The 144,179-nt window shown below is 41.7% G+C and overlaps 1 protein-coding gene across 1 annotated transcript; it reads right to left on the minus strand.

Moving 5' to 3' along the window:
- Positions 1 to 36,065: 36,065 nt before the first annotated feature.
- tmtopsa (teleost multiple tissue opsin a) lies at positions 36,066 to 112,917 on the minus strand (the record flags this gene model as incomplete). Its single annotated transcript, XM_083991224.1, has 4 exons — positions 36,066 to 36,347; positions 53,374 to 53,607; positions 103,248 to 103,576; positions 112,545 to 112,917. 4 exons carry the CDS (start codon positions 112,915 to 112,917, stop codon positions 36,066 to 36,068), a joined length of 1,218 nt encoding a protein of 405 aa, XP_083847350.1.
- Positions 112,918 to 144,179: the final 31,262 nt, after the last annotated feature.

The raw sequence follows: 144,179 nt of genomic DNA on the forward strand, positions 1-144,179 counted from the left end.
CAGCCAAGGGATGCGCGTGAATGTGGTGACGTAGCACGAGGACCAATTGATGCCTGACAAGGGCGGGGGCTGCTAACTCATGGTGCGTTCAAAGAAACTCGTACTTTGTGTTTTTCCTTCCTGTGAAGTCATACCAGTTCGATCTGGTACGAGTTCACGGGTCGGAAGTTACGAGTGGCCGTTATAGGGAACTTTCACAGACAACAGGATGGTAAAAACACGAGCTACGGGTTACCTGGAACGCTACCAAGTCGTAGTTGTGACTTGAAGCTGTAACTTACGGTTTCAAAAGCCTGCCTTGAACGCAGCATTAGCCGAAACGGCCGTGAAGCTGATATCTGCTTTAAAGCAGAAGTGAGTGATCCGGTCGTTTTCGCTAATGCTGCGTTCCAGGCAGGCTTTTGAAATCGTAAATTACAGCTTCAAGTCACAACTTACGACTTTATAGCGTTCCAGGCAACCCACTCGTGTTTTTCCGACCTGTTTTACCGGTGAAAGTCACTATAACGGCCACTCGTAACTTCTGACCGGTGAACTCGTACCAGATCGAACTGGTACCACTTCACGGTCGGAAAAATACGAGTTTCCTTGAACGCACCATAACAGTCCTCGTCGCTATGTCACCACATTCACGGCGTCCCTTGGCTGCACACACAGCCCTGCATGCCGTTCTCTCTCCTCATTGGATAAAAACTGTAGGATACGATAAGGCCCAATCCCATTTCACCCCTTGGCCCTACCACTTACCCCTACCCCTCCGTTTTGCGCGTTCACGTGTAGGGGTAGGGGTGTCCCAATCCCCGTTAGGACAGAGGGGTAGGGGGAAGGGGTAGGGCTACATAGCCCTCCAAACGGAGATTTTTCAGAGGCACACTCCAAACGGAGGGGTATGAAAAGTTTCCCAGAATGCATCTTGCGGCAGCCGGCAGCGGTGGCTGTAAAACGAAAAGCTGTTTTATTTCTCACTGTAGCGCGGTTATTACGTCACTTTATTAAGTTTTAATATTTTTTCTTGCGAGAAAGTAGCTGCTTAGGTCCCAAATGTGCGGTTAGTTTACCCAAATGACGGCGGGTTAGAAGTTTGCTCCGACGTTTTTTCGGAGAAGTGAAGCTCCAGGAGGAGCGGCTCCTCACAGAGGCAGCAGCCGGTCTGCAGCGCTGCTCCGCCGGCCAAATTACGTCCTTGTCCCGGTCCCGCCGGGAGAGAAGGCGGTCGTTAATGAACTTGTCCGCGGGTTTTTAGAGGTTTACCACCAGCATGTTAAATTCTTTTTAGCATTTAAATGTTGGTCTTATTGATGAAATCTGACAATTGTGGCAGTAGCATTAGTTTATTTGGATGAAAAGTTATGCTTCATGTACCAGACAGAGGAGCAGGCAGCGCTGCCTCTGGGCTCTGTGTACAGAAATCACCACATTTACATCAGTAAATAAATGTTTTACAATGAACCGATCAGTCTGCATTAAGTTTTATCTTATTTTATTAAGTTATATGGAACACGCTATTTGATTTCTGGCAAAAGCTCGCCGCATCAGCTTACGTAAAAGCCAGTGAGACTACGTGATGACGTATGTGACTGTTGAAGGGGTGTCCCAATTCGGAGGGGTTGACTTTCTACCCCTACCCCTTGTAGCTCCGTTTCAAGGGGCGAGGGGCAAGGGGTAGGGGAAGGGGTAGGGGTAAAAAAGAGAAATGGGATTGGGCCTAAATGTTTTCTCTTCGGCTCAGAGCAGAGCAGAGGGACTGAGAGACCCGTGTTTCAGTCCAAACACTCTATGTAAGTGATTGCTGTCGGAAGATATAACTATTTAAGACTTATATTAACACAAATATATCACTCACTTCTGCTTTAATTAATCGTAATTAACGCGTTAAAGTCCTGGCCCTATAACGTGAAAGTATCACGTTATTTCAAGATATGACATTTTCACGTTATAAGGTAAAAACATACAGCGCCTGCCTTTTAGTGTAGCTCCCGTTCACTTAGCCTACGTGCTACTTCACCCGGACTTCCAGGTAGAGTCTTACAGAATAACTCGCGGCTGAAACTAAAGGTGTAACTTCCGAATCAGTTTAAGTAGTCTATATTGAATGAAGTAGGCTACTGTACAATATAAACATTTGCTTATGGCAGTTGTGACAGCTATTTTGGCTAAGTGTCAGCAGGCAAACTTCACCCATATTCCAGGGATTTATTATGGTTTGTCTTATGCCTACTTAATTGTATGATTTGGAATAAGAATATGTTGAGAAATGGATCTACATAATGGAAATTGGCTCATAACAGGCCGGCTGTTATACAAAGCAAACTTACCTCTCGCCGGTGCACATCTATGGAAATCGTCATCCTAAATTGAAACACAAACTTGGGATGAGTTTGTGTTTTGTATGTTTCATGTTTTGTGATTTTGTTGCACAACTTAATGGACCAAATTTCTTGCAGAGGAGCAAAGAAAAACATCAGCTGGGGCTGCGAGTGCATACCTCACGGTGCGTCAAAAACACTTCTCTGTTGTGAGTTATGCACTGACGCACGGCTCTGTTCCCAAAGAACATGAGAAAAGGAACTGAACGCAAAGGGACGCGAGGATCCGCAGATGCCGCAGCAGTGTTAAGAGTGGGTGGAAGACTGTCCAGGGCAACAATGCCAGAGCAGAGCAAAACACCCAGCTATCCTGTCAAAAGATCAACATGTTGATTCTCAGACACTTCCATAAGCAAACAGGACATGGGGGGAGAAATTATATCCTCTCCAAGCTCAGAGAAAGGTACTGGATCACTCATGCAAATGCAGCTGCAGGGAGAGTGTTATCAAGTGTGTTTTGCAAACGTCATAGAGCATAGTTGAGTGAGCAGAAAATGGCAGACCTTCCTAAAGAAAGAACAACGCCAGAGTAGACTATTTTGGTTCCTTTGTGAAAAGATATTGTTATAACAATAAACGGTAACATTTTACTTGACGCCTATCTTTATAACACATTATAACCATACTTATAATGAGTTATAATGCAGTTATAGCACTGTATAACTATAGTTATAAACACTCATAAAAGATCATAATGCTTAATAATGATATCAATAATCATAACACACTATAAAGCATTTTATCTTGACTTATAAGGTCAGGTATTATAGTATGTTATAATTGTTAGTAACTGACTGACAATGCCCACATTTATAATGCATTATAAATATAGTTAATAATGTGTTATAATTGGCTTATAAACATGTATAACTATCATTATAAACACTCATAAATCACATAAGACTTTATAACAATAAGCATGACACATTATAGAGAATTATAACTCTAGTAAAATACTAAGACCTTATAAGCCATTATAAAATGCTCTAAAGCCTTATGATAATTTATGAGTGTTTATAATGATAGTTATACACATTTATAAGCCAATTATAACACATTATAACTACATTAATAATGCATTATCTATGTGGTCATTGTCAGTGAGTTACTAACAATTATAACCTATTATAATACCTGACCTTATAAGTCATGGTAAAATGCTTTATAGTGTGTTATGATTATAATTATACAGTGCTATAACTGCATTATAACTCATTATAAGTAGGTTATAATGTGTTATAGAGATAGGCGTCAAGTAAAGTGTTACCCGATAAACTTTTCACGTACTTATGTGATACTGATATGTTTTTTTTTTTTGGTGTGGCAGCAATACGCTTCCGTACATTCCTCTCAAATGCTGTTTCCTCTCTCCTTGCATCTCTCCCCACATCTTCAGATGGAAAGACTAAGATGTGGGGAGATGATATCAGTGAGGGAAACACAAGGAAACAGATGCACTGATCAATAAATCAATTTGTTTATTTCGGGCATGTCAATTTAAATAATCATCATCACACTTCATCTTAGTTCAAATAATACAATACACATGGCCGAAAGGGAAAGCGGGAGAAGCAAAAGCTTATCTAGTCCCGCCCCCATTTCGTTTCTCATATCAAGTGTAGATTAGCTGAAGGCAGTTATTTCTATGAATGCTGTGACTTGCAAATGACTGTGCAGTTAGGTATAAGAGAAGATGAAAATCAATTTTCTCCCTCCATATAGTACAGTCAGGACTTTCTTCTATCCTTGTATTGCACCAGGTACCATCATCAACTCACTTGTCTGGTGCACTTAGAGTAATGTGATATATGGCTTGCTGATATCTGACCTTTTGCTGTTAATATGAGAAAAGCTAATTTTATGTTAACCTTTTCCATTTTGGTACCCAAAATTAAACCTATGAACTGTGGAGCTGACACCAAAGCCTGATATTTTTATAAGAGCTCTACATGATTCCCATGAACAAGCTTTAGTTTTATGCTACAGAGAACTTAAAGAAAAAGGTTCTATACGCTGTTAAACAGTCAAACTCAAGTATGAAATTGAATTTCATGAACCTTGAAATTGTTTGGCCTCTGATTGGTGAATTTTAATATGACGATGTACATGTGTATGACAGCTTGTATCTCATCTCTCATTTTAAACTATGAGTGGTAATCACGGCATGCGTTTGTCAACACATCCACCATGAGCAAACACCACCTCATGCACCCACAGCCAGTCATGTTTAACTTTCAATTACAAGATATGTTTTAAGCCATTAAATATTATTGAACTGTCCCTACATCAGCAGCTTCTGTGAAATGTAAGTTAATATTATACAGAGGTGAGCAATAGACTTAAGAAGCTGCTATAACATACTGAGAATTTTCACTCTCAGGTTCTTCGGGGAAAACACCCACCTCTATTAATGTCATGTCCTGTTTTCATTCACTTTTCAGTTCAATTTCTTGGCTCTAGTACATTATTTGATCTGGAATATGGTGGTGGATGTCCCCATTGGCCCCGCCTATTGACATTCATCTGCTCACCTGTTTTTTTCATCATTTATTCATCCTCCAACCCACTTCATCAGGGGACAGAGAGTTTGGAGGGATAAAACATATTTCTCCCAACTTTAATTGGAGTTTAATTTCCCTCCTTAGTCTTGGATTTACTTGTGGATTTCTATAATACCAGATGGGACAATTAACATGGCCAGGCGTAATAACCTTCCATTTTTGTCACTTTTCCTCAGTTAATCCCCATCAGCCGCTGTCTGAGTAATTAAATTCTATAACCGAGCTTGGCCCGTGCTTGTGGATGATTAGAGACATGGTGCACCCTCAACATAAATCACTGACACTCACACAAAAGCAGCTGACTCATTTATTTTTCCTTTTACATTTTAAATGGATTTTGTTTCAGATGTGTGTTCTGTCTTCAAATGCCAGACCTATTCCAGTGTCAGACTGGATTGTTAAAAATAACACTAATGTGCTTCAAATTTGAATTCTATCCTGCAGCTAGTGTTTATTTACATATGTTAATTTGAATCAATAGAAACTCTCTTTATTGGTTTTCAGAGAGGGTGCTTGTTTTTCTTGTAATGCAGAGATTAACACTGATGATAAGAAGATTGATTCAGAGAGCCTCCTGTCACAGAGGAGACCTCAGACTAGGATCTATTTGCAGATAGTCCTTCCTGACTTCACAGGGAAGATGACCTGATACTGTCCACTTGGCCTCCTTACTAAATCCCATGGCTCCAATTAAAGCCTTATGATTGGCCTTAAATGTGCCGCAAGCTTATCAGACTAACTACAGCACACAGTGGCATTTCAGTTACAGATGATTTGTCAAAAGTTAGGTGTGGGCTAAAAGGTGTGGGCTTGCTGCTGTATGTGCTCTGTCATTTCAGCTGCTTGCACTTCTTTATGCGTCTCTAATAAATTAATGTGATCTAAGCAGAAACAGTGATGGTCCCATTCGTATCATCAATGTCAACAAGCCCAGGTCAAGCATGGGGCTGGACTGCGTTCAATCTGCGACTTTGAGGACGTATTTAACAGCTATGGATATTTTCTGTGCTCTCATTATGTTTATTTGATACAGCCACCTTCTCAACAAAGCTGTTCCCTTTTGCACTTGTAGTATATTATCCACCTAAACTATTTTCTTTATTGTCTTGTATTATCTTATGTTCTTCTTTGTGTATTTTCCAGAGTAAAGAAATGTGTAAGACTAATGCCCTGCTTCACAGGTTCTATATTTGGCCCAGGAAGAATCTGTCTTGTCATGTATCCTGAGAGATGTGTTTCTTGTCTATTACCCATCTTTGGTGGGTCATAGTTTCTGGGGATACTGGACACTATCTATTCTTAAGTTAGCTTGGTCAAGAGGTTAAATGTCAGAAAGCTAAGGATAAATTCTGTTTTTAGATCCTGTCTTTGTCTGACCATCCTGGTCAGTTATATCCTTCTGTGGGAGAAGGTGGAGTTTTAGAAAACGTATATAAGGTTTGAGATTTCAGGCCAAGGGAGAGTATTCTCAATTCTTGGCACCAGAGATGCTCCACGATTAGGCATTTTTGTACACTGTTCTTCTTCTTGTAATAAACTCTTTTGGAATGCAAGAAAAGACGTGTCGGCGGTGATCACTTCTATTCATCAACACATCAATATACCACATTTTTGGCGTCACGAACTTGGGCGTGTTTGAGGCCTCTCAGCGTTGGCTGGCAGCTCCACTGGGCCGACTCCCGCAACAGCCGCGGCTTTTTTATTAAGGGTGAGTTTGTCACATTAGAGTGCGCTAGTTTGCTCGAAGGAGCTGCTGTCTGTTTGCTGTTGGGTCTCACCGTTAAAGAATCTTTGTGTGGGAATTTGTTGCTTTGATGATTTGAAGTAGATTACCGTTTTAAATTTTTTACTTTAAATTAAGGGTGCCTTAGGCCTTTGTTTGTCTTGGTCTTTTTGTTGTTGTTTGGTTTTTGGTTTTAGGATTTTGTTTGCGTTATTAGCAACGCAAAAAAGGGGGAGGGGTGACGTATTGGTTAGAAGGTGGTTGGGAAAACATTTTATAGTGGGATTTTTTGAGTAAGAAGAGGGAAAGTTAGAGATGGGGGTGACGTATTGATTAAAAGGTGGATTATCTAAATATTTAATAGTGGGACGGGGGTGACGTATTGATTAAAAGGTGGATTGGAACATTTTTATAGAGGGAAATTTAGATAGGGGGATAAGAAGTAAGGAAAGTTTAAGATATAGGTGATCACATTAATGTTTTGTGTTTGTTGTGTGTTATGTTTTGTGTTTGTTGCTTTTTGTTGTATATATGGCTAATGTAATCGATTATGTTAAATAAGTTATAAAGATAAATAAAAAGTTTGATTTAGTGATAATATATATGAACATTTTGTAAATAATAAATAATAATACTGTGATAAAAGGATTAAAAGTTTGATTAATAGGATAATGAAAATGAGAGTAAAAAGATTTAAGTGTTTACATTGATGAAGCATTGAACTATTTGTCTGTCTTCCTTTCATGGTGCGAGAGTTCAAAGAGGAGGCGAAAGGACAGCTGGTTGGCATCACAAGGACTGAGGCTTGCGGACAACAGCGCATGCATCTGGATCCAGTGATAAAGGCCAGTGCGATTTTATCCACAAACTCTTACTGATAAATTTACCTGCATTTATACCTCTGTGCACACATTTACAGTTCATACTGTCGATGTGATTTGATTGTTGAATAGTACTTTCAATTACATTTAGTGCACACACCTGTAGTCCTACATGCATCATACATATGTTGTAGTTAATTAGAAGAAAGCTTGGCAACGGACTGATCATTTTATTATAGGGATACTGGTGCTTGGTTTAGGTGAAGATTTTGTTGTTGACTTATGATTTGATTTGGTTATTACTGGGTAAAGATTTATCAATTCTGTAGTTGAAGAGCTTCGCGTGTGGACCTGGCGTTTTTTACCTGTAGAACTTTCTTTTGATTTTTGTAGTTGGCAAATCTTTTTCATCTGTTTTTTATTAGCTGTGACAACCAAAAGAGCATAAAGTAGGCTAATTAAAATATAATTAATAATAATTCATTAGATTTAATAAAAATCTCAATAAAATAGAATAAAGTTAATCTGGTTAAAATTAAAATTAGAGAAGAATATCAAAATGTCAAAAATAGAAAATCTAAAAGTAATCACTCCCATTGAAGTTGTCCAAAAGAATAATCCTTTAATTAGAGGTATTGTAGAAATGTCAGAGAAGTGGCATAAGCGTTGGTCTGATATTGATCAACCGTGGCCAGTCGTAGGGACTTTTAATCCAGATGTAATTAAAATTAAAGCCGCAAGCGGCGATGGCGGGCCCTCGCTCGCCCATGCCACCGCGGGGCCTGAGGCACGCCGGGGCCGTGGCGCGGAGCAGAAATGGAGAAAAAACCCCGGAAGGAGGCCAAAAACGCAATTTTTCGTTCGTCCACCAGGGGGCAGTCACCGCATGTGGTGTGGTGCGTTCAGGGGCGGCCCCTCATCACTCGTGTGAAGTTTGGAGTGAATTGGACAAAGCATGAGGGAGTTATGAGCAGTTAAAGGTTCGTCCACTAGGGGGCAGTAATGGGATGCGTGCAGGTGCGTTCAGGGTCAGTCCCTCATCACACATGTGAAGTTTCTTGGAAATCGGACATAGCATGAGGGAGTTATGAGCAGTTAAAGGTTCGTCCACTAGGGGGCAGTAATGGGATGCGTGCAGGTGTGTTCAGGGTCAGCCCCTCATCACACATGTGAAGTTTCGTGGAAATCGGACAATGTTGATGCAAAAAATGGCACTTCCTGCTACCACCGGGGGGCGCTATGAGTTACGTGGGAAGTTAATATATCGGGACGTTCAGGGCGGAGCCATCATCATGTCCATCAAGTTTGAAGTTGATTGGATGAAGTATGTGGGCGTGAGAGCCACTCGTATTACATGGCGAGCACGCCATAGTGTATTGAGCGCTGGCAGCCACGCCCTTTGACCTACGGACTCACGGAGCACAAGATAAGCTCAGCTAGGTCTGGAGATGTGGTGTACCTAATTTCAACTTGATCGGGCGAACGCTGTGGGAGGAGTTAATTTTAGGCGGGAAAAATCAAAACCAAAATGGCCGACTTCCTGTTGGGTTGAGGTCATGAGGTCAAGAGGATTTTTTGTATATCTGGGTATAATACATATGTGTACCGAATTTTGTGTGTGTATGACAAAGTAAGACGATGGCGATGCCATTGACACGTGTTTGTAGGGGGCGCTATTCAGCCATTTGGCCACGCCCATTTCCAACGACTTTAAAATATCAAATTTTTCGCGAGGCCTGATGTGCATGCCAAAATTCACGCGTTTTGGGGCATGTTGAGGCCCCCAAAAATGCGATTTTAGGGAGAATATAATAATAAACATAGCAATTACAATAGGGCTTTCGCTGGGCGACTTGCAGTCGCCGCTCGGGCCCTAACAATGAAGGTGCTTGTGTCTGTATATAAAACAGGTGAGAAAGCAGGGAAAAAGGGAGAGAAGCGTAAACAGAAGAAACAGATGGAACTTGAGATGCTCCGGCTGTTTGAGATTGAGGGACAGCAATGGTCAAGGGCTAGAAAAGAGGAGAAAGATAGGGTTCAAGGAGAGATAGAAAAGCATGCAAGGAGTGTAGAAAAGCTAATGGTAGAGAGTAATGTACCCTTCTCACATTTGGTCCCAGTACAGAGACCCCCACCTTATGAGAAGGAGGTTGAGCTTAGAGAACTTTATCCTCAGCTCCCAGTTATCACTCAGGAAGGAGATTATCATATTACAGATGATAATGATAAAATAGTGGAGATAGGGAAAGCAGAAACAACTCTAAAAATGTATCCCGGCTCCAAAAGAAAAAGTAAAACAGTGCATTTTAAAGCTAAAGATAAAATTAGAATTAGGAAAATTGATTTTGGAGATGATGATCAAAATGACCTAGAAGGAGCCGTCGGGGGATACGATCCTGTGGTTAAAAAGATTTTAGCCAGTGCAGAGAGGAGAGGAGCTAAGTCAGGAAGGAAAATGTGTCCCGCAGATGACAGTGAGAGTGAAGGAGAAGATAGCGAGGAGGAGTTAGGAGGAGAGAGTCCATCTTATATGGAGTATCTAGAGAAAAAATACCTTGAGAGAAAGGAAGAAGAAGATAGACAGGAGTGTTTAAAATTAATCAATGAGGAAATGAATAGCTGTATTTCACGCCTAACCATAACCTCCACACCTAAAGTAAAAGAGTTTTTCGAGGATAAACTAGGACAATTACAGGCTCAAAAGAGTGATTTGGAAACCCAAAGTGCTAGAAAATCAAACACAGGATATAATTTCCGTCCAAGGAAAAGTAACGGTGCTAGTTTCATGGGTCCAGTGCTAATTCGGGGACAGAATTTGGAATACAAACCCTGGCAAAGCACTGATATGTCTGACATATTGGAAAAATTACCTACCCTTCAAGATGGAGCCCATCCTTGGATATCTAAATTAGAAGAAATCATGGTGGGAACACAAACTGCTGTAGGTGACATTAAAAAACTGCTAGCTAACCTTCTAGGGGTTCCAGCCATGGAAGAAATCTTCCAGCAAGCGGGACTTGGTCGCTATGCGGGTACCTCTGTACATGATTCAGAGCTATTTTCTGCAAATAGAGCTAAAGTGTGGAGATCTTTGAAAGCCACATTCCCCACAACTATGCATCCTGATAACATTTTGATCGAACCATTGGGACGTGATGAAAATCCTCGTGCTTATGTGTCAAGAGCGTATCAGAAGTGGAGAAGTGTTATGGGAAATGATCCGGATGACGCTCCGCTGGAGCAAATAATGTTGCGAACCAAGATTCAGATGGGATTGCCCCAGCCAGTTAGGAGCAAGTTAGCAGAAGTGGTAGGTTTAGGAAGCATGGTTAAGAGTGTATATACAGATTACATTGCACACATGGTAGAGCTCCATAGAAAAAAAGAGCATGAACAGAAGGAGCAAGATCAGGAGACTCTTAGAAAAATTAATCAGATTCAGTTGCTGCATTCGGCCTGAAGATGCTACACATCTCCCTATGTCTGGTCAGTTGATACGGACAATCGGGGTTTGAGGGAGTCAAACAGCTGATACCTCTTACAAAACCAATTGAGCTCTGCTACAAAAATCAAAAAGCTACAATACCTATACTGGTATCACAACACACACCAATTGCACTTTTGGGAAGAGATGCTTTGTGTAGATTGAATTGCATAATAAAATGTACTCCAGACGGCTGTCTGGTGGAAATGCCAAATGATGCTGTTCATCAATTGTCAATGAAAACAGATGTTGAAGCTTCTTCTGTATTTTGGATTGGTGATCTCAGTGCAGGAGCCTGTTAAAATCTGGGAGAAGTTTATTGCAGCAAATATGCCTGATGCAAAGCTTCCAGAGTATCCATTGCATTGCACATTGAAGTATTTTAAAGATGCTTCTCAGTCAAATTCTGAAAATTGGTTGAATCATCAACCAAAGCAAGTTGAACTCATTTCATGTTGTATTATTATGGGCCCACAAGGAGCAGCTATGATGATTGATATGAATGATTATGTGAGTGAAGAATTTGACATTGAAAAGAGTGTGCCGCATGTGACTTTGATGGTGTCTGAGGACTATGAACAAAAACATATAGGAGACATGATGTTTGAGGCAGGGAAAGCTGTTTTTGCACCAATAGAAAATAATCTTTCTATTTGGAGAAGTGAAGATCATCGCTTTCTTAAAATTATGATCTCAGCTCAAGGTCATGGACAACCACAGACTGTCCAAATGACTCATGAAGCAATTTGCAGTGTGAAAGTGGACACAAATGGTATGAAAGAGGAGATGTTGCAGCAAGTGCCTGAATGTTTGTGGTCTCGACACAGCACTGATATAGGTCTTGTGAAATCAGCTCAACCTGTGAAAGTGGAACTTAGACCGGGGACACGCCCTCCCTGGAAGAATCAATATCCACTGAAAGAAGAAGCAGTTGAAGGAATTGAGCCGCAAATTGAGGGACTTTTGAAAGCAGATGTTTTAAAGATAACTCAAAATCCCCAGAGTAATACGCCATTGTTACCTGTAAAAAAGCCTGATGATTCTTATCGCCTGGTACATGATTTAAGAGTTGTAAATGAAGTCGTAGCTGACTTTCCAGCAGAAGTGCCTGATCCTCATACTTTGCTAGCTCAAATTCCTTCAACGGCTACATACTTTACAGTGTTGGATTTATGTGGTGCATTTTTTAGTGTTCCGCTTTCCATAGAAAGTCAAGGTCTGTTTGGGTTTACATATAAGGGACAGTTTTATGAGTACAAAAGACTGCCACAAGGATTCAAACATAGTCCTCACATTTTCAATAAAGTATTGAAAGATGATCTAATTGGACTGGATCATAAATTAAAAAGTACTGTGGTACAATATGTGGATGACATAATAATTTGTTCATCTGATAAAGTAACATGCCATGAAGATTCAATTAAACTGTTGCAGATTTTGGCAGAAAATGGTCACAAGGTTTCTCAGAAAAAACTGCAGTATTGTCAGGAGAAAGTCATCTATTTGGGTCAAACAATAACACCCGGACACAGAAGCATTTCTGACAATCATTTACAAGCCATTCGAGAGGCTCCTAAACCCAGAACAGTAAGAGAAATGATGACATTTCTGGGTATTGCTGGATATTCTTCTGCATGGATAGAAGATTATGCTAGTTTAACAGGGCCTTTGAGAGCCATGATTAAAGATGCCGGAAGTGTTCAATTACATTGTAATCTTTCTTGGACACAGGATGGCCTTTTGGCATTTGAAACAGTCAAACAAAGGCTACAGGAGGCTCCAGCCTTGACACTTCCAGACTATTCAAGGAATTTTCTGTTGTATGTGTCTACCTCAGTTGGGGGTAAATATGCGTGTGCAGTTCTTTGTCAGCCAACAGGCACAGGTAAAAATCCTCAACCCATTTCCTATTATTCCACTGCCTACTCAGAAGTAGAGTTGGGATTGCCATTATGTTATAGAGCAATGGTAGGAGTTTCTCTGATGTATGAAAAAGCATCTGCTGTAACAATGGGATATCCTGTGACGATTCTCACTCATCATAGTTTGAGAAATCTTTTGAATTATGGTAAATATACATTAACAATGCCTCGGCTTAGAGACTACCATAGGCTTTTAGAGCAGGAGGATGTTACATTAGTGAGGTGTGTCACAGTGAATCCGGCTGAAAATCTCCCAACTGCAGAAGATGGTGAATCGCATGACTGTGTCAAGGAAGCAGAGAGATATTCCAGGTTAAGATCAGACTTGCAAGCCCTCCCACTGAGTGAGGTAGACTTGGAGTACTGGACTGATGGATCATGTTACCGGGTGGGAGATAAATTGAGCGCTGGTTATGCAGTGGTCAAAGCCCAGGGAACAGAGTTTGTGATAGAAAAGGCTGAAGTGGTGCCTCAACCTGCATCAGCACAGCTTGCTGAATTTGTAGGATTAACTGAAGCATGTTTGTTGGCAGAAGGTAAGCGTGTAACAATTTACACTGATTCTGCCTATGCTCATAATGTGTGTCATTTGTTTGGATCAGTGTGGAAAAATCGAGGTTTCAAGAAAACTGATGGTTCCCCAATCCAGCATCATGCTCAGATCATGAAACTTTTGCATGCTATGATGAAACCAAAAGAAATAGCAATAGCAAAATGTGCAGCACACAAACATGACACGTCAAGAGTTACCCAGGGTAACAAAGCTGCTGATGAAGCTGCCAAAGCAGTAACAGGAGCGGATAAAATAGGCAAAATTCTTTTAGTCACACACGAAGTAGATCTAGAAGATAAAATAACACTTACTGATGTAAACATGATGCAGGAAGCAGTTTCTGCATTAGACAAACAATTATGGATTGACAGAGGTGCCACACAAGATTCCACAGGTCTTTGGAGAAATCATGAAGGTCTAATAATAGCACCGCCTGACCTGTTGGGATTGATGATCCAAGAGGCACATGGGTTGGCCCATGTTGCAAGGGGGGAGGTGAGAAGAAAGATCATCAAAGAGTATGGATTTTGGGCACCATACTTATTAGAACAAATTGATCACATTATAGGCAGATGCACTATTTGTTTGAAAAATAATGTTCGAAGGTGTTACAGTTCCACCAGGTTATATTCCAACGCCAAGGGGTCCAATGCGAGAGCTGGTAATGGATTTTGTTGATATGATAAAACCAGTTGAAGGTAAAAGATATATGCTGGTAGTTGTGGACAGATTTTCTAGATGGCCAGAAGCCTGTCCAACCAAGCGAAAGGATGCTCAGTCACTTGCTAAGTTCACAAAGTTTTGTCAAAATTTTTGCAAGGTTTTTGCCAAGTTTCTGTGCAGAAAGGTCATAAGCAGGTGGGGACTTCCTGATCGAATATTCTTAGACAATGGATGAGAGTTTGTGAATAAAATTGCAAAAAATAAGATAGAATAAAATAAAATAAAAAGAAAAAATTGATTTTGTAACAATAGAGATATAGGTCTAATGTGTTTATATGCGTTGGATGTTTTAATGAGTAACTGTTGTTTGTCGCAGAAGATACTGCTGTGTTTTTTCATCTGTCCTCTTAGGATGATATTGGAGGAAGACAACCATAAGAGTGATTCTTCAGGGACCCTGAGTTCCTGAAAAGATGTATCTGATTGCGGACAATGAAGAATGGACTGAACGTGAACTAATGAAGTCTACAATGGGAACCAGACGCTGCGAAGGAGCTGCAGTGTCTTGATAATGTGATTTTATGTTTTTATGTAATAAAGTTGTCATTGTCAATGTTAGTATGCAGATATATTGAAACCCCAGATATTTTATTTTCTTTTTATGACGTTTAGGGTAAGTAATGTTAGGAAGGGAAAGGTCCGATGGAAGGTCCGAAGGGTAGACCAGCCTGAAGTTGGACATTGTTTTGATTTTATTTCTCTGAGGTCTTCATATGTATCTACTAGAGTTATTTCTTGTAAGTTTTAAGTATTTCTTCTTTTTTGATTTGGAGTGCTAATATGTGGTTGCCTAAGGCAGAGGGACCGTGAGAGAATTTCCTGTCTTGATTGTTTGAGGGATTTTTAAGAAAGATTGGCTGCCTGGCAGGTTTTCGCTCTCACACTCCATAGATTTGATGTATTAATCTTTGTTAATTTTATTATGATAGTTGTTAAGGTTTATACTATCTTTTATTTTTTCGAGACTCTACGTGCCTCGAAGGGGGGAAATATGTAGTATATTATCCACCTAAACTATTTTCTTTATTGTCTTGTATTATCTTATGTTCTTCTTTGTGTATTTTCCAGAGTAAAGAAATGTGTAAGACTAATGCCCTGCTTCACAGGTTCTATATTTGGCCCAGGAAGAATCTGTCTTGTCATGTATCCTGAGAGATGTGTTTCTTGTCTATTACCCATCTTTGGTGGGTCATAGTTTCTGGGGATACTGGACACTATCTATTCTTAAGTTAGCTTGGTCAAGAGGTTAAATGTCAGAAAGCTAAGGATAAATTCTGTTTTTAGATCCTGTCTTTGTCTGACCATCCTGGTCAGTTATATCCTTCTGTGGGAGAAGGTGGAGTTTTAGAAAACGTATATAAGGTTTGAGATTTCAGGCCAAGGGAGAGTATTCTCAATTCTTGGCACCAGAGATGCTCCACGATTAGGCATTTTTGTACACTGTTCTTCTTCTTGTAATAAACTCTTTTGGAATGCAAGAAAAGAGGTGTCGGCGGTGATCACTTCTATTCATCAACACATCAATATACCACACACTTTTTTTCTGTTCATGTCATCTGACAACTGCCTGAAACCAGGTTAATCAAACAAGTTACTGAATTTGTAAGTTTTGCAATTAACCATTGTTAGCATTAGCAGCTGTTCACTTTACTTTTCAATATCTTTCCTCATGAAGTGAGAATGTTTGCTCTTGTCTTTATTACGTCTTTTCTTATGCTAAAGTTATCATGCTAACCACCTCAGTCCTGTCTCAGAATTTTTCATTAGCGACTCAGCACTGTAGGCCTAGTATACTGTAGCTCTGCTCTGGATACGCAGCACAGGTTCTGCAGTGGAGAGATCTTAACAATGATCCGTTTAAAACTACACATTTGCTTCCAGCTATGGCTAACTAAAGCTATATTACAGAAAATTAGAAGCAAGTGAGAAGAGCCAACATTTTTCTCTTCAGCTAATTATCTCTCACACGCTTTTGCTTAGCTAATGACAAAATTGAAATATGAAAAACATTCAAAAGCTGAAAGAAATGTGTTTTTTTGTTGTTTTTTTTTTTTTTTAGAAACAATTTAAATTAAAATTGAAGTTTATCAGACAGGTTGTTCCAAAGTTGTGATTTCCTAGCTCTGTCCACTTTAGTCTTCCATCTTGACATGGGGACAACCAACAGGGAACTCAGACTATGTGCAGGTTGATAAGGGGCCATTAATCCAGGAGTATTGGAGCCTTTGTGCTTATCTGCCTGTAGGCCTTTGTCTCCATTTGTTGCCATTAAAGTGACTGAAATGCCTCTGCCAGTCTGGTTTTCTATCCCATTGCTAGCACACATAGCTGTGACAGTATAATGAGATGAATTAAAAGGCTGGGGCTGAAAAGATGCAAACCATAAATAGTATCAGAAATAGGTTTGATTTCATTACAATTTGAAGGATTAGAGCTGTAAACAGGATTAAAACTGAAACATCATTTTGCATGTTGAAATGAGGAGAGTCGTCTGATGCTGCAGTAGAAATCAGGACCGACCATCTACAAAGTTTTCCATGATTTGTCATACCAAAGAATAGCAAGTGAATGAGGGGGTTAATATGTGATGTTTTGAGTTCAACTTTTTCTTGGTTGGGTGCCCGTTCAGCTGACACTTTGTATTTCACCCTTTAGTTCATTACATTCTGTGGGCAGAAGAGCATACACAGTGTGCCCACAATAGAATTTCATTTGGGTAGTGCATCTACGGCATTTCACAAGCTGTATTGTAACCCTGTCTGATGAAATGTGTGTTTTTCTTTTAAATCCACCATATAGCCTAGTGTTGCTCAGACAAGCAGAATTCAACAAAGGCAAAAAGATGCCCTCAGAGAGGCCCCTAAAAAGCTTTAATATTAAAGGGGTCTGAATGAAGCTTCTGGCAACAAGAGAAAGTTTGTGTGACAGTTTGAGCAAGCATAAGTTCGTATCAATGGTAGCCGTAACAAAAAACGGCTCTGGCTATGCCCACCTACAATGAAAAGAGAAAGATTATCCTGTCAGTGTGCGAGAAATTGGTGGAAAATATCTCAAAGATAAATGACAACAGCCTTTAGTGTTGTAATAAGAGCGCTTCAGGAGAAAGGAGAGTGGTAGAAAATGGACACCACATTTGCTCGTGTGGCCATCAGAATTGGGTAATAACTATGAATTCCCATACAGGCATCATCTGTGGGATGCTAGTTGTTTCCCATAGTGCTCCACAGTGGGGTTTCTCAATGCACACTGCAACGACAAGTATCTGACCATTGTTCACCCACAACAGCCCTTCCCTCAAATCTGGCAACCCGGCATCCTCCATCATCTCCTGCAGCACAGGATCATTGTGGGCGGCCTTGGCAGAGAAATTCCCGCTCAGTTAATACTTCATTGTTGTTAATGAACCCGGTTATTCCAACCTGTGGACCAAATGGATACCTGTTCAAAAAGTGTCACCAAGCAGAGTGGAGCATCCATCTTTTTAATGAAATGTCATTAAAGGGAGTGTTGGTCAGACCACACAAGTAGTAGTTTTAATCACTTTTGTCACTTTTAAGTGAAAGCTTAAGGTGACTATCAGGCTAACAACAAATATGACATGTCAAACTGTAAAAGTAAGCTACAGTGTCATGTTATCTTTGACTATGGAATTAGTATCATTCATAGTATTTGCAACTCAGAGGAAAATAGGACAAAAAATGCAGCAGCAAAACAGGAACAGATGAGATTCATGATAAAATTGGACAGAATCAAATGCAGAACTTACACTTCCCCACCCCGATCACTTCTTCAAAATGCTGTCACTGAGTAAATAGGAAATAGCAATTAAAACCATACACCTAGAGGGCAGAGAAACAGGGAGCAAAAAGAAAAGACCAGCAAACTAGACTGGCCCGGGGCTAGTGACAAATATTAATTTGAAGCCTTTTAGAAATAACTGTGGAGGTTCAAAGTAGCACTTTGCTGGAGAGGAACTTGGAATAGGAGGTGTGAGATGATTATTTATAGAACAGGGAGGTTTTTTTTTTCAGTCACCTTCCAACGCAGCATGGCCTGAGCATATCCATGCAGAATACAAAGTTGGCATGCCAAGGACAATACACTGTGTAGCATAAACAAGTTGAATGCAGCAGCCCCTAGGGATATAGTACATGTTGTGTAGTCTATATTTATTTTCACTTTTTGGATAAGAACTCAAATGATGACAAACAAACAATCACTTTATGTTAAACTAAACAATTTAGGTGAAGGACAGATACTTGAGGTGCAAAGTGCGGCGGTACATGGTAGTGCTTAACAAAACTAGAATATGGACATTTTGTGTGACAGCTTAGGTAGGAATGAATGCCACGAGCTGTCAGAATAAAATGCATCTGAAGATGTACTGTACCTTCAAACATTACTATATCATTGGGACGGACCATTTAAACATTTACGTAAATAAAACCCCTGGACCACTGAACATTCTATGTGTGTTGGGAATTCATTCATAGTTTTTCAATATAAGACTATTAATATTCCACAAAACATATACTACTATACTGGAAACAGGTATCAGAGCCGAGATCCAGCAGGATAGCTACTCAACAGTTTTTTTTCCCTCAGGCCATCAGAATTATTAATGGTCTGTGTCTTCTTCCACTGCCACCTCTGATTTGATCTGATCTGCTCTCAGCTCTATTATTATTAGTATATTGAATCATATTGAATTCTTAACAATCATTGTGGTAGCCTACTAATACCTACTTGTTGGGGGAACAATATTTCATTTTTTATGTACACTGGTGCATAAGAAATGACAAATAAAAAAACTTGTAATTCTTGTACATTACTCACCACAGTGCCAATGATTGTTTAGTTTAATTTTTGTTGTATAGTGATAAATAATAGACATGAATGACTCGTGTTGTCAGTGTAATATATATCTCGTGTTTTTGTTGTTAAAGGTCAAGTAGTAGAAGCTTACTATATCATATCTTGATAATTCTTGGTTATATCCTATAGTGATTAATTTGAAATTGAGATACTGCTTACAATAATACTGTAATGTTATATATATAAAAAAAGACGAATGTGAAATCTCTACAACATCATTGATTTTGACATAACTCAGCAAATGTTAATTTAAATGTACAATATTCTTAGTACTGTACTGTATGAGTTCTGGTCCTTCTATCATACAAAATGTTAAAATGAGTGCAATCAAATCCAAAACGCATGAAAAAATTGTAGTGGGTACCTTCAGGTTGCAGTGGACTGTATTAATCAATTAACTGTGGAATCCTCAGTGCTGTCTGCACTCATTTTCAATGTGTCTTTTTTTATCATCCAAGTGCTGGATGGCCCCACTGGTCACAAGGCAACCTGCCAGATATTACAATCACTTCAGTCTGGCATGGCTGGCAGGAGTCAAAAACAAACACTCCACCACCTGTGATGCAGGACCCAGAACAGTTAGGATCAGTGCAACAGATTTCTTAATCAGCGTTTCATTTAGCAAAGTGACCATTATGGTGTTAGGATACATTTTTACCACATGTTTGGTGTGTTTTCACGTTGAAAGATTGGAGGTGTCCATGTAGCAAACATTTGAGACATGAGACATATTTGCACCTACTGCAATTACTCCATTTAGTTTAAATGAGGGCCGGGCCCTGGGTAGAGCATACTGGAGAAATGTGTCAACATCATGCCGACTTGTTTGCTGTGAATTCTCTGGACATTTACCTGCTCAATTGAACATTACTTAGACTTTACAATTGAGCTGGAAGGGTTGTCAGTTTAATGTCTAGTTCATCTGATTCAGACACTTACCTTCTCACATACAGCTCCTCTGGGTAATGTCTTGAAAAGTTCAGGGCTGCAGTGTAAATCAGCTTTGCTGTGTGAAGGATAAGACTGCTTTGTACAATTTAGATTTTTTGATAACCCGAACTGACAAATATGATGAAATTTGAATGTCCTGACAACAGGATTCTGCTGTGTAGTTTAGTCTGGTATCAATGTGAGTTTAAAGTTGGACCGATTGTGTTCTACCTAAAATGCAATGCAGGGCTCTCAAAATTTTAAGTGAGTTCAGAGTGAGATTTTACCAGTGGCAGCGGGGATTTGATTGAAGTGAGGATGGATGTCTGACAAATGACCCATAAATTCATTCAAACAAAAATATTTATGATTTATGACTGGAATAAGTTAACCAGGGGCGTCATGCAACCCAAAAATTGGAGGGGGCACAGTGAATGTGAATGTGCTATCGCGCGCATAGCACATTTTTTTGGAGGATGCCCTCAAATCACTTATTTTGGGCACTTATACAGGACTCTACACTAGTATTTGTTAGTTTATTTTTAGAGCACAGCACAATGAAAAATGTTTAAGTAACACGTTATTTAACCTTTAAATAATGTTGAGGGTCCAATGTGACCCATTTTTACATTTAGGAACAGTAAAAACACCCTAAACATTTTTCCTTTGACTTAGTTCAACTTGTTCTTGACCAACACATTATTTGATACAGGTGAATTGGTCTTTCCTGCCACTACACTATGATGGTTACTGTATTTAACTACTAAAATCGCAGTAGCCGACTGATGTGTTGAACTGATAACCTGGTAAACTCAGTAACCAATCACACAGGCAGCTCCTCCATGTTGTCCCTGTGTGATGTTCAGGGACAGGTCAGGACAGTCTGAGGACAGAGAGCTCTGATGTTGAAGTCCTATAAAAATGAGATGAGATGCACCTGTGACAGTGACAGGTCTATAGCTACGTCTTGACCACATGTCAGCTGTTGAGCTGCAGCAGAGGAAACTCCGCTGTTCTCAGCTCCGACGAACCCTTTTTTAGTAATTATTTTTTTTTAATTAAGCTTAATCAAAGCTTGGTCGCTGTGCTAAGGCACCAGGTCGGTTTGAGCTGCGTTCATGAAGTTAAGAGGCTGCTTTCAAACTCTTCAGGCAGTGATCAGCTTTTTGACTCGTTACTCACTGGTCGTCGGTGTTTTAGCGATGGTACAGGCTGAGGCCAGTAGGCTACAACAGGTAACAGTGTTGTTGTCTCTTTTCACCTCTCTCGTGTGATCAGTGCGCCCTCAAATCTGTTCCACTGTTAAAGCGCTGCAACTTGGTGGACGTCACGTCACTGACCGTGGTAATTTAAATGCGTGAGAAATACAATGTGTGGCATGTGAGCGTGTGAACGGGTGGGAACAGGGCTGCCCCTGACCAAAATGGGGCCCTAAGCGAAAAAATTTCTTTGGGCCCTACTATAATCGATTATAATGCAAACTACAACCACTAATACTGGCAGTACTACTACTTCTATACTTATACTAATAAAAACAACTATTGCTATTGCTATCTATTATTACTATTATTGTCATTATTATCATCATTATTATTATATAGGCTACAACTACAATCCTAATAAAACATACTAATTCAGTACCAAACAGCTGGACTGATATTTCAAAATGTAGCTACATTCAAATTTAGTTTACCAAAGTATCAAATACACCAACTTCTATCAATATTTATCTCTAATATCTCCTCCAAAGCTGCCTGTCCTAGATTAAATTCACCACGACCAACAACTGATAAATGTACCACTGCCTTTCAACAGAGGTGAATGCATATGCAGACAAATGTTAACAAGACATTTAATAAATGGTAAGGTCCGCTGGAAAATTACTTTCATCTCCAGACCACAGTCCACATCTAGACTCTAGCTAAATGGACTGGAGGCTAGCATCTCTCCTCCTACCTGCAGCAGCAGCAGCTGTGCTGAGCAAGGAGTGTGCTTGATTATGCCACAAAGTTTTACATTTTTACTAGTGCTGGCGTATTAACAGCGTTAATGGACATTAACGGCGTTAACGGCGCCGTTAATACGGCCCAGCACTAACTTCAACAAATACCCACCTTCGAGAGAAGCACGAGTTTCCTTTTGCTTTTTTTTTTCTCTTGCGCCTGAGTCGTAGGTTCTTTTCGAAGCCATGATCACGTCTTCACCTGCAGCTGCTTGACAAGTGCCTGCAGCACATGTGCATCTGACCAGTGATTGGTCAGATCGATTGCTGTCAATCATTGCAGTGACGGCGCGTGCGGTGTCAGATTACAAAAAAAAGGTCTCCTCTCTCTCCTCCTGCCTCGCGCTGACAGCTGATCTAGTAACGCGCCGCACGGCTGTACATATGCGCATCCTTTGTGCAAAACGGGGCCCCTATTGGATCACGGGGCCCTACGCACTGTGCGTGTTCTGTGTGTAGGCAGGGGCCTTCCCTGGGTGGGAATGTGTGTGTCACACGCCAAATGCGTGAGACTTGAGAGCCCTGGCAATCTTAAAGGAGTCATCACCTGGTTTTTTACGTATCCAATCCCCCTTAAATTGCTTTGAATCAGTTCTTAAAACTTATTGGAAACATTTTTTTATTTTTAATTCAAACATAGAGCTTGTTCTGACACTTTTTCATACGGCAACTTTCTCTCGTGAGAGTAAGCGCGAGGTTTTGACTGGTCCGGATGTTCATTGTATTAATATGTAATGAGGCGCGCATTGATTGGACGCAGGAAGGACAGAGCCGGAATGGTAGCTGGCCCAGTGGGCTACATGCAGGCTGTATTGGAAACCGCATACTATGCTGCTCTCTGTTGTGTACCATAACCATGTTATAACTTCATAAAATAAAACAAAATTTTATCGGTTCATTGTAAAACATGTATTGATGCAAATGTGGTGATTTGTGTACGTAGGCTACAGAGCCCCAGGGCAAAGCTGCTGCTGCTCTGTGTGAATGTAACCCATGTTAAAATATGACATAAATAAGAATAAATAGTTGAATAAAAACTGCATAAATAAGTTTGAAAGTTAAAAGTGATTTATTTAATGTAAATTCATCATCAGAGTTAATTAAAAATGTTAATACAGTAATCATTTAGTGTTTAAGATTAAAGCAGAACTATGCAGGATTTCGGCTGTAATTATTGTGGCTCAGAGTCACTGTGATGGTAGAGTGACCTATTATGAGGTGAATGGGGTCTAGGCCAATGCGCTCACCCCCCCCCCACTGGCTGAAAACCGCACTTGCAAGATCAGTCCTCCGTCTCGGTGTAAATCTCATCAATGGATAGAACTATCGCGAGAAACTGCCTTACGGCAGTACGAGATAAGAACGCAGATGACGTCATGCATGTCATGAATCGTGATTGGTTTGAGTTCGGAAAGTCGGAGGAAACCATGGAAACATGTTTGTACTGATGAAGTTCGGCTTGTGGCTAACACGGAGCTAATGCTAACAGACACAAACACACCATGGATCTTTTATAAGATAATGTAATACATCATGACACACACACACACGCCTTCGCGTTTTGGAACCTTTATTCATGTGTGTGTGTATGTCTGTGTCTTTGTGTCTTTGTCTGTGTGTGGCCGTATTAGCGTTAGCTCCGTGTTAGCATTAGCTCCCTGTTAGCGTTAGCTCCGTGTTAGCATTAGCTCCGTGCTTAGCAAACACCGCTCTCTACCTTCAGCAGTAAACACAAGCACGTGTAGGGAGGGGGTGGAGGAGGTGGGGCGGCGAGTTTTTTTTTTACGACAGTGACATGTGCCTCCCAGAACTGTGGGGGAGCCCCGGAGAGGGAAAAAAAGAGAAACCAACGAAGGAGCGAGCTATTTCCGGCCAAGTTGCATAGTTCTGCTTTAAAAGTCTGTTGACAGAAAATAATGTCGCTGCCCCTTTAAGGGACCAGCGACACAGACGCAGCACCTCAGTGACGCTGCAGCAGAGACCTGAGGGAGAGAACGGAGGAGAAAACACGAGAAAACGAGCGGTGGTAAATTAGCTGGAAAAGTAGTGAAAAAGTCGATATTACAGTTGGAAAACATAACTTACCTGGTCGGGAACTGACGGGGATTTTATGGGAACTAAACCACATCGGTTTTGGTGAGTTTTGTGTTTATTTTCTTGCATTTTCACCGTGTATTACTTTTTTTTCTCTGGCGGAGAGCTAACGCTAAAAACGTAGCTGTTTACAAGGAAATGCTCCGTCATAAACTGTTTACCAGTTAATATTTTGGGTTTATGAAGACTGTGAATGTTATAAAAGTGTGTGTAAACTGTGTAAATGAGAGATTTGTGCAGTAATTAGTGCGGGAGACGGAGCGGTGAGATAAAAGAGACCGCTCCGCTGCCATTTTGAGTTGAAAAAACACCTATCAGTAATGTTACAACTCAGAGACTGTGAAGCATTTATTTGTGTAACTTGAGGATTTAAAAAGGGATTTGTTGTGTTTATGACCTGTTATACAGGTCAGGTTTTTTGCTCGGTTGGAAGCTCGGTCGGTGCGAAGATTGGTCTGCCATGTGCGGGCGTGCACATTCACGGACGGGATTCAAGATGGCGAGCCAGACCCAGACCTTCAGCTCATCTTCTCCATCGCATCAGTGAGGAAATCCTCTGCGTGTGGTAACTCCCTGCCAGAGTGGTAGGAGTATCAGGAACTAGTTTGAACTGAACTGAACAGAACTGATAACTGATTTGAATTATTATAGAGAGCCTAAGCGGAAGCAGGAAGTAACGGTTAGGGATGAGCGAGTACAGCATTATCTGTATCTGTATCTGTTAACCATATGAATTATCTGTATCTGTATCTGTACTCGGAGTGGGCGGGGCCTAAACCGGAAGTGGGCGGGGTTTAACCCAGAAGTGGGTCGGGTTGTCTTGAAATGGGCGAGGCTTTAACCGGTATGTTATTTTAAGCATGCAATTGACATGGGTTGATCAGAAATTGTTATAGTTATTGCTAATTAGAAAACTATTTACAGGACAGCATCAGCATTGAGCTTCAGATCAATGGTTTTAATCACGATAGCAAACAAACTATTTACAGAACAAGTTTTGCAACAATGAATACAACACATGGGGTTCCAATTATGAAGGAAAATGTAAGAGTTTTCATACTCAACTTTTTTTTTAACTTTTAATTTTTTTTAATGTTCAGTGTGATTTTTCTTTTTCTGTTTTATTTATGTATTTCCAAACCAGGTGTGTGTGTGTGTGTGTGTGTGTGTGTGTGTGAGTGAGTAAGAGAGAGACAGAGACAGCTGAGTGTCAGCTACTCTCTGTGTATCACTCATTATTCTGTATCACTGATCATAAGAGAGAGAGGGGAGGGGGGAGAGAGTGTAGCTTAATTTGTAATTTATACCACTACTATTTTTTATGAAATACAGCAAGTGTCAGACACTCAGTGCGTGAAGTTTAAAAAAATGGTTAGAGCCAGCTGACGGTAAAAAAAAAAAAAAAAAAAAAAAAGCTATGACGACCGGTAGAGAGAGGGAGAAACAGAGAGAGAGAACGTGTGTGTGAAAAAAAAAAAATCTCCGACAGGCAGAGACGCAACGCGAGTCGGCACCACGTCTGAACGAACCCACCTTACCAGAACTCTACTGGTTAATAAGTAAGTGACTGAAGTAAAAACAAACCTGAAGCTGAAGAAACGCTAAAGGTAAAGGGTAAAGACCGGCGAACCTGAGTGATTGAGGGAGAGACAGAGAGAGACAGACAGCTGTCAGCTGTTCTGTGTGTGAGTGATCAGAGCGGGACACAGCAACTCACCTGCATGTGTGTAGGGGAGGGGCTGTAGCCTATCACAGAACGCAGACACAGTCAGCTATCCAATGAGGATATTCATTCAATCTTTTTTTTTTTTTTTTCCGAGCACAGATATTGACTCGTATTACTCGTTTAATATTCGTACTCGGCAAAAGTGCATTATCCGTACCGGATACTCGTTTCAGCCGAGTATCCGGCTCAACTCTAGTAACGGTCACCATGGGACCTCAACTCTGAAAAACTCGCCATTCAAATGAACGGGACTGAAAATTTTATTTCGTGATCCGTTTGAATTGTGCCATGAGAAAAAAATATGTCCTCTACCTGTTTAAAACATCACGTTTCATCCCGAGAAATCAGCAGTTTGTTGTAAAGCTATTGTAGAATACAATTCAGAAGAATCCGTAACCAGAAAGACTACAAGTCGCGTAGGTGACGTCACACACCAAATGCCGCCCTTTCCCGTGTCAGTTGGTGACGTATTTTTCTGTGGGACACAGATCTGTAGTCCGTAGAGCGGTCTTTACACAAAATACATTCTTCTGTTGCCGTTTTACGATAAACGGCTCATTTCTCGGCATGAAACGTGATGTTTAAAACAGGTAGAGGACATATTTTTTTCTCATGGCACGATTCAATCGGATCACGAAATAAAAAATTTCAGTCTCATTCATTTGAATGGCGAGTTTTTCAGAGTTGAGGTCCCATGGCGCCGTTACTTCCTGCTTCCGCTTAGGCTCTCCATTTTTGGACTGAATCGAACTGAAACTTTTCTTTGAACTGAACACTTGAACTCACATTTGGACTTGAACTTAAATTTAAAGTGTCATACTTTTATTTTCACAAGTTTATATTTTTGAATGTGATTTGAATAACTGTGGTCCACTTTGATTTTGATTGTGTTTTGAAGGTTTATTCTTACCTGTAAAAGAAAGAAAAAAGAGTTAACTCAGGAAGAAAAATAGGAATTCTAAAATAGGTGCAGCCTAGAACTGGTCCAGTGGCGCAGTTAGTGGTGTGATACCGGTGCTACATGAAGCTTCACTTTTCATTCAAACAAACTAATACGACTGCCACAATTGTTAGATTTCATCAATGAGACCAACATTTATCTCCTAAAAAGAATTTAACCAGTCGGCGGTAAACCTCTACAAACCTGCGGGTAAGTTAATTAACGATCATTTCCTCCGCGGGCATGGCAACGTAGTTTGACCGGTTAACGAGCAGCTGCAGGCGGGTTGATGACGAGTCACTCTCCGCTCCTCTGCCTCGCTGGAGCTCGCTGGAGCACTTCTCCCATGGCGAAGCAAACTTCTAAACAGTCATTTGGATAAACTAACCGCACACTGGGGATCTAAACCCTTACTTTCTCGCATGAAAAAATATTAAAACTTAATAAATTAACGACCGTTTCCTCCGGCGGCATGACGATGCCGTTCGGCCGGCTAAACGAGCACTGCAGGGCGGGTTGCTGACAGTCACTTCTCCGCTCCTCTGGTGCTCGCTGGAGCTTCACTTCTCCCAACGCGGAGAAAACTTCTAAACAGCCGTCATTTGGATAAACTAACCACATATTCGGGATCTAAACCCTTACTTTCTCGCATGAAAAACGTAATAAAGTGACGAAATAACAGCGCTACAGTGGGAAATAAAACAACACGTAATGGCGGCGCGGCAGATGTCGGGGTGGTGGAAGAGAGGTGTGTTTATGAAAGCAGTCTCCACGGTGACGTCACCGTAGGAGCAGAATCAAAATCTCATAATTTTGTGGTGTGCAGCCTCGTGAGCTACTCTGGCTTAAACATAGAGCCCAAACGAAAAAACTCAGCCACTTTCAAACTCCAGATTTTCAGGCAAGTTTCCACTGAGGTCCAACACCAGTATACATGTTATAACAAGGAAAAATGCGATTTCCGGGGGATGACTCCTTTAAGTCAGTGTGTGATGTTACCAAAAACACCAACAAATGAAGAGGTCATAGCTGCTTAAAACTGTTGACTAGGGATGCAAATTATCGAGTAATTCATTAATCGATAGTTGATAGACCTTATCGATCGATGATCGATTAATTGATAAGCGGCGATTTTCCTGAGAACCTAAATTTTAGGGGAAAATTTAAGATCAACATTCCTTATGGACTTACACTAGTATTTGTTAGTTTATTTTAAGAGCACAGCACAATGAAAATGTTTAAGTAGCACGTTATTGGGACATAGAGCTCTGAGGTTGAAGTCCTATCATAATGAGATGAGATGAGAGACACCGCTGCGTTTCCATTACAGATTTTTGCAAAATAAAAGCGATATTTCTGAAACTTCGAAAAAGTGCAATTGCCATTTGCGGGTGTTTCCATTGAAAGGTATTTTGCTAATGAGCCGTAATGCGTCTTGCGTTTCTATGGTGACGGCACAGCGATCTCAGCTGCCGACAGCTGTTGCTGTTATTGTTTTTAACAAAGACAAAAACAGCGCTTGATTGCTGAAAGGCAAAGCCCGTGTGGCGCTGCAGCGGCCACAGATAAGGACGCACTCACACGGGCCAGTTGTTCCGTACCGCGCTGAAGCCCGAATGCCTCCTCTGTCCCTCGCTGGCCCGCACTCACACCACCTCCAACCCAAGCTGCTCAAGCACGGTTTCCTCCGTTGATACAGAGGGATTATTTGTTTACCAACATGGCGGATGTGCGCTTTAACCTGACTGCAGAAAGAACGGAGCCTTTTAACACCAGCGGTGATGAGGCGCTGACAACAATAAAGGTGGTTGTGTCCACACACCCGTACAGGTTTATGTGACTTAAGGTGACATGTCGGCGCAGGAGGGAGTGGGAGTGTGGATGCGAGCCAGTCTCCTTCAACCATGCACGGAAAAGGGGAATGATAGGAAAGGGTTTTCTAATTTAATGAGAAACAATGCCCAGGTCAGCAATGCATGACAATAAATATGTGGTTCATTTGTCCCCTCAAGTTACATAAACCAACACAGCGTGGACACACGCGCTGTTCTCCGCGGCTCCGCAACGAGCGCTTTTTTTTTCTTTTTCTTTTTTTTTTTTTAAATGAAGCTCCGGTAGCGACCGGCTAAACTACGGAAGGATACTGTAAACCAGCGCGGATCCGGTGTGTTTATCAAAGCTTGGTCGCCGTGCTGAGGCACCGGGTCGGTTTGAGCTGCGTTCAGGCTGCATTACAACTCCTCAGGCAGCTCCGTGTCGGCGGCTTTTTGACTCGTTACTCACTGGTCGTCTGTGTGTTAGCGATGGTACAGCCTGAGTCCCGTAAAGCTACAACAGGTGTTGTTGTCTCTTTTCACCTCCTCTCCCTCTCTCCCTTGAGTGCTGCAGTGCGCTGCGCTGCACACGTTTACACAGAGATCCGCTACATTATGTCGGCTTTGCTTGTTTACATTTCACAGTAAAACTCCCATTGAAAAGGAACGATTAATTGCAAGTAATTTAATTTAATCGATTAAATTCTTATCGACAATTAATCGATAGTCGATTAATTGTTTGCATCCCTACTGTTGACCATGAATTATGTAGCAACACTATAAGCTGCAGCTCTGATTCAAGCGTTCGTTCCTAAAGCAGTGCAATGTTTACAGGATGAACTTTGTCAGTGAGCATCTCCGTGCTTGGCCTTCACTTCACGGCAGGTGGGATAAACATAAGAGATGCTTCGCTCACAGTGACCAGCACTGCTTGTTTACTGTTGGTCAGGGAGTAGTTAGGAACCCTGCAGACAACTCAGGGTCAAGTGTTTCCCCATTGGCTTGTTTGCCTCACCTGAGTGTTGGTTCCAAGGGTTCTGACTCCAAACTTTTCATTAGTGTATTGCTGTGGAAATCTCCATGGTGGTTTTCTTTGGATGAAAATCAATCTTTTGCAAAGAAATAGTGCAGTGATCTGCTGGAACACCATGGCAGCAAACTTCAGCATTGGGTTGTTTGCCATCCTTTGACAAGAGTTTCATCAATCAATTTGTTACTTGGCTTGTTTCAGTTGGTGGGAGATGGATACCCTGTCCACCCGGGGTCCTGTATGTTTGACTACCAAGTCCTAGATAAAAGAATATGTCCGGTGGGCGTAAAGTAACTGTCACCCCCTCTGAAAAGACAAGTCTCTTCTTTAGGTGTATTTGTATCATGGATCAGTTTGATATGTCAAGAAATGGAGGGTGCATTCTTGGTGGTTTACCATTTTCTTCCTGGAAGTTGATAACTTTGAGTGGTGGTGCTAAGAGTTTGTTGGCTTTGATCCTGTATTGGTCTGTCCTTAAGGAACCCTTTTCTTCCACCTGTATGAGCTTTGACTCAGTGCTTTAGGAGAACTGGTCAGTGTATGATTCGGGGTGCAGATGGATGCTTCTCTTTGCTTGCCAACTGTTTCTTCTTCTTTGGCAGGAGGTTGGTGCAGGTTCACTTAGGATTCTCTGCACCACAAATGTCTCTTTTGCCTCTGGGATTGGCTTTGCTTCTTCATTTGTGTGTTTTGTATTATTTGGTGGGTTCCTGACTCGTGTCTGCCTTGATAGTGTTGTTAGTATGTGGTCCCATCTCCTGACAGTAAGTAGCAATGTATTGCTCTTATCTTAAGCCGTTTTCCCACTAAAATTAGCGGGTCGACGCGGGTTTTTTAAACGCGGGTCGACCCGCTAACAATCGGCATTTGGCCCCTTTCCCATTGACCAAAATGAGCCGAGTCTGACCCCCCGCTGAGGGATCAGACAGAGCATAAACCAGTCGCCCCGCTCTCATCCGCGGTGCAAGAGACACACACAGTCATGCCACAGCCGCTCGCCGCGGAGTGTCCGTCCGCCGAGGCAGACTCTCTGGCTGGCTGACCTGGAGCACCAGGACCGCGGAGGACAGAGAGTCTGCTGCGGCCGGATGACGGACGTCCGCGGCACAACACGTCAGTTAAACAGACTGTCGCTTCTTTTCTTTTCTTTTTTTCTATCGTTTTTGGTCAGTGTTCTCTGATGTTTTGATCCCAGTCTCGGATGAGAGCGGAGCGGAGCAGAGCTTTGTTTTGGTACGTGATATGAGACGCGACCGGCGCGATGACGTAGCGTCACGTAACGTTCAGTGTCATCACGTAAATTAGCGGGTTGACGCGGGTCTGGCGTTCCCACTGCAAGCCGAGCAGAGCCGAGCCGATTAAAGGCGATTTTAACCCGCGTCGCTTGCCGAGTCGTTTGACCCGCGTCGACGCGGGTCGACGCGGCTCGGTGCGCCTTTCCCACTGCCACCAAAAGCCGATTGTTAGCGGGTTTAAACTGGTTTTTTGGCCAGTGGGAAAGGGGTATTAGTGGCTTTTAATTCCTCCATCACCCGTGAACCAGGTAAGTGGAGCTTAGAGGAATTCCAGAAATTGGATTTGATTGAGCTAAAAGCAGGGGGACACTCAGCCACCTCCGCACAAATTTGCGGCACATTCTCTCCATGCTTCGACTTGAGTGATGTGAAATGACTCTAGATCTGGTCTACCATGAGCAGTTGAGATAACTTGCATTTCATTATCCTCATGGAACTGTAATCTGGAGATTAATTGAGTGGACATCAATCTGCAACTAATAAAAATGGTTTTAGCTCTTTTTTAATTCATTGTAGTTTTGTTGATGGGCAAAGTTGAGTTCTGCATTGTTTTTATTTTCAAGGTCATTAAGGTCACTCTACAGTAAGATAATATATCTAAATTGTGACGACCAGAACCATCATCATCACAACACCATGATCATGTTGCAGTGCTGTTCATAATTAACATTAGAGGCTCCACTTTAACAGGCTAGACAGGAAATGAAGACTTCTGCTTGTGCAACTGGGCATCGTGCAATACAACCTGGCACTTTAAACTGATGTGCACTTTAGGGCCTTGTGCAATACTATCTAGCACTTACATTCTTATAGGGCATCTTCAGAAGGTAAAGCTATCTTACACTGCTTGTATCTCTAGTAAACATGGCCATTTACCTAAACAAAGTGTATTTCTGAGGGCACAGTGTAGCTTTTTAAAAAAGGTCAAAACTTTTTTTTATCCCCTCTCATTTGTTTTCATTCTGGTGACTGAATAAAGAAGAAGCTCTTGACATTATCCATCGCTAAACATGGCTAAATGACACATTCACGCACACACACACACAAACAAACACACGTGCAGGGAGATAGAGAGAGGTGTTGAAAGTGAGAGAGGAAAGGGAGAGGAAAATCAATGTGGACGTAGGCCTGTAGTGGCTCGCTGTTTATCAAGACAACTGAATGGCTCTTTTTTTTTGACAAAAGCTGAAAGGGTTGTTAACAAAAGGCCATTTTGATTCCACTCGCCCCAGCCTCAGTCCAGTCTTGAGGCTATTCAACCTAGTTAATCAGACATTACGCCCTGAGCCCTTGGTTAATGGAGTCCATCACTACAATGCTGTCTTACAGCCACGCTGATATTGGGGAGTCTCTTATCACTGCTCACCAGGGGCTTTATAGTAAACAGTGGAGACCAAGGACCAAACATTACACAAAAACAATTAGCAGAACATCCCTAAAGGTGCACTGAAGCCTGGAAAAGATTTGAAATCGGGGCAGAGAACAGATTTGTTCAACCTGAAGTCCCACTACCAATTTAAGTTGAGTCTCTCTGGGGAACAAGCCTTATGGGATAGACTGTGCACATCTTTTGGTTGTTATCTACTAACACAAATGTTATTTAAGGGGACTCCTCTTATATTGTAAGATCTTCCTCTCATCATGAAATTATATTTTTACCATTATGTAACAAATGTGGTAAGTCTAATAGAGTATCAATGAATAAAATATAACTGACTGGGCGACCGGCTGCTTAAACCCCAGTATAATAACTCCATGTCACAACAGTTTTTGTAATACTTAATTACCTCAATTTGTTGGCAGTTCTATAATTACATATTCAAGCCTATCTCCTATTTACTATCTCTGATTCGAGTTGACTTAATTTCATTTTAAGACATCTGTCATACGTGATTCAATAACTGCTGTTTGTCAGTTGCCCTTTAGTCTCCATCTGAAGTCACTCAGTGGTTAAAAATGCCAACTAGTCGTGGGTGTGTAACGTGTAATCTGTGATCCTCTCTTATCTATTATGTTCGTAGCTAAATGTACGTGAAAGATTGGGTTGAAAGAGTTAGGACAAGACACTGAAGATTAAAATGGAAAATTGGAATTACAACACTGACTTTTTTTTGCAGTTAGATGGTCACAGGACTCCTGCTTTGATTCTGTGTGTGAATTTAAATTCTGGATGTTAAAGTCCTCAGTGACGGCTCCAGCACTACAGGATCTTCAGTGAAGAAGAAAAAAACCTTGTGACCAGGTAGGACATAGGCTGAAACTTAATATTCCCCTCGGAAAATCAATGTTTATCAGATTATAGACGGTAACTTCATTTGCAACTTGCTAAGTTCGCCCAAGGTAACCTTTATTCAAAGTCTGCTTATCTTGCTAATGGAAGTGTTCACTGTTTACATTTTTTAAACATTCCTCTGCCTCCTTTCTTCACCAGTGTTTCCCACTGTTGACTATTTGGGTGAGTCATCCAGTCATATGTCAAGAGCCAGCAAGGTATATTTAGCAGCCAATTTGAATGTCTTTTTATTAGTTTGAAATAACAACTGCATCTGTGATTAAATGACAAATGGAAAATCTCTTAAGGATCTATCTGTCTAGAGTCTTTTTGCTGCCACAGTCTTATTTCTGTGTAAAATATTTTCACACTTATCATAAGAACATAAATGGTCTTTTACATAGTTTGTTCTGCTGCTTCATTGTCGAGCATTCTTAGGACCATGAATCCTGCTGCATGGGTGTCCTCCTGGCAATGAATTCATAAAGTTTTTATGGGTCATATCAGCCTCTTTTCTAGCCCTGGCAATGGGAGTGTGCTGCGTGTGTGTCAGCACTGGGGGCATGCAAAAAACCATAGAGATTAGATCAACCCTGATTGACCCCCCCACCCACCCCATTCTGACTGCCACAAATAGAAACTAATTCTGTGGGAAACACTGATCTGTCCTCTCAAATACTGTTTCTCTGCCTGTCAAGCTTGTCAAGATCCGTCCTCATATAGCACATAATGCAATTTACAGTTCTAGTGGTGTCAGATTTACCACCCAATATTCTCACATATAAAAAGACCAAAGCAGGTTGGAATGACATCTGTTGCCACTTTATCAGCCGTTGGTGGCTGCCTTGTTAGCTGTTTACTTCGATTAGCCCTGTATGTTGTTTGAAAACACAATATTGACTTTGTAATAGGACTACTTCCTGCTGGTTCATTTTAAATATGCGCTTGAGTTGATTGGTTGGTTTGAGTTACAGCAAACCAACCAATCGATATTTAAATCCCTTTATCCACTTTTATTTCTTTAAATTTAGTTCGCTTGAACACTAAGCCCCTTCCCCAAACACTGACAGAATCACAGCTTAACAAACATTTGCATTACATAAAAGTACCCCTCCATTTGATGTATTGCATACCTTCATCGCAGACCATCTTCTTTATCTTGAATCTCACAATTTAAGCCTCTTTAATTATGATCACCCTACGTTTCTAGCAAGAGTTCACCAAAAGAAAGCACAGCACACCAACTTAGACTAAAAAGAAAAACCTTTATTGAACACCTCAAAAAATATGAATTTTCTTTACCTTTGGTATCAACTCATGTACCTTAATCTATAGATCTCGATAGCTCATAGAAAACAGTTTGTGTGCTAAAAGTGAAATACCAAAAATTGCACACACTGTAATCATATGTTGTAGCGAAAAGTACCACACCACTGATAGTTTAGACATTCACTGACAACACAGTTCTGACGCACTGCTCTCAGAAACTTTCCTCTTTGTATTGCAAAAGGGAAAAAGTGTGAAATCACTTATCAAAAAATTGAACAAGATGCAGACAAGCACATTGCAAAAATATATACAGAACCAACTTATTCCATCTAACAGATATTGCTGCCTCAGATAAAGTCCTTTGTTATGTTTTGGGAAACTGTAGAAAATAATGTTGTTTCAGTTGTTTTTCATTTATAGATAATGATAATTATTTAAAGTATGTTACATTAGAGTGACATCTGTGAAAGCATTTAGTTTGAAAATGATGAGAAGAGGCTGGTACTGTATCTTTCCACATGCAATGCTGACTATGTGCCCCTGACCAAGGCACTCAATTGTCACATTAGGACCCAAAGGCCTGTGAGCTCAATCCTTTTTAAGTACACAGCCATAGGGCACTGTGCACTTTGGGTTTGACCAAATTCAGCACAACACGAAAACTGATTTCACAGCTTTATATACACGTTGAAGTGTCTAATTTAAAAACATTAAAAATATCAGCCCAGGGAGGCACCCATTGCCAGGATTTGTGCCTGTACCTATCTACTGAACATTAAATCTCTTTGACCTAATTTGCATATTAAACTGCAACAGTTTGCATGCAGAGTCATTACTGAAGGAACTAGACAGTAACTCTTCAACATGCAGCTATTTCTTTGACCATAAAGTCACTATCCCTGAAATAAATGTGACTGTCGCTAGCATGCTAGCAATGCTACATGTACAACAAACCACTTAATTAAAAAACACTTATGCATTTCGATGTGATGATTGAAATATAATTTGATGGCAGAGAATCAAAGCGAAAAACATTGATAGTTTAAAATTATTACCAGTACATTCTCATTACTCTTTTTTTTTTTCTTAATCTTCTGTACTCTAAAAAAAAAACCTTTCAAAATACATGGTGTTATAAACAACGTCTGTTCTCAGAACTCTCTTTGTAATCATAGTCAGTAAACAATCAATACATTTTTTCCCGCAAAGTGAACACATTTCTGTTATGACATTTTATGAGAAAATACTTCACAGAATATTAGAAATGACACAAAATAAATTATCCTGTTCCTCTATCATTACCATAACAGTCTGAAAGCGCCTCTTCCAAAAGTCATGACAAGAACATCCTTCAAATGCTCACTCTCAGCAAGACAGATGTATTCTTTCTTTCTTTGCAGAGAAACACTTCTGCAGGTTGACTGCTTCAGATTTCGGCTCATATTGTCCAGAGGCAGTCTTAACATTTCCCTTTTTTTTTTTTTTACCAGTTCATCATTTTTACTTGCCAATACAGAGCTGATGTTAACAGCCATGTTAAATCCATCTGTACTGGCAGTCCGCCTGGACTGCCACTCTTTAGGCTTCACTATCATCACCTCTTTTATTATAGATGACTCCCTGCTGAGGGAATGTTGGCTGGAACCATGAAAAAGCCCCAAGTCATCAGCCATCACAGTGGGCCACCAGCGATGCTACCACAGGTTTGACTTCTGAAGAAGGGGCTTTGGTGATGTCAGCAGTTGGTTCACAGGAGGGACCCAACTGGGGCAGTGTGGTTGCCGGTTGATCCAGGGATGCTACCATAAATAAGAAGTCATTGGTACGTCGGGGACTAATAGCTGCTGTGCCTCTCACGGCCTTGGTGACGACCTTGGAGGAGCTCTTCATGCTGGAGCCTCGTTGAGGAGTCTGACAACGCAGCAGGGCTTGGAAACATCTGTAAAACTGGGGCAAGCATACAACACAGGCACATGATCAGAAATGCACTGTACTAGAGGAGGCAGTGAAGGACCAAACTGTGAAGACACAAGGAGCATTGCTGTAATATTTTTTGCTACTTTGGTTACAGTTAAATGCTACTCCAGACATTTGTTGCTTCTATAGGAAATCAATCACTGATGCTATTGTGTCACCTGAATTTCCATGTGGAACAATATGCTGAGGGACACTAATTATTTGTAAAGTTATAGATTTGATTAATACAAGCTGATGGTGAGAGAAAGAGAGTGGGAACAGAAAATTGATTTTTTTTGTCTCTTTTTTCTCTTAGGTAAACTAGTTAATCAAAGGGTAACTTGCATTAAAGAGCTCTTAAAGGATTGTGATGTTTGAGTTTAAACATTAAATATAAACTGGCTGGTTAAATTGAGGGAGATTTGGTCACTTGATATGTTGCTCATGATGTGGTTATTTTCATTCTCATGTGATAAGATTTCTATTTGCATTGCAACAATGAATTATCAGGTGTGTCAGTGAAAACATGAAGTGAAGCTTCAAAAAGTAGCTCCACCTCTATCAAACATTGCACAAGTTCTACGAGCTAATCAGATGAACCACAGAGAGAGAAAAGTGTTCAGGAAGAGCAAAGGTCATCACACACCGCTGTGAATCCAGACCTCTGTGGAGGGAATCACGTTTTTTTTAAAAGTATATTTTGGGGGCTTTTTATTGCTTTTAATTGACAGCACAGTGGAAAGAGAGACAGGAAACGGGGAGGCAGAGAGGGGGAATGACATGCAGGGAAGGGCTGCCCAATGCGGGATTCGAACCGGGCAGTGAGGACTATAGCCTCAACATGGGGCGGCAGCTCTACAAGTGAGCTAAACGCTGCCCCCAATCAAGGTTTTTTTCTCTTTAATTCAGCAGTGGAAGTCTTGCTGAGAGCAGAGCTCTGGTTTTTCAGGTTCCCACTCACACTGTTTTACACATGGAAGCTTGTCAGCACCTGGCTCCATGGAGCAGTCGGTGGGTTAAGGACCTTTAGGTAGTTGGTAAGAGGGGAGGTGTTGATTTTTCAACCATCTTTGTGGTGCAGCAACTTTCCAGTTTTTAGCCAGGTTCTTTAACGTTTGTGCCACCATGACCCCATCTTCAAGCTTTATCCTCAATACTGTGCCAATCCTGTCATTTGTGGACAAGTTTCAGTTTTGAGGGCTGGACTGTAGTGGAATGTACAAAGAGAAAGAGGAATGTTTTTTTTGCCACCTGAGCTTACACAGGCCTGTCAAAACTCATCTATACATTGACTTTTCTAAAAAAAAAAAGTCTAGGTTCACAGGGACAAAAATTCAACTGTGCTGCACTGTGCCTCTTAACCCTGCTATGCTACTGTATATCTGCACAAAATAGAGAGAAGAGCCTTATGCATCTTTCACGTGCTAGTGATGTGTCTAACCTCACTGCTCCCTGTTCTGTTGTTCACACTGATGAACCCCAGAGAAGCCTTGCTCTGACAATCTGAATATTGGAAGTGAGGCACCCTTCAGCATCAGTGAAATATGTGCTCTCATCCTGTCTCTGCATAGTAACTGCACAGTGGATGGTGAAGTGGTGGCAGCTATCAGTGTCTTGTTGGTTCTTCGTGTTGCTATGGAGCGTCTGTGGCGAGAGAGCAGAAATTCATTAACAGCAAACTGATGATCCAAAACTTTGGTGTCTGGCTTGTGATTGTGGAGTTGTGATCTGTAGCACTGTGCTCAGTCCACCTTATAAAAAGCTTTTTAAACCTTTAGATTTAAACCTATTGACCTCACTGCTTTCTTACTACCAGCGTCTCACTGGGTCTTTCAAATTCCTGTACCCTGTTTGTGTCAGCAATTTTTTCCTCTTTGTTGAGCTTCTGTGAGAAAATGTGGTCAGCCATAACCATCAAAAGACTGTCAGCACTTTGCCCTGCAATGTTCCAAGTGTTATCAATGCCCTCCTGTTAGAGTCTATTGGCTGAATTATAACCTATTATCGGTAATGCCCTGGTGCCTAATGTGATTGCAGCTGGAAGCAAACTATTGTGTCGAGTGTGTTGTACAAAGGCAAGTGCTGAAGCCCACTGTGCCTGTTACAACTGCACATCCTAGATTTGCACTTCAGTGGTCACATCTGTTGCAAACCTTTGGTGCCGTCATAGGAGAGAGATGCCCTTTTTCTCCAGGCATATGAAGAAAGGTTGGGATTGTAGGTGGACATGCAGCACAACTTACTTTAAAAGTGGTAATTTGGAAGTTTTCTCTGTGGCCAAAAATGTTTAGTCACGAAGGAGGTGGTTATTGTCACTCGACAAGACCTTCAGCCATTTTTGCATTTACAAGACAAGAGGTTACCGCTCAGGGAGAGCTAGCTCATGATGCGAAGCCAAGGCTAGCTGGTTAGCATGCTAACCTCAGTGGGAGACAAGATGTAACAGAGACAATAACATGGGCATTGCTTTCCACTGCTTAAAACAACTCAACAACAACATCTGAGTTAAAGGGGTAAAGTTAGATGCTGAACTTAATTTCCTATGGTACGTTGACCTTTGTTAATGCTACCGCTTAGCAGTAACAAAAAAGCAGGGGACTTGAGCTTTCTCTCATCGCAGACTTGCCAATATAAACTTAAAAAACTTAAATGATTTCCACCTTAGCAAGTGTTTTATTCACCTAACCACAGCTCTCTGCCAAAGTCACAATCCTTACCTAACCAGGTAAGGATTGTGACTTTGGCTGAGTAAGAATTTAAAAAACAGTCAGTACTCTATATACATGTCTGGCTGAAGTCTTGGCTGTAGAGTTGAGAGTAACTTACAATAAGTGTGGCCTTGTTTGCACTGGTTAATAGTTTATGTGATGATCAAAGGTCTGGCTACATACAGTACCCAACAAGCTTGCTCCCTTGTGTCTGGAGGAAATGATTTGTGAGCTGGAGCATCACTGTAGCACAATGCTTCGTTTATTATGGTGTGTTGTTGTGACATATTTTTAACTCTTATCAAAATATCAATGCTAATGAGATTTTCTATATTGCAGTATTGCGATAACAATTCGATTAATTGTTCAGCCCTAGGCCAGATGGCTGGAGATATTACCATAAACACATTTGCTCAAACTGATAACATTGTCTCAGCGAGTCCACATAAACTATTAGGCTACAGGTCCACACCTCCATACTGTGGTTTTACTGGGAAAAAAAATGTGCAAAGAAAAGGGCAGGCTCCAAGCTACAGAGGAAAGGCACTAAAGTCTACACACCATCTGTCAGGGTATAATAAATAGTGAATGGACACCTGGATACATTTTTCAATGCGAGTGTTCACCAGATCTGGAAGTCTCAGGATTATGATTTCATGCAGATCTTCCCGTATTACACCAACCTCTGCACCTACAGAGAGCCACAGCTGCTGATGGACAGATAGGGGGATTCTGAATAATTGAGGACCCCAGCAGCAGGTTGAAAGCATAACAATGCATTCAGGGTATTTGGCTATGCTTTAAATTCTAGGCATTTCCAGCCACATCCAAGGCATACCCACAACACAAAGGCAAACACTAGACCACAATTTGGACCATTTTCAGTCCTCTTCCCGTGCTCCTGTTAGCGTGGTCTGATGCCACTCTTGAGTAAACGTAGTATACTTAGTATACTTAGAATGTTATGTATACTTATAGTCTACTACATTTTATCATGAGGTGCAGAACATGATGAATCTTTCACAGTGTCTAGTCAGAGTAAATGAAATACACATACTGAAAGCAATTCAACTGTACTGTTAGAAAAGGACAGATAAATGCATAGATAAGACACACAGATTCAGACATTCAAAAAAACAGATTAAATAAAACGTGTACAAGTTAACATGAAGCCCAAAAAAACTGCAGGAGAGAGGTGCAATGCTGTGTGCAATGCTGAGAAACACCACCAATATAATACTAATAATAAATCTCATGTAACAGCTTCAACCAGCTTCCTCTTGTTAAAGCATAACCCAGACCTATATCTTTCTTATTGTCAACAAACCCTATAAAAACCAATAATGAAATTATCCCACCAACAAATGTTCTTTCTGTAGCCTGATATATATCATACTCCTCTGTGCCTCAGAGCTGCACTGCTGTCCAAAAGTTATTGAAATATTAAAAAAGAACCATGAACCATGTTGCTTCATTAAATGAGTGATTGCAATGAACATGGGCACTGTCGTTTATTTTGAGTTGGCATGCTGGTACACGAAACCCACAGTTGAGAACAGTCTCAACACATGCAGCATTTACTGCACTTGAAACTGTAGTAAAGATGCTGTTTGGAGGAATCGTCTCTCATTTTTAAAAACAGAAACATTTCTATGCATTGCAATATGGTTTTAAAGATATATGATAAGAATAAATGGGCTGGGGACTAAGCCATTGACAAGCTGAAGAAGTCGAACAGTATTGACAGCAAAAATATTTCATATTTCCAGCTCTGCTCTTAAACTATGGACCCGAGTACTTTTCAGCTTAATGTCTCAGACATGAATTTTTTAACACATCACACACTCATCTCGTAGAATTTTCATAGCCACTGACTTGACATTGAGCTACTACATCGCTGTCAATCAAACGCTTGTATGAAAAGATGTGGAGATGCCTCTGGACATAACTGAACATTCTCCTTCTGTATCTATGAGCAACATATTGGTCCCCGTTCTCAGTGTGTCTGTAACCTATAGGTCATGTAAGAGTGAAGGCTAGCGTGGAGATGTGAGGGAACGGGACGAGCAGCACCTCCGTTCCCCTCAGCTGTCCTTACAACACGCTGGAGAGAGTGCTGGAAAGATGGAAGAGAGGGAAATGGAGACAACAGGCAAGTGGTAGAGGGTGAAGTTAGTTAAGACAGAAGCATCAGGGCTGAGGTCAAGGGAAAGGTGAAGGCAATGACAGATAAAAGATAAAGCATGACAGGGAGATGGAAGGAGTGAGATGCACTGATAGTATTTTGGAAAGGGGAGGTTGGACATGACTCAGACGGGGTCATCTCATACCAGTCACATCAGGTTTAGTTGATTCCTTCTATGATCTGGACTGATGCTTTACGGGTAGAAGATGACAACCCAGAGGGTCAAAGGTCAGCCATCATCTCAGACAATAAGACCTTCTCTCACTTATGTTATTTTCTAAAGCAGGGGACGCCTGCTTGGATCCAGGAGTTTCTGTTTCTACGTGACTGTGCAGCCAGAGAATTTCATTAGCAGTTCACTCACGTCGGCTTTGCAAGAGGAGACATCAGTTTTGTTTGTTGTGTAAAAGTCCAACATAATCTGAAAAATATGAGGTAAGCAGTTTTTCATATCCAGACTACAGAGCTGGCTGCAAAAATGAACAGGTCCTCTTCCTTTAATTTAATTCTTTGTGACACTAATAATAGAGACTTTGCAGTGTTCTCACTACAGCATGAGAACACTTCAACTGTAGACAGTCAATCACTTCAGTACATTATACTTAATGCAGTTTAAGGGATCTAAATGAAATAAGCCAATGGCAGGAAGCCTTAAGCCTCTTTTAAAGGCATCAGCAGATATCCCACTACTTCATTTAACAAATGTGTGGTTTCATTTGTCCTAGTAAACTCCCCAGTTCTGCAAAGCACCCTGTAAAAAAAACAAACTAAAAAGGTAATACAGTAAATCTGAGAGCGCAAGTCAGAAAAAATAATGACTGTCACACAGACACATGTGAACAGAATGACAATCATCTGATTTCCTCTCAGGATTTCCCAGCACATTTTCAATTCGGCAAAAGGCTGTGCTGTGTTTATATTGTGTGTATCAATCATTTCCTCACAGAGCAATCAGTCGCTGGAACTTTCAAGTTGCACAGGTTTGGATTTCATTTCCGTGAACCACAGATGTAATGTTTCCTCTCAGGTGAGTTGCCTCAGACTTTCTCTTCTTTGGCAACACATCTGTTCAAGTTTGTGTTTGAAGTGGCTGATGATTATGTTTCCTGTCATGTCATGCAAGGTTCCAAAAGAGCCTTGAAAGTTTGTCAATTATTTTTTCTTTTGAATATTTTTTGGCTAGAGTATCACTGCATGCGTGCAAGAGATCACATCATGTGTCACTGTAATACAGCACTATTGAGATGTTTTTGCCCATTCAAGGCCTTCTCTCCTTTAATTGTTGTCTTTAAATCCTGCTAGTTCTCCTTCTAAAAACAATCATTAAATAACTGTCGTCAGCTGCAATACCTGTGAGCTCCAACAGAGAATTAAGTGTTCATTTCATGAAGCCCAGTAGACTGTAACTGTCATATCTGCCTGCCAAGGACTCACTGCACCGTTGAGCTCTCTTTTTTATTACACCAGACAAAGGACAAAGTTTTGGTTCCAAAATGAATGTCTGTGCTTAATTATAGGACCAAAGTGTAGGATTTTCGGAGGATCTGCTGATAGAACTGGAATAAAAATATCAGAATTATTTCCTTATAAGTATATTATTACCTGAAATTAAGACTTGTTGTGTTTTTATTACTATAGAGCTAGGCCTGTAGGGTCCAAGTCTTTTCCACAGAACCAATCATGTTGCACTGCAATCTCTCTACAGTAGCCCGGAATGGACAAAGGGCTCTAGAGAAGTTTTTCAGCTTTTTTTTTTCTTTTTTCTTTTCCTCCAGCTTTGGAAAGGGAGGAGTGAGCGCAAGGTTACTGAGTTTGTGTCCCTGCCAGATGGCTCTCAGTTCTATATAGTGGACTATATCAAAATTTAAATAAAATGAAGTATCCAGTTCTGTCGCTCAGGAGGTTCGAAATTAAGCAATAAGGCTGAAACAATTTGCCTAATATTGCTGCTGTCCGAACTTTATGATGACTCAAAACAGATGATACTGGACTGGAGCTTACAGCCACAACATTTCAGGTCAGCCAGTTGTTTTTTCGCCTGAGTCTATTCATTTAACTCAGTGCTTCACTGGAGTTCACCAAAAACTTCTCTCCTGAGAGTCTCTACAAGTAGGACATGAAAGTAGGGTAGCAGAGACAACAGTGCATACACTGTATTATATGTAATGCCAAAGGGGTAATTAAAATAAGGTGCTATTATAATTATCCAATTAAAAAGATGATCATATAAAGACAATATAAGGCCATACAACTTTGAGGTATGTCAGCCTTAATGGCTCCTAAAATCATCTCGCAAATGCATTTCCTATTTAAGTCAAACTGTGATTTGAAAATTAATATTACAAACTGACCATTTAGTGAAATATATTGATCACACTGGAAAAGATGAGCTGAAGAAAAACTGTGGACTTTGTCTGGGAGTAACTGCATCATTATCTGTAAGTCTGTTGGTTGTTTCTATCAGTTCATTTCATTTTGAAAGTCCTTTCATACTTCTCCAGTTTCACTCTATTATCACAATATCAAAAAAAGAAGTAAAACAAAACAAAATCTGAGATAACTTTTTATAATAACAACTATCCTTCAGAGATAAAATAATACTGTATGTCCTGCCGGTTGAAACGAAGGAATTTGCGTTTTCTTACACTTTTTACATCCACCTGATGTGCACTGCCTGAAGCTGGAGATTTGTCCCAATTAACTGAAATGTCTGTGTTAATGATTTTCATAAGGGCCATTAGTAAATGGATATTTAAAGACAAAACTGCAAAAAGCAAGCCCCATCCCAACTCAGGGAGGTGAAGCAGCGTAACACAATTTATTCCTGCGTCTGTTCCACACACACACACACACACACAATCCTGACAGCAGTGGCTTGAACTATTGCATCAGCTGACAGTTGTATTACAAGAATTAGCAAGCAGTATGGATCAATAACTAACCTTGAGTAAATCTTGGAATAGACTGTGTGTGAAAGAAGTGAGAACGTGAGTAATAAAAGAATAAATACTTAAACCAACCCAGTTATTTGGAGTTAATCACTCAGTAAATCACAGGCCGTGCCAAACTGTCAGTCATGATGAATCAGTTCTCAACAATGAAATGGGAATATGTGGAAATGACACCACCTGTCAGTTTGCGTGCCATAGTTTCACTGCTTGAGTCTGTTCCTCTTGACAGTAAGTAATTACACAGTCATTGGGAATAATGCTCCTGCAGTTTATCAACAGACGAGTTGTTCTTTTGAAGCACTGCTGGGTGTCTTGTGTTGTCTCTGAGCTAACAATTACTTCTGACTGCTGCTTGATGAAATGTGACTCAATGTGGCTGCAGTGTTTGTAATTATGATTAGAACTGATTTACATTTTGGTAAAGATGCTTCATTACGTTTAGAAATTGTGCTTTTATACTTAATCCCTGGAACAGATTTAACAGAATAAAGTATGTTAAAGCAGAAGTAAGCAGAATATTTGTGTTAATATAAGTCTTAAATAGTTATATCTTCTGGCGGCAATCACTTATATAGAGTGTTTGGTCTGAAACACGGGTCTGTCAGTCACTCTGCTCTGCTGTAAGCCGAGGAGAAAACTTTCCTTGTATCCTACAACCTTTATCCAATGAGGAGAGAGAACGGCATAAAGGGGCGGTCCTCTCTGTGTGTGCAGCCAAGGGATGCGCGTGAATGTGGTGACTGTAATAGATGAGTTTTGTTATGTTTGGATAGCACAAGGCTAGCTGTCTTGGCCTCTTTCTGATCTGTGTGTTATCAGCTTCCCTGGCTGTATTCACATACAGGTAGGCCCTGTTCATACTGTCCCTGGTATTAACATCTGTCTCAGACAGTTATAAGTCCGGGTGTAAACACACCCACGACACATTTGAGATCCGGTCACTTAGACCTCGTTTAGAGGTGGTCTGTGCCTCATGTGGTCACACTTCTTTATCAGTGCGAACGCAAAGACGTCCCTGACACATTGAAGGACCGATTACAGCTAATATTTGACTATCTCAACCAGACAACACTTTATTTTATCATAGGAGATGAGCTGATTTAATTCAGTCAACCCCTCCTTCTCCCTCTCTCCCACACAAGCACATTGACCACTGACCTGTCGATTGGTGAAGAACAACAACTCATTACTATTGTATGCATTGTATTATAATTTGCATATAGAGTCAGAAAGTGATATCCAATCACAAGTGGTGTTATGGAGATGCATTTGGAAGCAGGTGCGAAGAGATGAACTTACCACAGATCAGATCACAGGGTAGGGATCATCTCCATGCGCAAAGACAACTACTGTAAGAATATTTCTCGCTAAGTTGAACTATTCCTTCAGTCTTGAGGTCCTCTCCCTTTTATATGCACAAGGCTTTTTTTTTTTTTTTTTTTTACTGCAACTGACTGCAATGGAAGCTCTGACAAACTGTGCTTGCCATGAGTCATCTCAAATGTTTACCTGCTTACTTTTGGACCTTGAAAAGTGTGTTTATGTATGTGCGTGTGTGTGTAAATAAGAAGCAGTGAACTTTACTTTGCAGTTACTTGAGGAATTGCCAGTAGACTCAGAGTTTATGGGGCAACAGTAATGACTCCTCTGTCCCCTGTGTGCCCTTTTCCTATCAGATCTTTCAGCAAAGCTCTCGTGCACCGATGCACACGACAGACACACGGTGCAAACAACATGTTTTTCACGTGAGAAGAAAAGACGGTTAGTGAACTTACCCGTCGTCCGGCCGCTTGGCTGTGACCGCCGCTGATCGTTGGTGGGACAAATGCACACCAGCTGCCTCTTGTATCTGTACAGCATTTTTAGTCTTCAACTCGCCTCAACTCACAGTTTCCATAGTAACGGGCTGGGAGGAATTGAAGACTGAAAATGACATACAGGACATTCGGTGTCCCTCTACCCCCACTTTCGCTCTCTCTCCCGCTTTCATGAGGTCGATGATGTGTGGGCTAAAATGTCCCTGTAAGGTCTGTTAGCCGCTCTGACGGCACAGTGGCCACTAGAGCATGAGGGGAGGGTTAGATGGAATCTTGCACCTCCACATGCTATGGCAACATCTGGAGCAGGGTGTCATCTTGTGTTGATCTCCCATAACTTTTAATAGTATAGTATATGAGCAAAGTTAGGGTTGAAGGCAAAGTATTAAACTTGACTGGTTTTGGAAAACGATAAGAAATCCATTGCAATATATAGTACTGTATGTAATTCTCTGTACAGTTCATGAAATCCCTCTGGCTGAGTCTGAGGGAAATTCCCTAAAGCCCTTACACAGCGTTTTGTGCTTTACTTAATAGACCAGAGTGAGATGATGAAGATTACATTGAGGACAAAAAAGTTTTATCGGTCGGCCCCAGTGGGAGTGAAGGACAATCTTGTTATCTTCTCCTATTTTTTTCCCACCATGATGAACTGTGTTTCAGAAAGGAGCAAAACATCTTAAATCTTAAGTTTCAATGTTTTGTTTTGTACAAAGAGTTTTACTTCAGAGAAGAACTTGGTATAAAGAACAAAGTGGAGTTAACTTTTGGAAAGCTACACATTGAGATAAAAGTAGTAGGCAGCAAAATGTGTCCAATGATAGGTTATTAAGTCTGTGAAAGCAGTGTTGTCATCTGTCAACCAACCCTGCCTATACACAAAAGAAGTTTAATTCAGACTATTTTCACCCAGGCCCATATTTGCCTAGTTTTTCCCATTTTGTTGCTGGATTCTGGTCAAACTTCACTTTCTCCATTTTAGGCTACAGCTTCATGCACAGTGCTTGTCATTCACCAGTGCTGACGTTCTCCTTAACACCAAGACAACCAGGACAAGCTCCAGCAGTCAAACCTATAATCCAATTTCTGATAATTCGCTGCTTAAAACACACGCATGCTGCAGCAGAAGGTGACTGACAAGTACTGTAGACCGTTAAAGTATTCTGAATGCTCTGGAACTGCAAACTGTCAACATAGTAAAACTGTCCATGTCAACTTCTTGTACAGTAGCTCCTGTTATGGCACATCTGTGCTTGTGTCCATGTGCTACATAGCAACTTTATAGCCACCGATCTAATGACATGAATAGGTGTTGAAGTGAATTTTTGTTTGCCAAATGAGTAACATGCATTTTAAACAGTTTAAATCTCAACCAAAGCATACATGTAAATATAAAGGGGTTGATTTGTACTGTAAAAGAGGTAAATTGCCCCCTTTTATACATTGCACTATATTGTTTTATTTTATATACAGTACAGTATGTCTTCTAAAAACTTTTCTAAACTTTTCTAAAAAAAGATGTTTGTACTGGAGCGTCTAGGTCCTTGTGTTTACAACATTTAAATCAAATAGTTGAACATAGCCTAATCTATTTAAAGGACTTTTAGATGCCCAAAGAGGTAATGTGACAAAAGTAATTTAATGTAACAGAAATATTCATAACATTAAATTATTTTACACATGATTTATCTCTAACCACAGCCTGAGGCAGAGTTGCCTGCTTGCTAATCCAGTGATTGTCAACAATGATGATTAAGCATCAAATAAGTAATCTCAGTCGCACTGTTATCATCAATCAGTGTAATGTAATGCATTATTCAGAATATCTCTGACTCAACTGTTAGTTGATCTACAGTGAAGCAGCACCGTCAGTCATATTGTTAGAAAACACCAGGAAATTAAGAGCTTGTTAAAGTACCTTATCATATCATTCCTTCTGGGGCAAAACTGCACCAGCACTCCTGCTGATTAGGCAATGTGTCTCATTAAATAAGATTTAAATTCACCAAAGACCTTTGCTGGAAATAGCCTGATCTAATTTTCAGGAAAGAGAATCTCAAATCCATCTCAAACATTGTTCTGGAGTCAAAGCCCCATCCTGAACCTGGAACTGCTAAATAAAGAGGCTCCAACTGCATGATTCAACAAAAACACACTTGTTTTCATCAGTCTGTGGACTGAATTAAATACCACAAACAGGCAAGAGTTGCATGATAAATGTGACACCACTTTTAAGGTCTGCGGTGATTAATTATTTGGATACAAAGGCTTTGTGTCCCCCAGTCCTTGATCAATAATCTAGTGTGTGAGTGTACAGCTAGAATCAGAAGCGGATCTCCACATGTTAGCCACTAGAGGCACAACATGACGCTGATGTTAGAGTTCACTTCCCAACACTGGCTGTTTGTGTGCTTTCATCCTGTGCCCTGTCTGTCCGTCTGGCCTCCAGCCTGAGAAGTACTGGCAGAGCCTGCGCAGGCGTCACTGCTGGCCCCAAAACTTTGTTTGTCTTTTCTTTGCAGTTTGTGACACAAGTGTTTCAGTATTCCTGAAGTTTACGCGACAACAAAGTTAAAGACCCTGAGAACTTCGTAATTCAGTCTCCATGGGATCCTGTATTAACATATTGTATATATACATATATATATACACATATACATATACATATACATATACATATACATAAACACACACACACACATATATATATATATATATATATATATATAGCTTGAAATAACAGCAATATGAATGGAAAGCATAAGGAACATCCAGATCTGGACGTTTCTTATGCTTTCCATTCATGGTATTAAAAAATCAGCTGACAGAGGGAGAGCAGCCTCGTTTGGTGATAAGAAGAACAGGTTCTTTAGTGTAGGAACATGAGGAGAAAAAACATGCAGGTTTTCTGTAACATTATAACTAAGGCTGCGCCACCCCCCCTCCCCCTCTCATCTCCCTCCCCAGGCTGAATGAACAGGCGATTGGGGGGAAAAAACAAACAAAAACAATTGCTAGTCGAAGCGGTAAAAGCGTTAAAAGCATTGCGTGTTAACGCTTTAACTTTGACAGAGTGATCATAATGATGGGGAAAGAAAATGCATTATTCAAACTCAGACGGTGGAGGGATTCGATCCAACACAGGAGCAAGGTTTTTGATCACAAGACGAGGTGCTTTACCAGTTGAACTACACGTTACACTCACTCTGCACTGTCAACGGCTGAGTGACAAGTGAGCTTGCGCATCTATGGGCCTGCAGGCGTGTTGTTGCCACCTATTGGTCTGGACATGGAACAACAGTAGATGATGCGCAAGAGAAAAAAAAACTGTGACGGCTGCGCAGCGGCCGGCGGCGGCCGTCCTGCCGTACCGGCCGTTCTGGTATTCTCCAGAACATCCAGATGGCCAGTCCGCCCCTGCCCTGGGGTGAACGAGGTGACAGTTAGTGTCAATCAAAGGTGATCAAACCCACACAGTTATATTGAAGCACTTAGTCAGCTGGCAGTGCCAACTACCTTAAGTATTTTTTGATTTATAGTTTTTATCTACACCTTTAGACATTTTGGGAAATTTGCTTATTTTCAGTCAGGAGACAGTTGGTGCCTTTAGAGGTCCCATATTTATTATTTATTTTTCCTCTCAATGTTTTCTCCCTGGAGCTCTTGCAACATTGTTTTTACAGTCAGGCTAAGAAGATATCTTTCTTCTGATTGGCTGTCTGTTGTCTTCGTGATTGAAAAAAAAAACAGCATATTTGAGCAGTAAAGTCTCAGAGAAACAAAATGCTGGGAGGTAAAACGGTGGTCTAGGTGGGCAGAGCTATGTCTGCTTTGTTGTGACATCAGAAAGTGAAGGCTGTGTATATTGCTCTGTGGAGGGAGCATTTCAACGCATTCAAAGAATGAATGTGGCACCTAACCTGGGCATCTATGGGACCTTTAAGGATAAAGCAAACAGGTAGTGTTACACTTACTGTATAGCGTGACACAAAGGAGGAACAGCTTCCCTGGCTCTTTTTGAAGGTGACAAGATCTGTCCATTGCCTAATAGAGCTAATTCATTTACACAATTTATCTAATTAGTGAAACTATTACAAATACCAGTGTTTCCCACAGGTCAGAAATGTACTTGGAGTCAGAGCTGGTGGAGATGGGTGGTTTTATCTATATATGACAAAAGACAAATATGTGTGACCTTTAACACAGTATTTACATTAATTCAACATAATATTTCACAGACTGGAGCCCCACAGCCCTCTCCTCCATCTACCCACATGGGAGTAAGACAAAGTAAAAGCTATAAAGAATAAATTACTTTTAGCGGTACAAAGATGGCTCTGTTTGTCAGAGCACTTCATCTTTCTGTGGTTTTTCAAAGAGGGGCTCCAATGCCTGGTCATATGGGAACACCTCTGGTGCTGGTCCATTTATCGCTGCTCCCTTTTCAGTCTGTTTCTCAAATCAGCTTTGACCTGAAAACCAGATGAAAAACAGCCACTTGGCTTTAAATGAACTTGGCAGAAATTATATGCAAAATCTGATTTAATGGCGTTAGATAAAATAAACACTTACCCTGTTCACTCAAGAACCAGTTCAAAAATCTCTGTCAGGTTACACTGGAGTTTGGGCATGACTGGGAAGAAGGCAGACCCCAAGTTACGTGTTTTTTTTTTTTTTTTTTTTTTTTAAGTATTTTTTTTTGGCGTTTTTGCCTTTATCTGATAGCACAGTGAGATAGACAGGAAAGGGGGAGGCAGAGAGAGGGGGAATGACATGCAGGAAATGTCTGCCCGACGCAGGATTCGAACCGGGGACGCCTGCGTTGAGGGCTGTAGCCTCTACATGGGGCGGCTGCCTCAACCACTGCCAGTAAACCCGGAACTCCATTGTGCTTTTCGCACTACCAGTTCCCTCGTCTAAAAGTCTATATGTTTTTTGAATGGGATAATACCTCAAATTAGGTCTGTGGTTAACAAAAGCTTAAGCGAGTTTCAGGTTTACACCCGGTCAGGGACAGGGGCAAGAGTGTTCTTACGTATATTATTTTATGTTATTTATGGGTCTTCAACAAGTAAAAACAGCCTGATTTCCCCATTATGCAATGTTTTTAAAATAAAGCAGCTGAAATCAGTCAAAAGCTTAGTGGTCCGTTAAAGCCTAACGTTAGCTTTTTACTTCTGGTGATCGCATTAAAGCTTCAAAATACGGTATAAAAGGTGTTCATATGTGAAGATTATCTCACTGAACAAAACTTGTAAGTATCATTAGCCACAGAGCTTATTTTCTGACATAATCCAAAACAAAATTCCCATTCACTTTCTTTTCCCGGGAACCAGCACGATGCTAAACTTCCGTTTTTTTTTTTTTACATCAGCCCAGCACACTCCATACACCGCTGAGTCCTTTGGCTAACACTCAGTGTAGCGGCTACTTTGTTCCCTGTAAAAAAAATTCTGAGGCAATACTAGAGAACTGCAAACCGACAGTCGTAGAAATTCTGTCATGATCAATTATACTATGATTTTCAAAAACAACGTGGATTATGCAGCCACGAGGGCATGAAGAGACAAAATTAACATTGACTGCGACTTTTCATGTCAACACCATATGAAGCAGGTGGATGTTGTTGTTTTTTTTTTTTTTTAAATGCCACAGTGACACAGGACACTACAACACTGTGGTTATTGTGCCTAAACAAATATGAACAGTGCAATCAAACTCAAGCCCTCTTTCAGGTTTTGAACTGGGTGTACACATCGGAGGAACAGACACAGCTTCACATGGCCATTGATTTTTCCCCGAAGCCTGAACTCGTGCTCTGCTGCAACAACTGAGATTTCAATCATCGGCGCCACTTCAGCATAAACTCTCATGTTTTTCTTGCTGTCGTGGATTTACTTCTGATTCCAATTTTGCTGTGTTATCCTTCAACAATGTTTTTTTCCTACATATCTAGAACTTTCTACTTCAACTTAATGCTACAGCACAGTATTTTTTTTTGCATCCTACCACTGTTAAATTCCCCCTGGACAAGGTGTTTATTTGTTGATAGTGGGGGATGTGTGTGGCGTTCTTGTCCACTAGTTAATCAATCTTAATAAAAAATGCTAAAATGGGTCACCAAACACACTTTGGCAGTTAATAAATCTGGGCAGCCATCCATGTAAACTCTGTGGGTAGTTAAATCTACCTCCATCCCCCTTTTCTTTATTTCTCTCTCTCTCTCCCACTCTCACCTCAGCTGTGTGTCATTTCAAATTAAAAGCCTTTTGCAGAGTTTATAATTGCAACTCCTTGTCATGCAGTGACAGCAAGAACTGCAGCAGTGGTTGGCTGCTGCATGATGTATAGGGACGACATCATCTTTATTTATAACAGAGTATAAGCAAAGTATTGATCACCTGTGCCAGACAGTGAATATGTTTATTTTCCCAAATGCTGAAGAATTCTTTAAATATAATCAGCAGATCTTTGAAATAATTGATAACAGATTTGAAGGAGTTTTCTAATGTGAAGGTTATTCAAGGGTCACACGGGACACGCACAGATATAGAAAGTTTGAATTGCTGGTAATAGTGGTCATGTATCAGTACGTCGTGGGGTCATTGTGTCATTTTGATTAATCACCTCACAGCAACTAAAAATTTAATGAAGCAGAAGTGCTTGTAAAGCATAGTAATAGTCCCCGTCCACTTATAACAGCTACCTGGAAAAAACAGCACACAATTAAAGATAACTCCCCCAAGCTATTCATCATATTGTCTAAAGTGGGCGTGGGCCAAAGTTAATAGAGACCTACTGTGAGTTTAATTATCAACACTTCAGATGGCTGGTGTCTTTGTGACACTGCAAATATCTGTTCTGCTTTGACAAGCAGTCAGCAGGTTGCAGGACTCACATGAAGGGCTTGGCTCAGTTGATCACAAATATATTAGATTAGTTCGATGTGGCCTCAAGTGCACCGAATGCCAACTCCTTTCAAGTTGTTGCATTGCTGATGTCATGAGTTGGCTCGTGCAAAATGAATAGGTACAACATATTTTAAGTGTTAAGTTGCTCCAAACAAGTTGAATATGTAACAAACAACTTTATACACTGTAAAAAAAAATAAAAAAAAATAGATGTAATATAATTTGGAGCCACTGAGCCTCTGGGATTCCATCTGATAGGAAAATAAAACAATGACTCATTAGCCCACCTTGAAAACAGTCAAGATGGTTGGTCTCAGTAGATGAAGTGACCTCCGCCCACATCTTTGTGACAGTAAAAGACAAACAGGACTGACCCCAGGCCAGCTACAGCCCTCACCTCCTCCATACTTCCCTCCCTCCCTCCCTCCCTCTCTCTCTCTCTCACCTGTTTATTCATGAAGACGTAGATGACCGGGTTGATGACCGTGCTGGTCTTAGCCAGGACTGAGGGGATGATGCTGGCCTCGGGCGTGACCAGGCCTGGTGGCCCGAAGGTGGCCAACAAGGCCATGATACCGTACGGCAGCCAGCACAAGAGGTAGCAGATCACCATGACAACCACCATGAATAACACGCGCTGCTCACGCTTCCTGCTCATCGACGCGTTGATCCCGCTCACCTGCACATATGAAGAGGGAAAGGGGAGGGAGGAAGAGAAATTGGACTTTAATGAGGTAGCAGTCTCCTGTGATGACACAATGTGTTGAGACATTTTGCTGTCACAATGCATCTGACCTTCCCCCACTGGGAGAGAGCTGTTAGGAGCAGAGGAGTCTTGGAAATAGACTGAAGGAGTGACAGGAGAGAGAGCAGGTCAGGTGGGTTGAAGAGAGATATTGAAAGACGTTCAGAGAGGTGTAGAGAGCAGGAAAGGGACAGAGGGAGAGGCTGAGACTCATCTCTACACCTACATAACGAGTCTAATCAGAGACGGCTAGTGGAAGAAAGTGACAGGGAGTGTTTTCATTCATCAGTGGGTTTCCTGGAAGTCTTGATGTCAAACATGAAGCTGAAGTGGTGCAAACAGAGAAATGCACACAGTCATTCAGTGATGTAAACATGCACACAAGCTGTCTATCACGGATTAAATTACATTTAATTGCAATAAGATAACACTTACGCATAGGTTGGTTAAGCATATTAACATTTGAGGAATAAGTCCAAAGGTGACAAAATCCACATACCAGCCCCTGTAAAGTGAACTCAATAATGTACTTTATCTTGGTTGTTTAATATGTACAAAAGCACGATGTAGAATCGACAATTCATCATTTTAAAGTGGTGATTTGGAGCACTATTTTTCAGAGGGACTTTGTGAGTTTCTGCTGGACAGATGTTAAGTAGTAAAAAGTATCTTTGGGGACATGTTGTTACCTTTGGACAGAGACAAGCTTACTGTGGAACCCTTTTTCCTTAGAACACTGCTGCAAATTGAAGTCACAAAAGATACAGTTGCGCGACTCTGCAGGAGTCTTGAAACAATGGACACACTAAATAGAGACACATCGTGTCTGATTGAGGCTGAGAGCGAAAAAATAGAACGGTTTCAAATAGCTATCATTAGGTTAGATAGAGTTTTATGATGTATTGATATTCACTTTGAGTGCTGCTGTACCACACATTGCAGTGCATACAGATCTGGGTGGTTTGCAGTGTTGCAGGTTTAGACCCAGTTCCAAATGGTACAGTAATACAGCTGGAATCTTTCATCATTGGCAGATGAATCTGATTGTATGAGGATGGACAGCTAAAGGCTAATACATGCACTCACCTGCACATGAACACACCTTCACTCTCACACACTTGAGCTGTCTCCATTTGTTTCTCTGCTTGATGGCCCCATGTCGAGTGCTGTCACTCAATTTCATCGTCATAGAGACACATGCTGACAGCTAGCCAGTTTCAGGAAGGGCTCAAGCTGTGGCAGGTTTGTGCTTCTTTTGGGGGAGGTGGTTTGGAAAGGTGGGGTGAGGCGCTCTACTGTGCATGAAGCTACACACACACGCAAGTAAAACACTCAAAGAGGAAAAGACTTTTAGATTAGCATTTAGAAGAAGAAAAAAAACAATCATGGGCCCAGAGATCAGTCTTCATAACTCACATGACAGCTAATAATGCAGAAAATATTCTTGGCACTTTCTGTTATCCACTTAATCATGCCTATCAAACCTTCTTTTAATAGATATTTTCAATTTCCCAATGTTCCATCCATATGCTTTAAATGCTATAAAGCTTTTACAAAATATATGGAAAAGTATAATTGGGTATTTCTCTCCTGCATTATTCAGTTCACATGACACTAACCAGGCTGTAAAGTGACACGTCCCTATATGGACACCGTCATACTGTCACTCACACTGTGCCATTTGCATGAATACACATTACTGTCAGTGTTTGTGGAAAATTACTTGTATGACAAACACTTTTCCCCTGTCGCAGACTAATCAAGCCAAACCAATGACCGTCAGCCTCTCCTCTATATTTCACTCATTTACACTTCTGCAGTTGAGAATTTAGGGTGTGTTCATGCACAGCGTGTTGAGGTTTAAATAGGAATAAAGTTTTTATTGCCTTTATTTATTAATTTTTTTGTGTGTTTTAATACACTGTGTGTTTTTACGTTACCTTTTTACTTCACTGTTTGTGATCTGTGTTGTTGTCTGTATTGTCTTGCTGCTGCTCTGTGACATTTTAAATTTCCCCTCGGGGATTAAATAAAGTATTTCTATTTCTATTTCTTAGTTTGCTTTAGGCAAACTGTATTGTGCGTTGTCTGGAGCAGCTGGCTTAGTATAGTTTATGAGACAATGGGTTCTTGATGTACAGAGGTAAACAAAATTTCTATCTGTCGTTTCTAGCTGGCGACCCTCTTCATAAATCGTCTCCTATCTGAAATTTGTAATACACACTATGATTGCCTAAGAGTGGGGGGTGGGTAAGCATAACAAATGCATATAGTCTTTTATGTAGAGTCTATTTCTTTTTTTGCTCTTTCGATCATCATCATTATCATTATTATTTCTTATTATTTGGGGTCAGCAATGAAAGCGTAGACCTCATTTAATTGCCTGCTATATGTATTATTATGGCTCGTATAATTATTTTCATTATTATTACTATCACAGGAAATGACAACCATGATTCATCAAGATGGGGTTGGTGCCAAAGAAAAATGTTACCTCGCCTTTTTGGCAATATGTCTATTCTTCTGGCTGGGGTGAAACAGCCTGTTGCCACAATGCCTGCAAAGTTATTGATGATGATGAGAAGCCACTGGAACGGAGCAAGAGAGACAATATAAGCCAATTTCCTTTACTGGAACACACACTCCTGATTTGCAGACACATGTTTTTCAAACCAGAATAATCCAGTTTGTTGTATTGTCTGTAGGTATAGATGGCTGCCTGGCATAACTCCCAGATAAAATCTGTAGTCTGAAGCATTTTATTACTGAAAAAGACTCTAGACTAATTTAATTTTTGAAATCCTTCAACAAGTGATTGATAAAATACTTTTTTTTCAGCTCACATTAGGGCTTTTCATTGCAGTTCTTAACTGAGGCGAAAGGCCAAGTTTCTGTTCAACCTTTTAAGTTAAATAAATTCAGTTCAATAAAGTTGGTGTTTCAAATAAACCTGCTTTAAACTTTCATCAATGACTGATTATTGGACAGCTATTTGATTATTAATTAGTAAGCAATTAGTACTATTAATCACAGCATTAATGTTTCTATCAGTGCGTTACATTATCATCAATAATAATCACAAGTAAACAACACTGTTTCAGTGGGACACAAACTGTCCATGGTTCTGAAATAACAGCTGAAACACAAAGTCTATGGCCCTGTCCACACAAATCCGTTTTTTTCGAATCCGGATAAATACTTTATCGGATTGGCCTCGCGTCCACACGAATACGGCGTTTTCAGGGGGTGAAAATGGTATTTTTTGAAAACGGGTCCCAGAGTGGGAAAATTTGAAAACGCCGCCCCAGCGTTTTCGTCTGGACGGCCAAAACTGATTTTTTCTGAAACGATGATGTCATACCCCCCGCCGCTCTACCTGTAACCTGAGACACACACACACACACACCGCTGCAGCAGCAGCTGCACAACAGCCTATATGGACGTAACAACAACAACGGCCGACTACCGTCGGGTCGCTCAGACGCTGCAGCTGAATCACGTCTGTTTAATCATCACTGATCGTCATATTTACTCTGACACGACTCCCTGTCAACATTTAATCCCATGTTTGAGTTTGAATACAGCGGGGGACTTCTTCTTCTATTGAATTACAGCGGGGACTTCCCGTCTTCTTCTCTGTCTTAAGTGTTTATGTGTGGCAGCGCTACAGCGCCACACACGCTCCACACACGCCTGCAGTATGTACTACAGCGTTTTGGGTCGTTTTCAGTGGATCCGTGTGGACGCAGATATTTCTGAAAACGATGCCGTGTTTACGGAGATTTTTTTCAAAATGATTAAGAAAAAGATCGGATTCGGTGAAGCCGCGTATTCGTCTGGACGGGGCCTATATGGGAAAAGGTATTTCAGTTAGTCAGAGTGTGAGTGTTAATGTGTGTGTGCATGCACATGCCCATGGAGGTTTCAGTGCTTACAACTATAATGACTGGCATTGTCTTGACATCGGCAATTGCCCGTCCTCTTGGCAATCACTCTGAGGATAGCTGATCACCAAGATCTTTGTCTATCAGGACAACCCTATGTGTAACTACCCACAATCAATGTTGCTGGGGTCCAGGGCTTCAACACAATGGAAAAATATTTCTCAGTGGATGTTTGTCTTGAATTGGTCTTTTACTAACATAACACGTAACCTCACAAAATAATGTAGTATAAAATCGCTCTTGGCTTCAGACCTAACCCTACGTCGGCATGTCTCACTAACTACCATTTTTTCCTTTGCATTATAAATACTAAGCTCTACAGAGTATTGCTTTTACTGGCATACACAATACTTTAATCTGTACAGTTGCTGTACAGGGGAGAAGTTTAGTAAATTGTCAAAAGACAGAGAGCAGAGACTAATCCATTACAATGAAAGTGAATATTTGACTCCCTCCCCCTCGCCATTAGATCTCTGACTTGGCAGCACATTAGGGCAAAACAGTCCCACATACAAGTTCTTTAGAAAACACATAGATTTGTGTCTGGTTAATTTACATTACACCGGAAAAAACACAAAAATAACCTTAGATTCCAGACTGTACTGTATCTTGCCAAGACCTGAGTGTATCTCTCCTGATACACTGGCTCATCTGTGCAGAAGTACGTTTATCTCTTTTGAGCCACCTCATGTCCTGTAAACTTTATTTTAAAACTCATTCTTGTTGAACTGAAAAGGTCAGCTATTTGGCTTAAAAAAAGTTTGTGTTGTACTTCTACTTTGGATCTATTTCCATCCCCTACACTTTCTCACTTTGTCAGCTGTGGAGAATAGGTGGCTAATAGTGTCAGTGTTGGCTCTGATTAAATAAATGAAGTGGCGGAGATCACAGACAAATTGAGGAAATGGAGAGTAAGTGCTGAATGATTGCAATCAAAGGCAGGGTGTCTGGTGAAAGGAGCTTGCTTACTAATTGACTGCCCTTACAGAGAAACTGTTTCATATGCTAAACAGCAATCCCCAAAGCTGCATAATTAATATGAATGCGTTGTGTCTGTGTGACGGCACAAAACATAATTTGTCAAGAACAGTCTGACATGAAATATTTGTCAAGAGAGAATATCTTCACTGCCTTCACTGACTTAATTAGATATGCAATGGCTAATTTTCTTCTTCTTATGACAACAGAAGGAGCATTGTGTCTGCTTAAGGCCCTGGCGGGCTGTCTGTTATTCAGACAGATCATCTGTCCGGTGTGTTGCAGTGATAAAATGAGTTTGAAACTAAACTGACATGAATTGCCTGGAAATAGAATAACGTTTAGGGTGTCACCTCATGAAATGTCTTTATGCTTTTTCATATGGTTTGCTTGTCCTGTCCCTTTCACATGCACATAAAAAATAATGTGGAAATTACACATGTTTATGAATATATTCTGTAGTGTCTGATAATACAGTATAAAGAATTTGCAAGGAAAATTAATCTTGAATGTTAACAAATATGTCAAATAATGAGCACAATATATGAAACAATCAACAATCAATTCAGCTTTAGTTGTTATGCTGAGAGCACACTGCCTGTGCTGCCTGTGTGTGGCAGCTATGTTGCTGAATTACTGTTACTTGAACATGTGTTCACATCTGCTGTGTCTCTGCTACAGCTGGCTCTGTCTTTACCTTGCATTACAAACATTCAATGAATGTAAATTATATGACTAAATGGATATTTTCATTTCAAATAAATTTGTGATTTATTTTTCTCAAAAATGACCAGAAAAGACCCAAAAAATATAGTATATTCATATTTTCAATGTCCATGTGATAGTCAGACTTAGCCTGGATATGGAAAGCCGTCAGTCTAATATAATGTTGCTGGTGTGATATCACTATGACTACAGGCCTTTTTGCTGGTAACCACATGCATCATGAAAAATAACTGAGACGCCAGATTTCTAGATTACATGATGCAAGCTGCGAGGGCAGTGATGCTCAAAGGACAACCAAAATGTTCAGTATCTGATACACACACACACACACACACACACATATTGGTGTGGCCTGTGTGTTCTCAGCGTGCACACACAATGTATTTATGTCAAAGTGACATAATTTAATTTAAAATCCAATAACAAGCAGAGTAGGGGGAAAAAAACATTTGTGACAACCCTCAATTTGTATTTCCAAGTCTGAGAAGTCTGACTGGATTTTCTGATATCAGCTCTTTGACAGTTGTTTATTGTATGTTCGGTTTTCTAGCAAATAGAGATGCCTCTCTTGTTGATAGGTTGGACAGTCGGGGATTTGTTGGTGTGCAGATGTTTGATAGGAGTTCAGCAGAGGATAAATCATTGTGTAATGATGGGGAGAGGGGAATGCTTCAACCCAATACTATGAGGTGTTTTTGTGTTAGTGCTGTACAGGTAGACATAACCATAAGGTGTGGAGGAGTGATCTGTGGTGTCTGGAGGCCATTGTGTTCATTTGTCTATGTTAGAGACCCATTTTTGTGCATTTTGTTTTGTGTGGTGTGCTTTCTGTTGAGGATTGTTTACTGCACAAGTTGTACATTTGTACTTTATTTAATTTTAAATGAAAGAGTGGTGGAGGGGAGAATTGTTTTTCACATTTAGCACTATAGGCCGGTGGACATGGAGATTAAAGTTTGAGACAGTTTTGGTGGCTGTGGAAATGTTCATGATCTGTTTGGCTTGTTGGGTTGAGTGAAGGAGGGTGTTTGATGTATTGATTTCAATTTTCATGACTTAATTTGTTAGTATTGGAGGACCCCATACCTTTGGATCCGGTCCAGATCCTGATTGCATTCATTCCCATGTGTGAAGTTGAGATTTGTTGAGTTGAAAGTCCAGGTTTTGGCAGAGAGAGGTGTGCATGGGGGGGGGGGGGGGGGGGGGGGGTTTGAGCCGATGAGAGGTTAATCATTCATTTTTATATTATTACATTCTCCAAGATCAAGATATGTGAGCCAGGTTAGAGTGAATCCATTTATACTGATGATATACTGGATACTGATATTGGGTGCCAGATGGTAATGATAAAAAATTAAACAATAAAAAAGTCTCATATTAATGTGGATGAATCTACGTTACCCACACTTGTTAAAGGGCCCATTTTCGATAAATATATGGTTTTGTCTCTATCGTTATTTTGTTATTATTAGTGGTGGTGGAAATGCTGGTCGAGCCGACCAGTGTTTCCTTACTTTCGGTTTTGTGGCGAGTCATGAGAATAACGCCGCAGAATCGCCGTTTATGGTCGGGACTACGACGGTATGTGATCATCTTCAAACCTGTCAAACCGTCTTGCGCCGGTCAAAGAATTTCACGGTGCGCGTGGAGGCTCAAAAATGTAGTGTGAAAAAACTTCGCTTTTCCAAAAGTCCTCATTGTCCCTTTAAACCTGAATGGATTAAACCTTAATTACATGCATTCTAGATGAGTCACTATGCTGTATTGCTGTCTGCTGCATCTTTTCACTACAGTAGCTGGTCCATCTCCTGTTTATTGATAAACTTTCTGATACAGTCAAAGCTCATTTAAAGAGATGGTTAAACAGCACTCAGCACCACAGATCAGTCAGCGTCCTCTGTGCTGTGAACTTTGCTGTCTGCTGTCACTGGCTGTTGTCTTGCAGCTTCCAGTCTTGTCCGCACTTTATTGTTCCAGTGAGATTAATCTGTTTGATGGACTGCCCTGTTTTTGTGTCTGTGTTTCACTTAGTGCCTGATCAGTGTCCTGTTTAGTTTGTTTGGATGTATTCTTTGTTGTTTGTTTTTGGGTAACTTTGAAACACTGATCAGAAATCAGTGGAAAAAACTTCCTGGCAAACTTGTAACAATTACAGCAATGTTTATTAAAGCAATACTTACCGATCTGGCATTTCACTCAGCACAGCACAAACATTTGAAAATCAACAGCTCCACCTCCCTCACAAGTCCCACCCACCTCTCCCTCCTGCGCATAGATATATAAACGTAGATGCCGCGTTCTATATCTGGCGATACGTCAGCGGGGCCGCCATATTGTGCAGGACACAGAACGTCTAAGCCTGTGAATATTCTCATTTGTCCAGGTCATTTGTCCAGGTCCAAGAGGCTTCATCAGTTGCGTACATGAACTGATGAAGCCTCTTAGATGAGAGGTGAAACGTCTTCCTAGACAAAATAACTGAGTCCAGTTGCGTTTGATTTAAATTTATTTGGGGATAACAGATCTACAGCTCTAGGTCACTTAATTGTTAGACTACACTACAGTAGGTCATTTCAATTTGCGCATCTGTGTGTTTTCCTTTTTATTTTTTATATAATATTCATATGCGGATCAAGAGTGAGCGAGTGAGCAAGCGCGAGAGAAACAGCAGATGCGCACCAGATGCAGGTTGACCGGGCAAAAACTCAAACGAGACGGTTAAAGAGAGGAAAAACACAGAATAGGCTATACAATAAGAAACTTTGAGTGGATCTGATGGTGGCTCAGGTTTAGTGATGAGAAAACTGTCACTGTCAGCTGCTGCTCCAAACAGTCACTATAACTTTAATTTGAAGGGACAGATTAGCCTATATGTTCATTTTGTTAACAGGGACTTTGTTGCACCCATATCACCGTGGTTCGTCTTTTTTATACAGTCTATGGGTGCGTCTTGAAATCCCTCTTTGTGCAAAGCGGGAGATGACAGAAAGAGTCAGAGAACTACTTAATTGAAGCTACATTGTTGCGAGTTGGCTCCGGCGTACAGGAAGCTCTGCGCCGTGCACAGTTTTGGCTGCTATGTAGTTAACGTCCCCAGCGTAAATGACGCCTGTGAATAGATGTAATCAAAACCTGGGGTTACAACCATGGTTACAGCGTTTAGAACGGCAGTCCTTTAGAATTTATGCCCTGCACAACATGGCGGCCAGCAGACGCATGGTGGCGCTGTTCGGCAGTATGGAACGCGGCATCTATGTTTATATATCTATGCTCCTGCGCAGCTCCACGAGCCCCCTCCCTCCCTGCTGCATGCGTTGGCATGGCAACGGTAAACAGAACAGGAACGTGAGTGAAACGGGAACAACACAAACAAACACAACACCGGAGTTTTAAACCGTATAAACGGACTCAGTGATGATGACTGATGAGTTTTATAATAAACTGTTGTTAGCCTACTGCTACTGGAGACGCAGGGGAAGTGATTGTTACAGATTACAGTTCTCAACGAGCCGAGCTGGCGGCCGGACCAACGATGTGCTGGTTCAGGCCGAAAATAAATCCAGACCGAGCCGAGTCGAGCCGCGCCGGTCCGGAGTTCAACCGGGTCCGGATCGTTGAGAACTCACAGAGCCTAGCTGTTAGCACAGAGCTAACAGTAGCCTAGCCGTTAGCACTGGATGCTTTATAAACACATGTGACTTCCTGTGTTTACGTATCACTCGGGGCTGATCACTACGTTACAATATCAGACATGAAACTCCGCGACCAGCTGCGGCTGCAGTTATTGGTCTTTTAAAAAACTATTTATTTCCAAAAACCTTCTTTCTTGTGTGTGTTGTGACTCTAGTCTCCTCTGCTCTCTGTGTCCTGCTACTGCTCTGTCAATAAGCGTTCTTCCTGGTCGGGAGGGGGGAGAGGAGGAGAGGGGTGCGCAAAGTGATTACATATTAAGTAGGTTCGGTCGCTCGTCAAATCTTAGTAATCGGACCAAATAATATTATTGGTCAGACTTTTCTCAGAATTATATGAGAATGAAAAAAATATGAGTTTTTAACCCTGTTGGGTTTCTCTTACATTTTAATGTATCATCAGATTATTAATAGCATTTTAACTTAGACAAAGAAATGTGCAAAAGTTCCAGAAAGGTAAGTATTGCTTTAATGCTCACTGTCGCTATTAAATGAACAAATAAAACCTGATAGGAATACAACAATAGAGGCGTAGTGGTTAGTCAATCAACTGATCACTTGATTGGCCACAAATTATTTAGGTACTATTTTGAAAACTGTATTAATATTAATAGTTAAAGTCTTCCAAGACGATTTTGTTTTAAACAATAGTTAACAACTGTATATTTTATTGGTTGAATATCTAAATGAACCTGAAACTTACACTGAATAATCTTACATCTTTTATTCTGACCCACGTAACTGAAATTGTGTGGTTCACACTTTTATGAGTTCAACCTTTCTCTGGTGTCCGGGTCACCAGTGACCCGTTTTCAGGTTTTAAATGCATACAAGTACCACATAAATTTGTTTATAGCATCAAGGCTTTTTGACTTTGTCAGGAACCTCAATTTAAACAAAATAAAACAAAACAATTTTTTCTACACAAAATTCTAAAATTCTCTGGTTAAAATTATGACATTTGTGGTGTTAGGGTCAATTTTGACCCGGTTATAACGATAAGAACAATAATGAGAGTTCAAACTGAAATCATAAGTGCAAAACCAGCCTTTTCATGGATAAGGAAGCCTAACAACGTAACCAAGAGATGAGAAACAAATGAAAAAAAAATGTTTTTAGTGTATTTTACAGCTGATTTAAAATACGGGTCAAAACTGACCCGAACATAGATGGTAGCAGAAAGCTAACACAAGACGAAGGTTAAAGCGGTTTTTAAGTCAAGACTGTCATTTAATTCATTCAGTATTCTGCATTGTTACTAGACAGTTCTGACACAGGCACTAGTAAAAGAAATGTTTTAACTTACAAACCACTGTGTGGAGAGGAAGTTGCGTGTTGACAGATTATTGAACTGCTGTACTGCAGCCGGGCCAGCTGCCAGCCAAGTATGTTGAAAAAAAAAAAAAAAGATGACTGCTGCAGCTGGTTGATGGGGCGGCACGGTAGCACTGCCGCCTCACATCAAGAAAAAAATAACTTGCATGTCTCATACTGCCTGCATTGATTGTCTCCAGGTGCTCTGCTTCCTCCCACAGTGTCCATAGGTGTGAATGTGAGAGATGCAGGTTGTATGTCGTGCAGGGTGTTCACCACTATCGCCATATGTCTGAGGTTGAGCTCCAGATCCACTGTAACCAATCAGGATAAACAGTACAGCTAATGGCTGGAGGGAACTGGTTCATAACATTTCTACTGAAATGGTCAAAAATCTCCTTAAAGGGGCAACGAGGAGTTTCTCCATCGGCAGAACGAAATATTCTGCAACAATAAAAAAGTCTCACGTTAATGTGGATGAATCTACGCTACCCACACTTGTTAATGGGCCCATTTTAGATAAATATATCGTTTTGTCTCTATCGTTATTTTGTTATTATTAGTGGTGGTGGAAATGCTGGTCGAGCCGACCAGCGTTTCCTTACTTTCGGTTTTGCGGCGAGTCATGAGAATAACGCCGAAATGCTTCGCTTTTCCAAAACTCCTCGTTGTCCCTTTAAAAAATAAATTAGGGAGGAAAACGTGCAAAAAATGATGCTACCTTCTCTCAGCCCTTATGTATGCAGAGCACTGCTGCATCTATATGGATATATGGGTGTGTGTGGCTGGGGAGAAAGGATGTGACATATGACAGCGACTGCGTGTTTGGTGCGCCTTGCTTCTTCTTTCTTCCTGTCTCAGTGCACGTACTTTTTGCCACAGAAGCATTTCTGCTCTTCCCGATGACACTCAACTTGAGAGTAAGAAACCTGCATTCAATACGTGTCATCCATGTCGACCCTCTGTGGGAAAAGACAGTCACTGTGCTGTCACACTGACATCTGCTGTAGGAATTTCCTGTCTGTAGGCAAAGCCATCTATTCTAATCACAACATGTCACATGCAAGAGGATGAATAATGGTGTGTGAAGCAAGAGAGACGGATAAACGGGATGGCGCGCCGTGTCACTCTGCGTATTTGACTGTATACTTCACTTCAGCCATTGAGCCGTTCATATTTGATGTTGAAAACGAGATCTTGCAGTGGATTAAATGGGAGGATCTGTTCCCATAAAAGACTTTAAGAATCAGGCATCTGACACACATAAAGCGTGCACTTACTGAGGTACATGATGTACTGTTAGAGTAGAGTCCAGAAATAAGAAGTTATTTTCGGATGCCAAATGCAGAGGGCAGACACTGAGCCGGGTGGTCTCATGGAGGGCAGTGCTGCACGGTGCAGGCTGCAGCTCCACATAGTAGCTTTGCTCAAGGAGGAATTATTCCAAAGACAAGAATCATGTGAGTGTCAGTTTAAGGGAATATTTCAGCCGCCAGAGTCCAGGAGGGAAGCTCAGATTTTGAAGGATTTCTGGGAGAGATAACCTCTGCACTCCAGTTGTGGCTGCACTGTGGGCTTCATATGACAGTTCCTCGTCTAGAATCGAGTCAGGTCTACTGCAGTTTTCAGGTAGTACTCATTATAGTCCTGTCAGTGATGATGGAAAGGTCTAGTCGAGGGGAGGAAGTACTGCAGAGTCCTTACTCCCAGCCTATCCATTTTTTAGTGTTAGTTTTCAAGGAGAGTAGTTCTCAGCCCATTGTTGGCATATTCTGCAGCCCCCTAGATATTGAATTACACACAGGGAAGATGAAATAGGGAAATTAAATGTTTTGAATGCTTTGCAGACATAAATGAAACCTTCGCTCTTGCTTTATTCAGCTGCCTCTGAATGGCAAACAGTTATCTTCATTCAGAAAGTGTTTTCATTTCCTGAGTTCAGGCAGAGGGGACACCCGACCAGAAATGTACTTGAGTTAACATTTGTATTGGTTCTAATTTGCCAGACAAGTTAAGTCAATGAAAGAAAACTGAAAAGAATGAACATGTTGACTCAGTTGAATTGTTTGCCCACCGTTATTTCCATTGCCCTGTCGAGTCAGCCGTGAGATATTGTTTTTTTGGACCTCAGTGTGAGGACAGCCTGGGTCACCAGAGAAGCTATGTTTATTGGAAAATATGGCTTCTGCAGCTTCTTCATTTATTGTCTCCTCTAGATAGAAGGAGTCCACAAAAGCTGACAAAAAGGCGTTTCATACTAATTCTTAGCTTCACTCAGAGACATAGTTTGAACTTTAACAGTCTCCACCATTTTGCACATCGTATTAGCAGTATTAGGGAAGTTACTCACTGTAGCATAGTTGTACAAGTCACTAATGACTTCACACTGACGAGTGAATTGACAAAGTCTGTGTGATATGAAAGTTTAGCAAAATGTAATTAAAAAAAAAACATTTTCAAGCTCATTTGTGCTCATTCTTGCTTATTCACGGGTCATAAGCCCTATTCGCACAGGATTAGTATCACCTGGGGACCTCTGGTAATTTGTAATAATTGTGGAGGACGTCTGTGATCTTAATCCCGTGCGAATGCGTCATGTCTGTAATTTGTAAAGTAAAACTTCCACCGCAAATTACCTACTATATTTCGCCAAACATCTCAGTGGGGTAGCTATTTGTTGTTTTTGTTACGCGCCTTTTTCTACTTCTTTCCCAGTTGAAACATGGAGGCTGCAGTGGAAATTATGAGTGGCAATTTTGACACCATTTTAGGTGCAAATACAGTCTTGTCTCGGTACTGGAGACCCATTTGAAGAAACAGCTCAGATCCATAAAAAGAGTGAAATTTAGGAGGATATTGAGATGGATGACATGCGGCTTTCAACAGGCGTAATACAAATGCCATGACGGCCCGTTATTGTAACAACAACTGCACTGTTGCGAAGTCACGTTGCTGCTTTGACATTTTATTTACATTTGCTTCGCACATGGATGTGACAGCAGCGGATGTTACAAAGTACACAGCTTTGATGTCATATCGGAGCCTTAATGTCAGTAAATTCGAGTAAAAATACAGACTTCACTTATCCCGTGTGAATGCACCGCAAGAAACACAGACGTGGGGGGCAACATAAATCATAATCATAAACATGGTTTAAAGGGATAGTTCACCCAAAATTCAAATTTCACTCATTATCTACTCACCCTCATGTCAACTAAGAGCTGTGAGAATTTTCAGAGTCCTCCGTCCCTTCTCTGAGTTACAGGGGGGTCCGCGCAGCAGTATTTGTCCATATAATGGATACCAACTTTCTTCGTCCAAAAAGACACACCAAAAAACATCCAAATACCTCCATAGTGCTCGTGTGTAATGTCCCTCTTGTATTGAAGCCCCGACATGAGAAATTGTTCTGAAAAAAATTAAATATGTCTATATTTTAAGCTTGTTTGGCACGGAAGCTCCCAGTGTCTCGGTTCACTGCTCTTCCTGTGTCAGTGCAAATCTCGCATGATTTGCACTGACCAGCGGAACAATTTCTCATGTCGGGGCTTCAATACAAGAGGGACATTACAGACGAGCAGTATGGAGGTATTTGGATGTTTTTTGGTGTGTCTTTTTGGACGAAGAAAGTTGGTATCCATTGACAACCATTATATGGACAAATACTGCTGTGCGGACCCCCTGTAACTCAGAGAAGGTACGGAGGACTCTGAAAATTCTCACAGCTCTTAGTCGACATGAGGGTAAGTAGATAATGAGTGAAATTTGAATTTTGGGTGAACTATCCCTTTAATGAACCATAATTAAAGACGGCTGTGATGATTCTTCCTCGGGATGAAATGTTTAATCTTGATGATGTCGCTGTGTGAGCACTGAATAACACCTGCCCCTCCCTTTAGCACATACATTACACGAAGGTCAAGTGTGTGGCTGCTGCGTGATGGAAACATTTCCAGGACATTCTTTCACAGCAGACAGGGTGAAAAAAAAAGATAAAACTTCAAAGCACACATGAAAACATCCAGACCTGACTGTAGTAAACAATGTGGAAGCTCAGGCCCAGTTTTCTTTGATGGTCAGCTCTGAAGCCTGAAGACACACCGGTGGGATCGACCAGTTTTTATGCCTCCACCCCAGCAACAGCCAAAATAGAATTCTGTTTTATGGACGTCTGTCTGTCTTTCTGATTTTTTTTTTTTTTTTTTGATTTTTTGTAAACAAGGTCTCTTACTAACACCTTTAGGGGAGGAATTTCTTATTTGGTATAAACATTCATTGGGACTGAAGGATGATAAGACTTTCGTTGTAAAAGGTCAAGGTCACTCTGACCCTACATTCTTTGTATCAGGTCAGCCTAGTGTGTCACACTCAGCCCACTCTACTCATGCACACACACAAGGTAAACAGTCAGATAGAGACTGTTTTGATGGTCCAGCCGGACGCCCACTGTTCAGTATGCAGCAGGATTTCCAGCAGCTTAAAGTTAAATAGTCTCTGAATCAGTGAAGCTCTCACTGAAATATTGGGTTCAGATTATCATCGCTTTGGATTAATCATCTGAGTCTTGCAGTCATTAAAGGTTGGGTTGGAGATCTTATTCTGGAGCATTTTTTACTAATCTGCTAGAAATCCTCTTAACACCCGATTGCAACTGAGTAAATAAAGGTTTTTTCACAAATATCAAAAACAAGCCTCAAAAAACACCATCCAATCACGTACAAAGTCACGTTGTAGTCAATTGGATCATGATGTGTCAATCAAGCTACCGTCGCTCGCCCGCCCTCTCTCCCTACTCTCTCGTGCGTGATCGGACCTACCTGTAAACACATGAAAACGCATAGTACCTAATAATGTATCTTGTCTTTTTTATATATACTGTATATATTTTCTCTGACGAAGAGCTGCTTCTGCTCGAAACATTACTCCTTTTTCTGTGCAAATAAATGGACTGCAAATTGGAGCCCTGCAGTGTGCGAGCAGTTTTCTTTTCCTTCCTCACTTTTGTATGTTTCCGACTAAGCACCTGCCCAAAGCTTTTTTGGCACGGATGTGCGTGTGGATGTTTGTTTTTTTTACATATATTTTTTCATCTTTAATGGAAAGCACAGTGGAAAGAGAGACAGGAAATGGGGAGGCAGAGAGCGGGGGAATGACATGCAGGAAAGGGCCCCTCGATGCAGGATTCGAACCGGGGCTGCCTGCAGTGAGGACTACAGCATCAACACATGGGGCGGCTGCTCTACCAACTCAGCTGAACACCACCCCATAATGTCTCTTTTCAACTTTTGGTTTTCCACAACCTGGTAGCTGCTTATTTTTGGTAGCCTATCACTCTGTAAATTGTCATAAAAACATTGCAGGCTACTTACTGGTCAGAGAGAACTACAGTACTACTGCATCATCACTGTGTGAGACAGGACAGAACAAACCTGCCATGACTGTAACCACTCACTCTAGCCTGTTATCCTACCATACTTTTAGTGGGGCAACATACTGTGTGATACCACGTGGTGGTCAGTTGAGAGAGTGCAGCTGTTTCTCTGTTTGCCATCCACATTAATATCCTGCATTATTATGCATGTGTTATGTAAGGGATAATGTATAGTTCGGAGGTTGTTATGGAGAAATAAACCTCAACAGGAAGTATGGAGTATGTGGTTTCATACATCCTGAAGGGGTTTATTTCTCCATAACAACCGACCAACTATACATTATCCCGCTTATTACACGGTTTACGAGTAAAATAATTAATTTGAAACATAATGTTGACGAAAATACGACTTTCATCAATTTTTAATTGCATCATTTAGCGAATCTGCAAGACTGGCCATGTCCACTGTTTTGCTGAGCCCCCTCCCGGTCGTGCATTTGAAGCCTTGGATAATCAATCAGTGGATCGATGGATTACCATACACGTGTTACGATGTGTGTATTTTGTGTAGTCTTATCTGCCATAAACAAGAGATTACTGTTTACGGGGTGCGTTTGTGTCGCAGAGGACGAGAGGAAACACCGGGTCAGAGGTTCTGGTGCAAGTTTGGTTTCCAGCCACAATGTGGAAGGAGCCTCCACTCTCAAGTTACAAGTCATTTATCTAACATCAATATTAGTCTGAAGCTGTTTAATGACGGTAAAAATGAAACATAAGGTAAATATCCTGCATAGTTTCTCTCATAGTTTTTTGTACTGCGCTGATCAACGGTCTGTTATACTTGACGACGGTCATTATACAGAAATAACGGACCGCAGAACGCAGCGATGGACCAATCAGAGAGCAGCATTCAATAGACGACGAGGTGTCCATTATCAGATATCAATGGATGACACGGAGGCGTGAACCGTCTGACGCGAAGCGGAGGACGGTTGCTTCCGCGAAGTCCATCAATTTCTGATAATCGGACACCTCGAAGGTCATTATCCTGCTTATACCATGGTCACTTACGAGAAAAATACATATTAAATCATTCACTCATGATTTAATGTTGTTTTTACCGTTAAAATCATACGTCTTTAACAATAAGCGGCTGAGCGGACTATTTCATAACCCTCGTCGGCGATAAAAGAAAAAAAAGAGGGACCCGCTTATGGTCCGAGTGTCCATTGCCGTGGTTACTAACAAGCGTTTGAGCCAGAACAGTAATATTTAGAACGTTATCAGGCAATTTGACCGGAACATCTTTATGGGTGTCCATTATCACTTTTTAATGGACACCCCGCAGCCAATCAGAATCGAGGATTCACCCAGACCCTGGTATAAATCACAATAACTCCAAGCATTATCACTTTAGTTACACAGCTTTGAATTGTCTGGAGTGGAAAAAGAAGGGCCTGGTGCCAAAAGCAAGTAGAGTCGAGTTGAGTCGGTACCATGTGGTGGAAAACACTATTAGTGCAAGTTGAGTGTTTTGGTGGATTTGGAGGAGGATCATTGCAGACCATCAATCTGTGTCTGATACTGGGCCAGCCGGCAAGCAGGAGGTCCCCAGTGTAAAGGATAACTCACTTCCAGCATGTTGCAAACACACATGAAACGGTTGTGCAGGTGGTGGAGACAGGCTGACAGCACTGTTGACACATTGCTCAGACAAGGCTGAATTAAATCAACATACAACTCTGAGTGCGCGTCCAATTTAGGAAACTGCTCTGACAGGAAGTGTGGAGTCATTACATGCTAAACTACACACACACTTACGTTACTCTTTATAGCCCTGACGTCTTATCAGCCCTCCACTCTCTCAGCTTCGTCTTCATTCCCTGTCTCTCTCTCTCATCCCTGTTTCTTCTTTTCTCTTCCTCGCCTCACTTCTTTCTTCATTAGTCGCTGCACAAATGCTGCTGTTTTCCTTCGCTATTATCTATAATTCTATCACGAAAAAAGCAGATTGTAGCAGAACAGAAATAACAACAACAGGAAGTGTATGTTCATTTATCAGACACGTCCAGAGGGAAATCTAGTTACACAAGCAACTGAAATAAAATAGAATAACTGTTGGTGACAGAGTTAAACAACAGTCACACCAGCTGCCCCTACTTTCTTCTTCACTGACCCACTGCAACACACACACACACACACACACACACACACACACACACACACACACACACACACACACACACACACACAAAACCATATTAGTGCACTCTAAGTGTTCATAATGAATCCACATAATCAGTTAATTTGGAGTCTTCAGGGCAGCTAACCGGGTTCCACTGATGGAGAGAGAGGCTGCCAGAGTGGCTGCTGAAAATCACCTCTGCCCTCCGAGGCTCGGGGAGGGAGGGGGCACAGTGCACCTCCTGCACCTTCCCCAGCTGCTGCCTGCCCCCCCTCTGCCTGCAGCAGCAGCACCAGACACTGGCTATTAGACTGTGAGATTGGTAGTGGCGGCGGCGATGCGACAGAAAGCAGGTGGTACGAGCTAGACACGGGGTTGAGAGTAGACAGGGGGAAGATGGAGGGAGCGCTCAGAGTGAGATGCAGCAGCAGGGCCGTTCTGGGCCCCCTGAAAGAATACTAAAGTGGGCCCCTGCCCCCTGACTTTTCCACTTACACTGCAAAAACTCAAAATCTTTCCAAGAATATTTGTCCCTTTTCTTGTTAAAATGTCTAATTTCTAGTCAAAACTAATTTCTTTCCACTTAAAATAAGACTCATCACCTAAAAATGTACTTGTTTTTAGATAATTTTCACTTGTTTCAAACAAATATTCACTTGAAATAAGTAGAATAATCTGCCAGTGAAAGCAAGCTTTTTTGTGCTTGTAATAAGAAAGAAAAACTTGCTCCACTATCAGATTTTTCTACTTATTTCAAGTGAAAATCTGCTTGAAAGAAGTAAAAACTGTCTAGAAACCAGCTACTTTTTTTATATTATTTTAAGTATAATGAGATTGGTTTTGACTAGAAATTACATTTTGACTAGAAATAAGACAAATATTCTTGGTAATTATTTGAGTTTTTGCAGTGTAGACTACAGGTATTATCATGTTTTATTAACTTTGTTTTGATGCTAATGCAGCATTACTATGAGTATTAGTCAGGGTCTTATGCAGAATAATCCAGTCATTATACTACTGGGGTTTTTATGGGCCCTACTGGGCACTGGGCCCCTGGAATTATCATCACCTTTCTCCCCTATACAACGGCCCTGTGCAGCAGAGAGGTGGGTGTTTGAGCGTACAGAGGAAGGAGTGGGACCAGAGTAACAGGCGCGTTTCCACTGCAGGAACTTGGGGGTGATTTTCCGGGGCCAGCCCCGTTGGTGTGTGTCTCCACTGCAGGAACCTCCCCCACAGGGCCATTTACAGGAACCTTTACGGGGCCAAACAGAGTCCCTGGTAGGTACTCAGATCAGCCCTAAAATAGTCCCGGTGGGGCTTGAGATTTACTCTGTGCTGATTGGTCAGACTCAAAGCAGGATCATGTGACGCTAAGAGAAAGCCCCGAAATAAGCGGCATTTTTAAAACCCAACATCACTAAAAATGGAAAAACGGCCGGAAAAAAGAGAGAATAAGTCAGTAAAAGATGAGAGTAGCAGTAGGCCTGGTAAAAAAAAAAAAAAAAAAAAAGTGTGATAAATACTCGATCGTGGGATTACGTGACGATCGAGACGGCAGAAAAGAAAAAAAACAAAACAGACGGCAGTAGGGCTGTCAAAATTGCTCCAAAATGACGTTTGAATATTTGTTCTAAAAATAACACATAATTCGAATATATTCGAATATCTATTTGCGTATTATGCCAACAGGAGGACAAACTAATACAAGACATAACTACTTGTATAGGTTTTTTTTTTTTTTTTTTTTTTCAATTTTAACATCTGACACAATCGGTTAACGGGACGCAGCTATTTCACGTCCAACGTCTATGTTAAGCACATGTTTTTATTGATATTGTAGCGTCCGACCCGACGTAACTACAACAACGTAACACAAACTTATCTGACAGCTCTCACTTCTTCCTCTGCTCCTCCTCACACACTCACCTACACACACACACACACACACACACACACACACACACACACACACACACACACACACACACACACACACACACACACACACACACACACACACACAGGACTCTGTCTTCCTCACACTCACCCCAGCCCCGTTTCTCATCCAACCTGCCCGTACACATTCAGTCAGAAATCACAGAACTTAAACATCATAACAACAACATTACTGCAGGGTCGCTACAATATTGTCAGTTGTGCAGTCGGCTATATAATGAGCGATGAGCCCGGCCGTCATACAGTGGGGTTAGAGTTAGGGTTAGGGTTAGGCCCGGTGTTTTATTTTTTTTTTCATTTTTTTCCCCACTCATTTTTTTTCCCCACTGTTTATTTAATATTCAAATATTAATTTTCACATTCGTTTCTCTGGTTTTTTTTAATACTCGAATATTCGAATTTAGAATATTTGTTGACAGCCCTAGACGGCAGAAAACAACAACAACAACAAGAGCAGTAAAAAAAAAAAATGCTGCACGATGACCTCGCGATGATCAAAACTGTCGCACGCCACCATGTCTGCAGTGGAGACACGGCCACCGAGAGGACGGTTCCTGTAGAAGTTCCTACCCTCCTTTTACCAGGAACTCCTGCAGTGGAAACGCGGCTAATGAGAGAGGAGAGGTGTGGGAGCGAGACCGTGGCAGATTTGCGATCTCTGCTGAAGACTCCTAAAGTCCAATTGTTCATAGCAAATCAGCAAAGAGGCTTAAATCCTGCTGTGAGTAACTTACAGTAATAAGTTCAGCCCTCCCCTGTTGCTGTCTTTTTATCCTCTTTATGGACTGTTGCTGTGGGAGTTGGAGCCACGAGGGCCTCCAGCAGGAAACAGTGGCAGCTGCAGCCATGTTTGCTTTGCCAGTTACACAAACATGTGCACAACCTTCACATAAGTGCACTTTTCTAAGCAAGCCGCCACAGATAACTGTCTCTGACTGTCGCTTTCAAGCACAATTGCTCTTAGAAAACCCTTCACCAAGTGGAGAACTCAGCCAAATCATTTAAAGTAATTAGCAGTTGCCACGCAGGGAGATTTTCTTTTTCGGTGAGAATGCGCTGTCAACACTCATGAAGCTCCTGAGAAGAGGTGAGGTGGAACAACTTTGCAGCTCAACCAGGAAAGGAATAGTAGAAGTTGTTCTCTGAGAGCAGCTACTGTAAATTCTTCCTTCACATCTCCTTCTACAGAAACACTCGGTAAGTCAGCTGCATCAAACTTTGCAATGCCGAGAGCCAAAAAACTTAACATGTCACTGTTGAGTGTGACTAAAGTGATGTGGAGAGGAACAAAATAAAGAGATACATGATAGTTGCAGGCAACTTAAAGTTGAGCTAATGAGGGGGAAACTTGTGAACTACTAATGCCGCTGCACTTGACTCATGCAGCTCGCCCCTCAGGAAAACTGTGATTCCTCATGAGTGACGGATACTTTTTTGCCTCTGATCATTTATTCAACATGAGCACATCATATGTCGCTATCAAAACATCCCCAGCTTCTGACTGAAAGATACAGAGCAGGACAGTAAATGTAATAAAATTGGTTCATTTTGTTTCCGGCATCGCTGTAATCACTGAAAAAAGTTAAGTTACAACCATGTTGTTGTTCATTTGGAAAATTCCTCCATATGTTTTTTTTTTTATTTGCCCACTGGCAGGGCTTTAGTAGCTGGAACTCTATATCAAAGCTAAGATGAATCTAAGCACCATAACATGAACGCCTCAGAAAGCTACATCCTCACCAGTCTGATTGTACTTCTCGCCCTTCCATCAACCCAGACAAAGACTCCCACACTACACACACACACACACACACACCTGCCCAGAAGGGGGAAAGACACAGGCACAGCACTTTCCACTGACTTCCTTCGCCTCAGCATTCCGGCTCCCGAGTCGGCCGGGGGAGTTCTGCCGGCGCAGTTGTTGGCTGTTAAACATGATTGATCGCAAGATTTGTGTCTGCTGCATCTGTCCCGTACACTGGCAGCCAAACTCTCCACCAGCCCGTCGCCCATCAAAGGGCCTCTCTCAGCAAGAATCCTCAACGCTCCGTTGAGTCGCTTTACAAACACTCACTGTCCCCCTCCGCCTCTGCCTCCGCCTCCTCCCTCGCTTTTCCATATCCCCCACCAGAGCCCCCCTTCCACCTGCTCCATGCCCCCCTCCCACCCTATTTTGCCATCACATCGAGGTGTCTGCAAGGTCACACAAAAAAAAGGGGGCCATGATTGTAACTTTTATTGAATGAGGGAGAGTCAAGTAAATCTGTGGAGCGCTGCAGGGGGAATAAGCATCACCGGCTGCTCTCCACAGACAAACAACTTGTAAAGGAGGGAATCAGGAATCAAATTGAGGGTGAGGCTCTGTTGGGCTGCTGGGGTAATTCGGGGGCGGATGGAGTGAATGAAAGGTTGGTGCAGGCACATGTGTGTGTATGCTGAAGATGAAGTGCCAGGACATTCATTTTCATTTGGAATAGCAGCACTCAGAGGACCAGAGAGTCAGGAGAACTGTACAAGTGGTGTGGAATTGACTTGTTGAATTGTAGAGCTCAAGGGCTTTTTTTTAACTGTTAGATTGCTTTTTGGTCTGGAGATCCTGCCTCTTGTCCTGCCTCCTGCAAATTCTAAAGCGACTCAATCAGAGGACTGGCACTCTCTCCGGTGTCAGAGAGTCTTTACAGAGTTCACCATCTACTGAGAACAAAATGAGTCACATCCCCCCCGCTGTGAGCGAGGCGTCAAAGATGAGTTTGTAGCTGTCCATCAGCATGCCTGCTTTTGGCAAACACAAGCGACATCTTTGACATCAAGACAGACTCAAATCTGGTTCCTAAAATGTTCTGCATGAACCCATACCGCCGTTAAATTGAAGAAAAGAACTCCACAAGAAAATAAATTGAATATAAGGTGGAAATCTACTGGGAAATTGTCACTTCACTGAACTAAATTGAGCCCTTGAAGGCTTATATTTGTGTGACAGGCTTTGTTGAAAGAGTGAGCGTTTCATTCCAACTCATTGACGGGTTCGTCCTGAGTTAAAGCCAAACTGCCAGCTAGTTCAGTCAAAGCCAGTAACAGACATAATGACATAGACATCTAAACTCTAACAAAGACATGCATTTGGCTGCAGTAGCACTGACTCAAACACAGCTTCCCTGCACACCTGAGTAAGAACTGTGCAACAGTTACCGCCTTTTATTGTGCTGAGCAGCGTAGCCACGAATGTGAAATTTGTAAATGAGAAAACTGGCATCTGTGCGGAATTAATGAGGTAGATTCTCTCCAAGTCCAGGCTTTTTCCATCACAAAGGCATCTCACTATAATTTGCTACATCTATACTCACACACGAACTGACAAACAAGGAGAGACAGAGGAGTTTGGCTGCAACAAGCGAACACATCAGGCCTAATGATTCTTAGTATGTTTTAGAGATGGATCCATTGCAGAAATTACAAAGTAGTACCGTACATGGGGATTCCTGCAATTAAAATGTCACTTAAATCTGCCAAATATGCATATTGAGATTTGAAAAAAAAAGTTAAGGTTCAAAGTCACTGGATTTCCAATGTGAAACTCAACAACGTTAAAGGGATAGTTCACCCAAAATTCAAATTTCACTCATTATCTACTCATCCTCATGTCAACTAAGAGCTGTGAGAATTTTCAGAGTCCTCCGTGCCTTCTCTGAGTTACGGGGGGGTCCGTGCAGCAGTATTTGTCCATATAATGGTTGTGAATGGATACCAACTTTTCTTCGTCCAAAAAGACACACCAAAAAGCATCCAAATACCTCCATACTGCTCGTCTATAATGTCCCTCTTGTATTAAAGACCTGACATGAGAACTTGTTCCGAAAAAAATTAAATAAGTCTATATTTTAAGCTTGTTTGTAGCGGAAGCTCCCAGTGTCTCAGTTCACTGCTCTTCTGAGATTTGCACTGACCGGCGGAACAGTTTCTCATGTCGGGGCTTCAATACAAGAGGGACATTACAGACAAGCACTATGGAGGTATTTGGATGTTTTTTGGTGTGTCTTTTTGGACGAAGAAAAGTGAGCACCATTCACAACCAGTATATGAACAAATACTGCTGCGCGGACCCCCCCGTAACTCAGAGAAGGCACGGAGGACTCTGAAAATTCTCACAGCTCTTAGTTGACATGAGGGTAGATAATGAGTGAAATTTGAATTTTGGGTGAACTATCCCTTTAACAAAAGGGTCTATTTTGTCAAGCTTTAAAAAGCTCCTTTCAGAGTACACCTCAAAACAAGTAGATTGAACTTCATGTGTAGAATTGACAGAGTGCCCTTTAACCAATCTGTCCAATAGAACTCATACAAAAAGTCTTTTACCAGTGCACGCTCACACATGTACAAGCATGGACAAGCACAATCAGAGAGTTAGACTGTTTGTTATGTCCCTGTGTTTCATCAGTTAGCAGCAGGGGGCTAACAGCTCATCGCTCAGTGTGTCCTGGAACTGCCTACATCACACACACACACACACACACACACACACACACACACACACACACACACACACACACACACACACACACACACACACACACACACACACACACACACACACACACACACACACACACACACACACACACAAACACACACACACACACACACACACACACACACACACACACACAGACAGACTCACCTTACCTGGAGGATTCCCCTCTGTGTGGCTTTAATCACGTTCAGTATGAATATTATTGATTGTCCCAGTATGGTTCCAGTTTAATACATCAGGGGGACATTAAATTCCAACAGCAAATTAATTATCAACATGAATATTTAATTTGGTTTAGTGTAAGACAAAGCAATTAGTTGAGCTGCAACAATACAGTTGTGAAGATTTACATTTTCTTCAACCTTCAACTATTTATCAGTGTTGGCATTTTCCAATTATGTTTTTGAACTTGACTGCAAACATGATCCTGAGTATTAATGAATATTTTTGCCAACCTCTGCTGTTGTGCTACTCAGCTATTATTGGTTCTGTGGTACATAGATTGAAGGAGGTGTAGTAAACTTCTGGTGAAGCTGACAATGACATCACAACAAGATGCTAAGGGAGTGCATCTTGTTAAAGGTTTTCAACCAAGAAAACAACTTTCATCATGACTGATATGATGAATAAACTAAGTCCATGACTGGAGAAGAGAGGTGACCTGGTTGAGTCAGTGAAGGTAAAAAAATGTATCATACACAGTTGATGTGTGAGGAAGACACCTATAGACGTCCTCTCAACACCCTTTACCCCCCCAAAAAGTGCTACAGGGTAGGTGTGTGAAAAGTCACTTAATCTAGTGAGAAGATGTTGTCATGTGTCTTCAGACTGGGAGGTGCAACTTAAAAGGCACAGCTTCACAGCTTCTGTAGTCGTGAGTGGCAACCAACAAACTTCAGACGACCTTATGAACTTATTTGTAAAAAAGAAAAAAGAAAAAAATCTGCAGGGAATCTCAAACGCAGGCAGCCTATTCACACAAAGGCCTGGAAATCATCACTATAATGAATTGGTTTCTGAATTTGATGTCTCTCTCAGGCCACCTGAATAAAGGTCTGTTTTTCTTTCTATGAAAATGTACAAAATGTGACATTAAACAAATTGTTGAATTTCTGATTCCTGAGCCGTAAAAATTTAGTCAGAGTCAGGAACCAGCAGAAGTCCAGTGAGAGCCGTGATCATACAGGTCACTGTGCAGTAATCCCTTTCTGAGGCTGGAGGGAACATGTTCAGAGCCAACTCCTCAGCCTCATGTGGGATCTTTTTCCTGCCCAGCGTTCAGATGTGAAACTTTGTTAACCAGCAGGATGTGACCCAGATCTCACAGGACCAACCTGGGAGACGATCAAGAGATTCAAAGAGAAATAGATAGCTACAAATAGCAGGCTAAAATGTCACGCAGAGGAGGAGAAAGTGGGTGCAAGAAATTACAAAAGCTGAGGCAACTAACAGAGTTTAAGATTACAAATCTTTTGATTTCAGAAATGGATTTAAATCTTTAGGAAAGGGAATCTCCAACAGAAATCAACTTTTCCACAAGCAGGACCAGGGAACAAGGGAACGTGTGAAAAATAGGTCAGGAAGAACCCAATCAAAGTGATAATATATCTGTGGCCACTGCTCCATTTCCAATGCAGAATTCTCAAGAGGCGTGTTAGATTTATATCCTTAGGAGAAAGACAGGAGGGGCGGAGCCAGGGCAAGCACACGCTGTCATAACAGCAGGCAGCCACCCTTAATAAACCTGTGGCTTGTAAAATATGGCAAAGAACGACTGCTATATATTGTATAGGAATGCATCACTGTTCATCGCTGCTATGCTGAATGAAAGAGCATCTGTGGGTGTCACAGTCGACAATGAAATGCTGCTGCATCCATACAGACACATGGCTGCAGAGGCTGCTGGAGCCAGACGGGAGGCAGCCTCACATTCAATTTCCCCAATTAGGCCATGGCTTAGTGGGTCAGGACGACGAGTGAAAGTGTGGCTGCCATACACAGCCACAGATGCACACAAAGAACATAAAGACCAACAGTGGGCAACTCTCAATTTTTCATCTACTTTGTATTGAATTGGCTGAATTAAATTGTGGGTGTTGTCCATGAATGTACTGCTGTGCATGCTGGTGTCAGCAGTGTTGGGAAGATTACTTTGGAAATGTAGTTGGTTACAGTTACAAGTTACCCTGTTGAAAATGTAATAGTAGTGTAACTATTTCACTTCATCAAAGTAATGTAACTAATTACATTTGATTACATTTTAATTACTTTTCTTAATTTTGAATGAATGCTCTCAACTTTTAACCATTTTCACACTTTCAGACCTAACGGTTAACCTTACAGCAGTAGCCTACTTAAAGCAGAAGTAAGTGATATATTTGTGGTAATATAAGTCTTAAATAGTTATATCTTCCGACAGCAATCACTTACATAGAGTGTTTGGACCGAAACACGGGTCTCTCAGTCACTCTGCTCTGCTCTGAGCCGAGGAGAAAACATTTATCGTATCCTACAGTTTTTATCCAATGAGGAGAGAGAACGGCATGCAGGGCTGTGTGTGCAGCCAAGGGACACCGTGAATGTGGTGACGTAGGGACGAGGACTGTTATGGTGCGTTCAACCAAGACCGAGTCACATATGTAGTCACATATGTAGAGAGAGAGAGAGAGAGAGCATCAGCTGTCCCGACTGGCGGATCATCTGGTGTGCGCGCGCGGTAGCCTATATGAATTCCTTTTTTATTTCTCCATTGCGCGGTACATCTTCACGTTTATGCGCGTATAGGCCGACGTACAGTGTGGGATGACATCGAAATAATGTAGAGCAGTGCGCACCTTGTCTCTCATGTTGCCCACTTAGGAGAGGTGCAACTGTGTCAGTGTGGATCATCGCGGGTCAGACACGTGTCAGTATCCAACTCGAGGCTTTGGAAGGAGGACGTTGACATGAAAAAACGATTTGATAAATCCGAGTTTTTGCGATGATTTTTCAAATGTAACTATTGTAATCTTGGAAATGTATAAAAGCAACTGTAATTTAATTACACATTTTCCCACAGTAATGTAACGGATTACAATTACGTAAATTTTGTAATTAAAGTACGTAACGACGTTACATGTAATTCGTTACTCCCCAACACTGGGTGTCAGCAGCATCCAGACTGAGCCTCAAAGAAACACACAACAAACTCCCTTTTAAAGAGTTTGTACAAAGTAACAAAGTTGTGAGCTGCATAACCAACTACATCATCTGAAAAAATGCTGATATTGAATTATAATCTGAACATTGAGTACAGTGTAATCACATGGCAAATTGGGATCATGAAGCAAAAAGATTAGTTTGAAAAAAATATGAATGAGTGAATCCAGTGTGGATCACAAATAGTTAGCAGTAGAAGTACTGACTTATGTTAAATTCACCCGAGGTCACAGGAAAAGGAACAATGGAAATGTCACTGTAGATTTGAATTGTCTTGTGTGAACCCAGCGGGAGAGGACTGACAGCTGGCATTACTGTAACATTGGATACCAATTCCTCAGCACTAAAGGTGAATAATAGTTGTTTTTTGCATTGTTTCTGAGAGTTGATGTAAATTACTATACCATGTGGCCAGTTTGAAGAAACATCCAATAACTCTTTAACCATAAAAAATGTGCTTGTTTTTTTTCTCTCTCTTTCAGCGGAAACGAAAATTCTTTAGAGCTCTATTAGGACTCAGCCAAATTTCACATTGATTTTGTGACAACCAGCTGTGTTGCACCGAAAAACAAAAGAACTGCAATTAGTCCTGTTTAATGCAACAGAGGAGAGACTTTCCTTTTCCTACTTTGTGGCGACTTTGACGCCTGCACTTTGTTTTTCCTCTTTTGGAAGCCAACATGAAAGTGTGTGAGTGGAAAAACTGGGCTTGATATTTTCAGATCCGTCTGTCCCAGTTTGCTTTGGAGGCAAATGGAATGGGAATTACTGGAAGCACATTTACTCTATATGGTAATTTGATGACGGCCATCAAAACGTTGTCTCCAAGCAGAGTCTATGGTTCAAGTCTTAATAATTAATATACTTTTAATGAATAATTTAATCATTTCTGCCCATGTGGTGGACATGGTTGGAGTTACTGGGTCAGTAATACTCACAGAACACCTTCTCTCCTTTTAGATTATATGGACATTAGGTATTTGTGGATAAATAAAGTAACTTTATCTGTCAGAACTTTAACCGTTTGTAAGTTATCGATCAAACTTACTGTACACTATATCACATTTCCTGTTAGTCGGAGTCCAATCTATATCAAATGTAGGTTCAATTATACTCATGCAATGACCACAGTATTACCTGCATGACTGATAATCAGCTATACTGCAGGTTTCACAGAGGGTCAGTTAAAATTAATGAGCCTTATTCATATTGGAGTTCAGGAGGGTTATAACATACTGTCTCTGTATTAATCCCACCAAGCTTCTGTTTCTACTGCTATCTGTCTGATGGCCATAAAAAAAATATTAGCTCCATCAAATACAACGTGATCAGCTTTGATAACTGTAGTAAAATAAATGGTCCGAGGGCTGCTGTCACAGTAACAAATTAAACTAATGATACATCATCCTTCATTTGGTAGAATACATGCTTTTAAAAGCTTGCACAGCATAAAAAAGACATCGTAGCTACATCCACAGCAGTTTTACAACCATGAGAGATTGAATATTAGTCAGTATATGGTCATTAAGTAGAAATGTACTACATACTATTATGTACTTTATGAAAAGTTCCCTTTGCATACTGTAGAGGAGTTTCAGTATCAGAGCTGGAGCTGTTTGGATGGGACCATGCCACTCACTCATAGTTGTAATACAAGACAAGCAATGATCTAAGAATGAGATTATCTTTATTGACTGAAGCTGAACCAGAATGGAACAGGTCAAAATTTTGGGAAACATGCTTACTCCCTTTTTCTCTCTCTCGCCAAGAGCCCAATCAGAAGATCAATAGCACTCTCATGCGTGTAAGCTAAATATGAGGCTACATCTCTGCTTATAGCTAATCTTAGCACTGAGACTTTAAACAGGGGGGGGACAATCAGTGAGCCCTTGTCCACAGGCAACGCAGTTTACCTTTGAAGCTCACTAATTAACATGTTATACATGTTTGTTTAATCTGCACAGAAACTGAAGTGTGAAAGTGAAAATGACGGTTTTAGCAGCTGCTGGTGACAACATCATCATATTTACTGTGCAGACGTGACAGTGGTGGTGACTCTCATCTGGAAAGTACAACTGTATTTGTGAGAAGAATCACAAAGTGCTTCACAGATACATAAAAAATACAAACATCATACCACTATTATACAAAATAAATAACAACAAAGAAGTACAGCATCACAATACAATATCCCAATACAATACCCCCAGGCTTATTGAAATGCCTGCCTGAACAAATACGTCTTAAACTGTTTTTTAAAAGTGTCGGCAGAAGAAGCGGCTCTTAACTCAAAAGGGAGAGAGTTCCACCATTTTGGAGCAATTGACTGAAAAGCTCTATCACCTCTGGTTTTTAGGGTGTATTCACACCTGCAGTGTTAGTGTGCACAGTTTGGGTCAGTGTGAAAGCACATCGCACTCGTTACGCCGGGATTCCACTGGATGCGGAACGATTCCGAAACGTGTCCGCTCCGGAACGGCTGCGTACTCCGACTCCGTCAACTCACACCGGTTCCGTCCGTGATGTTGATTTGTTGCGGCTCCGCCTCACAGCGGGAACACGGAATAAAGCGGGTTGTAGTTTCCATAAAGTGAACCACAAAATCAAAAACAATTAATTTAATCCAGAGGAGTAGTAGAGAAACAACTTGGTGTTGACAACGGGTTAACGCAGCGGGGAGACCACCCGGTGCTCCGGTGCTACGGAGCTCTGTCCCCACAAACGAAGCAGCAGCAGCGGGGCAGCCGGTCGGTGCGTGTCCGCTGAGTCCGCTCAGACACCGGACAGGTCGGCGGGTCCGTCCCTTGTGTCCGCGGAGCAGCTGGTTACCAAGCAGCAGAGGTCCGCCGTGCTTAACGTTTAACCGGGAACTAACGGGACCGAGCTGGGTGAACGCAACCGGAAACCAGCCGGAAGTACCAAACAGAGTTATACATGCAAACAATATAGAAATAAATGACCAGAGCTACTAACAACCGGCCCTACTGCCCTACTTGTTATCAATCAGCGCTTCCAGATTTCAGCCGGTAGTCATGGAGACGTGACGTTCTCCAAGTTTGGCCCCGAGTGACAAAAAGCAGGTGTGAACGCAACCGCACTAACTGAAAAATTAAACAATGTATCATTTTAACATTTGGGGCTCTATTTTCGTGAACTAGGTGCAGGCGGAGCGGATCAGGCCTGCGCCTCGCCTTCGCTTCGCCAACGGGGAGTGGCCAGGAGCAGATTGCGATTTTGCTTCGAGACGCAGCGGAGCGCATCCCGCCTACTTCCCTCCCACCGGCGCAAATGGCATAGAGGGAGGAGAGAAGGCGTGGAGTGGGTTTGACACAGCCGAGTCAGATCTTCACCAATCAAATGAGCTCCTCTCCTCGCCTTTAAATCCGCCGCGCGCGCAAGGCGGACGTTTGATTTCACCGTGGAAGAGAAGATTTGAATCAGCACCTACAGATTACAGCATAGACATTCAGCACATCTACAGTATATCGATTGTCCCGTCACACTGATGACAGATCAAAGGCTGCACAGATGAAAGATGAGGATGGATTACTGCTGTGTTGACACTACACGATTATCTGCTATATTTATGTATTTACTTATTGATTTATTGAGCCGCATCGTCACGCGACCATAACAAATAAAACTGAAAACAAATAAACTATCATCTCTCACAGCAAACCACATCATAGTGAGCAGATATTCACAACTCCCCTCTCAGGTAAATTCTAAAGAAAAAAGAAAAAGAGAGACGCTCCGCGATGCATCCATTACGCACAGCTGTTTGTGCACACGTGTTTAAATATAGGTTACTAAATATGTCTTTATTAATGGAAAAGGGGTGTGAGTCCAAGCTGGCAGTGTCCGGTCACGCGAACAGACCTCACGGGCTGATGGTGCAAAAGTAGTCTGGGAGGGAGGAGGTTATGATGTTTGCTCTGACAGATTGAGAGCTGTTGCCCAGTAAAAAAAAACAAAAAACAAAACACACACACCCCTTTTCCATTAATAAAGACACTCATATTTAGTAACCTATATTTAAACACGTGTGCACAGATCACAACATAACAAACAGCTGTGCGTAACGAGGCATCGCGGAGCGTCTCTCTTTTTCTTTTTTCTTTAGAATTTACCTGAGATGGGAGATGTTAATATCTGCTCACTATGGTGCCGAGGCTGATTGTGGTTTGCTGTGAGAGATGATAGTTTATTTGTTTTCAGTTGTATTTGTTATGGTCGCGTGACGATGCGGCGCTGGCCCCTAATAAATCAATAAGTAAATAAATAAATAAATAGCTGATCATCTGCAACGGCACAGTGTGTAGTGTCAACACCTGCTCTTGGGACATCCACGGCTGTCTCAGTCCCTCCCTGGTTTCATCTGTGTTAATTCAGTCAGGCTGAGTTTCCATTACGCAAGCCTTTGATGGTCATCAGTGTGACGGGACAATCTATATAGATATAGGTGTATGTGCTGATTCAGATACAATAAATAGGGGTTATTGTGATGATGATGATTATTATTATTATTATTAATTGCATTTAAATGTGCCTGGAAGTGTGGAAATCTGCCTGTGAGGTCTTGGTGACGTGTCTGCACTGCGCGCTGGGCAGTCAAATTGCCACTGCGCTGGCTGCTCTGCGCCTTGCGCTGACATTAGACCAGGTTGGAGCTGGCGAGCTTTCGGCGCACTCTCCGCGCGGTCTATCGGCAACAAATTGTCACTGCGCCACGGCGAATCTGTCGACACCTCCCCCTGCTGCGCCACCACTCCCATCTCAGCGCACAGCAGTCTGCCAATTTACCGAATCCGCTGCGCACCTTGTTGCACTGGAGGAAAATGCCATTGCGCCAGCTGCGTCAGGGCTCGCTTCGCTGCGCCCCCGTGAGTTGCGCCAAGAAATTAGGGCCCTTGGTGCGCACCAGGGTGCGCACTAAACAGGTGTGAATACACCCTTAGTCTGCTGTGTGGAACCTGGAGTAGCAGGCTTCCAGCAGATCACAGATAGTAGAAGTGGATGAAGAAATTTAGAGCCGTAATCTTGTCTTCTCTAAGTTCAACACCATGTCTCTATACTGTACACAAACCCCTTAAAAGAATAGTTCACTCAAAATTGAAATTTCATTAGTAGCAGTGCATGTCCATATAACGGTTGCAAATGAAAGTTGGTATCCATTTGCAACCGTTATATGGACATGTACTGCTACGCCGAGACCCCCTGTAACTCAGAGAAGCCACGGAGGACTCTGAAATTTCTTCCAGCCCTTAGTCCACATGAGGGTGAGTAGATAATGAGTGAAATTTCAATTTTGAGTGAACTATTCCTTTAACACAGAACAATTACCTCCCTTACTGTATACAGTATAAGGCTCAGGCTGCTACATGATGGAAATATACTCATGTTGGTCTCCTTGTGAATACAATATTAGAAATGCCAGAAGAGGGAATTCCATTACATCTGGTACAAAGATGATTTTGGTCATGTTGTTTTTAAAAATTATGACACAATTTAACACAAAAATCGAAGTAATAAAATGATAATATCACATTTCCTGCATACCAGCGTCAGTCTTGCGGTTCTCCTAATGGATCTTAGAGGACCACTGACCATAATTTGGAGGTTATCAATTAAAGTCTCAGCAGGGTCCAGCTGATGGTGTCTCTCAGCTTGGTTTTAAGTGTGAGCTGCATGTTCTCTCCATATGTCCACAGATTGGCAATAACGGGTTAGCAGATGTCAGGGAAGTAAGAGGTGAGAAGAGCTGCGTTGTCTGCAGTGCACTGTTCCTGCGTCGCAGCAGCAGAGACTCACTGTACTGCTACATTTTATGCAACATTTTATGGTTCAGTATTTAAAGTGTTTAGTATTTATGCTCTGCTTTTTGTTTAATCAATGTGATTTCTACAGCAGCTTTTTGATTGTGCACACACGGATGCACAGACCAGTGAGAGCTTCAATGCAAGTCACCAAAATATTGAATTACATTTTTTTTTTTTTAAAGAAGACATATCTAAATGTTGGTTTACGTTGATTTGTAATTCACAAAATAATGAATAGCTGAAAACATTCTTACTCACCTTAGTTTGGCGCTGCTGGTGTAGATTGCAGTGAATTATCTGCATACACATTCATGCAGCTCTAAGCTCCAAACCTGTAATAGCTCAAGTGATCCCTTGGCTTCTTAGTGCCGCCATCAAGTCGAATAACCTGACTTAATTATATGTTCTGTCTGTGTTGATCTCTTTTGCTCTATTTAATCAACACACGGCACCTACTGTACACATGTCAGAGTGTGTTTGTGTGCATGTGTGTTTATTAGTCATTTGCTGTTAGGCATTAAAACTATGGCAAGGCAATTGTAAATTTAATTTTGAACAAATACTAATAATAATGTAATAACTGAATATATTATAATGTATTCAACAAGATTAATTGTTAGAAAAATACTCGTTAGTTGTAGTCGTCTTTTTATCCATCAATGAAACTGCTCAGCTGTCCTGGTTACTGTTAAAGTCCCCCTCCCTCCAACGACCCTTTTTGGTTATTTTAAAGCATTCTCTATGTAATGTAGTGAAGTATATGAAGTTTTTAGCCAAAATCACAAAACCTGTGCCATTTCCCAGAGCTCTCCTTCTGCACAGCACCAGCAGCTCATTAGCAATGCGCCTCTGAGTGGTGGGCGGAGACTGTGCTGCTCTGCACCCACCCAGCCACCCCCCTCGCACCGACTATGCCCCACCCTGGGGTTGTGACGTGTCAACCCCAGTCTCCCTGAAACTGCCAGTTTGCGTCTGCCGTTGGTTCACTAGAAGGCAGACAAACTCAGAAATGCAATTTTGCACTTAGTTTTCTGCTGATATGTCCTCAAACATCAGAAAAATGCCACAAGAACATGTGAGACCAGTCGCTTCATGAGATGTTCATCTTTCAGACTTTTTGACAGCAGGTTACAGAGAGGACAGTCTGACACCTGCAGGATAAACAACCTGTTTCACTCCAACATAAAACATTCAAGATTTTACCACTTCTTTTTTTTTCAAAGTCTAAAAGTGAGCTATAACAGGCTTTCTCTCAGGAGCTATTTCACTGTTTTTATCAGGTGGGAACACATGAGCAAAGAGAGCGTCTGAGCAGATCAACATTATTCAAAACAAAAGGCCTCCCACCTCACTTTGTTTCAGGTGTTTTGTATGCACAGCTAAACTACTGGTTGTGATATGTCAACATCCGTCTCATTGTTAGATGAAGAACAGCTCACATGGGTTTGCTTTCTGGAGAGGTGATGAGGGGTGGAGAGATGGGATGGAGGTGATAATGGCAGCCGAGACGACCAAGGTGAAGAAGACAGATGATAATGGTGCAGTGAAAGGGAAGGAATATTCACACAGGGCACAAGGAGAGCTGGAAGATGAGGAGAGAGAGCTTTGAAAAGAGTAAAAGAGCACGTGAGAAAGCAGGGATTGAAGCAGTCACCGCAGAGATGAAATGAGCCATTGGGGTGTGTGTGTGTGTGTGTGTGTGTGTGTGTGTGTGTGTGTGTGTGTGTGTGTGTGTGTGTGTGTGTGTGTGTGTGTGTGTGTGTGTGTGTGTGTGTGTGTGTGTGTGTGTGTGTGTGTGTGTGTGTGTGTGTGTGTGTGTAAACCACTAACAGGCCCAATCAGAAGGTGTGGAGAAAGAGTTGGATATGGATGCACAGAGAGGAATAGAGGAATATGGATATGAGAAAGGTAAAAGAAAAAAAAAGTAAAGAGAATCAAAACGGAGCAAGACAATACAGAAGGACGCTTGGAGGCCGCATGCACAGAGAACAAGAACTTCATGACATGAGCCGGTCTGACTGAGAACTAAGTGTGCAGTCTCCTGCTCGCCAGTATCTGGCCACTCCCCCACTGCTCCCATCAAGCATGAGTGCTGGCAATTTTCACTCTGAGGGCTGCCATTATGTATTTTCACAGCTGTGTCTCCTTGTTGCTGCATCTCTGATTCTTTCATGTGTGTAAGTACGTGTGTGGAGTTTTAGTTACTCTTCTTACTCTTCTACATCTAACATGATATAAGCAGACTATTACGTACGTTTTAAGTTTAAGTTTTTTGGCACAGCCAGCCAGTCTCATACTGTACATGTTTTAGGGTCAATCACACATTCCAGTTACTGTAAAAAAAAAAAAAAAAAACACATGTGTACTAAATGTTTGCTTTTGATGTAACTGTTTTGTTCCAGTAGGCCTATAAGTGTTTCTATGGAGTTTGTTGGAGTCTGAAAACTGTGCATCTGCAAAATGAAAATAATTTACTGTTAAAACGTTTTCTGTTTTTTTGTATGACGTAGCTGTTGTTCATTTCACGCTTTTATTTATTTATTAATTTATTATTTATTTTATTGAAGACATGTAAAACAAGAAAAGCACCGAGAGCTGTGTCAGCACATGTGTGCTGCCATGGCAACTCAACATAACACATTTTCAATATTTTTCCATACATTTCTTCCCTAATGTAGATAATGAGCCTTTAATCTGCATATCTTTTTTGTCCTCATAGTCCTCAGCCCAGCTCTGTGCTGTGGATATGTTGAACTGTTATAGCCTGGGTACGTTTTCCTGACAAAGATGAGCATGTCTGTGTGGGAGACGCACACAGATCAAGTATTTGTGGTGATTTATCGAATCCTTAGCTGCTGAAATCAAAGTTCTTTGGTCATTTGCATTAGACTTGTTTTTGTTCAGTGAAGCTGAAATGACGCAGCTTCCCTTGAGGTATAAGCTGCTCAGGTTGTGGCTCAGTGCTGGTGATTGTGTTGTGATTGCTTAGGTTTCTGTGAACACTGACGAACATTAGCTGGATGGGGCTGAAGCTCATGACTGAACACAGTGAAGTTAATATTTAAGGGGAAAGTTTGAGAAAGTGTTAACTGAATGAGCACAACTAAGTATAATGATTTTAAACAAAGAAAAACAGAGGGTCTCCTTTTTGCATTATTGCTTGGAAAATAAGAAAAACTTAAAGCCAGTTGTCCACAAAATACATGGCGACTAGCAAATACAGAAGCATGTGAAGATTTGATACAGACATGATCCCTCATTTTGCCCTGATGCACTTTGTCCGCTGAATTTGATGGGCTGCAATAGGGCCACTCATTCTCTCTTATGAAATATAAATAGGAACATTCACAATACCTCTGGATGCATGCAAAGTAGGTGGAGGTACAAGTGTAATTTCATAATCTATACTTCAGCACTTAATTTGCATTGAGATTCCCCTCCGGTGCTCTTGTGAAATATGATAGCAGGTCACAACATCACCAAATGGGCAAAGGTGGAAAAAACATCAGCTTGTGACCAGTACAAGGTCACTACATCTGATGTGGGCCAGCACAGAATTAGGAGCCCAACCCTCACCTCCTCCTCCCATCAGCCTCTTTCTCTCTCTTTCATCTCTCTACCTCCTCCACTCTCTCTTCCTATCTCCATCTCCCCCCTCCTCTCTATCTCTACCTCTGTGCCACATACCGGTATAGCTTCCAGGATATTGGAGAAATATTGTAGCACTTGAGAGTATTGCTAGATATCCACAGGGACATATGAGTCATATAATAAATTCAGACCAAGGGTAAAGATGTTGAGACAAGTGAGAGAAAACTGCTGGTTATCTAAGCCAACACTCCTTCATCTGTATACTATATTTGTATGCATGTGCATATATTATCCTCTGTTTTTTTGTTGTTGTTTTGTTTCGTCCAGACTCTTTGGATCCACGTCACCCTATTGAAGCGTTAATCCACAAATGCTGCTGCTTATTTCAATGACATCTTTGTTGCTAATAGAAACTGAAGGGAAGATCTACTGGGGGATGGTTGTTTAGATTAGGAAATCTAATAGCTTTGATGAACCACATTGAATTGAATCATGAATCTTCAGAATCAAGGTTCATCACTTCATCTGTGTGTCCACAGTCCTGCAGCAACAAAGCAGCGAATTAGCAGTTACCCAAATCCAAAAACATATCTGTCCAGTTTGATGATTGTTATCTTGGTTCCTTGTGAGATATTAAGGCAGACATCAAATTATGTTAAACTCTGTGAGTCAAAAAGACTAGAGCAGTCAGTTTGCAAAAACTACATATTATATCTTTTGTTTGTCGAGCTTTACATGAAAGGCCCCTATTCTCAGGCCAGTGCACGGTTCACCATGTGCCTTTGCTGTATTATATTTTTGCTGCTATTCCTCTGTCCCATGATGTTTCCACCTCATCCTTGACTCTTAGGTTAGTGATTAATACTGTCAGAGTGAGAGGAGAGACACAGTAGGTAGTACATAGCTTCTGTTTTTTTGGTGACAGTGATTTGCATCAACTGCCACCCACCTGCTCAAACTAGTTGAACAGCCGCATAGCCCAAGGTACACTAAATACAGCACATGTATCTGCAACTGAATAGGCCTGTGTATTATCACCCAGTGATGATCAGTCAAGATGAGGTGATGCACTCAGACAGCGACAGCCTTTATAGGGTAATATGTGGATATGTGGTGATTTTACAATGCAGCACAGCAGCTTCAGTGAATATGTTTAACCGCTGTTTGAACAGTTTAGGGCGGCACGGTGGTGCAGTGGTTAGCACTGTCGCCTCACAGCAAGAGGGTTCTGGGTTCGAACCCGCCGGCCGGCTGGGGCCCTTCTGTGTGGAGTTTGCATGTTCTCCCCGTGCATGCGTGGGTTCTCTCCGAGTACTCCGGCTTCCTCCCACAGACCAAAGACATGCAGGTTAGGTTAAAGCACAAGTGAGTGATCCGGTCGTTTTGGCTAATGCTGCGTTCCAGGCAGGCTTTTGAAACCGTAAATTACAGCTTCAAGTCACAACTTACGACTTTGTAGCGTTTCAGGCAACCCACTCGTGTTTTTCCGACCTGTTTTACCTGTGAAAGTCACTATAACGGCCACTCGTAACTTCCGACCCGTGAACTCGTACCAGATCGAACTGGTATGACTTCACAGGTCGGAAAAACATGAGTTACGAGTTTCCTTGAACGCACCATAACAGTCCTCGTCCCTACGCCACCACATTCACGGCGTCCCTTGGCTGCACACACAGCCCTGCATGCCGTTCTCTCTCCTCATTGGATAAAAACTGTAGGATACGAGAAAAGTTTTCTCCTTGGCTCAGAGCAGAGCAGAGTGACTGACAGACCCGTGTTTCAGACCAAACACTCTATGTAAGTGATTGCTGTCGGAAGATATAACTATTTAAGACTTATATTAACACAAATATATCACTTACTTCTGCTTTAAGTGGCAACTCTAAATTGCCCATAGGTGTGAATGGTTGTCTGTATATGTCAGCCCTGCGATAGACTGGCCACCTGTCCAGGGTGTACCCTGCCTCTCGCCCGAAGTCAGCTGAGATAGGCTCCAGCTCACCCGTGACCCTAGTGCAGGATAAGCGGTATAGAAAATGAATGAAAAAACGCTGTTTGAACATGTGCATTTCCACATTTATATCTCTGTATTATGTGCCCTGGTCCTGTTGCAGAAAGCTCCAATTTTTAAGGGGGAGGTGAGAAAAGACATGTAATTTCGTCCTCCCAATCTCCACCCCAGGCCATTACCAACTTACCCACAAATTGCTGTTCCTTAAACTGTCCCAGAATACAAAATCAAGTTCTGTTAAAAAGCTCACAATTGGTGCTATGCTGCAGAATACAAGACATAGCGCATTCAGAGATTGGCAGAGTGACATATTCTGAATTAGTGACAGGTAACATTGTGCCTGTTGTTTAAGTATTTGTTAATCAAGCAGATAATGTGTAGAACCAGTACCGTCCACCATCTGTTGTCTGTGACTGAGGTTGGTCGTTATAATTGTGTGTTGCAGTTTAAGTGCCAAGAAAATGTCTCATCAGTGTCCACGCCTGACACCAAGAATATACTTAGAAAAACTGAGATGTTATTTTACACCCCTTAAAATCACCCTGTGCAGCTTTAATGTTGACAAGAGCCACAATAATAATACTATTAACACTTCTCATATCCATATTCCTCACATTTGACACCACACCTCCAATATCAGCACAGGAACTCGAGCATTTATTTGTGGATGTGAACTTGCACAGTTTCTAGTATGATCATGAGGTGTTGGAGGTACATGATAGGCTATTTTAGAGTTACGCCGGGTTCACACCGGACGCCGAAGCGCCGCGAATAGCCGCGGAACGGAGACCGCTTCCCTTCGGCGCCCAAGTTAACAGGTTCTGTAGTTCAGACCAGACGCGACGCGCCGCGAAGCGCCGCGATTGCTCGCGCCGTGCATTTATCGTTTCGGCGTCTGTTCTATTTTGTCCGGGAGCCGCGAGCAATCGCGTCAATCTTGGCAGGAAGTCACACATGAAACAACGAGAGAATCCGGTTAATTTTCAAAATAAAACACTTTTCAAAATAAAATACAGCGATTGACAAATGCGATCTTATTTATATTTGTCAGACTCTCAACAGAGAGCGAGAGAGATGAAAACACACACACACGAAAGGGAGACACGGAGTGGGCTGGCTGCAGGAGGGAGGGAGGGGGGGTCAAAACACACAAACAGGGAAAGAGCGAGAGAGAGAGGCAGAGACGAGTTGTTGTCAAGTGAAGGACAACGTGAAATTAATCTTGGAAGTGGAGGGAGTTGTTTGACCCACAGCACACGGTGTTATAATTATATGAGGTTATTTACTTATCCATAATGTAAAAAACACAGCTCTGAATGTGAGTAAACAACAGCTGAGGAGCAGAGGCGCTTGCGACCGCCGCGGAGAAATCAGCGTCTGGTGTGAACTGCAGGGACGCGGCTCGCGCGCGATTTCCGCGGCCGCTCCGCTTCGCGGCGCTTCGGTGTCCGGTGTGAACCTGGCGTTAGGGTTATTTTAGTTTTTGCAGACTGGAGAAATGTCCTGTTTAAGGTCTGGGGATGCAGGCTCATAATGTTGAAGTGAATATTAGGGCTGGGACAATATGCTTTTCTCCCGATTCGATTCTTCTACAATTTTTTGGATGGCGATTCGATTTAAATTGAGATTCTACGATGTTGCCGATTCTCTCGATTTTTAGTCTGCATTTTTAACATTTATCTGCACACAAATACTGTAGGAGCCTATAAATTAACATACTCCATTATAAAGTGAACTTAAACCCTTTTCAAAACCTGTACTCTCTGTATGTAAAAAAGACTAACAAATGCACATTGCACAATATATTAAAAAAATTCAAAAAAAAAATTGAGTTTTGAAAAATCGCCAAAAAAGATATCGCGATATTTATGTGAATCGATTTTTTCTCCCACCCCTAGTGAATATGTTGGTGTGTTGCAGTGGGGCTCAGAGTGATTTTGAGTATTGGGCAGTTTATCTGTATGAAAATCACATACCTACTTCATGCATGAGCCACACGCTTGTGCATACTGATAGAACACGTACTTAAACATAGGCTAATTACAATAACCAGAAGCAGGCCTTTGAAACATGCACCTGTTTCACAGCGTTGTCTCACTGAAGAGACTGTGAAGGAACAAACTCAACTCTCTCACAGCATCTGTCCTCTGCACTGATAGAGACCTCAATTTGCCATCACAGAGAGGGAGCAATAAAAAGAGATGACAACGGTGACAGACACTACAAGCAGGCAGGGAGGCGTCCCTGTCTTCTTGTTCACGCTTTATCTGTCTGTCTCTTTTCTTCTCCCAGCAAAAGCATGTGGTGGATGTTAGGATTTCCAAACAATGGAAACATTTATTTTCTAATTTCACAATGATGGCAGTGAGTTCAATGCACACCACCTTGGACCAAACCCAAACTACCGGTAGATCCATTCACCCCCAGTTGGATCATCACATTATCAGATCAGGGAGTTCCTCTCTTTTAAAGGGATAGTTCACCCAAAATTCAAATTTCACTCATTATCTACTCACCCTCATGTCGACTAAGAGCTGTGAGAATTTTCAGAGTCCTCCGTGCCTTCTCTGAGTTACGGGGGGGTCTGTGCAGCAGTATTTGTCCATATAATGGTTGTCAATGGATACCAACTTTCTTCGTCCAAAAAGACACACCAAAAAACATCAAAATACCTCCATACTGCTCGTCTATAATGTCCCTCTGGTATTGAAGCCCCGACATGAGAAATTGTTCCGCTGGTCAGTGCAAATCACGAGAGATTTGCACTGACACAGGAAGAGCAGTGAACCGAGACACTGGGAGCTTCCGCTACAAACCAGCTTAAAACATAGAATTATAAAAAAAATTTCGGAACAATTTCTCATGTCGGGGCTTCAATACCAGAGGGACATTACAGACGAGCAGTATGGAGGTATTTGGATGTTTTTTGGTGTGTCTTTTTGGACGAAGAAAGTTGGTATCCATTCACAACCATTATATGGACAAATACTGCTGTGCGGACCCCCCCGTAACTCAGAGAAGGAACGGAGGATTCTGAATATTCTCACAGCTCTTAGTTGACATGAGGGTGAGTAGATAATGGGTGAAATTTGAATTTTGGGTGAACTATCCCTTTAACGTCTCCCTTCACAAGCTCCTGACCTACTATCTGTCCATCATGGCCTGACTTACCTTCTGAACAATAACCTTTACTCTACTGTCAGTGAACAACCCTGAGCAGCACTGTACTCCATTAAAACAAAAACAAAAAAGATAAATAATGTATATAAGCTAGCACAAGGGATGAGAAAAGGGACAAAGAAGCTGCAGTTGGCATTCAATAGATACATAAGAGAAAGAGAAGTGGAAAAAAGCTGACAAAGAGAGAAAGAAATCAACGCTGTAACTTCCCCTCGTCTCCTCATTCATCAGTACAATGTTTTCTGACGAGGGAAGATAAATAGAAAAAACAAATCTGATAAAGTGAGAAAAAAGGGAAAATGGAAGGAAAAAAAAGTGAGAGAAACTGATGCAAATCCACAGAGACAGACCTTCCATGACGACTCATGAAAGAGAAGACCACATCGTTGTTAGTAGATTAATTGTTACTCGTCTCTGCTCACAGTTCTGTCAGTGTCACACAGCGGGCTGCCGAGCCGTTCAGACAAAGCCGAGGCATGCTCATGCAAACCCCACACACAAACAAACACAACTCGTTGTTTGTCTGAGAGGACATGATGCTCACAGAGTCTGAGTGAGTTGTAATCCTGGAAAAATTGCTCTGGGACTTGTTTTTGAAAACTGCACGGCGTGTGTGAGTGTGTGCAGCTTCCCTGGAGAGGGTGAACACTGCCTTCCTCACTGTCTGCCCTCATATTCTCTCAGTCAGTCAGTCAGGTTAGAGCAGTGTGTATGTAACACTGCACATGCAGTCACAATCTCTTCCACTCTTTCAACTCACCTTACACCTTCTCTTAAAGGGATAGTTCACCCAAAATTGAAATTTCGTCTTGTATTGAAGCCCCGAAATGCGAAATTGTCCCGAAAAACATTTAATAAGTCTATATTTCAAGCTTGTTTTGTAGCAGAAGCTTCTCGAAGCTCGTCTTCCCGGTTCGTCAAATTTGGACGAACTGGGAAGAGGAGCTTCTGCTACAAACAAGCTTGAAATATAGACTTATTTAATTTTTTTCGGGACAATTTCGCATTTCGGGGCTTCAATACAAGACAGACATTACATACGAGCAGCATGGAGGTATTTGGATGTTTTTTGGTGTGTCTTTTTGTTACAAAGACAGTTGGTATCCATTTGCAACCGTTATATGGACATGCACTGCTACGCCGAGACCCCCTGTAACTCAGAGAACCCACGGATAACTCTGAAACTTCTCCCAGCCCTTAGTCCACATGAGGGTGAGTAGATAATGACTGCAATTTCAATTTTGGGTGAACTATCCCTTTAACTTGTGTATCCTCATGGTTGGAGGGAAGTATTGAGTTGACTAATGTCACCCAGTGTGGGGAAGTACAAGGTAACATCTCTATATAATATTTCTACCATAAACTGTACCTCGACAAAGTATCTTGAGTTCAGTTCCCCATTTGCTATTAAACATGTATCAAATGTCTCATTTGTTTGCACTTTCTGCTTTTGCACCAACAGGTTAGAAGACCACTGGAGAGCTCTGCAATGTTAGCATAGATACAAGTCATTTCCTGAGAGGAACTTAATGCCAGGCTGACAAACAAACAGTCTGCTGCCCTTGAAAGTTTCCAACCACATCCAGCACTGATGCTGAAATGTGCTCTGTTGCACCAGTAACCATACCCAACAGTAGTGTCAGGTACACCTGCCCATCACTGGAGCAAGGTGAGAAGTTAAAACCACTGCAGGTCAGCAAGAACAAGACTTTCATTGCATGTTACAGTAAGTTACAATTTAAAGGGATAGTTTCAAGTCAAAATTCAAATTCAAATTCAATTCAAATTTCACTCATTATCTACTCCGTGCCTTCTCTGAGTTACGGGGGGGTCCACGCAGCAGTATTTGTCCATATAATGGTTGTGAATGGATACCACTTTTCTTCGTCCAAAAAGACACACCAAAAAACATCCAAATACCTCCATACTGCTCGTCTGTAATGTCCCTCTTGTATTGAAGCCCCGACATGAGAAATTGTTCCGCCAGTCAGTGCAAATCACGAGAGATTTGCACTGACACAGGCAGAGCAGTGAACCGAGACACTGGGAGCTTCCGCTACAAACCAGCTTAAAAACAATTTCTCATGTCGGGGCTTCAATACAAGAGGGACATTACAGACGAGCAGTATGGAGGTATTTGGATGTTTTTTGGTGTGTCTTTTTGGATGAAGAAAGTTGGTATCCATTGACAACCATTATATGGACAAATACTGCTGCGGGGACCCCCCCGTAACTCAGAGAAGGGACGGAGGACTCTGAAAATTCTCACAGCTTAGTTGACATGAGGGTGAGTAGATAATGAGTGAAATTTGAATTTTGGGTGAACTATCCCTTTAAGAACTCTGATAAAAGGCTTCTACTCGTAGACTCCTATTTCTGTCCGGTTGAAACCTGCTTCCTACTCACTTGATAAACACAGGCTCTGGCTCAGCTCATTCTGAATTTAACACATCAGTCCACTCTGATAATAAACGTGTAAACTAAATGATGTGTGTGGTGTGGTCCATCTAAATTCAGCTCCACTGCCCACAACCCCAGGGCCTGACTTTATGGACCTGCACTGACAAAAGTGAGGGTAATTTTGGTGGGATAGAGCCACAGTTTATGGTTCATAACCCTCATTAGCTCAACTAACAGCAGTTTGAATGGGAGATTGTAACAACAAACAAACAAATTAACACATAATTAGGTCCAAATTCAGCTGCATAAGTGTTCATAAAGCAGCTGCGGGTGTCACTGCTGTTGACTGCTTTGAACTGAATGAAGGATGCTTTCATTGCCAGACAGCAGCAGAGTAAGTGGATAAGTGGAATGGACTGAGAAGAGCATAGTTTAGAGGATACATTTACTGAACAACAAAATAGAGATTTTATTGTACATTCAGCTCTTGACATTATATTAAATGTGAGAGTAATGCCCTACAGATATGACACATTCACCCATAACAGAGGAATTCATCAGTAGAGTGTTATTCCATGATGCACACATGGATACCACTAAGTTATCTGCACAATATCCAAGTCTTCCATTTTATTACATTTTTAATTTACTGGGTTCACAACAGTTTTTTTTTTGTTGTTTTTTTTTCACTTACTTTGCAATACCCGCTAGAGTCAAAAAGAGATGCTTCATAAACCAGGACACAACTGCTGCACTGTAAGCAGAGGCAGTCTGATGCACGTTCCAATACAACTGACAAAACCATGTATATGTAAATTGCAAATTTTCACTTGTTTTTATTGTTTTGGCTATTTCATTTGAAGCTATATCCAGCAACTTTGATGTGTATTACTCTCACACAATATGTGATGGACTGTTGTTTATATGAAGAAGTTGTCTTAGTGCAATCCCAAACATCTGCTGAATCAGCTTGCACTGATGTACTGACACCGTCCTATGAGCTTGATATAGTATAACCTTTAATAAACCTGCATTAACTATTTCTGGCTACTTGGAATAGTGATACTATGCTCAGGTACTGTAGTGACTATAAAGCTCAATCTATAATGTCTGCCATATGTGTGCATGGTCGCTGCACAATCTTTGGTTTTGATTTTGTTTGTGATTTTGCCTATTTTTCAGACATGGGGTGCACTATTCCCAGTAAAAACAAACAGGGAAAAACAGAAATATGTGACTAGCGATACTGACATCATATCAGCAATATTAGCTGAATGAATAAGAACTGATTATTAACCATTTATCATTTAACAAGACATCAAATATCAGAACTCAAATCTCACATTTATTTTTGCTTTTACAAAAAGCATAAAAGATAAAATGTCCATAAATCTGCTTAGAAGCCAAAGAGAAAAGAAACTTTTAAGTAAGTAATCCTGTGATGTCAGTACACCCAATGGTACATACAGTAACAAACAGGAATGTACAAATAACTAATTCAGCACAATATTTTTTTCAAAATCTAAACAAGCAAGTGCTGAAAAAACAACACTCATGTTACAGCTTACAATTAAACCTGCTTAAAGGATCCATCACCTGAAAATCACTTTTTTTCAGGTTATTGCATGTATAACTCAATCTTCTCTGTCACTGTCAATAGCTGACATGTTTTCCGGGCAAAGAACTTCACTCTCGCCTCCTCCCCCTCGAATTCACCAGCAGAGGAAAAAAACGCGACGTCTGATTGGTCTTCTCGTTGACATCACAGAGAAGCCGAGGAGCCGAGGAGCAGGGGAGTGGGGGGGGAATACGAGCACGCCAAAAAGCTGCTTAATTTCCTGCTGTAGCGCTGTTATTACGTCACTTTATTAAGTTTTAATATTTTTTGATGCGAGAAAGTAACCGTTTAGATCCAAATAACGGCTGTTTAGAAGTTCGCTCTGATGTTTTTCGGAGAGAGTGAAACTCCACCTGTGGAGCAACGACCGGGACATCACAGAGGCAGCAGCCGGTCTGCTGACGTGCTCGGCCGGCCACAACTACGTCGACACCGCGGCGGACAAAACGTTCGTTAATTAACTTACCCACAGGCTTTTAGAGGTTTACCATCGGCTGGTTAACTTCTTTTTAGGATGTACATTCTGGTCTCATTGATGAAATCTAACAATTGCGGCAGTTTGTTTGAATGAAAAGTGAAGCTTCCTGTGTGTACTGGACAGAGGAGTGGCGCTGCCTGGGGGCTCTGTATGTACAGAAATCACCACATTTACATCAATAAATACATGTTTTACAATGAACCGATCAGCCTGCATTACATTTTATTTATTTATATATCCACCTTTTTCTGAACGTCAAAAACGTAAGCCGGTTTTGCTCTTCCGGTGGAATTTTATATTTACGTTTCCATGGTTTCAGTAGTCGCGGTAAATGCATGGAATTTTTTTTTTTCAATGACAATCTGTAAAACAAGATTGCGTGTTTTTCTCGCGAGAGCAAAATTGGGTACAAATACAGTAGGGATAAATAAAGGTGAATGTTGCATATTATTTCTCAAAAATGTGCATTTAAGACCCTTTCAACACCTAAAACCAATATAATAATAATAATAATAATAATAATAAATTTTATTTAGAAGCGCCTTTCACGCCACTCAAGGACACTTTACAGCAGTTAAAATCATCAAAAACACAGAATAAATCATCAATAAACAATACCAAAACAAAACACACAGCACAGAATAAACAACATTAAAAGCACAGAATAAACAACAATAAACACATCAGTAAAAATGAATAATGAAAAGAACAAATAAATAAAACTGTGCAGAATAAAAGGGAAGTGTTAGGATGAGGGGTGGTGGGGTGGATAGGCAATTTGAAACAGGTGGGTTTTGATTTTTGTTTTGAAAAGAGGGAGAGAGTCAATGTTACGGATGTGAGATGGTAAAGAGTTCCAGAGTCGGGGAGCAGAGCGACTGAAAGCTCTGCTCCCCATGGTGCTGAGGAGAGCAGGGGGGACAGTGAGGTGGAGAGAGGAGGAAGATCTGAGGGAGCGTGCTGGAGTGACAATGTGGAGAAGATCAGACAAGTATAGGGGCGAGGTTGTGGATAGCTTTGAAAGTATACAGAAGGATTTTGAATTGGATTCGTAATGTGACCGGGAGCCAGTGAAGTTGCTGTAGGATGGGAGTGATATGGTGGGAAGAAGGGGTTTTGGTGATGATACGTGCAGCGGAGTTTTGAACCAGTTGAAGCTTATGGAGAGACTTGTGAGGGAGACCGAAGAGGAGAGAGTTGCAATAATCAAGACGGGAGGTGACGAGGCTGTGGACAAGGATGGAGGCGGTGTTGGGAGTGAGGGAGGGACGGAGTCGATTGATATTACGTAGATGAAAGTAGGCAGCCCGAGTGGTGTTATTGATGTGAGATTTGAATGATAGAGTGCTGTCAAGGATGACACCCAGACTCTTAACCTGAGGGGAGGGGGAAACTGAGGAACTGTCGATAAGAAGGGGGAAACGGTCAATTTTGGATAGTGTAGATTTGGTGCCAACTAGAAGGATTTCTGTTTTATCACTGTTTAATTTGAGGAAGTTGGAAGTGAACCAGGATTTGATTTCGGTTAAGCAGGTGATGAGGGAAGAGGGTGGGAGTGCGGAGTTTGGTTTACTGGAAAGGTAGAGCTGGGTGTCATCCGCGTAGCAGTGGTAATGGATGTTGTATTTACGGAAGATGGTGCCAAGGGGGAGGAGATAAGTGATGAAGAGAAGGGGCCCCAGGACAGAGCCCTGGGGCACACCTGTAGTGACTGGGGAGGGGTCAGACTTAAAGGATTTGAGCTGGATGAACTGAGTGCGGCCTGAGAGATAGGAGTGAAATAAATACCAGGTGATGGATCCTTTAAACTTTAGTGTCTATCTATCGGTTCTGTTATAAGAGGAGTTTCTATCACTACTGATCTGATGTCAGCAAAGACAGCACAACTCATTTGACTGACAACTAACAAATAACCATTTGCAGTTGAAGCAGGGGGTGTGTCTGTGTTTGATTCAGTTGGAGCAGATTTACTGAGGGAAGTTGTGTTGCTTAAAGTTTGTACTGCGCATTCATGTCTTTACGGATTAGATTCTCTGAACATTTGAGTGAGCTAGTGGCAGCTCACGAGCCAAGACCCCTGATGAAGTAACATCTGAATATGATGAATAATGAAATACAGACATTTTGTGAGCACATTTGGAAATGGAATGTGGACACAATCAAGGCCACATGTGTGCTATCTAGTTATAGCAGGAAGCCAATGTAGACTATAATTATATTATGTCAATAATTCAACAGGTGAAGGGCAGCATTTATCAGCACTCTCTCTCTGTCTCTATCTCTCTCCCACTGTGTTTGCTCTCAAACAAGGTAACTGAGGTTAATAAGGGTCATAATGAAAGTAAATCAAACATCTGATTACTGATGGCTATTACCAATACAAACTCAATGTAGAAAGATAGAGCTGGCAGTTCAGCAAACTATCACAAACTTAGCCACTGTGCTCCAGTGTCTGTTGGTGTGTGTTGTTGCTGCTGCTGCTGCTGCTGCTGCTGCTGCTGCTGCTGCTGGATACAAAGTTCATGAGATCTGTGAGTGTGAACCAAAACGGTGAATCTGTGGCCTGGAAAAACCAAAACACTCACCTGTCTGATGGCGCACAGCAGCTTCCCGTAACAGAACACGATCACCAGGAACGGCACGATGAGGCAGAACACAAACAGGCAGATGATGTAAGAGATGTTATTGGCTGTCTTCTCTGTCCAGTCAACAGAGCAGGTGGTACCGGGACCTTCGGGGCCATAGTGGCTCCAACCTAAAAGCGGAGGCAGGGTCCAGACGAGGGAGTAGCCCCAGGACAGGGCGATGCCCAGGGAGATCTTGTGGTAGTTGGAGGGGTCGGCCTCAGTGGGGGCCATCATGGTGCTGTAGCGCTCGTAGGAGAGGACGGCCAGGGAGATGAGGGACACGATGCCTACAGCAGCAAAGACAGACCAAGGTATCACCGTCTTGTAGAAGCAACAGTTTATAGCACGGGGTTAAAGGTACATTGTGTATGAATTATGAATCTAGCGTTGTGGTTGTATATCACAAGCAACTCAGTCGTATTTCTCATGCTGCATTCACCTGAAATTGGGCAGACGGCAGATGGACGACAGCCGCTGCACGTAACGGCATAAACAAGCCTCTATGTAAACAAGTGGTCCGTCAGCACGAGGCAAAACAATACACCTGACAATATGTTGTCATGGCGATGTCGTATAGTTTACCTGACCCACGTTTTACCGGCTTTCTCTCGACTTCTGTGACTAAAATGACATCTGGTTTGTTAGCGACGGCCGTCTGCCCGACTGCAGGTGAATGCAGCATCAGTGTAACGCTCCATTCCTCCTCACTGCGTTACCGCGGTGACTTTTCACAGACGCCACCTCGACCTGAGCCGACAGCTCCGATGTCTCCGCTGAGTTTCCGTGGTTTCCTACCGTCACGCTGCCACTGAACGTAAAAACATGGAGACACCACATGGCAGCAGCACCGAGCTTACCCGCTCCATGGAGATATGAACGATATGAACGGCAAATTCAGAGCTGAAAGGAACACTTCAGTTTGTTGATGGGGGGGATTACTGATTAATGAAAAACAGACTTTTGAACCAAATAATCAATTTCCGTGACTAGATAACAGAAGTTACACAATGTCCCTTTAGATACATATCCAATACATGAGCAAGATGTAGCTAACAACAGGTCACAACAGGAGACAGCAGGTGCAGGTTTGTTGTCCCTCTTTACACCCTGACTACTGTACATCACATTTAATGAGACCGTCAAATGCAGACAAAATGCGCTGTCTGTCCCCGTGTTTATCTGCTCCGTGAGGGAAACATGCAGTCAGTGTGATATAAAGCCTCACAGCTCTCTCTGAAATCACAAGTACAGCTAAAATGAGCTTTATGGTTTATGGCTTCAAAAAGAGGCCGGGATATGATTTAAAAAAATTATTGTCCCGAGTGAAATGTGCAGTGTAATAAAACTATAGCAAACACAACGGTGTAATCATCTAATATTTCACTTCACATGCCGGGGCCTGCCGCAGATACGTGCAGCTGCAAATCATAAACAGCGGCACTACCTGAAGCAGTGCAGTATGAGACAACACAACAGACTTCATGAAGCTCCTTTTCTCTCCGCATATCAGTGTTCTTCTTTCTCCGTATTTCAAAAGGCAGAGCAGCAGGAACCTGGAGCTCAATGCTCATGCTGACCCCTCAGTCTTTTTTATCCTGTTAGCTATTTGTTTTGAAGCCATTATGATCTACAAGGCCGTCCTTCATGCCCATTGCTTTTCAGTTGGCAATGAAGTGGACCTAAACTTGATGCTCCTTTAGGAAAATGGTCCAGACCTTTTTTTTTTTGGAGGTACCAAAACTGTGACTACTCAGCATAACGAATGAATAAAAGTAAAAAAGTGAGGAGGGAAAGGCAGGATGGGGGAAGGGAGAGGGGGTGGAGTTAGAAAAATGAGGTAGGAGACTGAAACTGATTCCAGCTCTGTGAAGGTTTCTGTGTCTGTCTGTGTGCACCTGCATTACCGCTGCCTGCAGTCTCTTTGGCACAGCGGATTATGCTTGTCTGTTGCCCCCTGGTATTGCGGTCATGTTGTTTTTCCTGCACAGACTGCTTAGCTCTCTTACTGCAATATTACAAAGTCAACACAGTTTTACAACAACCCACTTGTGCTTCTGTTTGATGTGGGCTGACTGACTCATAGCAACCAACCCCAAACACACACCCATGTATTTTGACAAAGGATGTTTTCATCTCAGCTCATCACCACTCGATCTCATCCAGCGCAGCCTCTCGTCCTCTTCTCTGTCTAAACTCGGAAGTTTAACCGTAACAGCAGGAGGATTGTCTTTTCACAGGCGTACTGTCAGCAAAAACAATGGTGTGGTGCCATAGACCTAAAAAAAAAAAAAAATACACCTGCTAGATGAAGCCTTTACTCCAGTGTGTTTTAGAACAGTGAAAGTTAGACAGCTACTACAGCTTTTTTTAAACTGTGAGTATTTTTGTTAAATTGATGAATATCAGTCGACTTCAAATAATCTGCAGCTCTACTCATTGGTTCAAAACAGTGCCCTCTATATTACGCCACAGGAATCCATTAGCAGCAATCAATATGTCAATGTGTGTGTAAATGTGTCAAGAAAGCACTTGACTTCCAGGGCTCCATAATTCACATGTTTCTGTGTTTTATTCCTAGTGCTGAACCAAAAGAAGATATATTTAGAGTTTTACATACCAAAGAAAACATCTTAATCTAGTTATATTGTATATTTATATATTGTATGTATATTTTATCTCTCTTCTTTCGGGAGCTTAACAGGCTGGTGAGACAATCCGAAGAGAAGAGGTTCTGAGCCTCTCCTGTGATTGGCTGGCTATCTTATTAGAATGAATATAAAGCAGATAGACTTCAGGTACATGGTTGGATTGTGGAGCTTGGGGCATTGCTGTGGTCAGTGACTCCTTGGTTGTGACGTCACTAATAAGTTACACAAGTTCCGACAACTTGTATTAAGGCTCGGGACTGAGCATATTGATTGATGTTATATAGAACCTAAATCTGATTTATAATTTTAAAAACAAGGACACGGACATCTACCTGTGTACTATATGGGACCTTTAGATGTTTTCTGTATAGGATTTTCCTTGGAGTGCTTTCACTATTTTTTTTAGAACAATGACCACATCATTTTCTTAACATTAACCAGTTGGTAGCTATTGCTTACTGTACCAAAACCACAGACTTTCCTACCCTAAAAACTGAGTTGTATACCAAAACCTTGACAAGCCTTTTCACAGTGCAGATAAGCAACCAATCATATGAATCATTGTGTAATAGTTTCACATTTTGTTTTGAAGGTAAACGGAAGGAATATATTTGTGCTAGTAAAGATGTTAGATGAGAAAATGAACACAAAGAGAATGTGCTGTTTTTTAAGGCAATGGTGCATTTTGTTATTTGGTGGAGCTGATAAACAAATTCTCTATGCCTGCATGGGTTGCACCATGCACTGATGCACAGTTTCTCCTACAATACAGTTTAGATTTCTAAACCCAAAGTGTCCTGTTGATGCCTAGCACCAGTCTAGTATAAGAGCTGAGCTCTCATTTTCCTAATTTAATATCTTTATACCTTGCTGCGATCATTTTAATTTAAGGGGATGTGAGGCCAGGGAGTTGGCTTATAAATGCAACTGATCTGGAAATTACAGCGACAATCAAAGTGTTTTAATGCTGAACTGCTGCATTTAACTAATCCCTGAAATGCCTTTTAAGGTCAATATTGGCACCAGTACTGATCCAGGATCTTGGATCGCTGTATTCTTAATGGGATGAGCAAGATAATTCACTGTAATAATGCAGTCAGATTTCCTGAGAAACAGATAGGCAACGCAGGGGTAAATGATGTCACAACATGAGCGATTATGTTAATTACACTTTATAAGGGCTGCCATCCCAAAACCCAGGTAGCCAGGAGCATGTGGTGTATCACATTTTTGAGATTACAGGCTGATAATATCTATTTATGTCTACCGTGTCCACATCCAGCTTTGAACAAGGAGCCAAATCGAATCGCACTTTCCCAAATTTGCTAATTAGCAGCTGTCCTTTCTGACTCCTATGCAGAGGAGAATTTAATACTGGCTGTCGAAATGTTGCTGAAACAACAACAGCAGTCCTTTGGCCTCGGGCTCCTCAAAACCGTTGTATTTGATTATATTTTATCACATTTAAAAACTGGATTATGCCAGCTCATCCCCTCATGTCCACTGGTCTTTCTCTGGTTACACACCCCAGTTGACTGACAAGGAAATCTTTATTAGAGCTGATGTAATGCCATTGTGAAAGACAGCCGCACAACTCTGGGTGTAACTTCATAGCAACACAAATCAAACATCTCCCCTACATCCATCCTCCAGCAGTTTTCAGGCAGGATCAAAGGCAGCAGTTGAGTCTAATATTCCAAAATGAAACATCTTATGATCTGATAAGGTCTGAAATCAAGAAAAAGGAGTGAGTGTATTTGCTCTGCTGTGATGCTCCGCCACTGCCTCGCTGTCTTAGTTGTTAAAGAGTATATTGCTCTCTCTCGCCCGTCTGATACTGTATATCCAGGAAAATGCCGTTTGAATGAAAAACACAGGATCGAATAAAGCTTGTGTTTGGTCTATAAATCCCATCCCCGCGTCTTTCTCCTCAGTCATCACAGGTGCACAGATGCATTGTGATGCCACGAAAGAAAAGAGAGAATGCTTTCCTTAGGTAGCAAATGTCTGGCTTGCAAACAAATGACTGCATGACTCAAACCAGGAGCCTTATCATCCACTAAACATATCTGTGTCTCTGTTTTAGGAGACCTTTTATTCACTATTTATTACACCGGTCATTAGCCGACTCACTATCTTTGACCTTTATGGCGGAGCAGCGTTGTTCTGCTTTCTTTCTCCCTGCTGAGACTACTTCCCACCGTCGCAACAAATTAAAATCACTCAGACCAGGTGCAGCTTGTGCCTGCGTGACGCACATGTATATGCATTCCCTCCCCTCTGTACATCTTCATCCATATCTGCGCTCATTTGTGTGTGTGTGTGTGTGTGTGCGCGCATGCAGGAGGGCAATCTAACTTCAGTATGCAGCGAGTGGGCCCAGCAGTGCAAGGTTAATCCAGTGACTGTGTGCAGAGATCACTTGAGGCAGAAGGAGGCAGTCGACAGTATGCAGGGACACGCAGACCCGGTGTCAAATAAAGACAGGGAAAAGATTCTGTCCTGTTCCTCCACAGTGTAATGGAAGACATTAAAAAGTTCAGGGGGGAGAGAACGGGAAATGCAAAGAGGTGGGCAGGAGAGGTGAAGCAGTTAAACAGGTGCCAGGAGGTTGATGGCAAAAGAAAAAGTACAGGGTGAAAGTGTGTTGACATGAGTGCATGCACACACACACACACACACACACACACACACACACACACACACACACACACACAAGCAAGCACGTCTCCACAAATTGTTTTCAGTTTGTGCTCTTGGCTCTAAGTCAAAGCAGTGGATCTTCAGTTGTTCAGTCATTCAAAAATCTAAGGCGTTAGAGGCTAAAAGCAGGAGACAGCGAACAAAAAGTAGAAATCAATATGGAGAGGAAGAGAGGGAGGACGATGTCCTAACGCCTCAGCGACAATGTGTTTTGTCACTGACAGTGATGCCCTCTAATTTGAAGAAACATCGATCACTCAGAAAAGCTTTATAGAGATTTGGTGAAGACAGACACAGTCACTTTGTCAAAAGATGCAGCCGGCATTATTCATCTAAACAATCAATTTCACTTTTCCTATCTCTGACCTCCTTCATTCCGTCTTTCACTCTGGTTTTACGAGCCCATTGAGGAATTACTCATCCATAACCAACGGGCGCTCTAATGATGTCTGCGAGCCATGTCTCTCGCACAAATACGCGCTGTCTCTCTTCCCGCCATGTTTTAGCTTGGAGAAGCTCAAGTCCTGTTTGACAGGTTTTTAATAAATTGGCTCCTTGTGGACGTCACAGTTACACATCTTCAAGATGGTGCTCAATCTCAGCATAAAATTCAAGTTAGCAAGGCAGCGGGCACAATCAGAGTACATCCAGATACTGAGCGACATTGGAGGCTCACTTTATTCTTCACAATATGACTGAAATGAAGTAATTCTGTTTTCAAAATTGCCAAACTTATCCCAGAGGAAGTGAAAGTAGCACTGAAGAGTCTGTTTTCAATTTAAAAGTTTGACAGATTCAAGAGGCTGTTAAGCAACAGGAAATTCAATTGAGTTAAGTTGAATGTAACTGTGTGAAAATTCTTAGTAGGCCAGGGAAAGCAACACAGCAGCCGGGTGACAGAAAAACCACAGAAGGAAAAGTCTGCAAGAGTGGCCTGCAGCATGAATCTTAATCACCAAGAGTAATGTGTGTAAATCTTTAGTTCCCTGCTCTGCTGCATGTATAGATGGGTCGACAGGGTGCCCGGGGTTTCACCATGCAAATGTCACTGAAATACTGTAGATACCATCATCAAAACAGACAACAGCAAAACCAGCCCATACAAAAGCCATTAAGAGATTCAAATCGACCGCAAAGACACACAAAACTATTAAATGACTATAAAGAGATACAAGAGTACAAGAGACATAAAGGATCATAAAGTAATTAAACTTTACCTAAAACAAATGCAGAATAGCAAAAGCTGAAGACACAAAAGGAAAGCAGACTGATGCAAAACGACTATAAAGTAACATCAACTGTCTGCAAAGAGACAGAAGACTACAACATAGATACAAATGACTACAGAGGAACAAAACCAACGGCAAAATGACAAAATGAGAACAAAGACTCTCAAAACTGGTGTTGAAAAGAGACTGAAAACAACTCAAGTGGAGCCAAGACAACACAAAGAGACAATGATGCTTAATGTCAGCTGGACTCTGGAGCAGGTGATACTCCAGATAAGGACAAATGTCTGAAATCTTTGGTTACAACAGGTATCACAGCCCCGATGTTTGTCTCGTGTGTTGCTGAGATTATGAGTGGTTACTGGGGTTTTAAGCATCAGGAGATTGGACGCACTGAAGTGAGTGAGAGGGAACCCTTCGTGCAAGATTTATGAGCCCTTTATACAAACTTCATCAGAGGAAAGTTACGGCCGCTGACTACAGACGCTCAGAATGCAATGTGCAGTCGTAAAGGGAGCTGGAGGTCTCTGTTTCTGAAAAGCTCTGAATATTTCATCAAATGTTATCTTTTTTTTTTTTTTTCAAATCCTGTGAAAAGCCATTCACAAAGCCGACATGCTTTTTTAATTATTACTATTATTATTATTTTATTATTATTCCAGAGGCCAATGAACTTCAGGAAGTCATTTTTAGATGGAGCTGACCGTGAAATTCAGCGGCTATGATTAATTGATGTGGGCTGTATTGCTGAAAACAAAGTGGCACAGGAATGAAAACATGATAAATTATTCAAACGGGACTAAAGGAGTGACAGATGTCAGTTAAAGTTTGATTATCTACACATGCAGCGAATTTCACATGCGTATAGATTGGGGTTTCTGACACAGTCAGTCATGCGGGATCATGAATGTGACAGACATACAGTCATCTTTCATACCCACTGCATCTCTCGCCCCGCCTGTTTCTTATTCCCAAAAATATGCAATTTGAATTTGAGACCTTGGCTTCAAATCATGAATTGTGAAATATCCTTTGGCTTTGACAGAATGTGTAGCCACAGTATAAACAGCAGTGAAAATGTTATAGCATTGTGTTAATGTCAAAGATTTGAGAAATGAGTGTGTTCCCAACCCAATATCTCACACAGCCCGGTCTCTGAAGGTTGTTCAGATGGCTGGGAAAGCTTTTTACAGCAATTAGTGGAGACTGATAGCAGGAGAGTCTGTTCATTAAAGAAACCTGAATTACGCATCAGGCCAAGGACGTGTGGTGATGGAAGCATTTTCATGTTCATGTGATGCATTAATGAATCTTCTCCCATAGGCTATCAAACAAAGTTCATGAATTAAACTGACTGGCACAATGCTTCAATGGGTTTCATCCAAAATTCCTTATTTGCAACTTCTTTATAGCAGTCCTGGCACATCCAAAGGTGAGCACTAAGCTTTTTTTTTTTTCTTTTTTTTTTACTTCAGTATCCCAGCCTGGCCAGACTCCAGGTGAGTGAGTGCCTTATTCTCCATTGCATCATTGTGGCACATTTGCATCGATATCAGCACAACTGAGCAAAGGTAGACCGCCTCTACTCTCATTACTAATTTCCCCTGGGTGATTTTATTCTGCAACAAATGCTGTTGATGCATCTGCCACAGCCTGATCACGGAGCGAGACCGACAGACCCGCAGCCAAATGAACAGTGATGAGGCTCCCTTTGCCTCAGGCGCAGACACTCTAACTGTATGATAACAAGCGTTTAGCGGACACTTAGTGGCAGCCTGCACACTGCTTTACATACAGCATACGTGCAGCGTTGTCAAGAGTTCCTAATGACATTTGAACGTGTGACTGAGAGCCGTAAACACACACACAGACTATGCGCTTCTGCTCCAAATACCCAGAGCGGTGTCTCATTATGAAAATGCAGCACATGCATCTTTGGAAGTGACTGGAAGTGGTTCAACAGCCTCAGCAGGAGATTATGACCATGAGCAGCTCCACTGAACTGGTTTCCACAACTCATCAACTAGAAAGAAAAAATATGGGGGTATCTGCATGTGCATGTGCAGCCAGGGGTCTACTGGACCGTGATGGAGGATTTGCACCCTCAAAGTCCGTGATCCGCAACACCACACCGGCGCTCTTGACTTGAATTATTCTGCGCTTTGAGCAGCAACAGCAAATAAATGACATGATCTGCACTTAAAGACCGTAACCTTATCATGACCGTAGGCTGCAGCATGATCACACCCACCACTAAGAAAAAGAAACAAGATATCAGTGTTCAAACCCAATCAACTGGCCGAACAATACTAATAATGATGGAATTTGGTGCATGTAGTCATTTTCATGTAGGTTGGGCGGATCTTCAGGCTTTTCTATTAAAGTTTGACATGGTCGTAAAGAGGCACCGTGTTCATCACAGCGGATGTTATAAACCCAGACAGTCAAAGATTTATCTGATGTTTGAAAACGCGCTGTTCCGACCACAGAAATGAAGATTAACTTCATGCAACCTAACGAGTGCAGAAGGATCCGCACGCAGCGCACCATCACTCACACCCAACATCAGAAATAGAAAATAAAACAGCTCGCAGATGTGCAACAAACACGGCAAATCTAACAGAAAAAAACATATATAATGAATATCGCTTCACACATCCCGCATTCCTACTCACCAAAGAGGGAATTGGCGAAGCCGTACCACACGCATCCGCTCTCTCCTATGAGCCACCGTCCCTGCGTGCTGGCCGCGAAGCTGAACGGAGTCCCCAGTACGCACACCAGCAGGTCGCTGATGGAAATGTTAATCAGGAGCAGGTTGATGGGCGACCGCAGCATCTTGTAGCGGCAGAAGAGCACGAGCACCAGCAGGTTGTTCAGAAGTCCGAAAGTGCCGATGAAGCCCAGGCACACAGCCACGATCAGGTTCCCGGTCGGGGTGAGGGTGGTCCGGTATGAGCCGCCCCCCAGCTGCCCTTCCCCGGCTCCGGCGCACACAGCGCTGTTGACCCCCGCGCAGCCGCTCAGGCTCACGTTGGACACGATCATCACGGCGGCCACAGTGCACTGATCAGCGGCTAATATGTCGTTTCCATTTCTTTTTTCTTTTCTTTTCTTTCTTTTTTTTAAATGTGTGTTTGAAAAAGATTGGACAGTGTCGCTCCAAGCCCTGCAGCACTTGTTGCTTTAAAAGAAATGGTGACCGAGAGGGGAAAAAAAGTAAAAACCAAGCACGAGTGTGGGATGATACACAGTTTTTTTTGTTTGTTGGGGGTATCAAAACTTTATGTCTCAGTTCAAAGGGGAGAGGGAGTTAGGAAATAAAAAGGAGGAAAAAAAAAAGTTTGGTCAGGCTTTGCTCCACCGTGTGGCAGGCTACAATGCACTCTCTGACTCGCGCACCTTCCCTCTCTGTCCGTATTTAAATCACCGTAGCCCGCTCTCCAGCAGCTAACGTCTGGGTAGGGGGAGGGGTGGGGGGGGTGGCGTGGGGGCGCACACGTTTCGGCGATGGGGAGAGAGCCGCATGGAAATCCAGCGGCAGACCAATCGGACCAATCATCATGTGGCTGTATAAGACAGCAGGACTGCGCTAAAGCCAACTCCCCCTGGGCACAAAGCCACTCTCAAAAAAAAAAAGAAGAGAAAAAAAAGTCCACCTTAGAAGTTTCAGCAGCTGCTCCCTTGTATTTCTCCCACTGCTGCTATATGGAATATAATTAAACAAAACTCCTTAACAGGGGTACGCCATCATTGCCGCATGAGTTTATGAGTGACAGCTCCTTTGTTGTCATCATCCATAAAGTCATGTAACAGTGTGGACCCACACCGTCCCACTGCTGCAAGTTCACACTTTGTTCAGACCTAAAAGTCAAAACAAAACCACTTTCTGGTGGAGTGTGTGTACAGTATGTCTGCCCTACAAAGGCAAAGTGCAGCATCTGCATTTTTTCTTTTTTCTTTTTTTTGACCAATCAAAAGTGTGGCATATTCTCTTCAATCTGGTAGAATTTGATTGGTACTGCTAAAATTTCCAGAGTTATTGGGCTTTTTATTTTGCTGTCCATCCAAAACAACATTGTGAAACAAAGGCAAAGTGCAGTATCTGCAAACTCCCTACATTCTATAATTTACTCTATAATTCCATTGGAGTAAAACCAAGCCAAAATGCTGTGTCTGTAGCTAATACCAAGGCAAAGTGCAATATCTGTGCCAAAACCAAGGTAAAAGTGCAGTATCTGCCATAAAACGGTCAAAATTGGTCAGAAAGACAAACTACAAAATACATTTAATTCAGTCCACCTAATCAATTATAGACTTGGTAGTTATTCATAATTTGATGCTTATAAACCTGACAATGAAAAACACAAAAAGCTGTTTTTCTCAGTTTGACATTTTTACAGATTGCACTTTGCCTTTGTAGGGCAGATGTGGTTGATGTGTCCAAGTCATCATCTGCTATAGTGCAATTTAAAATAGTTGTCATATAGCAGCAATAAATGAACAGTTTTTTGACACCTGTCTACAGAAATGTCTCTCCAGTGTCAGCCTCGGTTCAGCGTGTGTAGTCCTATGTATTTGTGTAGTAAATCACTGACTAACAGCATAAGTAATGTTCAATGAAAAATTGTTGAGTGATGTTGATGTGATAAGACACATCGCTTTGTGAGACCACAGTGCTGAAGCTGTGACTGTAATGTCTATTGTCTACAAAGGGTTGACGCACAAGATGTCCTATAAGACATAAAAGTTCAGGGCAGCGCAGGTCAGGAGGACATACTGTACATCAATAAGTGGTCAGGTCAAACTTCTGAAATCATGATCAATAAACACTGTAAAGCCACCAACTTCAGGACATAACATTGTGTTCCAGTAATAATAGAAAAATAAATCCCCTGTTATGTTTTATGACATATTTTCATTATTGCACCATCTTGTGCAGCTTGATTTATTTACTGTGACATTGTTTGCAGCTCTATCGTTTTATTCATTTATTTATTTTTTGGCGAGGGGCAAAGCAAAGTTCAATAAGCTCTAATAAGCCAGCAAAGTGGGAGCCATTTCATTTTATGCCCTTTATTCTTTACAAAAAACTGTGAGACAACCCCCTCACCAGTTCAGGATCTACAGCACATGCAGGCGGGTCCGGGGGAAGAGAAGTCTTTCCATGCCTGAGGAGGTGACTCATGCAGAGGTGGCGTATCTTCCTCTGTCTGGCACTGACTCAATCAACTGATCAAGCAAATGTCTTTGTCTAGCACACAAGAAACTATTGAAAATTCATAATACAGACTTACATTTTTGCTCTGCAGCCTTGTTAAAAATCTCTGGAGGTTGGCCTGTGTGCAAAGCAGCCGGGTTAAAAAAAAACAGAACAGAAAAGAAGTCATTATGCATCTTGTAATAGAATTATAGTTCGAGCCTGATGTGAAATACTTATGATAAGTTTTGTAATTTTTTCAGCAGACAGAAAGGAAAGGCAGCATTTATCTGTTGCACCCTCTGAATCAGAGGGATATGATGATCAGAAGTGCTAGAGGGCAGACCAGGTTGTACGTTGTTCCCTCACAGGAGGAATTTGATTTAGCGCCTCTTCCCAATGATGCCCAGGAGTCTCCCTCATGCCAACGGTTGAAAGCAAGTTCTGTTTTATAGTTCTGCTCCTGCAGTTTCTTTTCCTCCACATTAAAAGCATACAATTGCCCCTAGTGTGACTCACTTTAAGACACTGAACCAGAGATAAAATACAGTAGTTCCTTCTGTGTAAACAGAGACACGTGGATGACAAGTCACTTCTTCTCAATGTCATTTCTTTGTCTGTAAGGGATAGTTCACCCAAAATTGAAATTTCACTCATTATCTACTCACCCTCATGTGGACTAAGGGCTGGGAGAAGTTTCAGAGTCCTCCGTGGCTTCTCTGAGTTACAGGCGGTCTCGGCGTAGCAGTGCATGTCCATATGACGGCTGCAAATGGATACCAACTGTCTTCGTAACAAAAAGACACACCAAAAAACATCCAGATACCTCCATAGTGCTCGTATGTCATGTCCGTCTTGTATTGAAGCCCCACAATGCGAAATTGTCCCAAAAAAAATTAAATAAGACTATATTTCAAGCTTGTTTTGTAATGGAAGCTTCTCGAAGCTCCTCTTCCCGGTTCGTCCAATTTAGACGAACTGGGAAGAGGACAGACCCTGGTTCGTCCAAATTTGACGAACCGGGAAGAGGAGCTTCCGCTACAAAACAAGCTTGAAATATAGACTTATTGAATTTTTTTCGGGACAATTTCGCATTTCGGGGCTTCAATACAAGACGGACATTACATACGAGCAGCATGGAGGTATTTGGATGTTTTTTGGTGTTTCCTTTTTGTTACGAAGACAGTTGGTATCCATTTGCAACCGTTATATGGACATGCACTGCTATGCCGAGACCCCCTGTACCTCAGACAAGCCACGGATTAACTCTGAAACTTCTCCCAGCCCTTAGTCCACATGAGGGTGAGTAGATAATGAGTGAAATTTCAATTTTGGGTGAACTATCCCTTTAACTGAGCTACTGTCCTCTGACAGTATTTCAACTGAAGAAGTTGAAACATTTGTACAGATTTCAAACTCAACACTCAAAATGAAAATTAAAGCACAAGTCAAATCAGAAAGACTATCTCTGTCTTACTCACATTTCCTCCCTCTCTTTCCTGGCCTTCAGGTGTTTGGCTGGTTGGGCTCATGGTGAGATCAGATTGGTTACTACACATTGTCCATACTTAAAAGATCTGTGCTCCTCCTTCACTCTTCATCCATCCAGACTCTCACTCACATCTCCCACTTGTCCTCCCTGGTTTAGCACATAGCAATAAAGTTAATTTGTTAGAACTAATGAGTCTTTCCTGATTGAACTTCATATTCAATATCTCAAATACTGATTATGAAGCTTTGTGAAATTATGTTGTATTACATCACTATCCAGCCTCCACTAAAAGAAAGCATTAACCACCAACAGACTGAAACGTATACCCAAGCCTCAAGAAACAATGGCTCACATACAGTATCATGTGTCATTCATACTAATTAATAATACATTAAAATTCCACCCAGCCAACCACCAACTGATTAAACAGTGTTTGGTTTTTGAATTGAAACCAATGCATAAACTAATTCAATAATATAATTGTATTTATTTAACAGATATTGACACCTCTACTTTTCTGATGAAGTGAATGTTCTTTTTTTCCCTTTTTTTTCTGCGACTGACATCCAAGCTGCTGTCTGAAATCTATGCAAAGTAGGGCTCAACTAAAATTTAACTTACTGTAACTGAAATCAAAATATGGCCAAGTCTAATACAGAAATCCCAGGGCTTTTTGATAAAAAGTAAAAGGTGTTAAAACAAACCATGTGGTGTTAAGTGACCTTATTCTCTATGTGTGTGTGTGTGTGTGTGTGTGTGTGTGTGTGTGTTTATCTTGTGTAATAGGGCCAGGACTCAATTAAAACAATTCATCTAATTAATAAGAGGCTTTGTAATTAATTAATCGCAATTAATTGCATTTTAATCGCATATAAATATTTGACCTGAGAACAGTGAGAAGCATTTTTTTCACATGGATTTTAGTATACCATTGAATTACTGAATAGCTTAAGCAACAAAACATTGTGTTTTTTTTTTCAAGGTGGTACTTAACCAAGACCAACATGCAAATTATCGATTAATTCATTAATCGATATTTGATACAGATTTAAATGGTCTTTCCTGCCAATACACTATGATGATTACTGTAGTATTTAACTAGGCTACATAAATCACAGTAGCATAAACTGATTTGTTGAACGGACCAGGTGATGGGCTGACTGGTCCTGTCTAACTTCTGTGTACTGGGTGCCATTGTGCAGGGTGTTAAGGCTGCCTTCCTCCACTGCAGTCCCTATGGTCCTGGACCCTCTGGCTGGTGGGGTGGGCTGCTTTCAGCTGGGGGGGACTCTATCAGCTGCTCCCACGAGAGGCATTTGACGCATTTGACACCAACAAGGTTTAATTTTAAAACCAGATTAAATCATGGTTTAAGTTTAAATTCTGTTGCACGTTAACTGTGTTTTAATCACATGAAGGTGTGTGTGTGTTTGTGTGTGTGTGTGTGTGTGTGTGTGTGACTGTAATCACATGAAGCTGGCTCTAGAGTCTGTGTGTGTGTGTGTGACTGACTTGACACATAGTTAGTTAGTAGCTGCATCCTGTGTCAGTCTGATTTAGCTGTGTCGGTGTTTATAAACATTTAAACGAGCGCCAGGTGGATTGTTTATGAAGTTAACGAGCTCTGGCCTGAGGATCAAAGAGGTAACCACAGCGATAGGGGCCCCCGCAGGCTGAGACAGACAGAAACGTGGAGAAAAAGAGCCATTTTCTGCCTCTGCACCGGTCTCACATTTAGGCTTAGCATGACAAAACGGTAACTCCTATCAGAACAAAACACAGATCAACGTTGCTCTAAGGACTTACTGAAGATTTTGGTACGATTTGGTGTTTCTACAGTAAATATTTTGGCGACGCTGGCAGTTTTAAAACATCAGGCCGTTCTGCTTCTCTCAGAAAATATTTGTATTGGAGTCAATGAGGAGCAGAGACAGACGTGGCCGCACTTAGAGGCTCAGAGTTTAAATTCTGTAAGTCTCTCTGATATTTTGAGCAGATGATGAGTGACAAAACAAGTTTGTCTTACAAATTCTGAAAAAATTATGTGTGTAGAGTGTAAATTGTGGCCGGGCCGAGTTTGGAAAGAGAAAAAATCTGGAGTTTTTCTGGCATCTCTCCCACTCTAACCGATGATGTCACGCACTCTGACACGAACATTCCGTCCAATACACAACCATTATAATCTCATTATTTCTCCAAAAAATGATCATGGTCATTGAACAGGGATTGATCAAAAACTATATGACTCTTCGAGTTGCAGGACTAGTTGCGGACCGAAAAAGCGTCCGGAAGATGAAGGAGAATAATAAGAAAAAATCCACACAATAACAGTGGTCCCTGCAGCTATTTCATAGCTGTTGGGACCAGTGCCCGGTGCGATTGCCCGTGGCCCTAATGACTTGTCATTTGATTGTGAGGGATGAGTGAGAACTCTTTTACTTTTTGTACATTCTTTTAGGAGTTAAAAGAATAAAGTGTACATTTAGTGAGGGCAAGTGTGTGTGTGTGTAAGAAAGCGAGAGAGAGAGAAAACACAAGATTGAAAGTCGCATCTGATTAATTTATGGTTGGTGTCTACATTAACTATGGACAATGGTGCAGAAACACAGCAGCTTCTGTGAGCTAATCCAAATTGTATCATCCTGAAAAACACTGTGGCTCCATCCACCCAGTATGTAGCAGCCTGTCACAGCAACCTCCGGCTAGCAGCTCACCTTTCACCACCGTCCACTCAGCACAAGCCACTCACGACATGACGAAACTCATCATCACATATTTTGCAATTGCATTCAGGAACAGAGAGGGGTGTGATTTCTTCTTCCTGAAATACCACAGAACTCGGCTGGCAGTGGCAGTCACGATATCTGACACATTAACTGATTGTTCTTCAGCCGATTGAATAGGTAAGGGTGTGGATCGACCCCTGCAGACTGTTAATGAGTTCCAGTGGGATGCTTAGGTGATGTGAAGTCATTGTTGCCAAGGGAAGCTCTCAGTGAGCGAGGTCCAGGAGGTAATGCCCATCCAGCATCACATTTCTGAGAATTAAGTTGAAATATTGCTTAAGTCGCTTAGTTGCTTAGTCGTGTTACGCGACTAAAAACATTTCTTTTCCGCCCAGCTATAGAAGATGCAGCCACGTGTATGTTTATGTTCACATCACCAGGCTTGTTAATCTATATGTGACCTTTGGTTTTGTGCTCATTTACATATGCAGGTAGATTCTGCATGATTTTTTTCAGACTGTTTCAGATCTTTACTGTATCCGTGCACATTTTTTATTGCAAGTTCCTCTTTCTTCTATTTTCCTAAATTTAGGTATTGTATCTGTCGTATTTATTGTAACCAGGCAACCAATCAAACATTACACAGTATGGCAGCCCCCCTTCTCAAACCTACGAAAGTAACCCCAACAATTGCACTTTACCTTTGTATATTGATTGTATTTTAATATTGTTGATATTTAATATTTGAATTCCTTACACTCAGACATGTGGGAAAGTGATTGGTTTGTGTCACACAGCCACTCCTATTTAAGATGGCTTCCTGTGTTGGCACAAACATTTGCTTGAAGAAGGTTCAGTACCGAAACGTTGCAATAAATTCAGCAAGTTGGCTATGTGTGCGGGAACTCTTCTTTGTTTAATTTTGACTTAATTGTCACCCTCCGACGCACCTGTCAAGGAAATAGATGTACGAAGATTTTGCTTTTTCAGTGTTTACGCTACTAAAAACATTTCTTTACATGATCAATGCTACTTCTGTAACTTTGAGTTCAATGTAAATTTTAGCGCTAAATGTATTTGGATTTAGATTTAGGGAGCCTGTGCATATTCTCATTTGTCCAGGTCATAGTATTTCAAAGGAGGTTAAATCGAAAGCAACTGGACTTAGTTATTTGTCTAGGAAGACGTTTCACCTCTCATCCAAGAGGCTTCATCAGTTCATGTACGTGTGACAGTTGAGGTTCCTGTCACTATGCCCCCAATTGATTGTGCGCCCTGGCTACTTGGCCAAGGGGATGTCCCTCTGGCCAAGTGGCAAGCGTGCATGACTCTTACCCGGGAGGTGTGGGTTCCATCCCCGCCCAGGCCCTCTTCACCTTGCCACATTCGCATCTGACCAGGCTGGGACTGGTCCAACTATCTGGTGTGGAGACTCACTATTTAACCTCTTGTGTGGGCGTTCACAAGGCTGATGATGTCACTGGTTCCCTTTTGTGCTCCAAGTGCCAACGACAGTCGTTTAAGTGACTGTCTTTGATGGAAAGTTGGTTTCGACTTCGTTAGTGCCCTATGTTGTTATAACGACAGTCGTTGGAGTCACTTGCCACTTGTGAACAGTTAGATTTAGGGAGCAAACTAGAGTGACCACCTCACCTCATAGTGGAGATCTGAAGGAATTAGATACAAGATATTATGTATATTATGTCACAGTTTGCATATGAATTCTGGGGTTATGCCCAAATGTCCTTGACCTTTGACCTCAGATTTGTTGAAATGAAGATTGTGCCAGTATGTAATATAATAAGGAGTCATTGTCAGTGTGTCGCTGACCTACCTGCCACTGTGTCATGTTTATCACAGGTCAGCCTTTGCTCATTGCTCATTTGCATACCTTCTTTTTATCGAATGCATATCACATGCACTTACATTGACAACAAGAAATGAGAACAGCCCAGTACACCCAGGCACATCCCTCTGTGTGGGTTCTCATCCATGCATACATGGCACTACAGTATACTCACAGCCAGCAAATTAACCTCTGCTGATTAGGTAACTGCATACATATGTAGCTGAGTTTGGCTTTACTTCTAAATGAACACAACAAAACGTCTAGTACAGGACAGACAACATACTGTATGATCAGCGCTTCACTGATCTTGTAGGAATCCAGTAATGTTATAATCCAGTCCAAAGTGCCACAGTTGAGGTTGTTTGTACCCACCAAACCTGAATCGCTTGCTTCAAACATCTGGGGTACTAAACCGTCACTCACAAACTCATGAGTTATAGGGACACACAGCGGAACAGAAAAAAAACACTCTTGCCAGAGGTTTGTGCCAAAACTGCAAAGTCAGGCAACGAAAACAAGAGAGCTGGCAGGAAAAGTGCAAAGCCAACAGTGAGGGCAGAAATCTGATCATTGAGAAAGAAGCAGTGAACAGTAAACATGACACAAGTTTACTAGGTTACACAAATTATTTGTTATAAACGACCGGTTGTGCTCTTGAGATGACATTGGTTTTACTTCGCTGAGTTTTATTCTCTCACTTTTGTATCCTGTTTGATATTTGAGGAACGCCGTTTGACAATATTGACACCAGTGAGATGAGCTCTTATTGATGCATGGTGCTGTCCATGGTGCTGAAGTTCCTCTGCAGTCTCCGAGGAGCAGATCACCCACTGTTCCACAATGGCAGCTCCACTGATCAACACTTTATTCTGGTCTGACATGCATTTTAATGACTGTTTGAAGTAATTAAAGGATGATTAAAGAGTTCAAAGCGAGTAGTGAGCATTAATTTTCTTCATTCAAGTTACAAATACAAACTCAAGAACATTTACTATCCAAATGGCAACTAGGTATAATTAATAGAATACATTAGGTGAGTTAATGATCACAGGTCAAACTTGTTCTTTACCTTTTTGTACTTTGGTCATTATTTGACCAGGTTGGATATTTTAAAAATGTTCACAGCCATGTGCTGGACTCAGGCACATGGCCGAGCTGATTCATGGTCTAGATTTAGCTGCACACAAGAGGCTGAGTCACTGCCGTGTTAAAGATGAAATATCCGGGCAACTTAATTTGGTGTCACTTTGGATAAGAAGATGGTGACGATGTCATTTTGGAGTCACTGTGTAACACTTAGGGCAGCCAGAAGTTAAGTCAGCGTGACTCTGGGCTGTCATTGATATCCAGATGTTCAGACATTTGGCATAGTAAGTTGTTTTTTCCCCTGCAGAGGAGATGAATTCAAGTTGATTTGCCATTGTCCAGTGCCCTTTTTCTTGTCTGTTTCAGTCAATTCTATCTATGAAATTCAATCATCTTTTTTTCTTTCTGTCAGCTTTAAAGGCATACTCTCAGGATGGCAGTTTCAGACTGGAATAATGAGCGGCAGCGAGATGCTAAAACCTGATGTGTGACAGCCATCTCCCCTCACGGTGTCCGTATATTCCACCGCAGACTATAAGAAGCTGCAGGCCTTGTTTGTAGAAAGCACACACTGTGCTACTGAACCTTGGCTTCCCTCTGAGTCAAACAAGCATAATGTGGCTCAACCTTGTCCACTGCAGTGCTAAACCTCTCATCTGTTACCTAATTTACATGGCTGGCAGGTAAAGTACTACCAAATGCAGAGGCCTTTTTTTTTTTTTTTTTTAATTTTGGGGCAAGAACAGCTTGTTCTAATTTTAATTAGGCAGTTTCAAATTAAGAATACGGAGTTCAGTTTTTAAAGTAAAAGTAAGAGTAAGCGGAACTACTGAATACAAAGGTGCTCTAATGACTTTCAGAGAGAACAGTTGCATTTGGCAGCAGGTACAGCAGAGAAGTTTCTTGGTTGTTTTCTGTGTATATGCTGCTGCCATACTCGCACAAGACAGTACAGACACCCACAATATGATAGGAGAAAAAAAGAAAGAAAGGGAAAAAAAAGAAAAAAAGTCAAGCATGGGTTCAGGATGTCAGCAGTTACTTGGTAATTAAAGGGAAATCCTTGTGGTTAAATGCTGGCATTTCATGTTAATGTGGTGTTCTTAATTATGCGTGGCCGGGTAAAAACCTGCCCTCTGTAACACTTGGCTTCGCACGACGATGAAAACTTACAGAATCAGATGGGGGAACTTACTCTGCCCCTTCATGGTCTGTTCTAATTCCTTCTTAGAAAATAACCCCCTTGTCACACAGGAGCAAGGTAATTACCCATGAAAACTGTACAGCGACATTTACTCTGACAACATCTTCCGCTTATACAGTCCTAATTGGGTTGAATTAAGACACTTGGGTTGTATTGTGAATACCATCCCTATTTAATCACTGCAGTGGGGCCGGCCAGTTGGTATTTAGTTGGATTTTTAGGTCGACTTGGTGGCTTTGCTCTGGGGAACTGTCCAGGAAGATGAAGTGCAGATGGGGCAGGAAGGTCACAGAAAATCTATGTGTAGAGAAAAGGTGCAACCAGAATGCTGTTTTATGGCTATATATGTGATTTGGTATGGCCTTCCTAATGGATTATGTATAATAATAATAATAATAAATAACATTTAGTAAAAAAACAGCATTATTTATTAGTAAAGGTTTTTTTTGTTTTTGCTTAGAGGGCTGCAAGTTTTCACACCAGTTGTCAGACTCAGTTACCTACTGTATAACCGAAATGTCACATGTCAGAGTGGTGACACTTTATCATTCAGCAACCTGAGTTAAGTTTTAGTCAGAAAATAAAAGGACTGACTTGTGGTCAGTCAATCATGCCAATACGATGCATTATGTTTCTGCTATTACCTAATGTGTTGTGATTATAGAGTCTCCAGTGCCTTCCTGCAGCTTAAATTTGCAATTACAGATCAAGAGTTGCACCCAAAATGAAGTTAGAGGACAGTTATGGTCCCAGCAGCCAATTAAATCTCATTAACCCTCCCCCTAAAAAGACCAAGGGCAATGCATCTCATTGCTTCTCTGTTGGGGATGTGAACAAATTATCCTGTTGCTCCGAACTTTCCATCATCTCACAGATTTGTTGTGTCATAGCAGAGCTGAAGAGGATGTTTATACCTTCTCTAACTTAATCAACATTAAAACAAAAAGCTAACAGCTCTGCGAGACTGTTATATCAGCAGGCACAGATGCTAGTCGGTATGAAGTTAACCATGTTCTCCATCTTAGTTAAACTTGTTAGCAAGCCATAGCCACTGCAATTAGGATAAAGAATATTCTGTAGGTGTTATACCAGGTGAATCACATTATATACAAAATTATATGGAGCCCCCTACCCTCACCAGGTATCTGTACCATGTGCTTAGTCCTGACGCCTGCAGCAGCCATGGGTTTAAGTCTGACCTTTACCCCCCCCGCCCCCCGCCTTTCTGGCTTATCTCTACTGCCTCATCCAATTAAAGCCAAAAGTGCTCCCCCGACCTCCGCCCACCCCAAAAAAGCATTATGTAACATGTTTTACAAGTAGCTACTGAAAAAAAAAAGAAAAAAAGGTAGGTACAAGATAAAAGTGATGAGGTTCCAGAAAATATATATTTTTAAAAGAAACAAAATAGACAGACTTATTATAGACAATATTAATTTATTTCATTTCCATTGATTTACGGTACTTTACTTTTTGCTAAGACTTTTTAGTATTCTTGTGGAGACTATTTGTTCAAGACACAAACATCAACCTGGTTATTGTGGTGAAGTCAGAAGATCACTAAACTTTGATCACTACGGAAACACACACACAGTTGTGTGACACTTTGTGCCAAGACATGCCACTGGATAGGTGAAACCCTCCTCCTGTTGTTAGAAACGTCAGAGGATCACCTTAAATCTGCTGGATTCATCCTCTGCGGGTTGAATGTCTGCACTTAATTTCTTGTCCAGTCCGGCAGGTGTTGATGTTTTTGTCTACACTAAAGTGGTGAACTGAACCAACTGACTTATTGATGTTGCTGTTACGCCCCGTTGCCGGGGAAAAAGATAAAGTAAAAAGGTGGAAAAACTACACGAGCACGACACGTTAGCAGCCAGTGTGTATTCTCATCAGTCAGCCATACTGCTTCTTCATCAACACGGAAACAGGCATCAACAATCGATCGCTGTGCAGCACATTCGCCACAGACTTGATAAAGAAAATAAAAACAATTGAAGTTCCCAAAAAATAACTTATACAAGTGAATTTTGATAAAAGGTAAGTAAAATGTTGTAAACAGAAATAAAATAAACAATTTTATCTATCAGTGCTGTTACTGTCTCTGTTGTCGTCTTCCATACCTGCCAGGCAAAAGCAGTTAAGCACAGAATAGATGATCAATCATCATTTTAACCTTTTTAACTCAAGACACATGAAAACAATGAATTATTATTCTTTTTAAACCCACTCTTTCTACTGAATTGCTATTTTAACATATGAAAATCATGAACTATCTTTTTAATCAGGTCTTACCATTACTTATTATTATTTCCAGCCATTATATCCTGTTTTAATCAACATTGTATCATTCAGTATTATAACCATGACAGTCTTTTTAACCACATTTTGCCATGAACTATTATTATTCTTCTCAGCCATTAGCTCTTGTTTTAAACTCAGCTCTTGGTTAAACTTAGCTTTTTATCATGTTCACTATTATAACCATGACATTGCCACTTTTTTTCTGCTGGGTTTATTACAACTCATCCATTGCTCCATTTGTCTCAAGTGTTTGTTATGTCTGGCGAAGGAGACAAGGCTTTATACTTTCATGCACTTTCATCACACTTGAGCAATATTACAAAGGTTCTAGCCCAGCTATAGAGGCTCTACACCTCCACCTCCACCTGGAGACTTTGCAGACCATGTTTGCAATTTGTTGTTTGTTTGTTGATACAATTAAACTAAAAAAGATGCTATTCTGTATATACAGTATGTATGTATAGAACCTTACCCTGAACAATCTCAGCATAGAAATAAATTGAGCACAAAGTTAGTTTAGACAGACCACAACGTGAAGCTCTCAAGATGTGTGCACCAGCCCACCTCTGTTGACGCCTTAGATGATACTGTTCTACACATTCATCTACTAAATCTTATAAATGGTGTTCTATTTAAGCTGCTTTAGGTCGCCTACCTGTCCTGTTTCCACTGCAACCAGCTATACAACCCACCTCCATCCCAACATCTCTTTTTTATGATGTTTCTGTAGTTGCAATTTTGAAGTCTTTTCAACTGAGTGGGCCTGACTTGTCCAAATCTAAATCAAAGGTTCCATTATTGTCTTTTTATTCAATTATTATTTTCTGACTTATTTCCCTTTTATTACCCAACTTTTTGTTTTTGTTTTTATTTCTACTTTTATTACCCACTCACATTCCCTCTCCTTTACCATTTTATGATTTTATTTGTATTATATATACAGTACTGCCTTTAATTTCTGCTTCTTCTTTTTTTAATATAACACCTCCATTTCAGTATTTTTGTTAAATCTTTTTTTTTATGACTCATCTTTGCTATATAGTCTTGAATGTTTCCTTGGTGGAGTGGGGTTTGAAGTTGAAGTTTTATTGTAATTGTATTTTTTATTTTTAATTGTGTAAAACATTTATTTGTGTTGCATTGTTTGTACATAAAGGGAAATTCAAATCAAGTCTCATTGATCGATTGCTTGATTTGTTGTTGACAGCGGTCATATGAACTTCAGTCAGACCGCCATTTGTGCATGTTACATTTTGATTAACAGGCTGTTTTACCAGAGACTAATTGTACATTGGAGGCAGAGATGCGAGAGCTGCCATCTTGACAGGGCTAAGTATTGAAGAAGTATTGAAGGCTGTTTGTTTTCTTGTGTTTGACAGTTATTAAGTGTTGTGGAACTGGGCTTTTTAATTTGGTTTCATATCTTTCTGTGATGCTATAAATCTCTGTACTTCCTCTTCTCCGACTGTCACTGTTTCACTATCAGGCCTGGAATCAGTAGATTTGATTTGTTTATCCTGCCTTGCAGAGAGATTATGGAGGCCTTGGTGCTTTGTTTATGTCAACATTATGCTGGCTCCAAACGGTGCAAAACTCAAGGTAACAGTGTCACTTGGTATCACCACCCTGCATTCAAATAATAAGTATGTACAGTAGATTTTTATGCATGAGGCCAAACCGCTGCCGTATTGTCGGAGACAGAAAACACAATGACATCTCACCAAGTCAAGGACAGGAAATGGGAAGAGAACAAAACAAGTGCCTGAGAGAGCGTGTGTAGGGGAGAAGAGCGAAAGGTCGAACATGAGCTGTGTCAAAGTGTGTACTGCAGCAGGTACACATATATTTTTGTTGCACAATGTTTTGTTGGCCACAATCATACTGCTGTTTTCTTCTCCCATTCTTTCACTCTCGCACTCTTGGACCCCCCAGGCTCCCCCTCCTTCACCCCGCTCCTCTCCTCCATCACTGACCTTGGGAGAGTGACCACTGCAACTGCAGCTCAATATGCCCATAGCTTTAAGGAAAGATGAGGTGCCGACCAGGGGTTTTAGAGATTTATTATCCACAAGTCTAATACGCAGGTCTGCCACAGCCCTTAGTTTATCTGGACACGTGTGTCAGCTGAGCCCCATGTTTTAAATGCCTGACACACAGCCTGTCATGACGTGATACAGGTGAGGAGAATATATCCTGGATGACAGGCAAGGAGAGGTGGCAAGGAAAAGCTGTCTGAGAACGCACCGTGAGAGGCAATTCATGATGCAGCACAGCATCGAGTGACAGATGTCAAATCAAGTGCATGTCCCTGCATCGCTGTCCCCAACTCCAGGTTTACAACATTCAGCTGTTCAAATACAAAAAGATAGGAGAATATATTTTTAAAGCAAGCTGAGGATTTTTATTTTTATTGCACCTTGTTTCACAGTAGAGAATGATTTAGCTGTTTGTACTGTAAATGTTGTTATTAAAATCAGTCCCTCGATCAAGAAAAACAAAAAGAAACCTGAGCTCAGATTCCGATTCCGATATATTCATGTACTAAGAAAGAAAAATATGTTACACATGAGCAGTTTACAACAGATGTACATGAAAGGGAACCCAGAGAAGCAAAAATGACTTATACTGTAGGGGACCCAATAACCGACAACATGCACCCACATCCACCTCAACCCCCAACCCCCATCCCCCCCAGCAACAGATATAAGAGATGCTCAACAAAAGTAAAGTTATAGTGTTTGTTGAGTTCTGACAATAGAGTTCATTTTATGAGCAAATTTAACATTTTCATGGCTTTGGGTTTTTCAGGAACCAGCATTTGCTGTAGACATTTAAATGATACATGTCTGCAGATTTTAGTGACGTGTAAATGCTACACACTTGATGGCAACAGAATAGATTCAGAATGGTTAGCTTGAAAACCCTGGGAAAGGCACCTCACCCCCTGATTGAGTCTTGTCAGTCAGAGATAACACCACCAATTTGTTTCATGATGTAGGACACAATGGCAGTAGCAAATAATATGTACTGTATATTGTATACTGTAAGGCTCAAAAAAGAGGGACTGACAAGCACCAACATAATCATTAATTATGTTCAAAGTTATGATTATAATAATTAAGAATACATACATTTGAAATCATATTGGCCATATATCTCAATGTCTATGTCAATGCTGGTGCAATGAAAGAATAAAAAAAAAAAATGTTGGAGATTTTTTTGTTTCTTTGTTTGTGTAGGCCATAGGTGTCAGAAACACACTCCTATTATCATTTAAGCTCTGTGAGATGTTTCCTGTCTGAAAACAGCTGCCTGTTAAGGATGACTCTGAGGCAGATCAGAAAAGTTCACTGTGAAGCTGTGAAGTGCAGAATCTGATGTTAATTCTCAGTGGGTTTCTCCCAATGATCCCTTTCACATTATATATACAGTAATCATTTGATCCTTTGTTATTATTAAAGGGATAGTTCACCCTAGAATGATATTTCGCTCATTATCTACTCACCCTCATGTTGACTAAGGGCTGGAAGAATTATCAGAGTCCACCGTCCCTTCTCTTAGTTACAGGGGGTCTCGGCGTAGCAGTGAATTTCAATGCAACGGTTGCAAAGGGACACCGGAGCTCTTCGTAAAAAAAACACACACAAAAAAACATCCAAATACCTCCATGATGCTCGTATGTAATGTCCGTCTTGTGCTGAAGCCCCAAATTCCGTAATTGTCCCGAAAAAAATTAAATAAGTCTATATTTTAAGCTTGTTTGTAGCGGAAGCTTCTCGTCTTCTTCTTCTTCTCCTCTTCCTGGTCCGTCCAAATATCGCGTGATTCGCAGTAACCGCAATGACGCCGGCGCAAATCACGCGATATTTGGACGGACCAGGAAGAGGAGAAGAAGAAGAAGACGAGAAGCTTCCGCTACAAACAAGCTTAAAATATAGACTTATTTAATTTTTTTTCGGGACAATTATGCAATTTGGGGCTTCAGCACAAGACGGACATTACATACGAGCATCATGGAGGTATTTGGATGTTTTTTTGTGTGTGTTTTTTTACGAAGAGCTCCGGTGTCCCTTTGCAACCGTTGCATTGAAATTCACTGCTACGCCGAGACCCCCTGTAACTAAGAGAAGGGACGGTGGACTCTGATAATTCTTCCAGCCCTTAGTCAACATGAGGGTGAGTAGATAATGAGCGAAATATCATTCTAGGGTGAACTATCCCTTTAAGTATTGATTACTGCAGCTTACAATTGTTTGTTTAGAAGCAAACTCACTATGCAACTTTACTTTAGATCTCTGCAGGTCAATAGGTATTTGTGTCAATCGATAATAGCCTCTGCTTCATTACAGCGTTATGTGCCTCTTGACCGTCGGTTAAAGGGATAGTTCAACATTTTGGCAAATTGGCCCATTGCCATAATCCCTATAGTCATAGCAGTAGGTTCGTTACCTTTAATTGTCGGTGCAAGCTATTTTTAGAACGGCGGAGCAGAGCCTCGAGCTGCTCAGAGCTATGCTACGGAGGCTCATGGGATTTCTTGGTTTCCCTCATCAAACTCATCAAATACACAATCCAACAACTCCAAAACGCTCTGGTGGACAAGTTGTGACCTGCACATTCACCACGCTATGAGAAAATAATGGAACATTACGAAACGGAGCCATTTTCAAGGTAAATGCAGAGACTGCTTGCTGAAAAACTGTCCCTGAAGGCAACGCGCATCAACGGTTTTGCATGAATTGACCTCTAAAACAACTCTGTCTGGTAACATTCTGTTATTATCTCAGAGCGTGGTGAATGTGCAGGTCACAACTTGTCCACCAGAGCGTTTTGGAGTTGTTGGATTGTGTATTTGATGAGTTTGATGAGGGAAACCAAGAAATCCCATTAGCCTCTGTAGCGTAGCTCTGAGCAGCTCACGGCTCTGCTCCGCCGTTCTAAAAATAGCTTGCACCGACAATTAAAGATAACGAACCTACTGCTATGACTATAGCGATTATGGCAATGGGCCAATTTGCCAAAATGTTGAACTATCCCTTTAAAGAAGACACAAACAAACAGTAGAGGAGCCTCCACTTCATTGGTTTCCCCAACAGTCAGTTACTCAACCCACTCCAGAGAGCACAAGGAGAGGAACATGTGACATACACAGCAAATGTGTGGAAAATAGAAGTTAAACAGAACGTTGACCCTTTTCCTCCTGTCGTTAAAATGTATCTCGTCTCCTGGTGTGAAAATTGTCCTGGTACGGTCACACCTGCCGGAGGCGTGAACCCCTGAGGTGCAGCTCGCAGGCTGTTATTCAGACTGCAAACAAGTGGCTTTGACTCTGTTTACTCTAGGTGAACACAACCCAAATTTTATATCAACACTTCCTGAAAAAGCTATTATCAATTGTATAATTATGTGTGGAGTGCACAGTGGGAGGTGGAGCGATACAGCTCAGCTCCTGTGTCCTTTTTCTCTCTCTTTTAAATTGAACATGCTTGAAATCTGAACTGCTGCGTGTGTTTGGCTTGACTAGTGTGATTTGTTTCCGTCTGCAAATGCAGTAAATCATCAAAACAACTGCTGCTTTCAAATCCTTTCAATATGTAACGTCTCATCCCCATCAATGATGTCACAGTGGCATCGTGGAGACAAACCTCCTGTTTGTCTGAGATGGGGTCGCTGCAACAGGCTTGAAAGTGTCAGGCTAGAGAGACAAGTAACACAGCCGGATTTTTTTTTGGCACCTTTTATATGCTGCAGTATTTTTCTGTGGCTGACTGACTGTTGCTCTTTCAAAAATAATTTGGCACCAATAGTTTTGGTTGCATAATCAGGAGGCGGTTGCAGCAGCTCCTCAGCCGTTTCAGTTTCCAGCTAATGTATCTCCTCTAATAGAGACCAATGACTTAATTTGCATCAGCTGTAGAAGGTAAAAAGCTTTTATTTGAGGCATGCAGGCTTGTATCAGAGGCAGGCTGTCTTAGGTCCCTCTGCTGGACATAGGCTTGCGGCTTGCCATACTTATCACATGAGAGTGGACAACAGTTTGCGGAGAGAGAGCCCAAGGCGCCTTCACTACTTTAGATCAGAGCTGCATTGAAAAATCTCACTGTTCAGTTTAATTAATAAGATTTAGATAAAAAGTTAAAATCAGTTAAAAAAGGATGTGATGTGTTTAATTCCATATATTTCATGATGCTTCATTTGAGTAAGTTAAAAATAAGTGGGTCAAATGGCAGTACCGCCATCTACTGGCCGATTTTGGTTCAGCGGCTAGGCTTTGTCGATCTTGAATAAAACCTTTATGCAGGAAGTGACAGAAAAACAACAACAAAGAAGTTCAGAGCAGCACATTTGTCAGCTTCTAGCTATGACTAGCCACACCAGCATACATCTTCGAGTTGCATCGTCGGTACGTGTTGTTTACATGTTAATTTATGGTTATATGCTTGAGCCTTAAGTGGCAGAATATTACCGGTACATTGTGTACTTATTTGTGTTATGTGTTTACATGTATTTAGCCTACTTTGAGTGAGCTATTTAGGTAGCCATGCTAAGCTTTGGTAGTTGTTTATTTTATGGTTTATGCATCTCCATAAATGCAATATTCATGACTGTATTATTTTGTCTATCTCTTTTAGTTTTACACTTTACTTCACCAATAAAACTGGCAAAAGGAATACCCAGTGTGTTGTTTGGAGTGAAGAGTTTAGCTGCCTGTCAACACATGCATGCTACGCATTGAGGACAGAACAGTAAAACGACGGCATCTCAGCGAACAAGGTAACGCTGAGCAGGCTAACAACAGACACTTCCAAGACGCCACAACGCATCAGCTAAGCACGGCTACCACGGCAGTGTCACACCAGAAGCTATCAACGCCATCATGTCTGCTGAATCATATAAAACAAGATCCCAGGCCTCGTGTTCTTCTACTGGTTCAGCAGCAACCAAGGCAAGAGCAAGAGCGGAGGCAGCAAAGACTCGTTTAACCTTTGCTCAGAAAGAAGTCACTCTAAAACTAGAGAAGGCTCAGTTAGAGGCATCCATTGAACTCCTACAATGTGAGAAAGAGGCAGCTACGGCCACAGCAGAAGCAGAAGTCTTAGAAGCTGCTGTTAAATCACAAAAAGATGAACAAAGCATTGGACATGTTTTAGATGATCTGCCTTCTCTTGAAAGTTCACACCGGACTGAAAAGTATGTCATGGCTCAAGCCCAGTTTGTAAAGAATGAAACAACTGAAATACAAGAGCCCCCATCATTTGATAAACCTCCAGCTAATATAGTTGACCCCCCTGGTGGTACTCATCCCTCACACACCAACCCAGTAGACTGTGAACCCTCACCAGAAACAAAAATTCTTTCCAAACAACCTGTGTACAGACACCACCTTCCAGCTCCATCTCTCTTGCCCCCCCATCCACCTCCAGATGACCGTAATAGAAAACACAATTGGACACAACAAAAATCAGGTCACAGCTATGATCCCACCTGCAACTCCAGGCATTCAGGCCACGATGATGGAAACATCAGTGAATTTGTCAGATACTTTGCTCGTCGGGAAATTGTAGCAACGGGTCTCCTTCACTTCAACGACAAACCACAGAATTACAGGGCCTGGAAACGCTCTTTTGAGAACACAGTAAGGGGCTTGGATTTAACAGCAAGTGAGGAGATGGATCTGTTGTTTAAGTGGCTCGGTAAGGAATCTGCCGAGCATGTTGAACAAATCAGAGCCATACACATCAACCGTCCAGATGCTGGGCTAAAGATGATCTGGGAGAGACTTAACCAATGTTATGGCTCAGCAGAGGTAGTTGAAGATGCTCTGTTTAAACGAATTGACAATTTTCCAAAGATCACAAACAGAGACTATGTGAAGCTGAGGAAATTCAGTGACATACTCATGGAGCTCCAGAGTGCCAAGGAGGAGGGAGACCTCCCTGGCCTCTCTTTCCTGGACTCTGCAAGGGGTTTGAACCCAATTGTTCAAAAACTCCCCTTCTACCTGCAAGATAAGTGGGTTTCAGTCGGTGCAAGTTACAAACGTGAATATCAGGTCTCTTTCCCTCCATTTCATGTTTTTGTAGATTTTGTTAGTCAAGAGGCCATTGTTAAAAATGACCCAAGCTTTAACTTTGCCACTCACCTTGACCCTGCACCCAGACCTGAGAAACCCTCCTGGAAATTTAACAGACAGAGAGAAGTGTCAGTACATAAAACAGAGGTGTTTCCAAATCCCAGTCACGAGTCATATGGGAATTCAAAGAATAGAGATGACTGTAACAAACTATGCCCAGTGCACAAAAAACCCCATGCCCTCTTGAAATGCAGAGCCTTTCGTGAGAAGTCCATCGAAGAACGCAAAACGTTTCTGAAAGAGAACAATATTTGTTTTAGATGTTGTGCCTCTTCTACACATTTTGCTAAACATTGTAAGGCCAAAGTGCAATGTTCTGAATGTGGCAATGTGAATCACAACACAGCTCTTCACCCAGGCCCAGCTCCCTGGATCAGAGAAACTGACCCCGATGTAGAGCACGGCGGGGAGCAGGGTGCTGCCCTGCCGAGTGAAATCACTTCCAAATGCACTCAAGTTTGTGGTGAGAACCTCGCTGGCAGGTCATGCTCTAAGATCTGCCTTGTGAAGGTATACCCAGCAAGCCATCCAGACAAGGCGATCAAACTGTATGCAATCCATGATGAACAGAGTAACCGTTCTCTTGTCCGTTCAGAGTTTTTCGAAGTGTTCGGTGAAAACGGCCCCAGCTCTCCCTACTCACTGAGAACGTGTGCAGGCCTTAAAGAGACTATGGGAAGAAGAGCCACTGGTTATGTAGTAGAGACTCTAGATGAGACAGTCCACATCCCCCTGCCCAGTCTGATTGAGTGTAATGACATCCCCAATAACAGGGAGGAGATACCAACGCCCAGCGCCGCACTCCATCATCCCCATCTAAAGAATGTCTCACACCTCATCCCAGAACTCGACCCCAACGCCCACATACTGATGCTGCTTGGACGGGACATCGTCAGGGTTCACAAAGTCCATAAACAGATAAGTGGCCCCAACGACGCACCCTACGCACAAAAATTAGACTTGGGGTGGGTTGTAGTGGGAAATGTGTGTCTAGGTGGTGTTCATAAAACAATCACTGTGAATGCCTTCTACACAAACACAACAGAGAGAGGACGGCCAACACTTTTTCAGCCCTGCCCTAATCTGTTTAAGATAAAAGAAACATCCTGTGGGATCCAAATCCCCTACCACAACACACCACAACAAATCGACAGATCTAGCTGTGAATCAGATCACCTTGGATGTTGTGTGTTTGAACAAACCAAAAATGACAATCAAGTCTCACCTTCCATTCAAGACAATGCCTTCATGAAAATAATGGAAGAAGGGATGACAAAAGACACAAACAATCACTGGACAGCTCCATTACCATTTAAGTCACCACGTCAAAGGCTGCCCAACAACAGGCCTCAGGCAATGAGTCGGCTCATGTCCCTGATCCGCCACTTTGACAGAAAACCAGAGATGAGGGACCATTTCATAGCTTTCATGGAAAAGATTTTCCAAAATGGTCACGCTGAAATCGCCCCTCCTTTAAACGAGAATGAGGAGAGATGGTATTTGCCTCTGTTCGGGGTTTATCACCCCAAAAAGCCGAAACAAATCAGAGTTGTGTTCGACAGCAGTGCTCAGTACAATGGACTGTCACTTAATGATGTCTTACTAAAGGGCCCAGACCTCAACAACTCACTCCTGGGCGTCCTCATGCGCTTCAGGAAAGAAGCAGTAGCCTTCACAGCGGACATCGAGCAGATGTTTTACTGTTTCTACGTGCGGGAAGAGGACAGGAACTTTCTCCGTTTTTTGTGGTTCCGTGACAACAACCTCTGCAATGACATCACAGAGTATCGGATGAGAGTCCACGTTTTTGGTAACAGTCCCTCTCCGGCAGTAGCAATATTTGGCCTACATCAGTCTGTCCAGTGCTCTGAGGTGGACTTCGACGCTGACGTCAAGCAGTTTGTGACACGGGATTTTTATGTAGATGACGGCCTTAAATCTCTTCCCACTGTAGAAATGGCCGTGACTCTCCTGCGGAAGACACGAGATATCCTCGCCAAGTCGAACTTGCGGTTGCACAAGATCGCAGCTAACAGAAAAGAGATCCTGGAAGCTTTTCCATCTCAAGATCACGCAAAAGATCTCAAAGACTTAGATCTTGAAGCAGATGCACTGCCCATGCAACGGAGCCTGGGTCTCCTTTGGGACCTCAAGAAAGACTGTTTCACCTTCAATGTGTCTGATGAGACAAAAGCCTTCACACGACGCGGTGTCTTATCCACCATAAACAGTCTCTATGACCCGCTAGGCTTTGTAGCGCCCGTCACAATCCACGGCAAATCCATCCTCAGAGAGCTCACTGCAGATAATGGTGACTGGGACGCTCCGCTGCCCCAAGGGATGGAGGGGTCATGGGTTCTTTGGAGAGAATCACTGAGTGCGCTGTCTAACATCTCGATCACCAGAACATACACTAACATCTCACCTTCAGAAGCGACGTGCAGAGAATTGTGCATCTTCTGTGATGCGTCAACCAAAGCCATTGCAGCAGTGGCTTATGTGAAGGTAACTGATGCAGACGGGAACTGTGAAATTGGCTTTGTCATGGGGAAAGCAAAGCTGACGCCACGTCCTGATCAACCTATCCCCAGACTAGAACTGTGTGCTGCTGTGCTAGCAGTTGAGGTCGCTGATCTGGTCTCAGGAGAGCTGGACATTCAGCTGAACAACACTCATTTCTTCACAGACAGTAAAGTTGTTCTGGGATATATTTACAACGAGACCAGACGCTTTTATGTCTATGTTAGCAATCGAGTGGCTCGGATTAGGAGGTCTTCACAAGCAAGTCAGTGGCATTACGTGCCTACTAACCAGAACCCAGCGGATCTTGCAACACGGTCTGTTCCTGCACATCAGCTCATGCACACTAACTGGTTCACTGGCCCCAAATTCCTGCTCAAAGACAATCAAAGCTCCATCCACGACACTTATGACCTCGTTGAACCCAGTTCAGACACTGACATCAGACCACAGGTCTCCGTCCTGAAAACTACAGCCAGTGTGAAACTGCTTGGTTCTGAAAGATTCACTAAGTTTTCCCACTGGAGCTCCCTGCTGCGTGCCATTGCTCGTCTGTTGCATGTTGTTCACGCCTTCAAACAAACCACCAATAGAGACAGTTCTTGTAAGGGCTGGCACTATTGTGAAATGGGAGTCACAGTGGAAGAGTTTGAGCAAGCTAAAAACATTGTCATCCGATCAGTACAAGAGGAAGTGTACGCTGGAGAGATCAAGTGCATTAAAGAGCAACAGGAAATACATAAGAGCAGTCCAATCAAAAATCTGGATCCCTTCTTAGACAGCCATGGTCTGCTTAGGGTGGGCGGACGCATCAGCGAGGCAGATCTAAGTCAAGCAGAAAAGAACCCACTCATTGTTCCTGGCCAACATCACATTGCAGGCCTCATCGTGAAACATCACCATGAACTGACGCGCCATCAAGGTCGGCTGTTCACAGAAGGAGCTGTCCGGACAGCAGGTTGGTGGATGGTCGGTGGCAAAAAGAATATCAGCTGTGTTATCCACCATTGTGTAAAATGTAGAAGGTTGAGAGCCCCCCTCAGTGTTCAAAAAATGGCCAGTCTCCCAGCACAACGTCTCTCAACTGACCCCCCATTTACAAACGTGGGCTTAGATGTGTTTGGCCCCTGGAGTGTTTCGGCTCAACGCACAAGAGGAGGCTTCATACACAACAAAAGATGGGCTGTCATCTTCACGTGTTTGAGCATGAGAGCAGTTCATATCGAAGTGATCGAGTCACTTGACACGTCAAGTTTCATCAACTCACTCAGACGGTTCTTGGCTATCAGGGGTCCGGTGAAGAGTATCCATTCAGATCGTGGCACTAATTTTGTTGGTGCTTGCAAAGAACTCCAGATACCCTCAAACATAAACAATACAGCAGTCAAAACATACCTGTCGGAACAAGGATGTTCATGGACTTTCAATCCCCCACACGCCTCTCATTTTGGCGGTGCGTGGGAGAGGATGGTGGGCTTGGCCAGGAGAATTCTTGACACCATGTTCTTTGAGCTCAAAACCACAAAACTCACTCACGAGGTTCTCGTCACCCTCATGGCGGAGGTGTCAGCTATAATAAATGCACGCCCCCTCATTCCAGTGTCGACGGACCCTACTGACCCTTTCATATTGTCTCCTGCCGTTCTCCTCACACAGAAAGTCAACCCTCTCTCAGCTCCAGCCGGTGACTTTGCTGTCTCTGATCTCTATAGACACCAGTGGCGTCAAGTCCAACATCTTGCTAATGTTTTCTGGGACAAGTGGAGACGTCAGTTTCTCTCAACACTTCAAACCCGGCGCAAATGGCAGTCTAGTCATCCAAATGTGAACCCAGGGACTGTTGTTGTTCTGAAAGACATTCAGCTTCCAAGAAATGAGTGGCCGCTTGGACTCGTGACCAAGGCGTTTCCCAGCACTGATGGCAAGGTGCGCTCTGTGGAGATAAAGGTGGCTGGATCACAGGGAACCAAGCTCTTTACCAGGCCCATCTCACAAATAGCAGTTCTTGTTCCCCCAGAGCCATAAAAAATTAATAAGAATGTTGTTTTATGTGTCATTAGAGAGTGGCGTTAATTAACGCCAGGCGGGGAGTGTTCAGTTTAATTAATAAGATTTAGATAAAAAGTTAAAATCAGTTAAAAAAGGATGTGATGTGTTTAATTCCATATATTTCATGATGCTTCATTTGAGTAAGTTAAAAATAAGTGGGTCAAATGGCAGTACCGCCATCTACTGGCCGATTTTGGTTCAGCGGCTAGGCTTTGTCGATCTTGAATAAAACCTTTATGCAGGAAGTGACAGAAAAACAACAACAAAGAAGTTCAGAGCAGCACATTTGTCAGCTTCTAGCTATGACTAGCCACACCAGCATACATCTTCGAGTTGCATCGTCGGTACGTGTTGTTTACATGTTAATTTATGGTTATATGCTTGAGCCTTAAGTGGCAGAATATTACCGGTACATTGTGTACTTATTTGTGTTATGTGTTTACATGTATTTAGCCTACTTTGAGTGAGCTATTTAGGTAGCCATGCTAAGCTTTGGTAGTTGTTTATTTTATGGTTTATGCATCTCCATAAATGCAATATTCATGACTGTATTATTTTGTCTATCTCTTTTAGTTTTACACTTTACTTCACCAATAAAACTGGCAAAAGGAATACCCAGTGTGTTGTTTGGAGTGAAGAGTTTAGCTGCCTGTCAACACATGCATGCTACGCATTGAGGACAGAACACTCACAAAACAAACTAAGTAGAATTTAAATCCATCTGCTGGACCTCATCATGGTTGTGTTAGAGAGCATGTTCAGTCCTTCATCAGCAAAGATTGGATGATGAAGAGTCTTAAACGATGGTTGATTGCCCTATCATGACACTTTCCAATGATCCAAATGATCTTGAGGCACTCTCCCCAAACCGCTTGATCTATTGAAAAGAAAATCAATTATCTTGCCAGGACTATTTGAAAAGATTCATTTATATGCAAAGAAAAGATGGGAACAAGTCCAACACTGTTGGTGTCCTCCACAAAAGATGGTTTCCTCAATTTACCAGTGTTACAAGAAAGACAAAGATGGATAAAAGAGCAAAGTGCCGTACTTGTAGTGTAGTTGAAGTTGTAGACTCTGTAGTATCACGTCGATAATCATCAATGCTGATAAGAGAACCAAAAACGTGTCCTGTTCTGTTTGTCTTTCAAGATATAATCGAGAGAATGGAACTAAAGTCAGTATTTTATATGAAGCCACAGATTACTATATAGCTTGTGTATTGGTGATAAGTTTTGTTTGCATTTTACGGCTCCTTTGAATATTGTTTAGAATAGAAAATCTCTGTCCCCTGCAGTAAGCAGTCTGAAGCTGATGTGAAGGAGCCTTGCATTTGATCTGTGTGATATCCCTGGGATCACTAGGTGGTGTAATGAGGGATTAATAAAGTAAACCAACCAACCAACCAATGTAAGACTGTCCACAGAAAACTTAAATCACAAGCAGGTAAACCCAGGTGCTGCTTAATGTGAAGGAGCAGAATGTTTTAGAATCTTCTCAGACAACTTGGTGGCAGTTTTTATTTAACTTTGTACACTATTATTGGACAAGATAGCTGGCACAGATCGACAAAAAAGATCCATAAAAAGTGTCAAATTAAAGCATCATGAAGCAGCACGCACATCCAAAAAACTAAATAGTGCAGGTGCTGAGCTGAAAAATGAGAACTTAAAGTGAAGAAAAGCTTGCACACTGCGCACTGTGTGCAAGCTTTTCTTCGCTTTCAAATTAAAGCATCATGACATAAAGCATTGGCAATTATTGTGTCATTATCATCATTTGAGGACCAATCCAAACAAGTAGAGTTTCTGTGAGCATCTGGAAGCACCTAAAGTCTCTACACCTCATTTTATTGTCGCTACACCTGCTCCAATCTGCCCTGTAACTTTGCAAGTTAATACAAACGTAAACACTTCCTTTACTGATCTGAAAAGCCCTCTCCTATTTGAGGGGGCATCCTCATGTCTCCTTTAGCGATAATGACACATGTGAAAAATTTAGTTTATTTGCAGTAATGGAGGTGAGGCTCAGATTGAATTTATAAAACTACAGTGGCATACAATGTGCATGCCTGTTAATGCATAATGTACATTTCTGGCAGACACTGGGAGTTTTCTCCTCTGTCCCTGCCTCTGCTAAATATTTTTATCCCCAGTGGAAACAAAATTTTATCCTAGCTCTATACCTCATCTATTTTCCCTGGGCTACATGGTTTCATTTTATATTTCTTAAAGTGAAAAAGTTTTTATAGGTGTGTACGATGTACATTTTAGGACATCCTCAGGTGTCAGGCTTCAGCCTCAGACTTTAGATGAAAAGGCATAAGGTCTCAGGAAAACCTCCGTCAGGTGTCCACTAAACAGCCTCAGAAACAAGGCGTCAGACCAAAAGGTGTCAGAAAAAAAGTCATCAGACAAAATGGCGTCAGACCAAAAGGCGTCAGAAAAAAGTCGTGAGACCAAAAGGCATCAGAAAAAAGTCGTGAGACCAAAAGGCATCAGAAAAAAAGAGGCCAGACCAAAAGGCGCCAGAAAAAAACATCAGATTAAAAACCGACTATTTTTATTTCTTCAAACTTTGATTTAACAGTCTGCAGACCATACTAGTCTGCAGACTAGTATTTTTTTTGCTGCTGTAAGATGAAAAACATCATGTTTTTAAATGTGACATGTTAATTAGCACTAATTTCTTGTTATGCGTTGTTATGTAATTGCTATTTAATATGACATCAAAGCTTTCTGCATTAATGTATTTATCCACATAAAATCATTGAAACTGAAATTGTTGAATATTTAAATAGGCTATAACTTTATTTATAGGTTAAAATGGTGTACATTCACGTCACATAACAAAACATGATGTTTTTCCATCCAGCAGTAAAAAACAACAACAATAATAGCAATAAAAGTAAACCATCAACACTCATTTCATGATTGTTTATTCAAAGACAAGTTGTAGCCTATGACAGAATGACAGACCTAACTACATAAATACTTCATGAAAACATCAGTACGACGTATCCGCGCTGTTCTGGCAGTAGCTCCTCTGCCTCTCCATGTGTGTGTAGGCTGTGTGGGTCTGTGGCTGCGTGTGTATATGTGTATGTGTTGCCTAGGTGTGTGCGTGTGTTCATCTCTCTCGCGCTCTGTCACACGGCTATTGTATTTGTCAATCGCAGCATTTTATTTTGAAAATTGCTTTAATTTTGAAAATTAACCGGATTCTCTTGTGTTCCTTTGGGTAACTTCCTGCCCAGATTGATGCGATCGTTCGCAGCTCACACACAAAATAGACCAAAACAATCGCTGCAGGGCGCGAGCCAGCTGCGGAGGTGTGCAACGCGGTGCGTCTGGTGTGAACAACACAATCGGTAGGGCGCCGGTAGGAAACAGGCTCCATTCCGCGGCTATTCGTGTCACTTCCGCGTCCGGTGTGAACCTGGCATTACATATCGGAGACGCGTGTTCATTTCGGGGGCAGTCGCTTTTCTGCACGACAGCTTGTCGGTGTCGTGTTTCGATGGCGTCATTAAATACAGCGATAGATAAATAAATTACTAGTCTGCAAATTATTGGTCTGATGCCTTTTGGGCTGACGCCTTTTTTCTGACGCCATTTTGTCTGATGACTTTTTTCTGACGCCTTTTTTTCCAACGCCATTTTGTCTGATGATTCTGACGCCTTTTGGTCTGACGACTTTTTTTCTGACTCCATTTTGTCTGATGACTTTTTTCTGATGCCTTTTTTTCTGATGCCTTCTGGTCTGACGTCTTTTTTCTGACACCTTTTGGTTTGACTTTTTTTTTTCTGACGCCTTTTGGTCTGACGACTTTTTTCTGAGGCTGTTTAGTGGACACCTGATGGAGGTTTTCCTGAGACCTTATGCCTTCTCATCTAAAGTCTGAGGCTGAAGCCTGACACCTGAGGATGTCCTAAAATGTACACCGTAATCAGCTGCTCTTTTGTCTTTTTTATTTTTCTGATCCTAATAGATCTCAATGGGTGAACGTTAAGAGTAAAATCAGCATATTTTCTCCCCACAAGGTTTGCACTTTCTCTAATTTAGTATACAAATGACTGCAGCTGTCAGCACATGCAGATCTGCAGGCCAAGGGAAAATGGATCAGATTGTCTCCAGATAAAGATACTTAGCTATATGCATTGGTTACTACACAGGCATGTCAGTCAGAGACACACCAAGGCGCTAACTGTTGAAAAAGGTGAAAAAAGAGCAAAAGAAAGAAAGAAACTGCTTGACATGCTGTTGTTACTGTGTTGTTTCTTTTTCACTGTTGAAACAGAACAAGGATATATTCATGGAGATCGTCCAGTGTGAATTGATTTCCTCCATTCCTTCAGCTGTTCACTGATCATTATCAAACTGACACATTTTCCTCTGTGCATCGACTTCCTTCCACAGAGCAGTGAATATTTTGTACAGATCTCAGCTAAATAGTCCTTCACCTCATCAGGATGTCATCATTGAAAATCTCCACCTGATGGTTTATAGATCATGAGTGTTTCAATATTAGCTACAGTATGAGCCGATGAGCCATTTGAAATAATGCACCTGGGTAGTATGTTAATAGTTAATTGTGCATCTGATGTCTCTAGCATGTGTGTTATGAAGCTGGACCACTCCGTGCCCGGCTGATCAAACTGTTATAATAATTTCACACAAATTAGATGAATCACGAGTCAGCCTCTCAGAGTCAGCCTGAGGTTTTGTCAGTGTTATATAGCTGTCCTTGTTAAGTACCTCACATGACATTTAACGTTTACATCAAAGTCAGATAAATTCTTGGTCTTGTTTTTATGCAGCTGTTGAAATCTTCTTGACATTCATGTTATCACTGTGGGCGTTAGATTTTCTGCTGGAGCCTGCCACTGGCCTGATTGTTCCCCCTCCTGCCAGGCCTGGGCCGGGCTTGGCCAGTTTTGAGGTCAGATCAAATTTGGGGTGGGAGTGGGGAGTAAACTATCTGTGTGATGTGTTGCTAGGATTAATCTGATCAGATTTCTGTATTTCAAATAGCTTGGAATAGTGGTTTAAATGTTTTTTTTTTTTTTTTTTTTTCTTTTTTTTTTTTTTTCAAAGGAGGTTAAATCGAAAGCAACTGGACTTAGTTGTTTGTCTAGGAAGACGTTTCACCTCTCATCCAAGAGGCTTCATCAGTTCATGTACGCAGCTGACCAGGCTGGGACTGGTCCAACTATCTGGTGTGGAGACTCACTATTTAACCTCTTGTGTGGGCGTTTCACAAGGGTGATGATGTCACTGGTTCCCTTTTGTGCTCCAAGTGCCAACGACAGTCGTTGGAGTGACAGTCGTTGGTGGGAAGTTGGTTTCGACTTCGTTAGTGCCCTATTGTGTTCTAACGACAGTCATTGGAGTCACTTGCCACTTGTGAACAGTGGTTGTTCTTTGAGGCTAGATGGTTGAGTCTCCTGGGAAGGGATGAAAGGGCAGCATTGTAAATTGGAGACAGGTGGTGTCTCAGACCTCCTCCCCTGTTGAGGGACGGTTTTTCTACTTTTACAAAAATGGCTTCTTTAACTCCTCTTTCAAACCATCTGTCCTCTCTGTCTAGGATTTGGACATTGCTGTCCTCAAAGGAGTGGGCTTTCTCCTTGAGATGTAAATGAACAGCAGAGTCCAGTCCTGAGGAGTTTGCTCTCCTGTGTTGGGCCATGCGTTTATGCAGTGGTTGTTTTGTTTCTCCAATGTAGAGGTCTTTGCATTCCTC

Source organism: Trachurus trachurus, assembly GCF_905171665.1.
Source record: "Trachurus trachurus genome assembly, chromosome: 17".
In the NCBI taxonomy this organism is placed as follows: Eukaryota; Metazoa; Chordata; class Actinopteri; order Carangiformes; family Carangidae; genus Trachurus; species Trachurus trachurus.